The sequence below is a fragment of the Capsicum annuum genome, chromosome 9, assembly GCF_002878395.1.
Source record: "Capsicum annuum cultivar UCD-10X-F1 chromosome 9, UCD10Xv1.1, whole genome shotgun sequence".
Taxonomy (NCBI): domain Eukaryota; kingdom Viridiplantae; phylum Streptophyta; class Magnoliopsida; order Solanales; family Solanaceae; genus Capsicum; species Capsicum annuum.
In genome coordinates this window covers 181,663,295-181,807,473 of record NC_061119.1, presented here as the reverse complement: position 1 = coordinate 181,807,473, position 144,179 = coordinate 181,663,295, and the positions used below count along the sequence as shown (strand labels likewise).

The following is a 144,179-nucleotide window of genomic DNA, read 5'->3' as shown; positions in this document are numbered from 1 at the left end:
AAGTTGAAATCTGAAGATAAGTGTGGCTGATGACATTTGTGATAAGTCGTCAGCCTTGTGATAGGTTATAAAGTTCATCATCAGTAGTAAATAGAGAATTGGCCTAAGTGGAAAGATGTGATGACATTTTTTGTTAAGTCATCAGAGTTCTGATAAGCTGTCAAGAATGTCGTCAGCCTGAGGCAATATAGAAGAACTGAAGCAGAGCTTTGACGATATTTTGTGATAGGCCGTCACGAAGCTGATAAGTTGTCAAGTTTGTCGTCAGCCTTAAATAGGAAGAGCCAAAACTGAAGAAGGAGCTGACGACATTTGCGATAAGTCGTCAACCTCCTGATAGGCTATCACAAATGTCGTCACCTAATTCGAGGGATTTCTGAATTCTATTATTTTGTTTCTATAATTAGGGTGAACAATTTAAATCTTTATTTTAGGGTTTTCTAGAGAGTTCTGCACATTGAGTTTTGACAATACTTTTGATATTTTCTCTCTAATTTCTTGGCTTAAAAAAGCAAATACTTTGAAGAGATTATTATCATTATTCTAGAATTTTTCTTTGAGATCTAATCTGAGAATTTCTAGTTTCTATTTATCTTGTGGTAATTTTATCTTTCAAAGCATAAATTCATCTAGTTGCTTTGATTTTTACGCCATGAGCGGCTAAATTCCTTTAACCTAAATTATGGGATCTAGGGTTAGGTCTTGATAAGGTGTTGAGTGATCAGGATTCAAAAGGTGGTAGGACTTCTTGATAATTCTGAGGTTTTAATTAACGTATATTGGTTACAAACAATAGATAAAACCTACTTTGATTTGCTTGAGAAAGAAATTAAATATATTAGGAATTGAATTATCAACAGGGACTTGAAAATACTCTGTTTAATAATCAGCATTGTAACAAGATTGGTTAACTGGAGGTAAAATCTGGGCAGTGAATATAAATTCCCTAAGTTCGAGAAGATTAGGTAATTAAATGATTAAGCAAGTCGAGAGACATTTATGCATAACTTTGGTAAAGATAACTTGTTGTCCTACCTAATGTGAGAATCCTAAACCACTAGTAGCATCCATCACATACCAAAATCCCTAGTGAACATAATTCTAGTTTTTTAGAAACTCTTGATTATGAACACTGGAACTAACTTGACCAACAATTATTTGCTCATCTCCAAAACCCCCATTTTGTCTTTTTGTGCCAGTTGTTTGAATTTAACTTGTAGTTTTAGTTTTAAACGAGTTTAATCGCCACTCACATTATTTCCTATGTATTCGACCCCAACTCCAAAGTTGGGTAAATATATTTACAACAATTGCCTTGCATTAAATTGACATGTAAATTGAGCGTTATCAAAAATGGCGCCATTGCCGGGGAACAACTTGGCATATTAAGTTAGTTTGGAGTTTTACCTTACATGCTTGAATTCAAACTTGTAAATATTTGTTTACATTTTTTTTCTTTTATTTTTATTTTTATCAAACCTTTCTTGAGATGTCAGCCTGGATAGATGGTTTTTTGAGCGATGATGATTCTTGTCATTATTATGGGGGACCATATTTTGAGGCTTGCTGTCAAGATTTACTTGGAGGTGCATGGACTGGACCTTCATAATATGATACGAATACTATCCTACTTACTGTAACTTGGTGTTTGGCTTATGGTCAAAGTGATCATACTAAAGATATGTGTGTTGTCACGATTCAAGCGAACAAATTGATGAAATAAATTTTAAAGAATCAAGAATAGCTATGGGCAAAGCTAAAAGAGTTACCACTCCCACCATGTTTATAGTGGCTAAACAAAGAAGAATATGAGGAGGACATTAGCCAATTTGATGAGAAAACTCAAGAATTGCAACCTCTCGGTTGTCATCTTGATCTTAAGAAGGACATTGAGAAGGTGAATAAAATTAAGTGTGTAGTAGATAGTGTAAATTTTGAAGTAGAATTAGTTGGGCCTCACTAAAAATATTTTTCCACTTTATGTTTAGATGATATCTTGTATGTGGAATCATCTAAAATAGTGGAAGAGTGTGAAGATGAGGAACTAGAATCCTATATTCTTTATTTTACATTAGAAAAGCAACATAAAAACACACCTCACTTTAAGGCCGAGTGGTTTACCACACTCAATCCAATACTCGACTTCTTAATTTTTATACCACCTACTATGAAAAGGGACTCTAAGTTGGAGGTGAAATTCATATTCTCAAGGTGCAGAGATAAAGGATGATGCACTTTCAAGGTATCTAGATGAATTCTGAGTAGGCAATATAACCTAGTTGTGCCACGATATTAAATCAGGTGTTGTTTGGGAGGAAACCCAATGTAATTTGTTATTTGTATTCGTATGATATGATATACATCAGATCTTTGCATCCATGGTTCCACAGGTAGGTTTCTAACTCTCTTGTTTTGGTTTGACGAATTGGGGAGATTTCATGATTTTAAGTTGAGGGTGGGGCTACTTGTGGGTGTTGATGTCCTCTTGGGGTTTTTATTATCGTGCCTCTTTTCCCTGGAGTATTTTTCCTAGAAGAGCCAGTATGCTTAGGCGTATTGTGTTTTATTTTGTGATGTGTTATGGTTAACTGGCTGAAAAATAAGTATCTACGGCAGTTGATATATTTTTATTAATTTTTTTGGGAATGATAAATACCTCTCCAATTGTCTACTTTATAACTGTGATATGCATATAATTGTGTCCACTGTTTATCTTTGTATGGTATTAGTTCTAGTAACTTGATAACCATTGATAAACAATTGCATGAACCGAATAAGAAGTAACTTGTGGTATACTTGTGTGCCATGTGCGTGTGAGATTTTACTTAGTTCCCTTTGTTTGTTGGATTTAGAACTTGTCCGGTTAGTCTTACCTAGGTTGAAGGATAGAAGTTAGGAAAAAATCATAGGCCATTTTGGTATTAGCCCACTTTAGCCTAAATGACCTTCCAAGTATGCATAATATCCCTTGATCCCTATTTTGAGTCTAAATAGCCTATTTTTTTATGATACCTATCATCGACCCACTTATATCATAATTAACCTATTTTGGCCCAGGTCCTTCTTTGACACCGTGCACCTTGACTTAGGTAAATGGCCTAAGTTAAGGGTGGCTATCATAGGGGTGCATGATGAAAAATGAGTATAAAGAAAGGTAGAGTTAAAGAAAAGAATAAAAAGCTGGCTGCGGTGGAAAAGAGCAAGAAAAGAAAAGCTATATAAAAAAAGAAGTGATTGTAGAAAAGAACCGCACCCATCCTGAATAAGTGTGATCAAGAAAAGGGAAGAATAGAAAAAGGAGAATAAGTGAAACCCTAAAAGCTAGTATAGTGTCAAGGAGGCTTAGTCACTTTAACTATCATCGAGTATCATGCCAGCCACTAGCCTACATTATAAGCCAAAGAGAAGACCTATAGTGATCCTAGCTGACCTGTCTAAAAGTCTTGGTAATGAAAATAAGGGCAAGCCTATGGTATTAGTCATACATTGATTAGAACTTCATTCTGAGATTGAGTGTCTGGTAATTGTCCCCATGGTTACATATGTAATTTCTGTTATAAGTGAAGTAGGAATTCTTTGTAGTGAGGGCACACTGTTTACGTTGCTAGTTGCTAACTTGTTTGGATAGTGTAAGCTTGATACATGCATGGTTGTTGTTGCTGATTTGATGTCATATCTTGATTCCTGTGTGTCACGTTGTTGCTCTTCAAAAACATACATAGTTGTTTATAAATTGATTAACGTTGGAGTTGGTGAAGATGTTTTGAGATAATATGGATGGTTGGCTGCTGAATATACTTTATATTCTCTTAGTTGTGTCGAGTTGCTTGAGGACAAGCAATTATTTTCAGTTGAGGGTATTGATGTGTTAGCTAATACTAACACATTTGAGGCTTTTAACTAAGAATAATTGCAAAGTCTTAAGCAACTTTTGTCCATTTTAATTGGTTTATGTTTGATTTTGCAGCTTGAGGTGATATGATAGAGAACCAACAAGAATGAAAATGAAGAAGTTGAAATCTGAAGACAAGTATGGCTGACGACATTTGTGATAAGTCGTCTGCCCTGTGATAACTTATCAAGTTTGTCGTCAGCAGTAAACAGAGAATTATCTTAAGTTGAAATATGTGAAGATATTTTATGATAAGTTGTCAAGGTTCTGATAAGCTATCAAGAATGTCGTCAGCCTAAGGCAACACAGGAGAATTGAAGCAGAGCTTTGACGACATTTTATGATAGGCCATCACAAAGCTGGTATGTTGTCAAGTTTGTCTTTAGCCTTAAACAAGAAGATCCAAAACTTAAGAAGGAGCTGATGATATTTGTGATAATTCGTTAGCCTCCTGATAGGATATCACAAATGTCGTCACCTAATTCGAGGGATTTCTGAATTATATTATTTTGTTTCCATAATTAGGGTAAACTGTTTAAAGCCTTGTTTTAGGGTTTTTTGGAGAGTTTCACACATTGAGTTTTGACAATACTTTTGATATTTTCTCTCTAATTTCTTGGCTTGAAAAAGTAAATACTTTGAATAGATTATTATAATTATTCAGGGATTTTCTTTTGTGATCTAATATGAGAATCTCTAGTTTCTATTCGTCTTGGGGTAAGTTTATCTTTCAGAGCATGAATTCATTTAGTTGCTTTGATTTTTAAGTCATGAGTGGCTAAATTGCTTTAATCTGAATTATAGGATCTAGGGTTAGGTCTTGATAAGGTGTTGAGTGATCAGGATTCAAAAGATGGTAGGACTTCTTGATAATTCTGATGTTTTAATTAATGTCTGTTGGTTGCAAACAATAGATAAAACCTACTTTGATTTGCATGAGAAAGATATCAAATATAGTAGCAAGTGAATTATCAACAGGGACTTGGAAATAGTCTGTTTAATAATCTGCGTTGTAACAAGGTTGGTTAACCTGAGGTAAAATCTGGGCAGTGAATATAAATTCCTTAAATTCAAGAGGATTAGGTAATTAAATTCTTAAGTAGGTCGAGAGATATTTAAGCATAACTTCGATAAAGATAGCTTGTTTTCCCACCTAGTGTGAGAATCCTGAACCACTAGTAGCATCCGTCACTTACCAAATTCCCTAGTGAACATAATTCTAGTTTTTCAGAAACTCTTGATTACGAACACTGAAACTAAAGTGACCAACAATTATTTACTAATCTCCAAAACCCCCATTTTGTCTTTTCGTACCAGTTGTTTGAATTTAACTTGTAGCTTTAGTTTCAAATGAGTTTAATCGCCACTAACATTATTCCCTGTGGATTTGACCCCAACTCCAAAGTTAGGTAAATATATTGACGACGATCGTTGTGCACTAAATTGACGTGTAATTTAAGCGTTATCAAAAATGGCTCCATTGCCGGGGAACAATTTGGCGTATTGAGTTTGTTTGGAATTTTAGCTTACTTGTAAATATATGTTTAGTTTTTTTTATTTTATTTTTATTTTTATAAAACCTTTCTTGAGATGTCAGCCTGGATAGATGGGTTTTTGAGCAATGATGATTCTTGTTATTACTGTGGGGGATCATATTTTGAGGCTTGTTGTCCAGATTTACCTGGAAGTGCATGGAATAGACCTTCACAATGTGATGCAAATACTGTCCTACTTACTGTAACATGGTGTTTGGCTTGTGGTGAAAGTGATCATACTGAACATATGTGTGCTGTAACGATTAATGCGAACAAATTGATGCAACAAATTTTAAAGAATCAAGAACAGCTTTGGGCAGAGCTAAAAGAGTTACCACTCCCACCATGTTTATAGTGGCTAAACAAAGAAGAATATGAGGAGGACATTAGACAATTTGAGGAGAAAACTCAAGAATTACAACCACTTGATTGTCATCTTGATCTTTAGACTGACATTGAGAAGGTGAATAAAAGTTAGTGTGTAGTAGATAGTGTAAATTTTTAAGTAGAATTAGTTGGGCCTCACTTGAAGCATTTTTTCACATTATGTTTAGATGATATCTTGTCTGTGGAATCATCTAAAATAGTGGAAGAGTGTGAAGATGAGGAACAAGAATCCTATATTATTAATTTTACATTAGACAAGCAACATAAAAACACACCTCACTTTAAGGCCGAGTGGTTTACCACGCTCAATCCAATACTCAACTTCTTAACTTTTGTACCACCCCCTATGATAGAGGTAAGAAGATGGACTCTAATTTGGGTGTGAAATTCATATCCTCAAGGTGGAGAGATAAAGAATGAAGCACTTTCAAGGTATCTTGATGAATTCTGAGTAGTCAAGATAACCTAGTCATGTCGCGACATTAAATCAGGCGCTGTTTGGGAGGCAACCCAAGGTATTTAGTTTTTTGTATTCGTATTATGTGATTTACATCAGATCTTTGCACCCATGGTGTAACAGGTATATTTCTAACTATCTTGTTTTGGTTTGACGCATTGGGGACATTACATGATTTTAAGTTGAGGGTGGGGCTACTTGTGGGTGTTGATGTTCTCTTGGGGTTTTGGTTGTCGTGCCTCTTTTCCCTAGAGTCTTGTTCCTAGAAGAGCCAATATATTTAGGTGTATTGTGTTTTATTTTATGATGTGTTGTGGTTAACTGTGAGAAAAATAAGTATATATGGCAGTTGACATATTTTTGTTGATTTTTTTTAGGAATGATAAATACCTCTCCAATTGTCTACTTTGTAGCTGTGTTATGTGCATCTAATTGTGACCATTGTTCATCTTTGTATGGTATTAGTTCTAGTAACTTGATAACCATTGCCAAACAATTGTATGAACCGAATAAGTAGTAACTTGTGATACACTTATGTGCCGTGTGCGTGTGAGATTTTACTTAGTTCCCTTTGTATGTTGGATTTAGAACTTGCTCGGTTAGTCTTACCTAGGTTGAAGGATAGGGGATAGGAACGAATCATAGGCCATTTTGATATTAGCCCACTTTAGCCTAAATGACCTTCCCTGTATGCATAATATCCCTTGATCTCAATTTTGATTCTAAATAGCCTATTTCTTTTTATAATACCTATCATCGACCCATTTCTATCATAATGAACCTGTTTTGGCCCTGGTCCTCCATGGACACTGTGCACGATGACTTAGGTAAATGACCTAAGTTGAGGGTGGCTATTATAGGGGTGCGTGATGTAAAATGAGTATGAAGAAAGGTAGGGTAAAAGAAAAGAATAAAAAGCTGGGTGCGGTGGAAAAGAGAAAGAAAAAAAAGTTGTGAAAAATGAAGTAATTCTAGAGAAGAACCGAACCCAACCTTAATAAGTGTGATCAAGAAAAGAGAAGAATAGAAAAATCGGAATGTGTGAAACCCCAAAATCTAGTGTAGTGTCAAGGAGGCGTAGTCACTTTAAATATCATCGAGTATCATACCAGCCACTAGCCTACATTACAAGCCAAAGAAAAGACCTATAGTGATCCTAGCTGACCTGTCTAAAAGTCTTGGTAATGAAAATAAGGGCAAGCCTATGGTATTTGGCATACATTGATTGGAACTTCATTTTGAGAGTAAGTGTCTGGTGACTGTCCCCATGGTTACATCTGTAATTTCTGATATAAGTGAAGTGGGACTTGTTTGTCTTGAGGGCACACTGGCTACATTGCTAGTTGCAAATTTGTTAGGATAGTGTAAGCTTGATACATGCATGGTTGTTATTACTGATTTGATGTCATATCTTAATTCCTATGTGTCACGTAGTTGCTCTTCAAAAACATACATTGTTGTTTGTCAATTGATTGACCTTGTTGGTGGTAAAGATATTTTGAGATAATATGGATGGTTGACTGCTGAATGTACTTTTCTCTTAGTTGTGTTGAGTTGCTTGAGGACAAGCAATTGTTTTTAGTTGGGGGTGTTGATGTGTGATTTAATGCTAACACATTTGAGGCTTTTAACTAAGAATAATTGTGAATTCTTAAGCAATTTTTATCATTTGTAATTGATTTATGTTTTATTTTACAGCTTAAGCTGATATGATAGAGAACAAACAAAAATGGAAGCAAAGAAGTTGAAATCTGAAGAAATCCGAAGACAAGTGTGGCTGACGACATTTGTGATAAGTCGTCAGCCCTGTGATAAGTTATCAAATTCGTCGTCAGTAGTAAATAGAGAATTGGCCTAAGTTGAAAGATGTGATGACATTTTGTGTTAAGTCATCAAGGGTCTGATAAGCTGTCAAGAATGTCGTCAGCCTAAGGCAGCTTAGAAGAACTGCAGAGCTTTTTTTGATGACATTTTGTGATAGGCCTTCACGAAGCTGATAAGTTGTCAAGTTTGTCATCAGCCTTAAACAAGAAGAGCCAAAACTTATGAAAGAGCTGACGACATTTGTGATAAGTCATCAGCCTCCTGACAGGCTATTACAAATATCGTCACCTAATCCGAGAGATTTTTGAATTCTATTATTTTGTTTCCATAATTAGTGTAAACTATTTAAAGCCTTGTTTTAGGGTTTTTTTGGAGAGTTCCGCACGTTGATTTTTGACAATACTTTTGATATATTCTCACTAATTTCTTGGCTTGAAAAAGCAAATACTTTGAAGACATTATTATCATTATTCTCGGATTTTCCTTTGTGATCTAATCTGAGAATCTCTAGTTTCTATTCATCTTGGGGTAAGTTTATCTTTCAAAGCATGAATTCATCTATTTGCTTTGATTTTTATGTCATGAGCGGTCAAATTCCTTTAACCAGAATTATAGGATCTAGGGTTAGGTCTTGATAAGGTGCTGAGTGATCAGGATTCGTAAGATGGTAGGACTTTTTGATAATTCTAAGGTTTTAATTAATGTCTGTTGGTTAGAAACAATATATAAAACCTACTTTGATTATTTGAGAAAGAAATAAAATATAGTAGGAAGAGAATTATCAACAAGGACTTGGAAATACTCCATTTAATAATCAGCGTTGTAACAAGGTTGGTTAACCTGAGGCAAAATCTGGGCAGTGAATATAAATTCCCTAACTCCGAGAAGATTAGGTAATTAAATTCTTAATTAGGTCGAGAGATATTTAATCATAACTTCGATAAAGATAGCTTGTTTTCCTACCTACTGTGAGAATCCTGAACCACTAGTAGCATCCGTCACGTACCAAATTCCCTAGAGAACATAATTCTAGTTTTTTAGAAACTCTTGATTACGAACACTAAAACTAAAGTGACCAACAATTATTTGCTAATCTCCAAAACCCCTTTTTGTCTTTTCATGCCATTTTTTTGAATTTAACTTGTAGCTTTAGTTTCAAACGAGTTTAATCGCCACTAACATTATTCCCTGTGGATTTGACCCTGACTCCAAAGTTGGGTAAATTTATTGATGATGATTGCCGTGCACTAAATTGACGTGTAAGTTGAGCATTATCAAAAATGGCTCCGTTGCCGGGGAACAATTTGGCGCATTGAGTTAGTTTGGAATTTTAGCTTACTTGCTTGAATTAAAACTTGTAAATTTTTGTTTAGTTTATTTTTTTATTTTTATTTTTATAATACCTTTCTTGAGATGTCATCCTGGATAGATGGTTTTTTTAAGCGATGTCAATTCTTGTTATTATTGTAGGGGACCATATTTTGAGGATTGTTGTCCAGATTTACCTGGAAGTGCATGGATTGGACCTTCACAATATGATGTGGATACTATCTTACTTACTGTAACTTGGTATTTGGCTTGTGGTCAAAGTGATCATATTAAAGATATGTGTGTTGTCACAATTCATGCGAACAAATTAATGAAATAAATTTTAGAGAATCAAGAACAGATGTGGGTAGATCTAAAGGAGTTACCACTCCCACCAGGTTTATATTGGCTTAACAAAGAAGAATAGGTGGAGGACATTAGCCAATTTGAGGAGAAAAATCAAGAATTGCAACCACTTGATTGTCATCTTAATTTTGAAGACTGACATTGAGAAGGTGAATAAAAGTGAGTGTGTAGTAGATAGTGTAAATTTTGAAGTAAAATTAGTTGTGCCTCACTCGAAGCATTTTCCACATTATGTTTAGATGATATCTTTTTTGTGGAATCATCTAAAATAGTGGAAGAGTGAAGATGAGGAACAAAAATCCTACATTCTTGATTTTGCATTAGACAAGCAACATAAAAACACACTTCACTTTAAGGCCGAGTGGTTTACCACGCTCAATCCATTACTCGACTTCTTAATTTTTGTACCACTCCCTATGATCGAGGTACGAAGATGGACTCCAAGTTAGGTGTGAAATTCATATCCTCAAGGAGGAGAGATAAAGGATGAAGTACTTTTAAGGTATCTTGATGAATTCTGTGAAGTCAAGATAACCTAGTTGTGCCGCGACATTAAATCAGGCGCTGTTTGGGAGGCAACCCAAGGTATTTAGTTTTTTGTATTCGTATTATGTGATTTACATCAGATTTTTGCACCCATGGTAACACAGGTATGTTTCTAACTATCTTGTTTTGGTTTGACACATTGGGGACATTGCATGATTTTAAGTTGAGAATGGGGCTACTTGTGGGTGTTGATGTCCTCTTAGGGTTTTTGTTGTCTTGCCTCTTTTCCCTGGAGTCTTGTTCCTAGAAGAGCCAGCATATTTAGGTGTATTGTGTTTTATTTTGTGATGTGTTATTGTTAACTGTGAGAAAAATAAGTATCTATGGCAGTTGACATATTTTTGTTGATTTTTTTTTGGGAATGATAAATACCTTTCCAATTGTCTACTTTGTAACTTTGTGATGTGCATCTAATTGTGACCACTGTTCATCTTTGTATGGTATTAGTTCTAGTAACTTGATAACCATTGCCAAACAATTGCTTGAACTGGATAAGTAGTAACTTGTGATACACTTGTGTGCCATGTGCGTGTAAGATTTTACTTAGTTCCCTTTGTATGTTGGATTCAGAACTTGCTCAGTTAGTCTTACCTAGGTTGAAGGATAGGGGTTAGGAAAGGATCATGGGCCATTTTAATACTAGCCCACTTTAGCCTAGATGACCTTCCTTGTATGCATAATATCCTTTGATCCCTATTTTAAGCCTAAATAGCCTATTTCTTTTTATCATACCTATCACTGACCCATTTATATCATAATGAACCTATTTTGGCCCTGGTCCTCCTTTGACACCGTGCACCTTGACTTAGGTAAATGGCCTAAGTTAAGGGTGGCTATCATAGGGGTGCATGATGTAAAATGTGTATGAAGAAAGGTAGAGTAAAAGAAAACAATAAAAAGATGCGTGCGGTGAAAAAGAGCAAGAAAAGAAAAGTTGTGAAAAAAAAAACGTGATAGTAGAAAAGAACCGCACCCATCCTGAATAAGTGTGATCAAGAAAAGAGAAGAATAGAAAAAGGCGAATGAGTGAAACCCCAAAAGCTAGTGTAGTGTCAAGGAGGCTTAGTCACTTTAAATATCATCGAGTATCATACCAGGCACTAGCCTACATTACAAGCCAAAGAAAAGACCTATACTGAACCTAGCTGACCTGTGTAAAAGTCTTGGTAATGAAAATAAGGGTCAGCCTATGGTATTTGGCATACATTGATTGGAACTTCATTCTGAGATTGAGTGTCTGGTTATTGTCCCCATGGTTACATATGTAATTTCTGTTATAAGTAAAGTGGGACTTCTTTGTAGTGAGGGCACACTGGTTATGATTCTAGTTGCTAACTTGTTTGGATAGTGTAAGATTGATACATGCATGGTTGCTGTTGCTGATTTGATGCCATATCTTGATTCCTGCGTGTCACATTTTTGCTCTTCAAAAACATACATAGTTGTTTATAAATTGATTGACCTTGGAGATGGTGAAGATGTTTTGAGATATATGGATGGTTGACTGCTGAATGTACTTTGTATTCTCTTAGTTGTGTTGAGTTTCTTGAGGACAAGCAATTGTTTTAAGTTGAGGGTGTTGATGTGTGAGCTAATGCTAACAAATTTGAGGCTTTTAACTAAGAATAATTGCAAAGTCTTAAGCAAGTTTTATTGTTTTTAATTGGTTTATGTTTTATTTTGTAGCTTAAGGTAATATGATTGAGAACCAACAAGAATGGAAGCAAAGAAGTTGAAATCTGAAGACAAGTGTGGCTGGAAACATTTGTGATAAGCCGTCTACCCTATGATAAGTTATCATGTTCGTCAACAGCAGTAAACAGAGAATTGGCCTAAGTTGAAAGATGTGATGACATTTTATGATAAGTCGTCAAGGGTCTAATAAGCTGTCAAGAATGTCGTCAGCCTGAGGCAGCACAGGAGAACTAAAGTAGAGCTTTGATAACATTTTGTGATAGGCCTTAACAAAGCTGATAAGTTGTCATGTTTGTCGTCAGCCTTAAAAAAGAAGAGCTAAAACTTAAGAAGGAGCTGACAACATTTGTGATAATTCGTCAGCCTCCTGGTAGGCTGTCACAAATGTCGTCACCTAATCCGAGGGATTTCTGAATTCTATTATTTTGTTTCCATAATTAGGGTAAACTATTTAAAGCTTTCTTTTAGGGTTTTCTAGAGAGTGCCACACATTGAGTTTTGACAATACTTTTGATATTTCTTCTCTAATTTCTTGGCTTGCAAAAGCAAATACTTTTGTAAGTTTATCTTTAAGAGCATAAATTCATCTAGTTGCTTTGATTTTTACGTCATGAGCGACTAAATTCCTTTAACTTAAATTATGGGATCTAGGGTTAGGTCTTGATAAGGTGCTGAGTGATCAGGATTCGAAAGGTGGTAGGATTTCTTGATAATTTTGATGTTTTAATTAACATCTATTGGTTGCAAATAATAGATAAAACCTACTTTGATTTTCTTGAGAAAGAAATCAAATATAGTAGGAAGTGAATTATCAACAGGGACTTAAAAATACTTCGTTTAATAATCAGCATTGTTACAAGGTTTGTTAACCTGTGGTAAAATCTGGGCAGTGAATATAAATTCCCTAAGTTTGAGAGGATTTGGTAATTAAATGCTTAAGTAGGTCGAGAGATATTTAAGCATAAGTTCGATAAAGATAGCTATTTGTTGTACCTACTGTGAGAATCCTAAACCACTTGTAGCATCCGTCACATACCAAAATCCCTAGTGAACATAATTCAGGTTTTTCAAAAACTCTTGATTACGAACACTGAAACTAAAGTGACCAACAATTATTTGCTAATCTCCAAAACCTCCATTTTGTCTTTTCATGCCAGTTGTTTGAATTTAACTTGTAGCTTTAGTTTTAAACAAGTTTAATCGCTACTCACATTGTTTCTTGTGATTTCGACCCCAACTCCAAAGTTGGGTAAATATATTGACGACGATCATCTAAATTGATGTATAAGTTGAGCGTTATCACTAGATCTGTCAGTTAAACTCAGAATAGTCAATAACTTAGTATCATTCAGTTGGGAGTAGGACTTTGCACCGAGTGAGTATAGAGATGGAGGCATCCCTGTCAGATAGGCAGAGTCGCTAGTAGCAGTCTGTAAACTCTAGAACTATGTATCCAGTGTAGGATATGAGAAGTCACCCATTAATGTAGGCTTGACTATCTCGCAGGGGCCACCCGTCAGTTGAGGCTTAACACCCTTAGAACTTTGGGATAGTACACTAGTATAGTGGATCCACATACCTAACGTTAGTATCCATGGTATGGTATTGACACCCTTCTAACTGGGGTTATAGGTTGGACCCCTATTAGCTTAGATTAGGGAATGTCGGTTAGATGATAGCCCCCATTGTCTCAGTCCAATAATCAGATTAGTATTTTAGTCTCAGTGTTGTTTGACCAAGGCATACAAATATTAGTTATTTCAGTATTTCAGTTAACAGACTTCAATTTAGTTCAAGTTATTTTCTTGGTCATGCTTTCGTAGTATCTACAAATTTCACGTACCTTCAGTATTTGTAGACTTTCAAGCATACAAAATATTTATAGATTTCACATATTTTAAGTATCAACAGATTTCATGCGCTCTATTTAGTATTCTATGTTTTACATGTATATTCAGATAATTATTGTTCATGTTCATGAAACGATGTATATCATCCTATCTCATTTAGTATACCGGTACATTCAAAGTACTAATCGCATACCTTTATTTTATGCTATGATGTATTATATCATAGGTTCTGATGCCCATTTCCCAGATCACGCTTAGACTTCTTAGACTCTCAGCAGTAGCAGTGGTAAGTCCTTATATTTTGAGGACAGATTATTTTATTTCATGCTTTTAGTCTAGTAGTTAGTTGGAGTTAGTTGGGGTCTATCCCATCAACTCACAGTTATTTAGTTTAGAGGCTTTCGGAAAATACAGTAAGTTATTCAGTATTTAGACTTCAATTTACATGACATTTAGTTATTCAATTTATCTTAGATTTCTGTAATTATTCAGACTCATAGTTATTTCTTCCGATTTATAATTAAGTATTTGTTTCAGTTATTAAAACCTTATGGCATATTAGTTATTCTTCCGCATTTATGATTGTGTTATTTAGTGTTCACATCAGGTACCAGCTCATGGGTTAGGTTGTTGTCCCTTGGGACTATAAGCACTGTGTGACACCTAGGATGTACTCTCTAGGCATTAAATACTTGGTATCAGAGCCTAAGGTTTTAAAGTGTTCTAGAAAGACTGAAAGTCATGCCAAGTAGAGTCTTATGCATGGATTTGTAGTGCGCCACACTTATGGGCAGGACGCTACAAGGCGTTTAGGAAAAGGTTCCCTTTTTCCAGTATTCATGTAGTATAAGTGAGCATGAGCTCAAGTTAAACAGTCAGTCTAATTTGTATCTTTCTTCCATTTGTAGAACATGACTCCCAAAAACAATAATAGAAGAGGAGTAAGAAATCATCCAGCACCTCTGCCCGTCCAAGAAGATCCTCTAGATGAGCATGTCTCTCACGTAGAATTCAGGGCTACGTTCAACACTCTAGCAAATTTTTTAGAAGCTCAGAATGAATGGCCAGCTGCTGTTCCAGCTTACCCAGTGGCCAATACTGCTACAACCAAAATTTGAAACTTCACCTAAATGAATCCTCCTTCCTTCATGGGATCTAACTCTGAAGAGAATCAATAAGAATTCTTAGATATGGTTCAAACGGTAATGGATGCTATGGGGGTGACATCCAGTGAGAGTGCTAAGTTGGCTACATATCAGTTGCAGGATGTAGCCTATACTTGGTTTAAGCAGTGAAAGATAGATAGAGGTGTTGATATGGGGCCTATAAAATGGAAAGAGTTTGCTATGGCTTTCTTAGATAGATTCTTCCCATTGTAGTTGAGGGAGTCCAAAGTATTAGAATATATTAACTTGAGGTAGGAAGCATAAGCGTGAAGGAGTATTCCCTCAAGTTTACTCAGTTAGCTAGATATGCTCCTCATGTGGTAGCTGACAACAGGTCCAAGATGAGTAAGTTTGTATCTGGCATATCTGATAGTGTGGTCAAAGAGTGCAAGACTGCAATGTTGATTATGGAGATGGACTTGTCTAGTTTGATAGTCCATGCTCAACAAATTGAGAAGCAGAAGATAAGGAGAGGGAAAGAGGAAATAAGAGAGCTAGGATAGGTAGTTTTAATTTCAACCAGCCAAGGTCAGAAGGTGGTAACCGTCCCCAGTTTCATGAAAGGTCTATACCCCAGCACCCTCTTCAGCCAGTGCCCCAGTACCCAAATTTAGAAACGATAATAGGGATAGAGCACCAGGTTTTAAGTCCCAAAGCAGTGTTAACAGTACCCGTATGAACCCTCCATGTTAGAAATATAGTAAAACCATCATGGAGAGTGTAGAGCAGGCAGTGATATGTGCTTCAGGTATGGCAAGCTAGGCCATCAAATTTTGGAGTGTTGGGTAGTTGCTTAGAAAGGTAGGGATTTATGCCAACATAGCTAGTCTCGTCAGTTATTTTTTCCATCTGGTCACCTAACTCAGAAGGATGCCGCTTCTAATGCTACCAGTTTTCAGCGTCCAATCAGATCATATGCCCTTCATTCCTACCAAGGTCAGGAAAATTATCCTAACATAGTTACGGTATGTTACAGGTCTTTCACTTATATATTTATGCTTTACTAGACCTTGGAGCTTCTCTTTCTTTTGTAACTCCATATATAGCTGTCAAGTTTAGATTCAGTCCTGAAACTCTAGTAGATCCCTTTTTAGTGTCCACCCCAGTCGATGTTTCTATTATATACAGGCAGGTATATAGAAAATGTTCGGTCATAATATCTCATAAAGTTACCTCAGTTGATCTGGTGGAGTTAGAGATGATGGATTTTGATGTCATTCTCGACATGGATTAGCTCTACTCATGCTATGCCTCAGTTGATTGTAGAAACAGAATAGTTCATTTTCAATTCCCAAATGAACCAGTCCTTGAATCGAGGGGTAGTACCACAACGCTTAAGGTTTAGTTAATTTCATACCTTAGAGAGATAAAGATGATATCCAAGGGGTGTATTTACCATCTTGTTTGAGTCAAGTAATCTATCTCATAAACTTTAAATGTTGAGTCAATTCCAGTAGTAAATGAATTCTTAAATATGTTCCCTGAAGATCTTCCCAGAGTTTCTTCCGAAAGGAAAATCGACTTTAGAATAGACCTTCCCCCAGATACTCAGCCTATATCTATTTTACCCTACAGAATGGCTCCAGCTAAACTCAAAGAATTGAAACAACAATTGAAAGATCTCCTAGAAAAGGATTCATCGGGCCTAGTGTCTCCCTATGGGGCACACCAATTTTATTTATGCGTAAGAAAGACGGTTCTCTCAGAATGTGCATAGACTATCGTCAGTTAAACAAAGTTACAGTAAAGAATAAATATCAACTTCCTAGAATCGATGACTTGTTTGACCAACTTTAGGGTGCCAGCAACTTTTCCAAGATAAACCACAGATCAACTGAGTGTTCAAGCAGTACTTGGACATGTTCATCATAGTCTTCATTGATGATTTTCTTGTTTACTCCCATAGAAAAAATGATTATGCATACCATTTCAAAATAGTGTTACAGACTCTTAAAGCTCACCAGTTGTTCACTAAATTTAATAAGTATGAATTCTGGCTAAGATTAGTAGCTTTCCTTGGCTATACTATTTCTGGTGATGGCATTAGAGTTGATTCTCAAAAGACCAAGGCAGTGAAAAACTGGCCTAGTCCCATCTCTCTATCATATATCAGGAGTTTCTTGGGTTTGGCTGGTTATTACCAACGGCTTATTAAAGGGGTTTCCTCTATTGCATCCCCCGTGTCCAGATTGACTCAGAAGAAAGTTAAGTTTTAGTGGTCAGATTCCTGTGAGAAGAGTTTTCAGTAGTTGAAGACTAGACTCACCTTTGCCCCAGTTCTTAGTGTACCAAATGGTTCATATAGGTTTGTTGTGTACTATGATGCATCCAAAGTAGGTTTGGATTGTGTCTTTATGCTGAGAGAAAAGGTCATAGCCTATGCCTCTAGGCAGCTTAAGCCTCATAAGAAGAATTATCTGACTCATGATCTTGAGCTAGCAATTGTAGTGTGTGCCTTAAAAATTTGGAGGCATTACTTGTATGCGGTGCATGTTGATGTGTTCACAGATCACAAAAGCTTGCAGTATGTGTTCTCTCAAAAAGACTTGAATTTACATTGGAGGAGGTGGTTAAAGTTATTTAAATATTATGATATAAGTGTTCTGTATCATTCGGGCAAGGCCAATGTAGTGGCATATCCTCTCAGTAGATTGTCTATGGGTAGTATTGCTCATGTTGAGGATGGAAAGACAAAATTAGCTCAGGAAGTTCATCAGCTTGCCCAACTAACTGTCCACCTAGTCAATTTAGTAGAAGATAGTATATGGGTGCAGAGTAGTTTAGAATCCTCTCTAGTTTCTAAAATGAAGGGAAAACAGGATAGAGATCCCAGTCTAGTTACGTTGAAAGAATTAGCCAAAGATTAGAAGGTGGAGGTTTTCTCCCAAGGGGGAGATGGTGTGCTGCATTGTCAGGTTTGGCTATGTGTGCCTGGTGTAGATGACTTGAGGCAATGAATTCTTGTAGAAACGGATGGTGCGCTCTACTCTATTCATCCAAGGGCCACTAAGATGTATCGTGATTTATGGGAGATCTATTAGTGGAGTGGGATAAAGAGGGATATTTCAAAGTTTGTAGCTAAGTGCTCAACGTTACATCTGGTTAAGATTGAGCACCAGAAGCCTAGAAGGTCCATACAAGAGTTCAACATTTCCACGTGGAAATGGGAAGAAGTGAACATGGACTTTGTAATGGGTCTGCCTCATACTCGTCATTAATATAATTCTATTTGGGTTATCATAGATAGAATGACCAAATCAGCTCATTTTTTGCCAGTCCATACCTCTTATTCAGTCGAGGACTATGCCAAACTCTATCTCAGAGAGTTGGTTAGGTTGCACAATGTTCCCTTATCTATTATCTCTGATAGAGGTACCCAGTTTACCTCTCACTTCTGGAAAGCATTCCAAAAGGGTCTTGGTACCCAATTCCATCTCAGTACAGCCTTCCACCATCAGACAGATGGTCAAGTAGAAAGGACCATTCAGACTCTTGAAGATATGCTAAGAGCATGCGTGGTTGATTTTAAAAGTAGTTGGGATGACCACTTGCCTTTGATCAAATTCACATATAATAATAGAGATCATTCCAGTATCCAAATGGCTTCATTTGAGGCTCTTTATGGTAGGAGATGCAGATCTTTGATTGGTTGGTTTGAAGTAGGTGAGACCACAGTAGTAAGGCCTGACTTGGTGTTTGATGCCTTAGAGAAAGTTTAGTTGATTAGAGAAAAGCTTAGAGCAGACCAGAATTGATAGAAGTCATATACATATGTTAGGAGAAAGTATCTCGAGTTTGAGATTGATGATTTTGAGTACTTAAAATATCTCTTATTAAGTAGGTAAAGAGGTTCGGTGAGAAAGGGAAATTCAGTCCCCGCTATGTCGGTCTTTTCAGAATTCTCAGTCGTTTTGGAAAGGTAGCTTATGAGCTAGAGTTACCTTAATATCTAGCTTGAGTACACCCAGTGTTCTATGTCTCATTGTTGAAGAAGTGTATTGGTGATCTAGCTATAGTTGTTCCCCTAGAAAGCATAGATGTTCAGAACAGTCTTTCCTATGAGGAAGTTCTAGTTAGAATTCTTGATTATCTAGTTCGTAGACTAAGGAAAAAAGAAGTTCCAATAGTCAAAGTTCTTTGGTAGAGTTAGTCCGTTGAGGGAGCCACTAGGGAAGCAGAAGCAGATATGCAGACCAAGTACCCTTATCTTTTCTCTGTGAATTCACATTTGATTTAAGGTACTAATCTTCTTAATATTTCTCTCTATCATGCTCATTTCAATTGCACATTATGTTCATGTTAGTCATGCATTTACAAATCAGTTCAATCATGCATTCCATGCATCAGATCACTATGTTCAGTGTGTAAGCTCATTACATCATTTTTCCTCATCTTAACGAGTCTCATTCGAGGATGAATGATCCTAAGGGGGAGATATTATAATACCCCATATTTACCTAGCATGATTTAAGTCCCAATACATGAGCATTCATATATAAAATTTTTGAAATACTCATTATTTTTCAGTTGAGAGCCTATCATTGCATAGGAAATTCAATTAGCTTTCCAACGACATAAAATTTGCCCAAATCCGATAATCGAGTAAGAAGTTATGGGGATTTTAAGTTTCAGTCGTTAAACACCATCATTTTGGTCACTAGCGCATAACGGAGACATTCTAATTGATAAATGTCAATTTTTAGTAAGGGGACACGATATTGGTGCGTCGCGCCAAGGACCCAGTTCACATTTGGCAATTTTTAGTGAGCCTCCACGATAATGGTGCAACGCGGACGTAGCCAAAATGGCATTTCAAAGGCTTACCATGATAGCTCCACATCGCGCCAAGGTTCCAGGTGAGGCTCCACAATCCTAGAACGTCGTGCCAGGGCCTCAAATTGGGATTTTCAATTTTCCAGTTCTGAGTTTTTAATTTCCAAGGGGGTGTTTGGTCATTTTTATAAGCCCTAAATTCGTCCTAAACACAAAATTAAAGCCTAATAGGGTATCATATGCCCATTATTCTCAAATAACTCAAAAAGGGATCCATTCTCTTGAAGAACACAAAAACCGTAGCTTTCAAATTCAAGGCCAAATCTCAAGAACTCACCATCAATCCTCCCAAATTCATTAACCCAAGTATGTTAAATATTTATCCATGGGTTCCTTTCATATATGGAGTCCAAGTATCCGATTTAAATTACAAAATTGTGATCTTTTCAAATTATTTTGATTTTAAATTATGATTTCACCCATAAATCTCCATGAACTCTGATTTTACACCATGTGTAGATGAAATTATTGTTGTTATTCAATTCTTCATGTCTTAATGTTATCATACATTGAGTTAATCATGATTTAGTACTATTCATGTTGAATTCATGCTATTAGTATAAGTTCTCAAACATTCCTATGATTTGACCAAACTATGAACTACAAGTGTTTGATAAATGCCTCTAAGAATACATGTTTGATAAAAGCCTTCATGTTATGTCCTCTAAGCTTAAATATGATGTTAGTATTATTACTTTTGAGTCTTGGAGGTGTTGAATACCTGAAAAATATAGCTTTTTATTTAGTCTTATCTTAGTATCTTCAGAATAACTTCAGAATACATATTATGAGCATTACTAGATGAGTCGGTTAAACTCAAAATAGTCAGTAACTCAGTGACATTTAGTTGGGAGTAGGACTTTGCACTGAGTGAGTATAGGGATGGTGGCTTCCCTGTCAAATAGACAGAGTTGCTAGTAGCAGTCCCTAAACTCCAAAACTACGTTACCAGCATAGGATATGAAAAGTATACCGTCAGTATAGGCTTAACTATCTCGCAGGGGTCACCCGTCAAACCCTTAGTCCTTCGGAATAGTACATCAGTATAGTGGATCCACATAGCCAGCTTTAGTACCTGTGGCATGGTATTAATACCCTTTTAACTGGGATTACAAGTTGGACCCCAATTAGCTCAGATTGGGGAATGTTAATTAGATGATAGCTCCTACAGTCTCAGTGCTATAATCAGATCAATAGTTTAGTCTCAGTGTTGTTTGACCAACACATATAGATATCAATTATTTCAGTATTTCAGTTTAAAGACTTCAATTCAGTTCATGTTTTATGCTTGGTCATGCATCCCCAATATCTATAGATTTCACGTACCTTCAATATTTATTGACTTTTTTGCATACAAAGTATTTATAGATTTCACAAATTTTCAGTATCTATAGATTTTATGTTATCTATTTAATAGTTCAAGTTTTACATGTATATTCAAATAACTATTATTCTTTTTCATGAAACAATGCATGCCAGCCTACCTTATTTAGCATGCCAGTACATTCAAAGTACTGATCGCATACCTTTATTTTGTGTTATGATGTATTCTATCATAGGCTCTAATGCCCAATTCCTAGATCGCGCTTAGACTTCTCAAACTCTCAGTAATAGCAGTGGTAAGTCCTCATATTTCAAGGATAGATTATTTTATTTCATGCTTTCAGTCTAGTAGTTAGTTGGAGTTAGTTGGGGACTATTCCATCAAGTCATAGTTATTCAGTCTAGAGGCTTTCAGATAATATAGTCAGTTATTCAGTATTTAGACTTCAGTTTACATAACAGTTAGTTATTCAGTTTATCTCAGATTTTAGTATTTATTTAAACTCTAATAAATATTTTTTCAGATCCATAATTCAGTATTTGTTTCAGTTATTAAAACTTTAGGCATATCAATATTCTTCTGTATTTATGATTGTGTTATTCAGTGCTTACAGCAGGTACTATCTCATGGGTTAGCTTGTGGTCTCTCGGGACTATAAGCACCATGTGATGCCCAACGTCTACTCTTGGGGTGTTACAGATAGGTACATGATCATGACCAACCCAAACGAGTCCAACCATCCAAGGTCCAACCAATAATCATACAAAAACCAAACAATAACCAAGTTCATGTCCATAACTGTAATACCCTGTATTTTTTTCTAGCTTAAATTCACTCATACAATGTCAAGGACTATCTTTAAAAATAAATACCATTTTATACATATGGAATTTTCAAGACTTCGACTTTCCATTGTGTGGGAAATTGAATAAGCTTTCCATCGATACCAAATTGGCCCGAATCCGACACTCAGTTGAAAAGTTAGAGCATTTTTAAGTAGATAGTGTGCTAGCTGGACTCTCAGAGCGTCACGGAGAAAGAAAAAATGGTAATCGTCAATTTCAGTGGACCTCCGCGATATTAGCGCATCGTGACGTGGTCTATTTTCCCATTTTTCAAAATACAGTAGCCTAACCCGATCTTACCGCATTGAGTTGGTGGTTAAAATGACATTTTAAAAGGGCACCATAATTTCTCCGCATCGCGTTAAGTTCTCAGTTCTCAGTTGTCTATTTTCAGTGGCCCAATGTGATCACGGCGCATCGCGCTAGGTGCCTATTTCAAAAAATTTTGATGGAAATTAAAAGCTTCATCCAGGGTTAAATTGGCCTTTTCTCATAATTTTATTCCATCCAGATATGGGATTTAATCCCTAAAATTATTCTCAAGTCATTCTTTATTGAATTTTCCCCAAATCAAAGCATTCTCTCTCAAGAAAAATAAAAACCTAGATCATCAAATCTTTCTCCCCAAGGAAATCCAATTCCTCCATTAATTCTTCAAGGTAATTCACGATTAAGGATTTCCAAGTCAAGAACTCTAAGAATTCAACTTTAAAGGCATCAATAACGATCCAAGATTCAAGCCTTAGCATCTAGTTTATCAATTGAGGTATGTGGGGTTATGAGCAAGGATAATCCTTTTATCCTTGTGCCCAAAACTTATTTTAGTTACAAATTTACTGACATTTTATGTGATTTCTCATGAAATTGAAGTTATGGTTTATACCCAATAGTGCTATTTATGAGTTTATGAGATTTCCAATGATTTAGAAGTTGAATTGCATGTTTATGTTCATATTTTCATGAATATTGCAGAAATTTCCAAATTTTAAGTTGATTTATAAATGTTTACATCACCAATCATGAATATTATGATGTTTGAACATGAGTTTGATACATGGGTCACTCAGCCCTAATTAAGATTGCTATTTCAAGATTTTTTGTGCTATGAGCACCCTAAGCTGAGATTATTCTCAGATTTTCTTTATAAAGATTTGACCTTTTTGGTCCTGAGCTAAGTTAAAGAAACCACTTTGTTTATATGACTTGAGATTTAAAGAAAGAAAGAGCATAATTGATTTTCTTGTAAACCCTTGTGCTATATTTTTAAAGTGGATTTCTTAAGATCCTGAGTATAAGAATGGGAGTAGTATTTACCATCGAGATGGGTATGTTACTAAGGTTTCATACCCCAGAACTACGTGCCACCCTAGGATTAAGATTATTCTCAGTTCTACGTGGATGACTAAGATTGTGAACACATAAGATAAGAAGTTCTATTCCGTTGGCAACAACTCAACCCAATGTGGGCAAGACGTGGGACTCCATGAATGCTCACATAGTGTATGCCGGTTAGAAAAACCTCCCAAAAAGATGTCTCCTATTCTTAAATAGTCTATTGGTTTAAAGCCTTAACATAAAGCGTTTTCCTTATAGCTTAATTGTAAAGATTTTCAGAATATTTTCTCAGAAAAGAATAACAGAAAGCTTTTATAAAACTAAGTGTAATGGCTCACAAAGCTTACTCAGATTATGTTTTATAGAAAGATATTAGTTTCATATTTTAGATTTAAAGAGTGATTTCTTTCTACACTTAGACAGTATGATTTAAAGAGAGACTGCAAGTACAACTTTTAGAACTAAATGTTATGACTCACTAGATTTATAAAGTAAGATTTGTTACTCATGATCTTTAGTATTTCAGATATTCCAGCTTATGTAAGTCATTTACATTTAGCATGCATTATTTTACAAATTATGATGATTGATATTATGTTCTACTTATGCATTCACCCCCATATACTCTGTACATCCTTAAAGTACTGATCCACATATACATCTATGTGCTAGACTATCTCATAATGTAGGTATCAGTTCAGTTGTAGCACGCATACCTGACTCAGATAGTTTGCAGCTTCCAGTCAGCAAGTGATGAGTCCTTTTGTTTCAAGGGCCCGAGTCAGTCAAACAATTTGATCAATATTTTTTTTATTCAGTCATATTGATTTAGGATAGTTGGGGGTCATGTACCGGCTACCTATAGTTAATACTAGTAGAGGCTTCATGAACAGTCAGTAGAGTTAAGGTATTTGATTCCAGTTTTGTTTGTAAAAGCAGAGTTGTAATTATTTTATTTTAGTTTTGTATTGACCAGATTCAGAAAAGAGTTATTTTTCACTTATTTCATTTAGATTTATGTATTTTATTCAGTTTCTTATGAGTTATGCCAGTAGAAGGGTTAGCTTGGGATCACTTCTGGCCCTAACCACCTGACATCTTGAGACCATTTTTTGGGTGTTACAAACTTGGTATCAGAGCATAAGGTTCAAGTGTCCTAGGGTGTCTGTGAAGCCGTGTCTAGCAGAGTCTTGCCGAATGGTACAGAGATGTTCGTACTTTTCTTCAAGAGGCTACGAGGCATTTAAGAAAAGTTTTTTTTTCTTTCTTACTCTAGATCATGCTATAAAGTTGTTCCTTAAATAACTCCTATCTACTCGTGTGTTACCCTAAAATTCTTCATCTATGACTTATTCTCGAGATAAGCCGATTAGCAAGTTCCAGTTTCTCCCTAGATTATGCTCCCAAATTTACTAGCAGAAACTTTAAAAGTCATGCAAGGGGCTGGAGAAGAGCTCCCTAGTGTGTTAAGTTCCTTAAGTTAAAAGTTATGACTCTATCTTTGTGAGTTGTTCAGTTGAGACAGAATTAGATATGTACTCAGATTGCCCATTGACCCTTTTCAATACAGATAGTGCTCATGAAAGAAGATAGTATGAACTTAGACTGTTAAATGGAGAGTGTATTTAAGGGATAATATAAACCTCGGTGTTATGATTTATGACTAGTAGAACCTTATTATAGTTAAAAGTATAGGCATAGAAGGGTAGTGGCAAGAAGAGTAGGAATGATAATTGATAGAAAGTATAGACATAAATTTATGCATATTATCAAGATGAGTTAAGTTGATATGTCCTTGTGTGTTAGTTTAGTGGAGGGAGAAGAAGGAGTTATTAGCTATGGTGAATTGTTGTTTGCTTGAAGTACGGATGGAATCATTGATGGAATTTATTATGTTTGAAAAGTATAAGGTATTAATGAAGTGTTTGGTGGCTCAGTATCATTAATTTAGTCTTCTCTTGAGGTTACAAAAAGGAGTTTAGTTGAAACCTATAGAGCTATGATCGTAATTTAGGTGTATAGATGGGTGAATGGTAGAAATGCATAGAACAAGGATGTGTTAATGGATTATGATAAGATAGGCCATCTGATTATGATCAATTATTGTTGTTATGAAGTTCTAGTGGACTAGTGTTTCTTGATGTTCTATTTTATAATTTCCAAGTGAGAATAGTATGTGAGGTTGGGTTGTTAAATCATGTTTAGCACTAGACATTAAGTTTGAACAATGAATGGTCATCAAGGTGGATGTAATGATTTCTTGGTTAGTGTGGCTAGTTGTATGGAAGTGATCTAGTAGGCTTGAATAGTATGTGCAAGAGTTTGAGTCCATTTTAATTCGTAGTTAAGTATGATGTTGTATGTATGATGAATAAGTATGCCTAAGGTGATATAGGGTTGCATTATTTCCAAGGTTATTACGTGTTGTGTGTGGTTAGTAGTACCGTTGAGTTTCTAAGAGGAAAGAGACTAGTAATATAGTATATGATGTTCTTAATAGCTAAGTTAAGAGGTTATGGATAGATGATGTTGAGCCTTGGTATGATCTTGATTCTCATGGTTTAGAAATATAAGTTTAGAGGTTAGATATTGGTAGGCTATGATAGAAGCAGTATTGTTATTAAAGGGTGAAGATATCCGTGTTAAGTGTTAGAATCTAAGTATGAAAGTTTGAAGATTGAGCAAACAAAAATAAGAGTTGAGGTTCTAGATGGTGTGAACTCGGGATGTAGTGATACTCATGAAGATTCTAAGTTAGTAAGTGTTCAAGATATTATGTAATGACTAGTGGGGCTATAGAAAGATAGATTTGTACCTCAAAAGGATGTATTGGAAGTGGTTTTTTTTATCACTTTCAGGTGTAGTCTTTTTGTTGTGTTCCAGACTCTGGAGTGCAGTGAGTATAGTCTAGTTTAGAGTTTATTAAAGGGGTTCCTTGTACTTAAAATATAGGCTTAAATCTAAGGGGGAGATGATAGAACAAGTAACCAAGTCAAGCTCTTAGATTTTAATAGTGATGCCACTATGTTAGAGAACATCGAAAAGGAAGAATGATGCCCAACCCATTCTTATTTTGGTAACTATGCTTCAGCTATCCCGCTATCTACTCATTCCTTGTGTGTCAGTTCCATGATCCTAGTTCATATTCATGCATATAATAGAGAATCATATACTCCTCAGTTCCAAGTATGAGGATTTTCAATTCGTTCAATAATCGAAATCATATTTCATAAGTTATGAACTCCAAAATTCAGGTCATGTAGATCATGACTCATGTACTCATGCTTTATAGATGTTCAGTTTCGGTACTCATGTAACACTCTTAACAATCAATAAAAGTCCAGATTTATATCATGTATGCCCTTAGACTCAATCTCTTTAATGAGTTCATATCATGAACCCTCTATTCCTCAGGCCTAGATAAAGTGTCGAGCTATGCTTAGTATCCCTTCATATTTCAGGTCCTCATGTTCTAACCTTTTGTTAATTTTCCCTTAGGTCAAGTTAGTGATAATGAATACTTTTGCAGGTGGAAGAGAGTAAATCCGTTATGTTTGGGAAGATTGCGGTATGCTTTTTTTATGTAAGTCTATAAGTTTGAAGGAATATCTGTGTATGACTTGGTTAGTTAAGGATAGTTTATATGTGTCTTACTAAGAATTGAAAGGTGCATGAAAGTTTTTATTGATAGAGGTATTAGAGAAAATGAGAAAGATGCTCTTATAGGTATTAGCTTAAAGGCTCATATGTGATTATGAAGGTAGACTTGAATGTCATGTTGGTATATAAGGGGATAGGTGTGTTATGCATAAATGAATTTCTAGTGTAAGGTGGAATTTAGCTGTTATGGTGCTAAGAAAAATCTTCCTAGAGTGAGAAGTTATGTAGATGCTTGGAATATTAAATCCATGGTTCCGACTAGTGTTATGGTGTTATGTACAGTACCTTGTGATTTTGAGTTAGGATTGACCACTATGAGAAAAATTTAGTTCATTAGTAAGTGGATTTGTCAATGCCTCATGAGGATTATAAGTTGAAACAAGTGATTATGGAATTTAAGGGGATAGTATAGTTAAGAGAGTATTTGAGAAAGTGTTGCTAAGCTTTAAAGTAAGAAGTTGCATTGCTTAAAGCCTAAAATTCTATCCTGACTTGTGAGTTATAGGTCTATGTTCCATGCTATGGATTTGGGGCAATGTTATAATTTCTTATTCTGAGGTCTTGTTCAGATCATTCACCCCCATATACTCAGTACATCCTCAAAGTACTAATCCACATATATGTCTATATGCTACATTGTCTCATAATGTAGGTATCAGTTCAGTTGTAGCACGCATGCCATATTTAAACAGTTTGCAACTTTCAGTTAGCATGTGATGAGTCTTTTTGATTCAAGGTCTCGATTCAGTCATACAGTTTGAGCAATATTTTTTTTCCATTCAGTCATATTGATTTAGGATAGTTGGGGGGTCATGTCCTGGCTACCTATAGTTAATAATAGTAGAGGCTTCATGGACAGTCAATAGAGTTAAGGTATTTGATTCTAGTTTTTTTTGTAAAAGCAGAGTTGTAATTATTTTATTTTAGTTTTGTACTGATCAGATTCAAAAAAGAGTTATCTTTCGCTTATTTCAATCAGATTTATGTATTTTATTCAGTTGCTTATAAGTTATGCCAGTAGATGGGTTATCTTGGGATCACTTGTGGCCCTAAGCACCATGTGACATCCAATAATAAAAATAGTCAAATGGTATAAGACCTAATACCAATGCCAATACTAAGGCCTAATACCAATGCCAATACTAAGGCTGACACCACTACTGACACTGCCTATACCAACCCATAGTAGTTCCACAAAGCCTTTAACCGAAAGTAAAAAAATATTGGATTGGGACATGCCCCCAACTATATCCAAAACTAATATCCATGAAATAACCAAAGCATGTAAAGACATCCATGATATGAAATGGAACCTTCCATAATATGAAAGCTCACCACATCGATCCAACTGAGCTAATCATGGATCCGATCACTAAGTAGGAGGAATAGAATGGTCGGTTCCTGCATCGCGTGGGGATACAGCCGCCCAAAGATGGGTTAACGTGTGAAAATTAGCAAGTAATTAGGATAAATATAAAATATGCCAACCTTTAAAACCAAGTAAACCAACCATATACATACATGAACATATATATATATAACACCATGTTGGGAAAGAGAACTGGGTTTAGCATGCCTTTTAAAACCATTAACCTAGGTATGTGTAGCTTAATTATTCTAAAACCACCCATGAGCTATATGGGTCTAGTGTAACCCCCTGAACGGGCCATGATGTGTATAGCCACGTGAACTAGAGATACCATAGGAGTAGGGTATTCCTAAGTACACTTCCATCTCCATGATACATATGTAAAAGTTTACTTAGGGGAGTCCAGTTTACCCCATAAGTATCATATATGGTCGCAAGGACCAACCCTTATGTCAGCAAATATGAGTTTCCTGTGTTCATCCATTGGACTCATACCTTCACAGTTAGCTATTACACCCCGCTATTATTACTTAATTAAAACCATTACCACACAACCAAAACCACCAATTCCATTTATTATTAACCAAGGATATAAGTAGTGGAATCATCATACCAACTATAGCTTACAAGCAATTTCCTTAGCCAATATTTAAAAGAATAAAGGATTCCCATGTACCCATAGGTTATATTAGCAAGTTGACTTGGGGAAATCCCATGTAACCCACAAGTTTTCAATTATTAAGATTGCTTGGGGGATTCTCTTGTACCCCACAAAACTTTCAATTAGACCGAGGATAATAACCAAGACCTTACCTTTTAACCAATACAAACCATTTATACCATTTAGGGTTCAATTACCAAGTTATATCATGCATAGTTCAATGAAAGTCTAACAATTTAACCAAAAGCATTCTCATAGGCATTATGATAGGGGTATAGTATTTCCAAAGTTAAAACTAAGTTCCAATTAATCATTCCCATGGAACAAAATGTTCAAACCACCATAATAATCTAAAAATCATAAGTAAAAGACAAGGGAAAACCATAACTAACCATTATAACCAAAACTCCTATCATATATTTGAAAACCCAAATCCATGCAACATTTATTCCATGAAAACAATTCATAAAATATGCATTTAGTTGGAACTAACAATAAGGGAGGAGTAACATGCCTTAGATTACAAAGATGATTGAGAGAACCAACCCAATAAATCCCTAAATTGATCCTATTGATGAAATTCTATCCTTCCTAAACCCAAGAGCCTTTGAGAGAGTTTCTAAGTGTTTAAGATTAGTATAATGTAAATAATTTCCTCATAAATTTATAATTCATTGGGACTTAAGAGGTTAAAAGGGAAAATATCCAGATTACCCCCAACTTAAACTGCTTAAAATTCCCATAAGATGGTATCACCAACCCACCCCAACTGTACCCTAGGGCACGAGTGGTACCTATACTCATACCTTAGACCCCACCTTGGACCCCTAACACTATCTAACATACACCACTAAGGACAAACCATACCTAACGATATGACTAGTACTATGAAATTATACCCCAAGCAGAATAGAATCACCAAGACCAAACATAGGGAAATATATGACTAACCATCATACCATTCATACCTTAATATCTGACCTTTATATTCTATCCATACCTTGTTTAGAAACCAACCAACCCACACCATCCAACACTGGACAACATATGACCAATATCATCCGCATCAAACCCTATCATACGAGAAGTACCCCAAGTTGTATGATGTTCAGAAGCCAAAAACTAGGGAATTTTTCTAGCCAAAAACTAGGGAATTTTTCTAAGGTTCAGAACCCAGGGTGTTTTAAATCCTACATAATTTGTGGGTAAGAAGGATGGGTACCGCCAGTTGAATAAGGTGACAGTGAAGAATAAGTATCCTCTTTCTAAAATTGATGACCTATTTGATCAGCTTTAGGGTGCTAAATACTTCTCTAAGATTGACTTTTGTTTGGTTTATCATAATTTGAAGATTAGGGTGGTAGATATTTGGAAGACTGCTTTTCAAACTCGATATGGTTATTTTGAGTTTTTGGTGATGTTCTTCAGTATGACAAATGTGTCGACAACATTTATGGATCTTATGAACCAGGTATTCATTTAGTTTCTAGACTTTTTTATCATTGTGTTCATTGATGATATTTTCATATACTCAAAAAGTGAGTCGGATCATGTCGATCACCTTCGTATAGTATTGTAAACCCTTAAGAATTAGTGGTGGTATGCTAAGTTTCCGAAGAGTGAGTTATGGTTGAATGTTTTTACTTTTATGGGTTATGTTATTTCTAGTTAAGGGATCATGGTGGATCCACAGAAATTTGAGATGGTTAAGAAGTGTCTTAGACCCATTACTCCAATCGATATTTGGAGCTTGTTAGGTTTACCCAAATATTATAGGAGGTTTGTGGAAAGTTTCTCTTTTATTGTGGACCCATTGATTAAGTTGAATCAAAAAAAGGTGAAGTTTCTATGGTCTGATGCTCGTAAGGGTAGCTTCGAGAAGTCGAAGGATAAGTTGACTTCGGCTCCCATTTTAACTCTACCCGAGGGTACTGATGGCTTTGTTATTTATTATGATTTGTTTCATGTGGGATTGGGTTGTGTATTGATGTAGCATGGTAGGGTTGTGGCCTATGCTTCTAGGTAGTTAAAATATCATGAGAAGAATTACCCAATGCACGACTTAGAAATATTGGTCCTGGTGTTTGCTTTGAAGATTTGGCACCATTATTTGTATGGGGTTTATTTTGAAAGTTTTTTTGATCATAAGAGCTTACAGTATGTATTCACCCAGAAAGAGTTAAATCTCAGGCAAAGATGATTGCTTGAGTTGCCCAAGGACTATTATACAAGTCTTTACAATCATCCAAGTAAAGCCAACGTGGTTGTTGATGCTCTTAGTAGGTTATCTATGGGATTCTTATCTCGTGTAGAGGAGGATAAGAGAGAATTGGTGAAGAATATTCACCGGTGGAATAATCTTGGAGTATATCTCTTAGACTCTATGGATAGAAATGTATTAGTGTAAAAGATAGTGAAGTCATCCCTTAGTGTTGAGGTGAAAGAAAAGCAAGTTTTGGACCTTACCTTGATGTGGATTAAGGATGATATGGGCCGGCAGAAAGTGATGGTTTTTGAGATTTGTGGCGATGGTATCTTGAGATACTAAGGTAGGTTGTGTGTCCCTGATGTTGATAGGCGATGAGAGAGAATCTTGGATGAGGTTCATGAGTCGAGGTACAGTGTTTATCCTAGTTCAATAAAGATGTACAATAATTTAAAAGAGATCTATTGGTCAAATAATAGAAGTAGAATATGGCAAATTTCGTAGCCAAGTGTATGATTGTCAACAAGTAAAGGTGGAGCACTTAAGAACTGGTGGGTTATCTCAAGAGATCGAGTTTCCTGAATGGAAGTGGGAAGTGATGAATATGGATTTTGTTATGTGTCTTCCGCGGTCCCACCATCAGTTTGATTAAATTTGAGTTATCGTTGATAGGATGACTAAGTCTGCTCATTTTCTAGCTATGGAGACTATTACTATGCTGAGGATTATGGAAAGTAGTTCATTCAATAAATGGTCAAGTTGCATGGTGTGCATATTTCTATTATATTAGATCATAGTACTCAATTCTCCTCGCACTTTTAGCATTCTTTCCAGAGAGGTTTGGGAAATAAGGTGAACTTAAGTATTGCTTTCCATCCTCAAGCAAATGGATAAGCAGAGAATACTATTCAGACTTTGGATAATATGCTAAGGTCTTATGTTCTTGACTTTAGTGATAGTTGGGTTGATCATTTACCCCTCATAGAGTTTGCGCATAATAATAGCTATCATGAAAGTATTTGGATGTCTCCTTTTGAGGCTATTTATGGTAGGAGGTGTAAGTCTCCTATTAGGTGGTTCGAGATTGGAAAGAATAAATTGTATCATCCCAACTTAGTTCATCAATCCATGGAGAAGGTGAAGGTAATTTAGGACAAGATTAAGATGCCCAGAGTCGCCAAAGGTCCTATATGGATATAAGGAAAAGGGACTTGGAATTTGAGGTGGATGATTTGGTGTTCTTGAAGGTATCTCCCATGAATGAAAAAATGTGGTTCGGAAGGAAGGGAAAGCTCAATCCCCATTATGTTGGTCCATATCAAATTTTGAAGCAAGTGGGTAGTGTCGCTTATGACTTGGATTTGACTTCGTACTTGGATTCTATTTATCTGGTCTTTCATGTTTCGATGTTAAAAAAGTGTTTGTGTGATCCTTCCTTGGTAGTTCCTTCAGAGAGTGTTTGTATTTTGGATTCCTTGCCTTATGAGGAAGTCCCAATTAAGATTTTAGATCAACAAATCTATCGGCTGTGGACAAAATATTTGGCTTCAGTAAAGGTTCTTTAGTGGAATAATAAAGCTAATAAAGTTACATAGGAAGCTAAAGAGGACATGAAATCCAAATACCCATTCATATTCCCCATTCCAGATACTCGTGCTTAAGGTGTATGTTAATCTTACCATCCTTGTTTTCTAACTTTGTTAGAGGAAATTGGGATTTCCTCGACATCTTTATTTTCTATCTTTGGTAAATGTGGGTGTGTTTCTACATTAAATTATGCTAATGGATGCCTTGACCCATCATTCATGGACGAATGATCCTAAGGAGGAGAATATGATATCTTAGGTGTTGGCCACTAAAAAATCTGAGTTGTTGAACTCACTGTCCTAACTATAACTAACCCTATGAGTCGTAACATGTCATTGCGGAACATCAAACCCCAATTGTAGGGTGACCAGTAAAGGTATCCTAGGTTACTGTCTTGATTATGAGTGGATCCTAATGAGTTGTAAAGATTTTAAACGAGATGTATTGTCCTATCCATATCCAAACTAATGTGTGCCCCAAGTGTTTCTATCTTGACTAAGACTTGGAGACTACAAGTCATAGGGTCACCTAACAAGTCATATGGTGTGAATTTTAGGGTCACCAAAGAAGGGTCCTTAAGCTACTATCTTGACTATGACTCAAGGTGATGAGCCATAATGTATCCTTACGAGTCGTATAGTGACTCGTAGTTGCCAGCGATAATTTTTCAACTTTTAATTAAGGGCACTTTGGATATTTCCCCTTTTCTCCAATAATGACCCACGACTTAAAACCCTTTTAGGGTGTTATTATAACACTAAAACAAATCAAAAAAAACTTCTAAAACACTCTTAATTCTCTAAGGTCAAGATACATAGGGTTTCTAAGAAGTTGATCAATTAGAGATCCCAAGGGAAAATTCTCACCATAACTCTTGATATTTCAGGTATGTTACTCTTCCCTAACTGCTACCTTGTAAAAGTATTTAGTTTAAAACATAGGTTGTGGGTTTGAATGTTTGTATTTGAAATATGTTTCCCATAGTTTAAATATGATTGTTTATTCTTTATTTATGGTTTTGAACTTGTGGCGTGCATGGTCCTGGTGAATAAACTAAGGGATTGTGATTTCCCCAAATCTTGTGATTATTGACAATTGAATTGGTGATAACCCCCAACCCAAATTTTGTGGAAGTAATTTTGAGTATGGGTAAAATTACATTGAACTACTTTCAGAATAATTGCATGATGTAAAGAGGTTATTAAAACATGGCAGTTTGATTTAATGAACAAAGGGAGACGGTGTCCCCCCACCTTGTATAATGAATGAATAAAGTGAAAAACCCTGATTTTTAACCCTTAGAAATATCTTGAGTTTGGGCTTTCTAATCATCATACAACCCATTCTTACTTGTCATATGATGAGGATACAGTTTAGGGATCTTGATCATATATTACTTAGTGTGGTTTTGGTTGTTTTTTTCCAAGGTATGATTAGACTCCATAAGAGTCGTATGTACATAATACGAGCACTAGGGTCCAAATAGTATATTGTTTAATGTCTTACCATTGAAATTTTGCTTATGGTATGACTAGGTGGGTACTTTTCATATGGTGATGGAATGATTTCGGCTAGGTGAGTCATATGTTGGGCAGAATATGATTTCCAACTTTCTACTCAAGGTACGAGTAAAAGGTACCACTCATATGATATAGGTATGAATGGAGAGGGTCCAATCATACCCTCCTGTGGAATTTTTACAATTTAAGCTGAGAAATTCTAGACATTTCCCCCTAATAATTCCTTGGTACCCCATGACTTAAAACATCTTTGGAAGCTTCCTTAACCTATTATTCACTATCAAACACTCTTTAAACACTCTTAAATCTCTCTCAAACTCTTGGGTCAAGAAAAGGCTATGATTTCTTTAAGTCAATAAATTTGGAGCTTTTAAGAGGGATTCTGTTTGTCCTTCTTGGTGTTTAAGGCATGTTACTCCTCCCTCATTGTTATTTAAACTAAAGGCATTTTAATTAATGGTTTTCATGGTATTGTTGTGGCATTATTTGGGGTTTTGAAATATATATTGGGGTTTTTGGTTGTTTATGGTTTGATAATGCTTTCTCATGTTTTACTTGTTTTTCATGTTATAATTAGTATTTGAACATGTCGTTGCATGGGAATGGTCAATTGATACTGGGTTTCGGTTTTTGAAACTATATACCCTCAATATGTTTGTTAAAATGCCTATGAGAATAGTTTTGTCACATAGATTGACTATTATTGAAAAGTTTGCATTGCATATTATGGTAATGGAATCTAAATTGGTTCGATAGCTTTTAAATTATTTGGAAAGGCCATGATTTTGGTTAAATTGGAAATCTTGTATGGGTACATGGGAATCCCCTAAGTGTTAGCTAATGACATTGCTTGCAAGCTATTATCGGTGTGAAGATTCCACTTCATAATGCCTTGGTAATAAACTCTGGAATTGGTGGTTTGGTTATATGTTAAAGGTTTAAATTGTCTAGTAATGGCAGGTTGTGATAGCTAACCATGAAGATGTAGTCCAATAGACGGATACTGTAAACTCATATTTGCCTACATAAGAGTTGGTCATGGTGACCATAGACTTCTGGGGTACATAGGAATTCCTTAAGTTTATACTTGTATATATGTATCAAGGATGGAGAATGGTACACGGGAATTCCCAGCCCCTATGATATCTCTGGTTTGTGTGGCTACATACACTAGTCCTGTTCAAGGGGTAAAACTGGATCCATATAGCCCGTGGGTGGTTTTAGGATGGTCAAGCTGCATAATCTAGGTTAAATTTTTAAATGCATGCTAAATTTATTTCCTTATTTATATATGTATGAATGTGATTGCATTTAGATATTTACTTTAGTTTTGAATAATGGCATTACTTTATCCTTATTCCTTAGCACATGCTAGTGTTCACCCACTAACCAGTCTTTGAGCACTGTATCCCCACGTGATGTAGGAACTGACCATATTACTCCTGCTGCTCAGTAATCTTGGATTTGGGTTAACTTTGTGTTGGACAAAGATGGTGAGCTTCCATACTCCGGAAGACTCTATTTCATCATATGGTCTTCTTTGTATACTTTTTGTTATTTCTTGGACTTTGGTTTTGGCTATGGTTAGGTGCATGACCCAATCGAATGTTTTTTATTTTTGATTAGAGGCTTTATGTGACTACTTTAGGCATGGGCGGTGTAGGTATTGGTGTTAGCCTTAGCATTGGTATTTGTATTGGGCTGACACCGGTTAGATATATCTATACAATTTAACTAATGTATTTGATTTATGATTGTTCTATCTTGTTATATGTTTAGAATTGATCTGACACAGGGTGCAATGTGGTTATGGTTGGGTTTTGAGGGCAATCTCTGATCCTGATCGGACCTGAGGAGCCGACATAACTACACCCTGGTTTGGTTCATGTCAGATTGGTATCAGAGCCCTAGGTTCATGATCAATTTATAGTCCACAAAGCCGTGTCGAGTAGAGTCTCTTTTAAGGGTATATGGCACGCCACACTTATAAGGGAGAGGCTACGAGCCATTTACGAATATTTCTCTTTCTTGTGCTCTATTTTTGCTTTGTAGGGTCTAAGGTCCTAAAATCTTCTCTAATTCCTATTTGTTTTCTTTTAAGATTATGCCTCCTTTATGATATGAAGCTTACAAAAATTCCTCTGTCCCAATTGAGAAAAATATTAATGGGACCCATTCTACTTATGGGTTCCAAACCTGATCAAGGGGTCCAGTTTTAGATTATTCTAGAGCTCCATTTATTCTCTCTAGTCCTCCTTGAGCTCCTCAGGCTGATGTGATAAATGCTGAGTTTTGTCAATCTATCCATATGTTGGCACAGTTGGTAGCTTCTCAAGCTGAGCGCGGTACTTCTGTTACTCCATCTTCTAAAGCCATAAGGGTTGGATAGCTTATGAGGTTGAACCCTCTGACCTTTACTGGTGTTAAGGTGGAGGAGGATTCTAAGGCTTTTCTGGATGAAATAGAAAAGATCTTTCATGTTATGTATGCCACAAATATGGAGGGTGTGGAGTTTACCACCTACCAGCTGAAGGATTTGGTGTACCAATAGTACGTGGAATAGGATTAGGCAAGAGGTGACGATGTTGTGCCATCTCTGTGGAAGAATTTTTCTAATGTATTTCTAGACTGCTTTTTTTCTCAAGAGGTGAGAGAAGCAAAGATGTAACAGTTTTCTAATATAAGGCAAGGAAAGATGCCAATCAAGGAGTAGGCCTTAAAGTTTCACCAGATGACTTGGTATGCTTCGAAAATAGTTTCTAGCATGAGGGCTAGAATGAGAAAGTTAGCTTTCAATTTGTCGAGAGACTTGATCTTAGAGAGTAAGGCAGCTTTATTGAACAAAGACATGGATATCTCTAGATTGGTAATGTACATGCAGCAGGTCGAGAAAGAGAAGAAAAAGCAGGTTAATTGCCGAAGAGGTAGGGAAAAAAGTTTAAATTTTTTTAGTAACCTAGTGGACAATAGTAGAGTGGTAGAGATGGTGGGAAATGGCCCAAGAAGAAGTGGGGAAACTCTGGATCTTACTTGATGGCTAGTGCTCCCTACCCAAAGTTATCGGGTGATAGGCGTTTCTAAGGTGGCGACAACTTTAGGGCATAGGGTACCAATCTCAGGCTAGGTGGGGTCCAGTCAGCTCTATCTTTTTGTAGGTTTTGTGCTAGATTACATCAAGGTTTCTATGATGAGGAAAAGGATAGGTGCTTAGACTGTGGTCAGCCAGGGCATATGCTTAGAAATTCTCCTATTGGTATGGTTGCTTTAGGGGCAAATAAGGTTTTAGCTGTATCATCATCAGCACCGACACCAAAAGGTGCACCATCTATTTTGGCACTATTCAAAACCATCTCTATGCTCTCATTACCTAATAGGATTCTGAGGTATTGCCTGATGTCGTGACTGGTATGTTAAAACTCTTTTCCCATGATATGTACTATTTACTTAATTTGGGGTCTACTCTCTCCTATGTGACCCTATTTGTGGTTGTTTATTTTGGTTTTGGTCTAAAGTACGTTTCAAACCCTTTTTGTTTCTACCTTGGTTGGTGACTCTGGTGACTTTTAAGAGAGTCTATAGGGGGTGTATGGTATCTATTGGTAGTACAGAAACTTTAGTGGATCTATTTGAATTAGATATAGTAGATTTTGATGTCATATTAGGGATGGATTGGTTGAACTCGTGCTATGCTTCTTTAGAATTTTGGACCCATAAGGTTTCTTTTAAATTCCTTAATGAGCTAATTGTTGAGTGAAAGGGCGGTTTCCTATCTCTAAAGGGGAAGCTCATATCATATCTTAGAGCTCGGAGATTAATCTCCAAGGGGTGTCTCTATCATCTGGTCTGGGTTAAAGACTCTAACTCAGAGAGTCCTTCTTTGTATTCATCCTGGTGGTAAATAAATTTCCTAAAGTCTTCCCTAATGACCTTCCTAGTGTTCCTCCTGTTAGGAATATTGAGTTGGGGATTGATCTTGTTCCAAACACTCGTCCGATTTCTATTCCCCTATATAGAATGGCTCCAGCTGAGTTGAAACAACTTAAGGAGCAACTCAAGGATATTTTAGATAGGGTTTTCATCCATCCTAGTGTGTCCCCATGTGGTTCCCTAGTGTTGTTCGTGCATAAGAAGGATGGTCCCCTTCGGATGTACATTGATTAATAGCAGTTGAACAAGGTAATGGTAAAGAATAAGTATCCTCTTCCAAGGATAGATGATTTGTTTCTTCAGTTACAAGGTACCAAGTTTTCCTCCAAGATTGATCCTCCATTTGGGCATCATTAGTTGAAGATTAAGGAGACACAGTAGACGAAAACCCTTCAACAAACCGCCGATAATAGCCCAAACCCAAGAAACTCCTGATATCTGATAGAGAGATGGGTCTACGCTAGTTTCTCACCATTTCAATCTTTTGAAAATCAACTCTAATGTCATCACCGAAAAGAGTATGGCCAAGGAAAGCTACTGATCTTAGTAAAAATTTGCACTTACTGAATTTAGCGAACAACTGATGGGCTCTAAGAGTCTGCAATACTATTCTGAGGTGGTGTGCATAATTATTTTCTTTATGGGAGTAGACAAGAATGTCATCAATTAAGACTATGATGAATATGTCCAAGTACTTCTTGAACACTCTGTTCTTCAAGTCTATAAAGGTTGCTGGGTAATTTGTGAGACCAAAGGACATGACTAGAAACTCGAAGTGACCATACCTGGTTCTGATTGTTTTTTTACGAATGTCACATTCTCTGGATCTAATCTGATGATAGCCGGATCTAAGGTCGATCTTAGAAAAATAACTGGCACCTTAAAGTTGGTCGAACAAGTCATAGATTCTAGGAAGTGGGTATTTGTTTTTTATAGTGACTTTCTTTAACTAACGGTAGTCAATTCACATTCTAAGAGAATCGTCTTTCTTACGAACGAATAGAACTGGTGCATTATAATGCTCAACTTACACCTCAATTTAGTGTGAGGCGGTCGTCATCAATATATTTACCCAACTTTAGAGTCGGGGTCGAATCCACAGGGAACAATGGAGTGGAAATTAAACTAGTTTGAAATTATAGCTACAAGTTAAATTCTAACAATCAATATAAAAAGATAAAATGGTTTAAGGTTTCAAAGAGTTAATTGTCACTTTCAATATTTTGGTGTTTGAAATCAATGGGAAACCAGAGCTATGTTCACCAAGGGTTTCAGGAATTGACAGATACTAGGTAATGCTAGAGATTCTCGGAATGAGTAGAATAGCAGAATATCCCTGATGATTATACTATCTAACTTATCTCTCGACCTCACCAGACAATTTATTATCTAATTCTCTCGAACTTAGATAACTTATCTATTTCCAATAGGATGTTATCTCAGGTAGATTAATCCAGTTACGGCATTAATCATTAAACAGAAGGTTGGTAGCTTCTGAGTCCCTATTGATAATTCACTTCCTATAGTCTATTCATCCATTAGAAGCAAATAAAACCTAAGGCATAACGTAATGTTTGAAACCACTAAATTTTAGTTAAAATAACAGAATTTCAAGATGTTTTAGTACTCTTTGAATCCGTTAAACACCTAGTATCATATCAAACCCTAATCCATGGATCCCATAACTCCGGCTAATGAAATTAGCCGCTCATGATTTGATAAACGAAATAACAATTTGAATTCATGATTATAATGATAAACTTACAAATTGGTAGAAAACAACAATTAGTTCCTCCTAATTAATCACAAAGTAGAAACCCCAAAAATAGTTGATACGAAAACACAAGAACATTTTATGAAAGAGAGCAAAAATACATTTCTCTCCTCTTAGAGTTGATGTCTGATAGATGAATTATTAATGAATCAAAAATCCTAAAAGATGCTATTTATACTAAAGCCTAATTAAGGTAATAAACTAACAAAATCGTAGTTGGGCTTGGATTTAGGTGATGGCATATTGGTGTTGATCGTCTGGCTTCTGACGGCGTCTCAGATATGTAGTCAGAAGTCGTGCCTTCTTAACCTGTTCTGCCTAACTCTGACGATGTCTTCCGATGGCTTACCAGAGGAGTGACAGCGTGTAGCAAATTTCGTCATACCTTTAGCTTATTTCACCATGTTCAGTCCCACTTGACGGCATCTTCTAACAGCTTACCACACTTGTGATGACATATTGAGAATGTCGTCACCTTCATCCAGCAACTATTCTTCACTGTTCTTCCTGATGCCTTTATTTGGTAGCTTACCACATCTCTGACGATTGGCAAAAAATACCGTCAGACTCATATCAGCTCACTTGTACCAGATTTTACTTATTTTGTTCATCTTTTCTATGTTTTCCTCCCATCCTTGACATTCCTACAAAATCTTATGAAATAACATCAAAAACACTAATAATTACTTAAGAACTTACAATTATTTCAAGTTAAAAAGTCTTAAATGTGCTACAAAAATCCAGCATATCAACACCCTCCTACATAACACCATACTATGATGCTTAACCAAAAGAAAAATAAGATACCTATCACAGTTGATTATCCAGTTTAGCTCAACACTCATGCCACTCTCCGTGTTCAATTACTTATAAATCTAATTGTGTATATCAATGAAGATTAACAATGTGACCCAAAGGAATCAAGAGATGGCATTAATTCAGTAAAAATAACCATGCATATGTACAAGGTACACTACCCAAACAAGTAAATAGTTAGCAACGCAACCAATATGCCCTTACTTCAAAGAAGTCCCTCTTCACTCATATATGAACTCAAGCATGTCAACGCGGGGACGGTCAAGAGATACTCACTCTCAGAAAGAAATTCCAATTAATGTATGTCAAATACCATATGCTTGCCCTTATTTCCATTACCAAAGTGTCCAGACAGATAAGTTAGGATCACTATAGGTCTTTTCTTCGGCTTGTAATGTAGGCTAAGGGCTGGTATGATATTCAATGGCATTTAGAGTGACTAAGCCTCCTTGGCACTACCTTAACTTTTGGGGTTCACTTATTAACCTTTTTCTTCTTTTTCTCCTTTTCTTGATCACACATTATTCAGGACGGATATGGCTTTTCTTATTCATTTTTCTTTTTTATCCACAACTATTCTTTTCTTATTCTTTTTCCACAGAACCCTATTTTTTATTCTTTTTTTCTTTTATTCGACCATTCCTCATACTCATTTTACATTATGCACCCCTATAATAGCCACCCTCAACTTAGGCTGTTTGCCTAAGTTAAGGTGCACAGTGTCGAAGAAGGACCAGGGCCAAAACATGTTCATTATGATATAAATGGGAAGGTGATAGGTATCATAGAAAGAAATGGTCAATTCAGGCTCAAAATAGGGATCAAGAGATATCATGCATAACAGGGAAGGTCATTTAGGCTAAAAGTGGACTAAAATCAACAACGGCCTATGATCCTTTCCTAACCCCTATCTTTCACCCAAAGTAAGACTAACCGGGCAAGTTCTGGATTTAACACGCAAAGGGAACTAAGTAGTATCTCTCACACACATGGCACAAAGGTGCATCACAAGCTACTAATGCCATAACAAGATACACAGTGGTCACACATAAATGTATATCACACAGTTATAAAATAGACCAACAGAGAGGTGTTTATCAGTCTCAAAAATCAACAGAAATATGCAACTATCCTAGATACTTATTTTTCTCCCAATTAACCACAACACATCATAAAACAAAACACAATACACCTAAATATACTGGCTCTACTAGGAACAAGACTTTGGGAAAAAGAGGCACGGCAACAAAAACCCCCAGAGGACATCAACACCCACAAGTAGCCCCACCCTCAACTTAATATCATGCATTGTTCCCAACACGTCAAATCAAAAAAAAGAGTTAGAAACATACCTGTGGCACCATGGATGCGAAGATCTGATGTCAATCACATAATACAATTACAAACAACAAAATACCTTGGGTTTCCTCCCAACAGGCCCCTAATTTAGTATCGCGGCATGACCCAACTCAGCTTTTTCCTCCATCTTGAGGATATGAACTTCACCCCCAACTTAGAGTCCATTTTTTTGCCTCGCTCTTAAGGAGGTTGTACAAATATTAAGAAGCCGAGTAATGGATGATGCATGGTAAACAACTCAGCTTTAAAGTGAGGTGTGTTTTTGTGTTGCTTATCAAGTGTAAAATAAAGAATATAGGATTCTTGTTCCTCATCTTCACAGTCTTTCACTATTTTAGATAATTCCACAGACAAGATATCATCTAAACATAATGTGGAAAAATGCTTCGAGTGTGGCCCAACAAATCCTACTTCAAAATTTACACTATCCTCTACACACTCACTTTTATTCATCTTCTCAACATTTTTACTTTGAATTGGGCTAGAGTCTTCATAAGAGATTGACTTGTCTTCTTCTTTTGCCTCTAGAACCATTTCCTCAATTTTGGCATCATCCCTCTTGGTTGGCTCAGTTGGTTGGAAAATCTCCAAGGGTTGATCAACATCAAGCTCATCATCAGTATAGGAATCTTGCTCTTTATCATCACACTCTTCCATTATTTTAAATGATTCCACAAACTAGATATCATCTAAACATAATGTAGAAAAGTGTTTTGGATGATTGACCTCGATATCTATCTCTTCTATCCTTTCTCTTCCCTCATTAAATGCCCTAATGTCTTGACGTATGTCACATATGGTATCATTCATTGTATCTATATGATCCAACATTAGTTGAAGCATAGCTTCAATGTCACTCTTTCCAGTGTTGCATTCTTCCTTTTCTTGACCATAAGACCTGTCATACTCATAAGAAGAACTAGAACTTAGGTTAGCGCGATAGGGGAAGGGGGAATTTGAGAAAGCACTCCAATGTCCATCTTGACCACCACATAAAGAACAATTATACTCCTAGTAGGATGGAGATGGTGCACACATCTCTCTTCGAGGAGCATATTTACAATCTTACCAAAAGTGAGGTCCATCACAATATGAACATGGATCTTCAAGATACAATTTCCAACCACCAAACTCATGTTCATTCCAAGATTCCATAGTAATAAGTAAATTAGAATAAAAATCTACCTAACACAAGAAACAAAAGAAAACTAAAAACAAATATTTATAAGTTTGAATTCAAGCAAGTAGGCTAAAATTCCAAACCAACTCAATACGCCAAATTGTTCCCTAAAAACGGCGCCATTTTTTATAACGCTTAACTTATACCTCAATTTAGTGTAAGGCGATCGTTAGCAATATATTTACCTAAATTTGGAGTCGGGGTCGAATCCACAGGGAACAATGAGAGTGGCGATTAAACTAGTTTGAAATTATAGCTACAAGTTAAATTCAAACAATCAATAGAAAAAGATAAAATAGGGGTTTAAGGTTTCAGAGAGTTAATTGTCACTTTCAATATTTTAGTGTTTGAAATAAGCCTAAATGGGAAACCAGAGCTATGTTCACCAAGGTTTTCGGGAATTAACAGCTACTAGGTAATGCTAGAGATTCTCGGAATGAGTAGAACAGCAAAATATCCCTGACGATTATACTATCTGACTTATCTCTCAACCTCACCAGACAATTTATTATCTAATTCTCTTAAACTTAGATAACTTATTTATTTCCAATAGGATGTTATCTCATGTAGATTAATCCAGTTACGGCATTAATCATTAAACAAAAGGTTGTTAGCTTCCGAGTCCCTATTGATAATTCACATCCTATAGACTATTTCTATGTTAGAAGAAAATAAAACCTAACGCATAACCTAATGTTTGCAACCACTAGATTTTAGTTAAAACAACAGAATTTTAAGATGTTTTACTACTCTTTGAATCCGTTAAACACCTAGTATCATATCAAACCCTAATTCATAGATCCCATAACTCCGGCTAATGAAATTAGCCACTCATAATTTGATGAATGAAATAACAAGTTGAATTCATAATTATAATGATAAACTTACCAATGAGTAGAAAAAAGCAAGTAGTTCCTCTGATTTAATCACAAGGTAGAAACCCCAAAAATAGTTGATACGAAAACACAAGAATATTTTATAAAAGAGAGAAAAAATACATGTCTCTCCTCTTAGAGTTGATGTCTGATAGATGAATTATTAATGAATCAAAAACCCGAAAATATGCTATTTATACTAAAGCCTAATTAAGGTAATAAAATAACAAAATCACAGCTGGGCTCGAATTTAGGTGACGGCATATTGGTGTTGATCGTCAGGCTTTTGACGGTGTCTCAGATATGTCATCAGAAGTCGTGCCTTCTTAACCTATTCTACCTCACTCTGAAGATGTCCTCTGAAGGCTTACCAAAGAAGTAACGGTGTGTAGCAAATATCGTTAGACTTTCAGCTTATTTCACCATGTTCTATCCTACTTGACGGCATCTTCTAATGGCTTACCACACTTGTGATGACATATTGAGAATGTTGTCACCTTCATCCAGAAACTATTCTTCACTGTTCTTCATGACGCCTTTTTCTGGTAGCTTACCATATCTTTGACGGCTTGCAAGAAATGCCGTCAGACTCATATCAGCTCACTTATACCAAATTTTACTTATTTTGTTCATCTTTCCTGTGTTTTCCTCCCATCCTTGACTTTCCTACAAAATCTTAAGAAATAACATCAAATAAACCAATAATTACTTAAGACCTTACAATTATTTCAAGTTAAAAAGTATTAAATGTGCTACAAAAATCTAGCACATCAGAGTGCCCCACGAGGAAATATCGGTCTAGATGAATCCCTTATGTAGGAGATCTTACAACTGTTCTTTCAACTCTTTAAGTTCGGTTGGAGCTATTCTATATGGCGGAATAGAGATGGGACGGGTATCTAGAAGAAGTTCTATTCTGAAGTCAATTTCCCTTTCGAGAGGAACTCCGGGAAGATCTTCAGGGAATACATCTGGAAATTCCCTCACTACTAAAATCGACTTAAGGTTAAGAGTCCAAAAATTAGAGCCTTTGACTCGGACAAGATGATAAATACACCTCTTGGATATCATTTTCCTCGCTCTAAGGTACAAAACAAGCTTACCCCTAAGCGCTATAGTACTACCCCTTTATTTAAGGACTGGTTCATTTGGAAACTGAAAATGAACAACTATGTTTCTCAATCAACTAAATCATAGCATGAATGAAGACAATCCATGCCAAGAATGATGCTAAAATCCATCATCTCTAACTCCACGAGATCAAATAAAGTGACTTTTTGGGTATTATGACCAAACAATTCCTGTATACCTTCCTGGCTACAATAGACACACCTATTGGGGTAGACACTGAAAGGGTTCTGCTAAAATCTCAGGACTAACACCGAAATTAATAGCTATGTAAGGGGATACAAAAGAAAGAGAAGCTCCGAGATCTAACAAAGCATATATATGTAAATGAAAGACCTCCAACATACTGGTAACCATATTAGGAGAATTTTCCTAATCCTGTCGGGACTGAAGTGCATACAATCTGGTTGGGCACTGACCACTGGTTGCACTGGAGGTGGTACCCTACTGAGTCAGGCAACTGGATAGAACTGAGGGACGACTGGACTGAACCTGCTGACCGCTCTTTGGACAATCCCTGACTCGGTGTCCTGGCTTGCCATACGTAAAACATACGTCACTACTGGCTCTACAAATATCCCGATGGTTTCTACTGTATTTCTGGCAAAGAGGGTTTGTAGGATCACTTTTTACATTGCCTTGGGACTTAGAGCTTGGTGCCCTATCTCGATTTTCCCTCTGGAACTTTGGCATAGAGGCACTAGCAGAAAATGGGGCAGGGGCTAAACATTTCTGATAGAATTGTGGACGATAACCACCTTCTAACTTTCGCTGAGTAAAATTAAATCTACCTGTTCTAGCTCTCTTATTCTCTCTTTCTCTCTTTCCTTAGTCTTCTGCTCATCAATCTATTGAGCATGGACCATCAACCTAGACAGGTCCATCTCTTTTATCAACATTACAGTTCTACACTCTTTGACCACACTATCAGATACTTTAGATACGAACTTGCTCATCCTAGACCTGTTATTAGATACCACATAAGGAGCATACCTAAATAACTGAGTAAACTAAAGAAAATACTTTTTCACACTTATGTTGCCCTGCCTCAAGTTGATAAACTTTAACACCTTGCCTTTTATCAGCTTCAACAAGAAGAATCTATCTAAGAAGGTTGTAGCAAACTCCTCCCACTCAACAGGCCTTGCATCCGCGCCTCTATCCCCTTTCTACTACTTAAACCATGTATGGGCTACATTCTGCAGTTGGTAAGCAGCCAATTCAGCACTCTCACTAGAAGTCGGCCCCATAATATCTGTTACATTCTATATCATGTCTAGGAATTCTTCCAAATCCTCTTCAGATTTGGATCCCAAAAATAGAGAAAGGGTCATTTAGGTAAAGTCCTAGATCCTAGTTGAGATAGTATTAGCCACTAGGTTGGTTGGAACAGTGGATGGATAAACATTCTGAGCCGCTATAGAGTGAGCTAAAGTAGTGAATGCAGCTCTGAACTCTGCATGAGAAACATACTTATCGGTTGGCTTACATTTCTTATTTTGTTTGTCTTTCTAGGAGGCATGTTCTATAAACAAAAGGAAGAATAGATTAGACAAAGAGTTTAACATGAACATCATGCTCAGTCGCATGACATGAACACTAAAAAAAGGAAACTTTCCTTAAAATGCCTTATAGCCTCTTGCCCAAAAGTATGGCATGCTTTACACCCATCACAAGACTCTACTTGATGTGGCTTTTAGACTCCCTAGAATACTTTAAAACCTTAGTCTCTAATACTAAGTTTGTAATGCCTTGAGAGTACACCCTGGGTGCCACACGGTGCTTACAATCCCGAGGAACCACAAGCGAACCCATTAGCTAGTACTTGCTGTGAGCACTAAATAATATACTAATGATAGAAGTCATATACGAAAAATAATTAATGTAATGCCATGAGGTTTCAAATCATAATTCTGATAATGTCGGTAAAATAATACTGATAATACTGATAAAACATCTGACAATAATAACTAAAAACTAAAGACGGACTAACTGTCTGTACTAGTCTAAAAAGCCTCTACTGACTGACTGTGGAGCTTATGGGACAAATCCCTAACTAACTCTGATTGACTGGAAAAAATAATGAACTGATAAAGTAATCTGAGCTAAATAACTTATGTCCTCGAAACATGAGGACTCATCACTACTACATCTGATAATTTGGTATGTCTATAAGCAATTCGGGAACTAAGCGTTCGAACCTATGATATTAAACAACATATCACAAGAAATGAGTATATGATTAGTACTTTAAATATACTGATATGCTAAATGAGGTAGGCTGACATGCATGGTTTCAAGTGCAGGAGTAATAACTGACTAAATAAATAGTATAAAATACTGAATAGAATACATGAAGTCTGCAAAGAGTAAGAATGCATGAATAAACATAAAACATATTCTGAATATAGTCTGTCAACTAAAATACTAAAATCTGATGACTGAATAATTGATAAATGTATTTTATGATCAATATAAACCTAAAATAAAGTATACTAAATAATGAACTAAGACTGTTAGAGCTATCATCTAATTGGCATGCCCCAATGAGCTAATTTGAGATCCAACCTGTGACCCCAATTAGAAGGGTATCATATTATGCAATGGGTACTAACACTGGAGGTGTGGATCCACTAAAATATTATCTCGAAGGACTAAGGGTTACCCTCAACTAGCAGATGCCGTTATGAGATCAACCCTCAACTGGCAGGTTAACATCTCAACCTACACTGGCTATGTAGTTATGGAACACAGGGACTGCTACTAAAGGTCACACCCTTAACTGGCAGGTGAGCCCTCATCCCTGGGTTCACTCGGTGTTGAATCCTACTCCCAACTGAACTAACTCGGAATACTGAATTGTTCTAAGTTTAACTAATTATGATAACTGACAGGACTGATAATGTTCATAAGATATCTGAAACTATTCTGAAGATACTAAGACTAAGTAAATAACTATGTTTTAGGGTATTCATAATCCCCAGGACTCGATAGCAATAATAGTAAAATAGTACTAAAACTTTGAGGACATAATGTGAAAGCATTTATTGAAAATTCATTCTTGTAGGCATTTCATCGAACTCTTGATATTCATAGTTTAAGCTAAGCATGGGCATAGTTTAAAGCTTTTGGAAATAGCATGATTTCAACATCAATAATCACTAATTATGATTTAAACCAACGGAATAACATTATTAAAATATGTGGGGTTTAATAACAATAATAATTTCATGTAAACATGGTATAGAATCAAGATTCATTGAGATTTATGGTTAAAATCACAATTAAAATCACAATAACTTCTAAAAATCACAACTTTGAATTTGAAGTCAGATTCCTGGAATCCATGGGTGAGAGGGACCCATGGATAAACATTTAACGTACCTTAATTTGTGAAATTGATAAAGTTCTTGATGAATTCTTAAAGTTTGATCTTGAATGTTGGATAAGTTAGGATTTGTTCTTGAAAGAGGGCTACTTTAATTTGAGAGAATTGTGAAATAATGAGCAAATAATGCTCTCATGGACTTAAATCCCTTATTTTGGATGGATTTGGGGCTATGTAAAAAGACCAAACGGTCCCTAAAAAATTAAATCGCAGACTGGAAATCCCAATTTTACACGTCAGCGCGACGTGGTGCCTATCGTATTGCGTAATTAGAAAAGGACAGTCCCAATTTGGCTCTATGGCACGAAGTAGTGCTATCGCATTGCGCCACTACAAAATGTACAATTGTGAAATCTCACCTTGGCGTGACACGGTGCCACGCGGTGCTTCACTGGAAAGGGACGAATGTGAAATTGTCCATCACCGCGACGCGGCATAACGTGTTGAGCTACTGTCTCTCACTAAAAGTGTCATAACTTCTCACCCGTATATCAGATTTACGTAAAATTGGTATCATTGGAAAGACTTTTGGCATACGTACAACAGGGGTTGAAAACACAGATAATGCTTCTATTAGGGTTCTTAGAACTTTATTTTTTTAACATTAATTTTTGGTATAATTAAGTATTTATTTTTTATGTTGAATTCGAACATGAGTGTCTAAACACCCTTATTCTAGGTTGAGGCCGAAAATATGGTAATAGTTTGATATTCTTAGATTGGTTTGTTGTTGAAGTATCATATGGGTTATTCTTATTCTCTTGTACTTACTATTTTGATAAATGGCCACCATTAAAATACATCTATATTCCTTCATGAATCCGAAAGGAAAATCGTTAGGATGGATCGAAGAGTTTAAGGAGCAAGGTTCTCATTCTTTTATAAAATAAAGAATTTGACTTAGTATCTAGGATAGTGATATACCTAGAATTCTTGTTTGGTTCACTTGCAGGATAATATCGTAATGCATTTAAATATATTATTGCATCCTCGCTCAACAATGTAGTTTTAATGTCCATTTTGGTAAAAGATTAGAGGATCGAGAGACCATGATCATATTCTAAACCCTACGAATCAATAAAATAGTAATCAATGAAACCACCATAAGAATAGAGATTTGTAAGATTGTTAAAAGTGTCTCATCCCTGGAATTCTCACTCATATTGTTTACAACTTTGCTTACATTGCTAATGTCACACATGTTATTTCTGTATTAGTTAGATTAATCATCAAATCTTCACTATCACTTTGAGACTCTAAAACACTTAATGCATAATTGTCGAAACTAAAGTTAGTAGAATTTCTAGTTATGTAGTCCTCGTGGGTACGATGTACGACTCTCTGAGTCACTATATTGCTTGTACGATCGCGTGCACTTGTATGTGAGATAGACCGTAACAGGTACTTGTTGATATATTGATGCTACTTGTACTCTTTTTTTGTTGAGTGCAGAACTTCTTTCTGTGGTTGACATGCAATCTCGGTTCTAGTTAGCAGTTCAAATTCGATTTTGAGGGTGAGCATCATGTTCGGACAACTTTCTGATCTTCTTACATTGTTATGTCCCTTGTTTTAGGACTAAGACAATTTCTTTGTTATGTTTTTAGATATTCTAGTTATATTATAGACTTAGTTATTTTTAAATGTTCTTGTACGGTGACTTCAGGTCCCGGAATATACTAAGTAGGGGTTCCCGCACTCTATTATTTTGAATATTAGTGTTGGTTGACGGATAACTTCAATTATTGGGTGACTTTGTTTTCTTTGCTTTTGTTTAATTTAGAATTTAGTCAAAGTGGAGATAATATTAACACATGAGTTAGTAAGGGAGAGATTAGCATGGTTCTCCCATCATTCTTGCCAATCATGACCAATTGAATTGTGACACCAAATGACAACGACTTCTTGCCAAAGTAAGTGGGTAGAAAATTAGGAAAAGAGACCCAAGTTATTGCCTGAGTGTTCTCTTCATCAATTTTGAAATTTGATTCATATGTGAGAGGCCTCATTGGAAATGGCATGCCATCCTTACTTTTAACATAGTAAACATTCCTTGACATTATATTAATGAATCCTCCAAAAAAGCACGTCTATTGAACATATGTTGACATCTCCAGAGAGCTATCTTAGGGTCCCCTATATTCCCCCTTGTGTTGGGAAATTACTCTTCCAAGTTTTTGAGATTTGACCAACTTGGGCAAATTTACCCACGATTGCATATTGCAAAAATTCAAACTTATTCATCTTTACCACCTCGGCTTTAGTCCATTCAACAACGAGCACCCCTTTATCTGACGAGAATGTTTTCAATGAAATTGGTTCAATATGATCAGGCACTTGTAAATTTCGATTCCAAACCTTAGAGTTGAAACTTTGCCATAATCTAAGGTTTCGATAAAGAATCGGTTGGAGTATTGGTGTTAAACAATAAAGAAGAAGTTTCAACTAATGGAGGGAATTAAGAGAGAGTTAGAAGCTTGACCAATCATTGTTGGTGGTTGTCCCAAGGTCAGGCAGCCATTATGACTTAATCAAGCTTAGGGATAGCATGAGAGAGAAGAGAGAGTTTTAGAAACCGTTAAGAGCTGGGAGAGAGGTACACTAAAGGTAAAACATGAAAAAAAAAATTATATGGTGAAAATGACAAACAAAAATATATTTTTAAAATAACAGATATGTAAAAGTGAACAATAGAATAATAGGATGAGACAATAAAGAAGAGAAATCATGAATATAGTTGGAATAATTTTTTTTTAAAAAAAAACTCTAAAACATGGGAAAAATCGAGTGAGGGTTGGTGGGGGAACAAAGATAGTGGATTTGGTAGCAAATGACACTGTCACGTAATGCTAACCATTAACTCAGGAATCTTAGTCCTCTCAATTCTTCTTGGTTTTTATGTTTGGCTTTATTCTCCACATGCATGGCATTCATGAATATATTACATTAATGAAGTTGTTAATTTCATGAACAAATATTTAATACTTCTTTCGTTCTTAAAGAAATAAGTACATGTTTCGAGTTTGACATACTCCTTTATAAAAAAAAAAAAAAAATTATCTCATATTAATTAAAAATATTTTATTTTATGCGGTATTTAAAAAAAATATAAATAAAAGGTAATTTTACTAATTCACTCTTCTAAAAAGATTTTAAAATTTTTAAAAATAAGTGTGAACACTTTCAAAAAGAATTAATTACAAATATAATATGAAAAAAATTTAATTAATGCTTTCTTGATTTAGTAAGCTGGTCCACTAATATTGGGTAATTATTTTTAGTAAGATGACCAATTAATATGATATGGAAGGAGTACTAACCTGAGATTTTGAATTAAAAGTGAAAAATAAGTTTGTCAATTAAGTGGGATCCTTCAAGTTTTAAATATTAGATAGAAGTAACAAAAAAAAATTTAGTTTTTTTTTTAATATTTTCACTCCAACAATTATAAAAGTGGTCTCAACAACTATAGATGTTATCCAACAGCTATCAAAGTTGTTCGATAACTGTACAAAATTGTTTGACAATAGTGTGAAGTTATTGAACAATTTTTATAATTGTTGGGACAACTAATGCAGTTGTCGAACAACTGTCTCCAGTTGTTGATGGACTTTACCTTTTTAACTTAATAATATTGTAGGACTCACTTATCACTTTTATTTAATGGAATACTTGAGAGATACTCTCAACTCATGTTTCTCTACTCTTAACTTCTAAAAAATAAAATATACTCCCTCCATTTGATTTTACTTGCGCACATTTCATTTTATATGATGATTAAGGAATCATAAATTGAATGATGAATTTTACTATTTTACCCTTTATATATATTAATGATACTCATTAGACACAGGAATGGACATTGAAATTATCATTGTTTAAATTTAATGTATACTTTTAATTGTGGGGGTGAAATAAAAAAATAATATATTCTATCATGATTTAGTAAGTAATCAGCCAATATGATACATTTATTTTTAGTAAAATGATCAACTAAAATGGAACAAATGAAGTAACCTATATAAAGTTTATAGATCTTTTCGAATTGACATTGATTACTTTTAAAATGAAGAATTAAACATTAATGGTACATGAAATATTAGAAAAATTACCATAATATTATTGAAAATTTAACCATGCACTTATTTATGAACAAAATCAAAAGGCAAAATATGCACTTAATAAGAAATGGATAGGTACTTCATATATTTATTTCAATTTATTCTCTTCGTTTATTTTTACTTCATCGAGTCTTAAATACTTGTCATTCCTACTAAAATTAAATATTTCATAATCCTTGTTATTTCAAAAATTTAAGACATAATTAAATACTCCCTCTGTCTCAAATTACCCGTCTCAAATTTTCTAATTTGATTTCCCATTTTACTTGTCTGTTTTCAATAATCAAGAAGAGACAAAAAAAAATTCATGTTTTACTCTTTGCATTAATTAATTTTTCTTCAAATTAAAATGTAAACATGATTTAATAGGGGTACTATGGTAAACTAGGCATGTTATTAATTATTTTTCTTAATCAATGTGTCATCTCAATTTTGGACGGATAATTTGGGACGGTGGGAGTACTAGTTATCTCTTTTTACCCTTAAGTAGGGCTGCGCAAAAATATAACCGACCGATAAATCGAACCGATAAAAATATTATTGGGTTATTGGTATTGGGTTATTGGGTTAACAGTTTTTTATTGATTTTATAAAAAAAAATATTGGGCAAACGAATCGATTTTGGTTTTAGGTTATTAGGTTATCAGTCAAACCGGTAACCCAATAAAGATACACTATATCATTGTTTTATTCCTATTTATGTTATATATATAAATATCTCTCTATATCTATCTATCTATATATAGAGAGAGATATTTGTATGTATATATATTATATGCACTACTTATTCACAATTGTGATTCACAAAGTATTAACCTATTCAGGGCAACAAAGGCACAATATAAAGCTCGGTTATTATCGTATTATAAAGTTTGAAGCATTTATAGCTTCCAACAATTTGGATTTAATTTTTTTTCTAACTAGTATTTAGTTCAAGTTTGAAGATTCTTGTAAACTAAAATGCATTGCTTAGGATTTTGACAGTAACTAAGATTTTATTTTTTAATATTAGTTGTTACTAATCCTATTTTATAAGTATTTTCTTATTGGTTAAACTGAAAACCGAACCGTTAAGGACCAAAAACCAATAAATCGAAATCGATAAGAAAATATCTTATTGATTGGTTATTGGTTTTACATATTTAAAAATTAAAAATCGATAAATCGAACCAATAACACATAAAAATCGAACTGAACCAGCCGATGCACACCCCTACCCTTAAGAGTAATAATTATTTTTGAATAAACACTGATTAATTTGGCATAGAAAATGTTGATTTAGTCTTCCAATCTCTTTATTTATGATTCTTTAAAACTTTCATTAGTACACTTTGCATTTATTAAAGAAATAGCATACTTTCACTAATTAAAAAAAGGTGATTAATGAAATTAAATACGGACATAATGGTAAAAATACATAGCTTCTTAAATTAGTGATGTTTACTTTCAAGAATAATTACTCTTAGGTTAAAACGGAAAGAGTGATATTTCTTTATTTTTTTATTTTTTTGAAATGATAAATATTGGGAAATATTCATTTAAGGTATCAAAGTTTTTAGGATCCGAGGAAGTACTCTGTCCAATATTACTTGTTCATGTTATTAGAAATAAATGTTCAATATTTTTTGTCTAGTTTGAAATATTAATGAATAATTTATTTATTTTTATTTATTTTATTTTATTATTAAATATTATTTATCACATAATATAATTTTTAAAATATTAAATTTATTATACCTAATGAATGATATAGTAAAATTATTACTATTATTTATTACTTCCTTCTTTTCATAATAAGTTAATTGTTGGATATATTTTAGCACACATGTTAAGGAAAAAAAGAAAAAAATAAATTTATCATGTTTTATTATTTTTATCCTTTTCAAATTTCATAATCTTAATAGTGATACATCACTTTCAATGCACATTTAATCGAGAGTAAATTAGGAAAAAAATTTCAATATCTACCTTAAATTTTCAATCATTTACTTATTTTGAATATTAAAAAATACTTTAATAATTTAGTTATTATAAAACGGAAGAAATAGTTTTTATTAAGTGTGTCAAGTTGAAAAAATAAAATTGTTACACGAGGGAGTAATACTTTTGATTTGATAAAATATGAATGGGGAGAGAGAAATGGTGAAGTAATGGGGCTTTCCAAGAATGGCCAAACAAAATATTGTTGTTTATCTCCTGAATAAATATAAAAGTCATATAAAGACGATCAAGGAGGAAGCACTACTTACAAAAGTTATCGCCACATATATTTATTTTTGCCACCCATACTTAAGTGCTAGTAGTAAACTATTCCTCTCTTCAAATCAAGCTAAGAGTGCTTTGTTTCATACTGCAAAGAGAAAACATGGAGGAGAAGTTGAAGAGTTATTGTGTAACAGGAGGGACAGGCTACATAGGGTCATGGCTGATTAAATCTCTCCTGCAAATGGGTTACAAGGTTCATGCTGCTGTGCGCCATCCTGGTACTTACTCATCCCCCCCACCTCACCCCAACCCCCGAATCTTCCCCCACCCACCCGCCCTCACCCCAATCCCCGATCCCCCCTCACCCCCACCCCACACACAAGGCAACATAATTACATCACTACGAATAGTTCACTGGACTCCCACAAACCCCCCCCACCCACCCACCCACCCACCCATCCCCCACACATACACACAAGGCAACATAATTACTTCACTACTGGTTTACTGGTCTCTGGTGTCATCTCATCTGAAGCTATCACTTACTCAGATAATCAAATGCATTTGAATTGAAAGTTGGTAACTAAGTGATAAAATAACTCTACTAAAAAGGAGTTAATTTCACGTATCGTGATCACTAAACTATGAACCTCTTTAGATTCATCGATTTTAGGTATTTTTAATTATTTTATAGTGTTTGGGTAAGATTAAAAAAAAAAAAAAGAGAGATGTTTCTAAGCACTTCTTTTGTATAAATCAATATCACAAAAATAAACTAAAAGTCATATACAGTAAGTCCATCTACAGAGAATCTATATCAACTATAAAAGTGAACTCTCAAATTAACCTAGTTCTCGTCACATTAAAGTAACTTGCTTTTATTCACTATAAGAATAAAATAACTACATTTAGTTACTATACCAGTAAAGTTAAAAAATTATTTTTATTGAAATGTTTGATCATCTTATTTAAAAGTTATATAATTATTTTCAGAACAAGTCTGCTCACCTTTTTTTTCATCAGCAAGTATATAAAAATTCTTTTTAATCATGGATGGTTGCCTACTTTGTTATCATGATAGAAGGATGGGAGCATCTAATCTAAACATTGAAATATTACTTTCTTCTTTGGTTTTTATTTATCATTTTTTAACATGACGCATCAAATAAGAAAATAATGATTGGTTAGTAATTTTATCATATTATTTATATTAATTTATGTTTAGTAATAAATACTGAAATATAATTTGAAGAATAAATAATTAATGCTAGGGATAAAACATGAGAATTTCTTTTTGTCTTTTTTTTATTAGTAAAAAATGACAAGTAAAAAATATAAATCAAATTAGACAAATGATGACAAGTAAATTCAAACAGAGGGAGTATTATTATAATTTGTAAACTTCAATTTATTATAGTGCGATCCTAAATAAATGTTTCTTTGGTTTGGCACATTCTTTAGTAGACTATTCACTCTTAAAAAATTAACGATAATTTTATCAAATTATTTCTAATTAAATTTTATCTCTTTCTAAGTTGATATTGATTACTATATTTGAACTCAAGAACATATCAGGAAGATTATTATCAAAATATTCTTGAAAATTTAAACAAAAACTTATTTAGAATCAAAATTACAATCCAAAAGAAGCATGTATTAAGAAAAAGAAATAGAGGGAGTAATAATAATGTGGGACTTTAGTGATGTACTAGATAAATTCACAAACCTCGCAAGGGTTATACTTGTTTTTTTAAAAAAAGTGATATAGTGGATAAATTAGCAAACAAAATGTAGATTAGGAAGATCTGATCATACAACTTGTGACATATATTAGGAAGATCTGATCTTACAACTTGTGGCTTTTCTGGAGCTCCATGACAATATACTTTAGTACCCTCGCCGAAATGGAATTTTCTGCAATAAAAGTTGCTTGACGGAATATTGTGCACGGGATGTTCGTGGGAGCTGTGAATTCTCTCGTATGTACCGTACGAAGGTAGTGTTGGGTTGTGAAATATGAATGGAAAATGGAGGGAAAAAGTAAGATGTATCTTCATTTTATAAAAGGAATGTTCTCCTATATTGATGGGAGAAAGGAAAAATCTTGTGTTTAAGTATAGAAGCACTCATTCATGTGGATAGAAAGGCAAGAAGAAATCTCGCACCGTCGTCATTGTCGTTCACTTGACTCAGATTTGGATTTAGACTTGGATTTAAATTTGACAAATGATTGAGAGATTATCTTTTTGGACAAAATTCATTTGAAACTTGATATTTGATGATGCTTTAATTCAAAAATCCGATATAAGAATATTCTCCATTTGCGAACGCACACGAGCATGTGCAGACGCATGTCACAATGCACCTCAAAGGGACGTGACTCTTTGAGGCACTGTTTGAAAAGCGAAAACATAACTTGTGGGCACAGGTCACCATCTGCGGATGCAGATAGGCTCCGCAGATAAGGCGTAACATCCTATTTTTTGACAAACAACAACCTGCGGCCGCATATGGGACACCTTTGAGCTCAAGTAGGATCCATAGGTCGGCGACGGTCCGAAATAGTATTTTTTTTCAAGAACCATTATTTCTTTTTTGAAGCACCACCTTTTGACTATAAATACCTGGGTTTTTTTCCTCAGTTAAAGGATCAAAATTTAAAGTAAAAAACATCTTCTTCTTCATAAAAACTCAAGTATAATTTACTAATCGTTGAGTTTGTTCGAAGTTCAACAAATTTGAAGTACCACTGTTTGCTGAAGTGAATCATTTTATCCAGGGAAGATATTTTTCATTATTCTTGGGTACTTGAGGAAAATAAATTCTTTAAGGATACACGTGAATTCGGTTGACTTAATTCTTTGTATGTTCATCTTTTTTCTAAACGTTGATTTTACTATTTTTCAGAAAATAGTTTGAACTTCTTTGAGTTGTTCTTGAACTTGGTGTTAAAGTTCATTGTTGTAAATACAGATTTTGTACCCAGAAAACAACAATCTTAAGAAATTTATTAATTTGTATTTGGTTTTGTAGATTAAAGTCTTTTGGCTTTCTACTCTATTTGAACCTAATAGTGATTTAAAGAATATAAAATCTTTATCATTAAACTAGAAATAAGTTGTTTAAAGTTTAAAACTCTGTTGTTATTATTTGTGATACTAAAATGTTTGTCTCTTTATGACAGCAAAATGATTATAGAAAATCAAGTCAATAATGAAATGTCGAATGTTGTAGTAACAAACATTGCTACTTCAAGTCATTTGAATACTTCTCCTATCATGATATCGGCAAAAAAATTAGAAAACTTTTCTAGTGTCGATTTCAAACATTGACATCAGAAGATATTCTTTTATTTGACTACTTTGAATCTTCAAAATTTCATCACGAAAAGTGTTCCTGAATTATTGGTAGAAACCCCAAAAAAAGAACGCTTCATAGTAACAGAAGCTTGGAAGCACTAAGACTTTTTGTGTAAGAATTACATTCTGAGTGGCCTACAAGATGGTACAATATGTACAATAATATGAAAACCTCTAAGGAACTCTGAGATGCTCTAAAAATGAAGTATAAAACAGAGGATGTCGTAATGTAAAAGCTTATTCTTGCAAGATTTCTAAACTTTAAGATGGTAGACAGTAACGTTATAGTTACCCAAGTCCAAGAGTTGCAAGTCATAATCCATAATCTCCTTGCCGAAGGTATAGACATAGATAATATCTTTATTGAACACATTAAGTTTGTTCTTGATATTTACATAACCTTTGATGTATGTTTGGTCGTGAACGATGATTTTCAAGTAGCTGTAATAATTGAGAATTTATCTTCTTTGTGGAAAAACTTCAAAAACTCCTTAAAGCATACGCATAAGGAGATGTCTGTTGAAAATCTCATTGTGAGATTAAGGATTAAAGAGGACAACAAGGCAGGAAAAAATAGGTCTCGTGGTAATTCTGCAATAAGTGGAGTACGTATTGTGGAAAACAATCTCACTAAATCTTAAAAGAGAGAATACATCAGGACAACACAGAAATCTTCTTAAGAAAAAATTCAAATATAGTTGCTTTAATTGTGACAAAGATAGCCACAGGTCTGCAGATTATCATGCCCCATAGAAGGGAAAGAAAAAGCATTAAGCAAACATGATTGAATCTATAGATAACATGAACGATCTGTGTGATATGCTTTTAAAGTGGAGTTTAGTTAGAAACTCTAGAGAGTGGTGGATTGATTTAGATTCCACCCGCCACATGTGCCAACAAGTTACTATTTGCATCATATGCTCCAACTCAAGCTGATGAGAAGATATTCATGATAAACTCCACTACGACAAAGATTGAAGAAACATGCAAGATTGCTTGAAGATGACATCGAACTAGGTGGTGCTACTAAATGTCCTTCATGTTTCAGAGTTGTGAAAGAACTTAGTTTCTACTTCACTTCTGACTAAAGATGGATTCAAATATGCATTTATTTCTGACAAAGTTGTAATAAACAGGTAAATTATATGTAGGTAAAGGTTATCTCAATGAAGACCTTTTTAAGATCAATGTCATGATAATTGATATGAATAAAAGTTTTGGTTTTTCTTACTTACTTGAGTCAAATGATCTATAACATGAATGTTTAAGGCATGCCAATTATAAAATCTTACAAAAACTGATTAATTTAAAAATTATTCTTAACTGTGAGTGCAGTAAATCAAAGTATCGAACGTGTGTTGAATCTAAGGATGCTAAGCATCCATATAAGTCTTTTGAAAGGAATTTTAATATCTTAGACTTAATTCACACAGACATTTGTGATATGAAGTCAACACCATCTCATGGTGGGAAAAAGTATTTCATAACTTTTATTGATGATTGCATGAGATATTGTCATGTTTATTTGTTAAATAGTAAGGATGAAGTAACACAAACATTTAGACAATATAAAACTAAAGTTGAAAATCAGTTGGATAAAAAGATTAAAATGATGGAAAGTGATAGGGGTTGCGAGTATGAATCTCTGTGGAGATATATTTGAATATAGAATTGTCCATTAAAATACTGCCCCATATTCACTTCAATCAAATGAAATTGCAGAAATAAAAAAGTGAATGTTGAAGGAAATAATGAATTTCTTACTTATAAGTTTAGATTTACCACAAATTTTTTGTAGGGGGGAGGGGGGAACTATTGTTAAAACAAATTAATACTCAATAGAGTGCCCCATAGTAAGCATAATTCATTTCATATGAGAAATGAAAAGGAAGGAATCCAACTTAAAAATATTTCAAAGTGTGAGAGTATCTAGCCGAAGTCTAAGTTCCTATACCCAAAAGGGTAAAAATAGGACCAAAGACTGTGCACTATGTTTTCATCGAATATGCTATAAATAATAAAGCATGTCAATTTTTTATTCATAAATTCAAACATCTGGATATCATGATAATATGGTAATTTAATCAGATAATGTTGAGTTCTTTAAATACATAACGAGACAATAGTTGTCTAGTAAAAGTTCTCCTAGGAATGAGCCAAGGGAGAATGTACTTAATGAAGAGAATTCAAGGCATAGTATGCGACAAAAAATGCTGACTTCCTTTGGATCAGATTTTGTAACATTTCTTATTGAAAATGAACCTCAAGCATTCAAGAAAGTGATGTCTTCTGCGAACTTATACTTTTGTAAAATGGTTGTTAATAATGAGATTGATTCAATCATGATCAACCATACTTGGGTGTTCGTTGATCTTCCTCCAGGAAATAAACTTTGGTTCTAAATGAATCTTCAAAAGAAAAATGAAAGTTGATGATACTATTGACAAATATAAGATAAGTCTTGTTATGAAAAACTTTAAAATAAAACAAGGCCTTGATTATTTTGACATACACTTATCAGTAACAAAGATAATGTTCATTTGAATATTGGTTGCATTAGAGGCGGTATATGGTCTTGAAATTCATCAAATGAATGTGAAAATAACTTTCTTAAATGAAGAATTGGGGAAAGAAATTTATATGGAACAACCAGGGGATTTTGTGGTTCCTGGTAAAGAAAGGAAAGTGTGCAAACTTGTTAAGTCACCTTATGGACTAAAACAAGTACCCAAACAATGCATGCAAAATTGAGCAAACCATGTTGGCAAACAGATTCAAGATAAAGGAACGTGATAAACATGTTTACATTAAAGACACTTCAAATCACATAATTATTGTTTGTTTGTATGTGAATGACATGTTGATCATAAGTAGAGACATTTTTTACGTAAATGCTGCTAAACCAATGCTTGAGAGCAAGTTTGATATGAAAAGCCTTGGAGTTACTGATATGATCTTAGGAATAAGAATTCATAAAATTCCACAAGAGTTGGCATTCGTACAGTCTCATTACATTGAAAAGGCACTAGACAAGTTTAAGTATTTGAACTTCAATATTTCCAAGACTCCATTAGACGTGAGCTTAGAACTTCAAAAGAATGAAGATGATAGTGACTCACAATCAAAGTATACAAGAGTGTTGGAAAGTTTGGTGTATATCATGAATTGTACACAATTAGATATAACATGTGCTATTAGTAAATTGAGTCGGTACACGAGTAATCTCAATCAAACGCATTGGATGGCGACAAAAAGAGTTTTGAGGTATCTAAAATATACTCAATAATATATGTTTTACATTATGACAAATATCCTATGATAATTTAAGGATATAGTGATGCTAATTGGATCACCGAATTGAATGAAGTAAAATTCATGAGTGGATATTTGTTTACTTTAGGCGGAGAATCGGTCTATTGAAAATCATCCAAACAGACATGTATTGTCTGCTCTACAATGAAATATGAATTTATTGCATTAGATAAAGAATGTGAAAAGGTTGAATGTCTCTGAAATTTCTTGACATATATTTTTAATTGGCTCAAACCTTTGGCACTAGTATACGTACACTGTGATAGTCAAGCTATGATAGATAGGACAGGGAGTATGATGTATAACATCAAATCTCGTCGTATAAGACAAAGGCATTATATCGTTAGAGAACTACTCTCTAGTGAAATTATCATGATTGACTATATGAAATCAAAGGATAATGTATGGGATCCACTTACAACAGGCCTGTTTAGAGAGAGAGTTAAGAGATTATTGAAGAAAATGGATTTGCGGTCTAGGGCAAGTTACTACGAGAGTAAATCTATATAGTGGTTTGGAGACCCCAAGAGCTAGACTCAACGAGATCAAACAAAGATGTGATTAACGATTCAACATTATCTATTAACTCGACCCATTCTCATGATGAAAACAATGTTCAAGAAATAAGGATAAGTCTTATGATTGAAGTTTTTTTATGGTTTTATGCTTGGTGGGTTTGACCAAATAGTTTGATCTATAGGATTAAATGTTTAGGAATCACCTGGGAGTGAGGTGAAATCCACTTCAAAAAGAATGATAGTAAAAGCCTATTCTCTACCGAGCTCTCATAAAATTAGAAAGTGTCCATGGCTGAAACGAACAAAATCGTGAGAACAATAAATAGTAAAAAATTATTTGTGTGACTTGTGTTGTCTAGGTGTACATTAAAGTTCGATGGTTCAAATATATCACATCTATCGATTAACTGAGTGCATCCGATGCAGTTCACTACAAAAAGTTCAAAGAAAGACCTACTTATACAGATTCAATTAGTCATTGTTTGTAGATCACACACTTGTCTGTATATTTTTATGAGATAGTCATTCCCCATTCATATGGAATATTGTTGGGTTCTAATTTAAATATGAATGAAAAATGAAGAAGAGAAAATGGAGGAAAAGTAAAAGGTATGTTCACTTTATAAAAGAAATGTTCTCCTACATTTGTGGGAGAAAGGAAAAATCTTATGCTTAAGTATAGAAACAATCCTTCATGTGCATATTGAGTCAAGAAGGAAGAAAGTCTCGCATTGTCATCGTCGTTGCTTGCTTGGATCGGCTTCAAATTTACATTTGGATTTGAAAAGTGATCGATCGAGAGATTATCTTTTTGGAAAAATTTATTTGAAACTTGAGAGTTAATAATGTTTTAATCCAAAACCGATACGAAATATTCTCCATTTACAGACGAACACAAGCATGTGCAGATCCATGTCATAACGCACCTCGAAGGAACGTGGCCTTCGAGGCACTGTTTGAAAAACAAAGAGGTGACATACGGGTGAAGGTCACCATCTACGGATACAAATGGGATCCATAGGCGAGGCATGGCATTTTATTTTTTTTTAAAAAAAACAACTTGCGGTCGTATATGGGTCACTTGTAGGTATGGTTTGTAGGTCGGTGACGGACCAAAATAGTGCGCCTTTTTAAGAACTGTTGTTTCTTTTCTGAAGTACCATCTTTTAACTATAAATACCTAAATTTTTTCTTAGTTAAAGACACAAAAGCTTAAAGTAAAAAACATTTTTTTCTTCATAAAAACTCAAGTATGATTTATTAATCATTGCGTGTGTTCGAAGTTCAGCAAGTTTGAGGTACCACTATCTGCTGAAGTTAATCTTTTTATTCTGGGAGGATATATTCCATTAACCTCGAAAACTTGAGGGGAATAAATTCCTCAAGCACACACCATGAATTCGGTGGACTTGATTCTTTCTGTCTTCATCTTTTTTCTAAACATTGGTTTTACTATTTCTCATAAAATAGTTTGAACTCCTTTGAGTTGTGCTTGAACTTGGTGGTGAAGTTCATTGTTGTAAACACAAATTTTGTATTCGAAAAACAACAGGTTGTTCTAGTTCTAATCAAAAGAGAAAAGATAGATCTAGTTAAATATGTGGTAGTCATATACCTCGACTTCACCTAAAGATCAAGAAGCATTGGTCAAGCTTCTTTTTTTTTTTTTGGATAATTGTAATATTTTATTAATATATATCATTTTACACCAACAATAAGATGATTTCGTATAACTCTATCCAACAAAATTAGGATATATGAGAAGAAATCACCTAGTATTTTATCCTTTTGGAGTTTGAACTTCAGACCTCATGGTCTGAACCCACTTCATTGTCATGCTTTTGGATTTCCTAAATATAATTTTAAGGGAAAAAGCATAAATACCCGCTTGAACTTGTCGCCACAACTTACTTTAGCGCTTTAACTTTATAGATAATTATTTACCCTCATAAACAACTTCAATGTGAATTAAATACCACCCTAAAGATATAATACCACTCTCACAATGGAGAGTGCATTATATGCGCCTACATGTCAGCGCCATGTTAATGCCATATCGGAGCCACGCAAGCCACCCAAAAAAAAATTAAAATAATTATATATATATATATATATATATATATATATAGAGAGAGAGAGAGAGAGAGAGAGAGAGAGAGAGAGACAGAGAGAGACAGAGAGAGAGATTAAAAAAAGTTCTCTTTTTCAGCTCCCTCCCCCTCATCCGTGTGCTGTCTTCGTCACCCCATATCCCCTGCAACTGCCATCCCCCCACCCCTTTCCCCCTCACTTGCAACTGTCATATATAAATAAAAGAAAAAATTCTCTCAACTCATTTTCTTTTTTCTTCGAACCAAATCATAGAAACCCAATTTCCATATCAAGTAAATCTCTAAAGAACTAGTATAACAATCAATTTAAAGACACCCCAATAATCAAATTTCACAAAGTTGAAGAAAACTCCACTATAAATACAGTACAAAAAATAATTTCGAGATTCAATTTTTAGCACAAATTCAACAATATAAACTGAATACCCAATACTAAAATCACATCAAAAAGTCAATCAGCAACAAAAAAACAAAGATGAATTGGTTATACATTTTTGATTGTACATTTCTTTGAAAAAAAATGTGTTAAAAACAATAACTTTTTCACATATATTTTTTGCTTGAAGAAACTGATGAAGTGAAGGAGAAAGGGCATTGGGGTGGGGTCGGGGTGAAGGGGTGTAAGAAGAAATACCAGGGGTGAGGGGTGAGAGGTGAGGGGGTGGGCGGGTACAAAGAAGAAGATGGGTGGGATAGGGATTTTTTCTTATCTTTTTTCTTTAGTGTGTATATATTTACTACTAATAATAAAGGGCAATAAGCATGCATGCCATTGATATGCCTGTTTCAGCTGCTTCAATCGTAATTTTACTATATCATTCCTAGTTAATTAGTATAAGTCATTTAAGTATTAAAAAATTAATAATATTTGATAAAAAAAAAGATAAAATAAACATAAAATAGTAAATTAACTCTTGATGTTGGGTGCTACCTCCTTCAGCTGCTTTAATCGTAATTTTATTATATCATCTCTAATTAATTATTATAAGTCATCTAAGAATTAAAAAAATTAATAATATTTCATATAAAAAGATAAATTGAACACAAAATGATAAATTAACTTTTGATGTTTTAAATTAACTTGATGTCTTACATCAGACCCATTAAAATTTTTTTTTACGAGTGTTTTTTATAGTAATTTTGTTATAGCACTTCCAATTAGTTGTTATAAGTCATTTAAGACATGTCTTATTCGTTGTTTCAATATTGACTTTATTATATCACCTCTAATTAATTATTATGGTCATCTAAGCATTAAAAATAATTAATATTTCATAAAAAGGATAAAATACACAAAAAATGATATGTCAACATAAAATATTTGATTAACTACCAAAATTATATTAGTTCCACAGAAATTACGATGGAACAGAGGAAGACATAGAGTAACATATATTATTTAAAAATAGGAAGACACATAAATTGGGACGGAGAAAGTATTAATATCTTATTGAAAAATTATGTTAAAAGCATTATAAATCACATAATTAATAACTTAAAAAATATAAAGATATAAAATATTCGATTGACTCTCGAAATTGTATATGCGTCATTTAAATTGATATAGAAGAAAAAGTATCATAAATCACAATTATTAAAAAAATTTATTATTTTAATGATTGATTATCTAAATTATATTTGTGTCACATAAATTGAGATAAAAAACAAAGTGGGGTCATCTCCCTTTTTAAATTTAATACACGTTTTTTTTCTTTTTTTTTTCTTTAAATTCACGTCAACATTGGGGTTTATATTAATTCACTTTAAAGTTGTTGTTAGGGGGGTAAATAAATATGTGTTAATATATATATATATATATATATACACACACACACTAATGTATTTAATGTTAAAATTCTCAGAGGTTAACACGCTAAATTTAAATTCCTAAATTTTGAAATATTCACATCTGATATTTACACCAAATCATACTAATTCAATATGGTATGAAGACATGAATTAAGATGATAATGGAGGAAATGAGATCTCTTGCCTCTTACAAAATACAAAATGAATAGAAGAAAATGATCTTTTTCTGATTTCATATATATAAAATTGAACGTCTCTTATATTTAGACAGTGAAGATCTCTTGTCAAAATTTTATAAAATTAAAAAAATACTAATAATAAAGGACTTGAAAACAAGTTCTCCCGTGTAAAGGTGTATTAGTTAATTGGGATTTAGTGGTTGAAGTGCATATAAAAGACATGTTTCGTACATGCTTGGATCAATGCAAACACCAAAAGCAGGTAACTTTTGTAGACCTAGCTTCAGGAGTTCTTAAAATTTTCCATTTCCCTTGCCTCACTTCTCAAATTCTGAAAAGTTATAGTCTTAAGGTGTAAAGTGCTTTCCACCGGATATTAATTCTGTCGAGTGAACACTGAACTAGTGAACTGGCTTACGTGTAAATACTAGCGGAAATGGTCAGATCTACTTATTCAAAAATTGACTAAATAAAACCTTCATCATATTTTTGAGTTAAATTTATCTTTTTTGTCATACTTTAGGGTTAAATTTATCCTTCTATTTTAAAAAATTGGCCAAATACACTCTTTGCCATACTTTGAGATCAAATTTATCCTTGATGTAGTACTTTCGGGTCAATTTTACCTGCGTTATTAAGAAACTTTTCACATGTATTCATTTTTCAATAGAAAAGCTCAAATCAACGTTAAATATTTCTTTTTTTTTTTTTTAATAAAACAATCTCTAATCTATCTCGCCTGACACGACTCTAGTCACAAAAAAGACACAAACAAATATATCCCCCTCAATTTGTTGATCTAATTTTTTCAACGAGATTAAACCATTGAATATTTATCAGTGCATAGCTCATAATAATTAGATCTGCATCAGTGCAAACACACACGAAAAAAAAATCTTTCCTCAGTTCATGAATCTATATTAGTGCAAACACAAACAAATATAATCCTCCCTCAGTTCATGGACCTGCATCAGTGTGGAGCTCATAAAAATTGACACTCGTTATCAAATACAACAGATTATACCCACTGGATATTTCTCTTGATGATTCAGTTAAGATGTCTCCGTATGTGTCAATCACGAAATCTCTTTATTCTTATATTTTTATATACGACTTGGATCTATATAAATTTTTCGTCATTTTATTTGCTCATAAAACTTTCACTGATTTTAGAATCTAGATACACATATAATTGTATATCAAATTTTGAAATATAAATATAACTGAAATAGAAATAAAGTTTGAAATAAATATTTTCTCTAGTTCCAGGCTTTTGTGTTATCCTATTTCATTTTACTTTTTATTCATTAGTAAACAACCTACTAACGTTGCATGTTAAAAGAGATGTATATTTGTCCACTAGGAAAATTCGACCAATAGAACTAAGAGAGTATATTTATTCGTGTATTTTTTATGGGTCAGGCCAGATGATTAATTAGGGTGTTTTATTTTTCAAATGAGTCGTTTAACGTTGTTTTTGGGCTTTATGTTAAAGGAAGAGTACATGTGAAAAGTTTCTTAACAACGAGGGTAAATTTAGCCCCAAAGTATGGCATCGAGGAAAAATTTTACCCTAAAGTATGACAAAGAGTATATTTAGCCAATTTTTCAAATTAAAGGAATAAATTTGGCCCCAAAGTACGACAAGAAGATAAATTTGACCCTAAATTGAAGAGTATATTTAGTCAATTTTTCAAATTAGAGGGATAAATTTGGCCCCAAAGTACGACAACAAGATAAATTTGACCCCAAATTGTAACGAAGGGGTCAAAATTTTCTTTTTATTATATATAATAGATATTGAATCTTTTTGACTTTTTCATGTGTTTATTTTTTATATTTTAGATTTCTTTAGGGTCTATTTGGAAAGTCACCTGGCAATTGAAATTGACGTAATTACTAGGGTAGTAATTACCAGCCTAGTAATTACACCGACCTGTTTGTTTGCCACAATGTAATTACAGTGTAATTAAAATTGTACTATTTGATTGCACAAGTGTAATCATGGTTATATTAAGTTTTAAATAAAGTTAATTATAAAAAAAATAATAAGTTCTAATATTTGATAAATAAGGGTTCTATAAAGAATATTAAATTAGGTATTTAAGATTAGAAAATATATTAATTAAAAAACATATGTTCAACTAATATTAAAAAAATAACCAACATATATTTTTCAAATTAGTATATGCTAATTAAATTAATAATAAAAATTAAAAGTACATGATTTTTAAGAGTATCATGAAATGCATGTTTGACAAAAAGATTAACATCATGGATATAATGTCATAAAATTATTAAATTATTTGACAAGAAAATAATCTATCAATTCTAACTACTAAGGCAATGTGAAATATCAAGTCATTATTATCAAAAGAATAAATTAAAAAAAATATAACATAAGTTCAAAATTCAACAAAAATAATTAACATAAAACTTTTATGTCAAATTTCAACCTAACATACATATATATAATTTAAAAGAAAAGAAAACCCTAAGTGTATAATTTTATTCAACAATGAAATTGACTTTAATTTGAAACTTAGGATACTAACACAATTATGCTAAATAAAAAATAATAATAAATAATATGGACAATTGCATGAAATCACAAGAAGTAAAAGGTTGAGAATTGAGAAGTAAGAAAATGAAATATAAATAATGTAATATAAAAAATTATTTTTTAAAAATATTACAATAATAAAACTCCTCCTGCTTTGTCAAAGCAACCCGATCCATTTAATAGGCCGTCAGGGAACCGCCTGATAAGTTTCTCGCACATAATTTTTTCTGAAGCCCGAGCCCACCCCCGATCCGTGGGCTAATAACCACCAAAAGTCATAACAAATTTGCAATTCCTTCTATTTCGCCTGTTTGACTTGAAAAACAGTGAAACAACCTGATCCATTTAATAGGCCGTGGGGGGACCGCCCGAAGTTTTGTCGAGATTTTTTTGAAGTCCGGGTCCACCCATGATTTGTGGGCTCACACCCACTGAAAGTTGTAAAAAATCTAAAATAAAAATAATTTAAATAATAGGAATAAAAAATAAATTAAAATAAAAATAAAAATTAACCAGCTTGTTATTGCACCATGTTATTACCAGCAATGCACAACTCCCGTTTGGAATTGGACAGTGTAATTACCCTTGCCAATTACACTCAATCACTTGTTGATTAAGTAACTACCTGACCAACCAAACATGGAAAACAATGTAATTACACCAAATCCAAATACCAGGGTAACTTTCCAAACAGGTCCTTATTGAAAAAACTTGACTATATCATCACCTCGGAGAATGCTAATCACAAATCGTATTCAAATATCTTCAACCTTAGCCTCAAGTAGCATCCTCAACAAGACCGTGTCTCCATTGAACCTTAGCTACAGGAATATTTCTAAGGCTAAAATAAACATTTGCTCCTTAACAAAGGTCTTCTCATTAAACTCAACTGAATTCTAACAAAGCACATGAGGCTCATCTGGAATATAATATTGACGCATAGACACATGAAAAACTTGATAAACACTTGTAAAGTCTAGAGGTAAGGCCAACTCAAAGCGACCTCTCCAACTATTCGAAGAATCTTAAATAGTCTAATAAACCTGGGCTAAGCTTATCCCTCTTCTCAAGACTAATCACGTGATTCATGAGAGACACGCGAAGGAACATTCGATCATCATCTCAAATTTCAAGGCACGAAGCCTATAGTTTGCATAACTCTTTTGCCTACTTTGGGCTTCCCGGAGCCTTTCCTGAATCACCCAAACTCTATCCAAAACTAGCAAAGAAGGTTGATACCACGGAGTCTAACCTCTGAAGTCTCAAACCAACAAATAGGAGATTGACAACACCTACCATACAATGCCTCAAAAGGGGCCATATCAATACTCAACTGGTAGCTATTATTATAAGCAAACTCCACCAAAGCCAAATGTTTCTCCTACTGACCTCTAAAATCCATAACACATGTGTGTTGCATATCCTCCAATATCTGAATAGTCTTCTCCGGTTGACAATCAGTATGGGGTAAAAAGTTATGCTAAGGTCAACCCGAGCACCCAACTTCTTCTGAATGGTCTACTAGAAGGTAGAAGTCAACCCGAGCACCCAACTTCTTCTGAATGGTCTACTAGAAGGTAGAAGTGAACACTGAGCCTCTATCTAAGTAATAGACATGAAAACTCTATGAAGATGAACTATATGACAAACATAGGTACAGAATGATTTATCAGTACTGGATGAGACTTAAATAGAGATGAAATTTGGTCAATCTATGATGACCTAAATACTGTCAGAACCACGAGAAGTGTGAGGAAACCCGATCACAAAGTTCATAGTGTTCTGATCCCGCTTCCACTCAGGAATGAGTAATCTCTGTATCAAACCACCTAGTCTCTGATGGTCGATCTTCACTTGTTGACAACACTAGAAATAGGCTACAATATCTGCCATATATCTCTTCATACCACCCCACCAGTAAAGTTGCTTTAAATTACGATACATATTTATCACACTTTGATGGATAGGATATCTAGAGCAATGAGCTTCCTCTAAAATTAATCTCACCTAATCTCCGATTCTCGATACACAAACTTAGCCACCAATCCTCAATACATAAATAGAATTAAAAAAGGCTTCCTTAGCCTCAATATTCAACACCTTATCCTAAATCACCCTCAAACTATCATCATCAAACAGATGAGCTCGAATTTGATCCATCAAGAAAGATTTAGCATAAAAAAAGGCTAAAACATACCTCGGTGTCATTAACCATAAGAAGTATATCATCATGACATAGTATGCATATCCAAACTCAAACTGGTAAATATAATTAATAGCAGGACTTGAATCAGTAAATAATCAATAGTCGGAATCGAATATGATAAAAATAATCAATAGCAGAACTCGAATCGGTAAATATAATCAATAGTTGAACTTGAATCAGTAAATAATCAATAGTGTCATAGTCATCCTCCAGAATCGAACTGGATATATATAATCAACAACATAACCATTTTTCGGACTCAAATTAGGTATATATATATATATATATATATATATATATATATATATATGTATTTATAATTAACATCATAAGTAGTATAATCAACATTCATAAATGATAGCATAATCACTAGGCATCAACCCTCACATTAACCAACATAACCATCAAGTATCAAGATTTTCCCATATTTTCTCAATACATATTTCCAATAGTCTAATAAGCATAAAAGATTTACCAAAAGCTAACATGTGTTGTAGCCTAAAGTGGGTTAAGAGTCCACTCCTAATCCTAAAGTTTTATTTTAGGCAAATTCTACCCGAACTAGGCTTAAGGTATCTAAATTCACTTTTAGATATTAAACAAGCCACAATTAGTCCTAAGGTAGAGATCCTTTCAAAACATATTAACTAAGTCTAACGGAAACTAAGGCAACCTTCATTAGTGTAAGCAACTAAGGCTAAATTCACCCTAAGCATGAGTGTCTAAAGCATTTTTATCTAACTTGAATTATCTAAAGCATTCTCATGCTAAACATGAGAAGTGAATTCCAATTCATCTAAGGCATAACGAAACAAGCTAAGTGTTTCAACTCTATGGTTTTAAATTAGCCTAAACGGTCCAACTAAATCAAGTCTTGCATTTCATCAATCCAACACCTAAAACTCATCCCAAATCTAACATAATATCATCAAAATACTATGAGATATCTCAAACAAACTAGGGGTAAACCTACCTCGATGCCGAAGAAAACTTACGAACTGCTAAATCACCGGTTTTCCCTTTCGAGAAGCCTCTTCAAGATTCCAAGCTATCAAAAACACATTCTACTCATCAATACGGGAACAATGATACCCATATTACACTATTATACTTCGGGTACCAAAATTATAAAAAAATATGTGGGTTCCACTTACGAAAATTGCATAAGAAATTATTTCCCTAAAAAATGAGTGAAAACCAAGTTAAATTGGGGCTAAAATCAAGCCCTATTAGTTTTGGGGTTTTAAGCAATTAATCAAGAAATTTCACCAAGAAAAGGGTGAATTTTACCTCAAATCAAAAGATAATCGTGAATTAAATATTTATCAAACTCCCAAGTCACCCACCAATCTCAATTTTAAGCTATCACACTATTTAAGGTTATGCTCTAAATAAAAGAGTGAGAAATGGTTGAATTCACAACATTTGGGGTTTGTTTATACCTATGCCAGGCACTCGGGTCCTGCTATCATAGACCCAGACCTACGATCGTTGCTTCTTGAGGCTGCAAGTACGAGTTGCAATCGTATGCTTGCTCCAAAATTGCACTATATCCTCCTGCCAAGGGTACCACTATCACAACCCTTGACTTGCGATTGCAGCTACACCAGATAACAGTTAAAAATTTTTAAGTTTTCATCAAGCCCTTGGGATTCATTCAAAATTCCGTATATGCAAAGAAACTACGTGATCATACCAGATTTGATGTTTCAAATACAATGGCGCACTCAAAATTTTCATCCGAGGTTATTTCAACTAAATGTGGGTCCCATACCCATATTTTATTTTCTTAAATTTTTAATCAATAGGTCGAAATGAGCTCAGGTGCCTCGGGACCTAAACAAAAGGACTACCTATCCTTAAATCAATATTTCAGAGCTACTGGTGCAGTCAGAATTTGCATACAAGATCGTTTTATTGAAGTTTTTGCCCGATAGCCATTTGGAACAAACGAAGACTTCAAAACAGGAAATTGACTCTAAAAACCAAATGAATTGCCCGATAATAGAACTATCAGTTTTAGCAAGTCATAAATGACTTGAGGAATTTATAAAGAAGCTCTAACGGTGAAAATAATTGGAAATATAGAAAATAATTGAAAATAATTGTAATGACCTAAAGGTTCATTACAATATCCACTACTAATAGAACTTTCATCTGTGAAAGTTAAGGATTAGGATGTACCTGAAGTCTCGAACAAGTGAGGATACTGGGTCCATATGTCACTCTCGAACTACCAAGTGGCCTTCTCTACTGTGTGGTTTCTCCACTGAACCTTAACTACAGGAATCTCCCTAGTGCGTAAACGTCTGACATCACTAGCCCAAATGAGCACCGCATCCTCTACAAAGGTCGAACACTCATCATACTGGACTGAGTCCCATGTAAGCATATAAGACGGATCAAGAATATATCACCGCAACATAAAGACATGGAGAACTGGAAGGACAACAATAAAATTTGGAGTTAGAGCTAACTCATAAGCCACCTCACCAGTGGCGCGAAGAATTTCAATAGGTCCTATATACCTAGGACTGAACTTGACCTTCCTTCCGAACCCCATCATACCCTTCATGGGTGGTACATAGAGGAATACATGATCAACAACTCCAAATCTCAAGGCACAAAGCCTACAGTCTGCATAGGCCTTCTACCTACTTTGAGCCACTCTCAACCTATCCTGAATTACCCTGACTCTATCCAATGACTCCTAAAGCAAATCAATACCACGGGGTCTAACCTCGAAAATCTCAAACCATCCAATCAGAGAACGACATCTCCTACTATATAAAACCTTAAAAGGCACCATCTTAATACTTAAATGACAGCTGTTATTATAAGCAAACTCTGCCAAGCCTAAGTGCTTCTCCCTTTGGCCTCCGAAATCCATAACACAGGCTCGGAGCATATCTTCAAGTACCTAAATAGTCTTCTCGAACTGACCATTTTTTTGTCAATGAAAAGCTGTACTGGGATCTACCTAAATACCCAACTCCTCCTAAAACGCTCTCTAAAATCTCAAAGTAAACTAAAACCATTATCCAAAATAATAAAAATGGGCACACCATGTAAATAGACTATCTCTCAAATAATATATAGGCTAATATCACATCACTAAATAATATCGACTAGGAATGAAATGTGCTAATTTGGTTAAATAATCTACAATGACCAAATACTATTCGAACCACGGGAAGTACGATGCGAACCAATAGCAAAATCCATGGTAAGACAGTTCCATTTCCATTTGGGAATAGGCAACCTTTAAGTCAATCCACCTGGTTGTGGATGCCCGGTCTTTACCTGCTGACAATATAGGCAATGAGTTACAAAGTCTCCCACACCTGTCTTCACACCAATCCACCAATAATGCTGTCTCAAATATCTATTCATCTTGGTTGTTCCAGGATGAATGGAATATCTAGAGTTGTAAGCCTCATGCAAAATCAACTGAATCAGGTCATCGATCCTCCGAACATATTATTTGGGCATCAAATCTCAAAACACCCTCAAAATCTATGGTCTTCCTTTCGAACTCACCACTTAACACCTAGTCATGAAAGAAACGAATCTTACTATCCTCAAACTGACCATCTCTAATCTACTCAAATAGTGAGGACCTTGCCACTACACAAGCCAAAATTCTCCTAGGATCTAAAATATCAAGGCAAACCATTATGTTGTCTAAGGACTGAATGTCCCATGCCAACGACCTCTAAAAAATAAAATACAAGCCAAGCTACCCATATTTATTGCCTTCCAACTCAAGACATCAGCTACCATATTTGCCTTACTCGGATAATACAAGATCAAAATATCATAATTCTTCAACAACTCCATCTATCTATATTGTCTAGGATTAAGCTCCCTTTGGGTCATACGATGTTGAAGATTGCGATAATCGGTGAAAATCTCACAACGGACACCATAAAGACAATGCCTCAAAATCTTAAGTGCGAAAACTATTGCTATCAACTCCAAATAATGTGTAGGGTAATTGCGCTCGTGGACCTTGAGTTATCTAGAAGTATAACTAATAACACAACCCTGTTGCATCAAAACACAACCTAGACCAATACTAGAGGCATAAAAAAAATGGTGAATCCCTCACCGTTAACAAGAAGAGCTAAAATAGGAGCTAAAGTAAGGAAATTCTTGAGCTTTCCAAAGCTTGACTCGCACTCCTCGGACCATCAAAAAGGAACCTCCTTCCGAGTCAATCTAGTCGTAGGCACTAAAATAATAGCAAACCCCCCGATAAAGCGTCTATAATAATCGTCCAAACCAATGAATCTATGAACCTCAGCAGGAGATGCAGGTCTAGCCCAATCGTGAATTGCCTCTATCTTAGTAGGGTCTACCATAATCTCATCCTTAGACACCACATGTCCAAGAAATGTCACCGAATCAAGCCAAAACTCACACTTAGAAAACTTAATGAAAAACACATGATATCTTAAGGTTTGGAGCACAATCCTTAAATATTGCACAAGCTCCTCTCTACTCCTTAAATGTACAAAGATGTTATCAATGAATACAATCACGAAGGAATCCAAATATGGCCTGAATACTCATTCATTAAATCCATGAACGGGACTGTGGAATTAGTTAACCTAAAAGGCATCACAAGGAACTCATTATGATAGTAATGGGTCCTAAAGGTTGTCATCGATATATCCTCAGCCTGAATACTCAACTAAGGGTAACAGATCTAAATCAATCTTAGAAAACACTGCCGCACCCTGAAGCTGGTCAAACAAATAATCAGTGTGATGCATAGGATAACTGTTCTTTACCATCAGCTTATTAAGCTGTCCATAATTAATACACATACACATGGAGCCATCATTTTTCCTCACAAACAATAAAGGATCTCCCAAGGAGACACACTTAGTCTAATAAAACCCTTACTACAAAGATCCTAAATAGAGAATTTGGCTTCTTAAGCTCGACAGGAACTAAATGAAAAGGTTCCATAAAAGTAGATTGTTACCAGGCTCAAAATCTATAGCTGACTCAATCTTAAGGATAAGGGGAATATCAGACAGGTCGATAGGGAACACATTGAGAAACTCACAAACTAAAAGAACTGAGTTATGCGACAGACTCTCCATACTAATATCACAGATATAAGCGAGATAAGACTTGCAACCCCTCGAAATAAGCCTCCTAGCACAAACATAAGAAATAATCCCTGTTTGCTCATGACAAAATACTCCTTGCCACATGACTGGGGTACGCCAAGCATGGCTAAGGTAACGGTCATGGAAAAATAATCCGTGATGGCATGATAGTAGGATAACCAGTCCATGCCCAGAATCACATCAAAATACACCATATCATGCATAATAAGGTCAATATAAGTATCAACATCACTAACAGTCTCAATGCATGATCTGAAAACTCAATCCACTACTAAAGAATCACCTACAGAAGTTGATACGCACAATGACATAGATAATAAGTCACAAAACAACTCCAAATATGATATGCAATAAATAGATATATAATGATAAGTGGATTTCGGATCAAATAAACTAAGGGATGACTAGCGGCACACCAAAATCATATCTGTAATAATAACATCTGAAGTCTTAGCCTCGGGTCTAGTAGGTACTAAATATAATAGACCACGTCTGCCACCTGGCTTGGCTCCTAACCAACCTCCTGTCCTACCTTCCTGAGAACCTCCTCGAGTACCCTATAAACTACCTCTACGACTATGCAAACAACCTTTATCTGAGGGATAAACTAGAGAACTGATCCCTCAAATGATCTCTAAGGTTGTGAGGCATATACTTCTCCAAAAATATCTCAGAGAACTGAGTCCAAGACAAGGGAGAAAATTTACCTAGTCTAGAGTCCGTAAAACCTCCCCACCAATGTCGAGCAACCAAGTCCATTTGAAATATGGTGTAACCCATACCATAAGTCTCCATAAGTCCTAAATTATGAAGCCTATCCTCATAAGTAATCAGGAACTCGTATACATCCTCACTCGGAGCACCAGAAAACCTAGGCGAAGCCAATCTCAAGAATCTACCCAACATCTTCTGCTCCTCAAAAGACATAGAAGGATAAGCAACCACTGGTAAAGTAACTACCAACTGAGCAACTACGAGAACCTCAACTCTGGGAGCCTCTGATACGCCTAAACTACACCTCTCTTATGAGAGAGTAACCGGTCGCTGTCAAATATAGAACCTAACTGGGTTGGGTGTCGAATCCCATAGGCAGTACTATGTTCACTAAGTATTGTGACTATCATTAGATTGTTTATCTAAGGTTCCAAAATAAAGGGTGTTTAGAAATTGTTAACTGTGTTCTTTTGTATTTGTGTCACACAAAAGCCCAGCTACTGAGAGTTAATATAGATATAATTTCAATAAGGATGAATTAACTAGAGTTATGTTCACCAAGATATTCAAACAATTCGGGTTGAGATCTTATGTTTGAATTCTAACTTATGTATTCAATTGCAAAAATTATTGAATTCTAAGGGTTACTCACATGTTTCTTAACCTAATGAGTATTTCACCCTTTAATTCTCTCAAACTTAAAGAATTCATGCATTATTCAATAATGTTCTCATAGAGGTTGATCCTGTTAAGGCATCAACCCGTTAACCCAAAGGGTAAACCTATGGAGTTCATGTGAATCACTTTATTTTCCAACACCACTTTCTTGTCAGACAAGTGGAGTTCATGGGCTCACTTCTTAAGTTTGCAACCAAGAGATGTCATTATAATGAATAAAGATTCATGCAATTTTGACAGATATTAGAAATCAAACCAATTCACAACCCCAAAATAGTTCTCTACATCAAGGCTTCCATAACCCTAGTTATGAGAGTTTAGCTACTCATCTCAATATAAGAAATCAAAGATATATTGATGTTCATAAATGGCTTCAAGAGGACACTTAAAAAAGTCACAATATTGTTCTTCTTAATCTTCAATGGAAAATATAAAAACTAATAATGAGTTCTCAATCTCTAAGTTCAAAATCTCACTGAACAGTGTTACACAACTCTTAATAGAGGAGAAAGTATGAAACTGATGATAAAAGATGTGAAATAAACCCTAATACTTGTTATTTATATGATTCCCAAAGTGGGGTTTTAAAATTCAAACTTGGATTCTCCACTTTATGGTCGATGGTTCAAGCGACGATTCATCGCAGGTCCGACGGTCCATCGCCTGCACCATCGCTAGATCTCCAGTGACTCCATTCTCTGTTTTTGGGTGATGGGTAGTGCGACAGCCCATCGTTAGGTTGACGGTTCTTCGCCTGGATTGTTGGAGGACTTCCAGTGATTATGTGTTTTGTATCTTAGTGACGGTTCAGACCGACGGTTCATCGCAAAGCCGATGGTCCATCGCTTGGACCATCGCAGGATGTCCAGAGTTGATGACTTCTACTTTTAGTCGACGGTTTAGATTGATGGATTATCGCAAGGTCGACGGTCTGTCGCCTAGGTCGTCGCTGCTTATTTTACCTTTGTTTTGCTCAAATTGTCCAAGTTATCCTTCACACTCGTTCTTATCCTGAAAGCACTAAAATACCATATTAAATACAAAAATAGCTTTTTGAAAACACACAATTATCCTAAGAAAAAGGCCTAAAATGTTCCGTCAAAAGCCAGAACATCAACACCCTCAACTTAAGGAAATTACTTGTCCTCAAGAAATCCAACACCAGGATATATATGAACAACATCATGATGGGCATTTTACAGTAAAACTAACATAATCGTACAATCATTCCACTACCCATTTGGTTATACTATTTCAACACACATGGATCTACTACTGGCATTAACTACAATAAGAATATTCACAGCTACAGATACAATACCCTAAAGAAATAAATAGAATAGATATAACTCAACATGCCCTCACAGACAAAGAAGTCCACCTCACATCACACACCTAAATCATGGACGAAACTAAGCTTCTCATTCTTAGAAAAGAAGTTACCAATACAGTGTACACCTATAAGCTTACCCTTATCATCTAATGTTCTCTCATTATTGACTCGCCAAGATCAAGTAGGACTAGCTAAGGGTTGTAATAAGGTTTTAGGCTCGGTGAGGGTTATTCATTTGGATAAGTGAATTAAAGTACAAGAACTCACTCTCTTTACCCTTTCTGGTAGCTACTTACCAGAATTAAAGACCCTTTTATTCATTCGCAATTATTCATCAGCGCTCTTGTCATGACCCGAACCAGGGCCTGGCCGTGACGAGCATTTCAAACCATGGAGGACCGAAACACCCCTATTTGTCTGATAATCATGCACCTAATTCATATGATTAAATTAATGCAGAAGAAACATAATATAACGGAAACATGGTCAAGAATCATATGAAAACGAAAATGGAGAATAGTGTCCCACAATCTAAATCAACATCTCTAAAACCGTCTGTGAAATCTCTACTACATGACTAAGACAATGTTTATCTGAAAACTGGGACAAGGCCCCCAACAGACCCCAAAACTAAATATAAGTTAAAAGGACTGCAGGACATAAGACCTTCCGAAACATAGAAGGCTCACCAATTGTCTTTGCAACTCTGTCTGAATGATCTACTGATTCTCTTAACCCCTAGACTGGGCCTTTAAACCTAGGAGATTGGAGAGGGGAGGGGGTCAGCACAAAAGTACTGGTATGCAGAGATATCAAAACAAAATATAATATCTTTACCAAATATAGTTGAGAGCCATTATAAAGCAATTTCATATCAAATCATTTGAAAACACATGGGCATAGTGCAATAGTTTCTCAACAACAATGAAATGCAACTGAGCTAGGTGGAATACCCTACATAATTTACACCAACTATCTAATCTAGGTTGCCGTCAAGATTAGAGTATAAGTGAGGGAGAGACACACAAGATCACATAGCATGGTGTCTTGACCCAATGGTAGTGCCCAAGATCACTTAGCCCGGGTCCCAATTTGGGAATGACATGAAGTCAAGTACACAAGATCACTTAGCCTAGTACCAATATTTTGTGTCGGCAAACACGTTTTCCAGCGATGAGCCCTCACATCTCAAACGCCTTCTTCGGGAATCCACCTTTCTCATGTAAATAAATGCATTCAAATTTTATCTTATTCAATCACATATCATGTTCTGTAGGGTATCATCATACTCGACTTGAAAGTCCTCAATATCACTTCCACATATGCATAACCATGTAAAAACCAAGGTGTTTCATCATTTACAAGTGGTTAACAATATTTATTTCAAATTCATGCTCTCTTTTGTTGATCATAATATAATATGGGGATCAAGACATTATCATAGGAATTTGAAAGCAATTTATCATTCATATTTATCAAACTTCCATGGAAAATCTCAAATCACATATGCATGGTTTCAACCATTGAAGTATATATGTAAACAATTCCCTTGACATAAAGAAAAATGACTTAGAAATCATATTGAAAGCAAGTTATTAGCATTTGATTGAAAACCCCCATTTAAAAGCATGCATGTTCATAAAAACTACACCCATGAGATTTTAGGATAACCTCACGTACCTCTATTTCCAAGGATAATAGATGTTTCTTGAAGCTTGCGGATTGGTGATTCCAAATATGTAATTATCTTTGAAAACCTACAGTCAAATCTTGAACTATTTGGGTTTTTATTTTAAAACCCTAGAGAGATTTCTTGAACAATTTGGATGAATAAAGGTGTATTTTGGGGTCTTTGGAAACTGAATTTCGTGTTTATGGCTAAATAAGGGTGGAAAAGGACCATTTTCCTTAAAAACGAAGTGTTTAACTCACCTGAAACCCTTACATAGGCGGTGCCTATTCTATCACCTATGTTTACATAGGCGTGGCCTATGCTATCGCCTATGTTTACATAGGCGCCGCCTATGCTATCACCTATGTTTACATAGGTGCCGCCTACTACTTTGAAAGGCCATAACTTCTTGCTCGGGTGTCGAATTTTAGCAAAATTGGTATCATTGGAAAGCTAACTCGAAGAACTATCATTTGACACATAGTAGGCTCTCTAATTCGATATATGCAGAGAGTTATAGTTGATGGAAGCTGACAAAAATTACAACATCCACTAAAACTTAATCTATCGAAATAGTTCCAACTCGTCCTTGAGTTGAAGGACCTCTTTGGTCTAAATTCAAGCTTGAATGGATTCACATACTACTCAAATAATTAACATGCCATATTGGCATAGGATTTATGGCTTCGGGATTATCAACGCATCATAATCATGGTTTTTGTTCTACCCCAAAATATGGGGTGTTGCAGCTCTTGTCATAACCTAGTTTATTTTTTAATTAAGATGATAACACAACATCATCCACCCTCAACTTATGCTGATACAAAAAAAATTGAGGTTCACAATGTCTATTTAGATTGCTAACAGACTAGGGCCGGATACTAATCCTCAAATCAATTTCAACTCATCCTCCTAGGCTGCCAACCATCCAGCAGTAGCCACCATCAACTTAGGTGTTTTGCCTGTGTTAAAGGATATAATGTCCATAATTGGAACAGGGCCAAAGCTAAGTGCTTAGCACCTTCTAGAGAGTGAATCGAACTTATTTGGATAGAAAAACACTAACATAGCTCAATAGGGTTTATAAAGGAAAGACAATATTTTTGGTGGGTCAATCATTTGTCTAAGTGGACTAAAAACATAAGGAGGCCTACTATCCTCTCTTATTGAGTCAAAACACATGACAACATCTAATGAACCGGGCAAGTTCTAGGTGTAACTCTTACGTTAGAACTACAAAAATACTCACCTACATAGGCATTAAGTTAGTTTCTATCCTACTAATTGTTGGGATTCAGATCACATAGCTATGCCTTGATTCATTACTAGATTCTAATGCCATTATCATAGTCACACATGGTTGCACAACACTTTACCACTTGGTAAGAGAAATTAATTATACAAAAATAAAAATACAATTTTGCCATAATCAGTTATCTTCCATATATATACAACAGGGTGCTAACAGGAATGGATCTTTTATTTTATGCAACAACATTGCTAGCATAACATGTATTGAGGAAAGGAAATTTCAACCCTACAGTTAATCCTAGACAAGAAATGAAACTACAACAACTTAATAACAACCTAGACATGCCGATTCTCCTGGATAGAACATAAGAGAAAAAGAATATCTACAACACAACCCCCCATGGTAGAAGTACTTCCTACCCCCACAAAAAAAATGCTTTGTCCTCAATACATATAACTTTAAGTACAAAGAAGGGGAAATACTTATGGTGCCTCTTATTTATCTGAGACATCTGTGAAGTGCGATGAAACTGTTGTGTCCTCATCTAGTGCTATGTTGACTCCCATGGTGGTGGGAGTACTCACAATCTCTTCCTCCGTAATCGGAGGTACCATATCTCTAGCCGGATCTACAGGTTGCCTCCTAGCTGGGGCAGAATTGATAGACAATCCAGCTACTTCATCTTTTTCTCTTTTTCTTCTTCTCTCCTCATCTTTCGTTGACCTCTTTCTTGCCTATCTCATATTATACTCAATTCTCTACTCAGGTGACATGACTTCTAGCTTCGTTCTCTTGGCATCTTTCTTTGCAGCTTTCTCAGCATTTTCATCTGGTTCAACTACTTTCTTACCCTTATCCTTGATTGGTCACCCTATTAAGTCAATGAGTCCTTAATGTTCATTACTTGCAATCTAAACCAGATCAAATGTGGTCTGCTATAGTTTCTGATTTATCTTATCCATGTCATCCCAGAGTTTTCTCACTTTCTTAATCAATTCTGCAAAATCTGGAATGGACAGGTTATCCAGCATCTTGTTGATATGATCCTTGATGTTGTCCATTCATAGCTGGATGTTCCTGAAAGGCCGGTTCACTTTCTTCTCAATTCTCTCAACAAAGGGTTTGAAATCTGCCCCCTATATATCCAATTGCTTTTCAATTCTTTTCTGTGCTCGTACATACTTTGCAAAATTTTCCTGGTTTAGCCTGTATTTTGAGTATTGGGGTGGAACTAATGTAGAATCTGCAGTTCCACCCATGGGCATCAAAGCTGAACCTATAGAAGTAGCAGGAGGTGTATACGTAGCAAGTGGTAATGGCATAACTGAAGGACCCTCTACTGATTTAGGAATTGGCTCTGACTAATTTTACTGACCCGGAGGCCTGTTGACTCGCAAATCAAACTTTGAGTTATCCCTCATCTTTTTAATATCTAGCTTATGAGTACGGAAGAATAATTCATCAGAAATAATGTAGCCAAAATCCATTGTCAGTCCCTCAATCAAAGAATCAACAATCACAACTCTAATGAGTTCTAGGTGGTCATCACCGCCTGTCGGCATCAACCCCAGCCTCATAATTTCCCACCAAAAATTATCCCTAAAACTTTGGGATGATTTGGACATCTTTTCTTGGGGGTTGTGTAGCCAAGTAGGCTCTCCTCCCCCTGTCAGTATCTTAGCTAACCAAGGCCTTTATTGGGTCTATGTAAACAACTGATGCTCCAAGTTTGGTATTGTATGGGGTATCTAATATTCAGATCCAAATATGAGCCTGTTCAGTGTGCGCTCTTAAATATCTATATCAACTCCATGAACAAGAACAATATCCCACTTGTTCATATCAGCTGATGATGCACCTGGAGGACAGTTTTTGTCAAACAACGCCAAGTAATTGGTGAAAACTTCATGGACTAGATTTGGTTGATAGGTCCCTAGAGGCCTACTTATCCATGCTAGTTTGTACTCATTGAATCGGCGCTCAAGCTCTGGGTATTCGTGCAAGGTTGTTGTCATAATTTGATGCTCTTCAAAAATAGACCTCTTTATGGCTACCCTATCTGTTGGTACCAACCCGTTGTAGAAATGCTCTCAAGCGCCCTCAATCTACTATCATATAGCTTCTCGTACTTGTGGATCCTTATGCCGAACCAAATTTAGGTTCACTTTTTCAGGACTCTCCTCTTAGATAGGGTTAGGTACTTCAACCCCTTTTCTAACCAAAATTGAACTTGAACTGCTACTACTACTACCTTTACCCTCATTATCATACTGGAAGGATAAAGAAATCACCTAGTAATTGCGCCGGGTGTTGCGTGCCGGTGCATCCTCAACTTGTGCCTACCCTTACCTGGCCCCTTAGCCTCTATCTCTACCTTTTCTGGTTGGTAATTTACTTACCATGGTACCTACAAGTGATATGTTATCAGTTCACAAACTTTAAACCAGAAAATAGGAACAATTATGGACCAGCGACGGCTAAGGCGGCGGTGCGTCGGTCCTGCGATGGTCTACCGACCCAAACCATTGGGGTTATTCCAGTTACATTGATTCTGAGGAAGTGGCAACGGTTTCAGGCGATGGATCATCGGTTATTCAATCGTCCATTGCTCTGACCATCGCCTACCATTTTCAATTTCAATCTTCATTTCAGTATTTTGTCGAAAACCTTGCATACACTTCATTTAAGGACTATTTTTATGGCATTTTTATCAATAATACATAACCACATTTTGCCATTTTTTGGTCCATGCGTTACTCAGACTTCACCCAGGATTTTGTCAGGTTTCAACTTAGTTCAGACCTACACACAGAAGAACTCAAGCTCATAGAAAATTACTTAACCATTACAACCTTCACATACTTTCTTGATTCTTAATGTTGAGTACCATAAAGAGTAAAGAACAATTCATACCTTAGCATTGCTGCACTAGATTATTCCCTTGACTTGTACTCTAAGCACAAGACATAGTATGATACTTTATTTTTGTGGAGAACTCGTTTTTTGTGATTGAAAGAACAAGGAGAAGATAGACTTTAAATAGGTGGGAAAAGAGAAGATGGAAAATTTCCAGAGAGAATGAAAGAATTTTGGTACATTGAATAGTTTGGGAGTTACTAAAATGCTTGGGTTGGATAAGAATGAAATATTTGGCTATTTAACTCGATCTGACCCGACCCGCTGAAATAGGGTTAAATGCGATGGTTTGCGTGATAGTCCGTCAGTCAAATCGTCGTCCCAATACAGTGAACCTTGTGACACATTAGCAACGGTTTATGCGATGGTCCTTCGACTATGCGACGGCCCGTCAGTTAACCCGTCACTACTTTTCCAGAATCCTGGGTTCTATAAATTGTTGCAACGGTTACCACAACGGTACGTCAAGATCGTGATGGTCCGTTGGGTGATCTATCAGTCACCTCAAACTCCTTCATCTTCTGTTTTCCCTGCACTATTGTACCTGTACACTTCCACAAACCCTTCAGCTTGCATAAATCAAAAAAGCAAACAACAAAATAACTTAATTTAATACTATACAACAACACAATATGGGTTGCCTCCCTCTAGCACCTGATTTATCGTTGCGACACAACTTAGTTACCTCGATTACTCAGACTTCATCAAGATAGAAAGTAGCAATACTTTTTATTGAGTCTTTTGGACCGATATAAAGTTTGACTTATTTCCCGTTGACTTTGAAGATACTTCCATTTTCATTTTCAACTTCGACTTCTCCAGATGAGTAGACTTGACTAACTTTAAATGGACCTGACCACTTGGACTTAAGTTTACCTGGGAACAGTTTGAGTTTGGAGTTGAACAGAAGCACCAAGTCATCTTTCTGGAAATCTCATTTTTCAATCCTCTAATCATGATACTTCTTCATCTTCTCCTTGTATAGGTTTTCCTTTTCATAAGATCCAAGATGGAACTCATCCATCTCATTTAGCTGCCCCAATCTCATATTTGCTGCCTCATTCCAATTCAGATTAAGTTTCTTCAGTGCCCACAATGTTTTATGATCTAGCTCAATCGGCAAATGACATGCCTTGCCGTGTACCAATTGGTATGGTAGCATGCCAATGGGTGTCTTGGAAGTCGTTCGATATGCCCATAAGGCATCGTCCAGCTTCCTAGAACAATCATTCCAGGTAGCATTTACGGTCTTGGCAAGGTTAGCTTTGATTTCCCAATTAAATATCTCCACCTGCCCACTGGTCTATAGGTGGTATAGAGTAGTCACCTTATGTTGTTTGACTACATATTTTGCCAAGGCGGCTCTGAATATCTTATCGCAGAAGTGTGATCCTCCATTTCTTATGATGGTACGTGGCCCCCAAAGCGAGAGAAGATGTTTCTCTTTAAAAATGCAACAACCCGTTTTTCTTCATTATCTTCTAGAGCCACAGCCTCGACCCATTTTGATACGTATTCAACAACAACTAGTATGTACTTCATCCCAAATGAGCTCATGAAAGGCCCCATGAAATCTATGCCCTACACATCAAATAATTCTACCTCCTGCATTTTAGACATTGACATCTCATGGTGCTTTGAGATGGACCCTTGCCTTAGACATTGGTCACATCTCTTCATGAACTCATAAGCATCCTTGAACAAAAAGGGCCAACAGTAGCCACTCTGAAGCACTTTCCTTGTAGTCCGATCACCTACATGGTGACCTCCAACTGGGAAGCATGGCTTGCTTCCAATATACTCAGCATATCTACTTCTGGGATGCACCATCTAATAATACCGTCTGTACATCGCCGAAAAAGATACGGCTCATCCCATAAGTAATGGGTCACATCATGGAGAAACTTTTTCCTTTGATGAAAGGAAAAATTCTCTAGTATCACCTCACTTACCACATAGTTTGTGAATTTAGCATACCAAGGTACTTTTTCAAGTACTGTAGCCAATACTTTCTCATCAGGAAAGGAATCATCAATCTCAAGCTCATCTTTTAGTGTTTGCTCACCTTTGAGTCTGTATAGGTGATCAGCCACCTGATTCTTACATCCCTTACGATCCTTGACCTCGAAGTCAGATTCCTGAAGTAGCAATACCCATCGGATCAACCATGGTTTGGTATCCTTCTTCGCCATTAGGTACCTCGAGGCGGCGTGTTCAGTGTGTAACACTACCTTGGTACCTTGCAAATATGGCCAAAACTTCTCAAAAGCATACACCGCTGCTAGAAGTTCCTGCTCTATGACTGTGTAGTTTTTCTGAGCTCCATTCAGTGCTTTGCTCACATAATAAACTGGATGAAATAATTTGTCCTTTATTTGCCCTAGCACAGTTCTAAGGGAAACACCGTTCGCATCACATATTATCTCAAACAGTTTTGACCAGTCTGGTGCAACAATGATAGGGGCTTTAACCAGCTTCCTCTTAAGGCATTCAAATGCCTTAATGCATTCAATGTCAAAGAAGAACTTAGTTTCCTTCTCTAAAAGTTTCCAAAGTGGGATTTGCAATTTTAGAGAAGTCTTTTATAAACCTTCGGTAAAATCCAACATGCCCAAGGAAACTACGCTCCCATTTCACTGAGATGGGATGTGGTAGCTTCTTAATAAATTCTACCTTGGCTCGATCAACCTCTATCCCTTTTGCTGAAATTTTGTGCCCGAGAACAATGCCCTCTTTCACCATAAAATGGAATTTCTCCCAGTTAAGAATAAGATTGAATTCCATACACCTCTATAAAGCCCTTCTCAAGTTCGCCAGACACAACTCAAATGAATCTCCAACCACAGAAAAATAATCCATGAACACCTCATCTGAGAAAATAGACATCATGCACCTTTGGAAGTTTGTGGGTGCATTACATAACCAAAATGGCATCCGCTTGAATGCAAAAGTTCCATACGGGCATATGAATGTCGTCTTCTCCTGATCTTCAGGAGCAATACAGATCTGATTGTAGCCAAAATATCCATCCAAGAAACAATACCCTTTTTTTCCTGCCAATCGATCAAGCATTTGATCCATGAAGGGCATTGGGAAGTGGTCATTTAAAGTCCATGAGTGTAGTTTGTGGTAGTCCATGCACATTCTCCAACCAGTCATAGGCCTGAGAGGAATCAACTCATTCTTTTCATTTGCAACAACAGTCATGCCCCCTTTCTTGGTTACACATTGAACTGGGCTTACCCATTTACTACCCGAAATAGGATAAACCACTCCTGTGGCCAACCACTTAATAATTTCCTTCTTAACCTCTTCTTGTATCAGTGGGTCAAGTCGGCGTTGATACTCAATGGCAGGAGTATATTCTTTCTCAAGTTGTATCTTATGAGTATAGATGCCAGGGGGAATGCCAATAATATCAGCAATAGTCCAGCCTATTGCTCTTTTATATCTTTGAAGCACCGAAATAAGTGCTTCCACCTGATGCTCACCTAGGTCAGCCGTAATAATTACAGGTAATGTATTCCCACTGCCCAAGAACATATACCTCAAATGACTGGGTAACTCTTTCAGCTCCAGGATAGGTGGTTCTTCTAGAGAGGGCTTAGCAGGTGGACTTGGACGATTTTCTAAGTCCAAATCCAACTTCTTGGGTGCATATGAGTAAGACCCTATGCCCGTTAAGGCATATACAGTTTCCTCATAATCTTCTATACCATCTTGATCAAAATTCATCAACTCGATAGCCAATGTTTCAACAGCAAATTTCTCTTCAATCAGCACTTCCTGCTGCTCGTCATAATAGACACCCACAATGGAAAACACACTCATTTCTTTCTGCTACTTCATTGATTGGCACACATCAAATTGCACCACTTCATTATTTAGCCTAAATAAGAGCTCATTAGCTCGCAAATCAATCAACATACCTTTGGTTGTAAGGAAAGGTCGACCCAAGATTATGGGCACCTCAAAATCCACCTCGCAATCCAGAATGACGAAATCCATAGGAAACCTTCACCAGCACATCATGCAAAATACCAATGGGTCATTTTATCGACCTATCTACCATCACAAGTCATATGTTAGTGAGTGTGGGGTCTCCCAAACCCAACTTCTTGTAAACAACCAACGACATCAGATTGATGCTAGCTCCCAAGTCACATAGAGCTTTTGCAAAGTCAAGAGGTCCAATAGTGCATGGGATAGTAAATGCTCTCAGATCTGCCTTTTTTAGTATCAAAGAATTTGTGGAAATAGCACCACAATGATAAAGATTATCCATCGGCTCAAAACTAACTGACCACTTCTTCGTGATGAGATCTATCATGAACTTTGCGTACCCAGGCATTTTCTCCACCAATGGTAGATTAATCATCAACTGGTTAAGTATAGCTATGAATTTGCTGAACTTTGTGTTGTCGGCCTTCTTCTTCAACCGATGAGGAAATAGAGGAGGTGGTTTTTGGAGAGTGGTAACCACCACTTCAGCCTCCTTTCCATTATTCTTCTCTAACTCATCAACCTACTGACTGTTAGGTGGTGTGTCATCAATAACCTTAACCGATTTCCCAGACTCCACTGGATGATAAAGCTCTGCTTCATCAATATCATTGGCTACAATATCAACCACGATCTTACCCATAGGAGTGCTTGCCAATACCTTTCCACTTCTAGTAATGATAGCCATGAAAGAGCCATTATTTTGCAGATTCTGAATGGTATCACTTGGCAATGTGTCCGTCTTCCTCTAATTCAACACTACCTAGAGCTGGCTCATTTATTGATCCAACTTCTTGATAGAGGTGGAGTGTGAGTTAACCAACTGACTCATAGAAGACAAATAACTCTTCATGGTAGTCACTCCAGAGTTGGTAGCTTCAACTCCCTTTAATAGTTTCTCCATTATGTCCTCCATGGACTTCTTGCCAGAGCCAGTTGCAGCATTATATCTGCTTCCGGCAGGTACATATAGCCTACTCTTGTCATTCTTACCTTTCTAATTTCCTTGCTCTCTATCCTTGTAACCAGCCTTGTCATAGTAGTTCCAACCTTGATTTTCTTGGCTATTGCCTCGAAAACCCCCTGGTTATTCAAATAGTTAGCCTCTTTTTCCGAATCAAAATCATGTCTACCTGGCTGCAACAACTTTCACTTTTTCAGTCTTTGCAGATAATAAGTGCTTGGTCAACAGATCCATCTGTATCTTCAAGTGTGCCATGTCTTGATTATGCTCTTCCTCTTTCTTACATTATTCTACAGTTATGCTAATAGACACAACAGGGCTTTCTACCACAGAATTCCTATTATGTCAAGCTCTACTTTATTTTGTCATCCGATCAAGTATCTCCGAGGCCTCTTGAAAAGTGAGGTCCACAAATGATCCCCCTACAGTATTATCAAGAACTGGCTTCGGAATAAAGTTCAAATCCCGATAAAGAGTCTCCATCAGATGAATATCTGTCATATTATGGTTCAGACACTGTGTCAGCTTCTTTTTGAACCTCTCCCATGTCTCATGAAGTACTTTGGTTAGGAGCTGCCTAAATTTGCTGATCTCATCCCTCAACTGTACCCTCTTGGAAGATGGAAAAAAACTTTCTGGGAAAGCCTCTTTCAATTGCCTCTAGTTGGTTATAGAATTGGGCGTCAGCTCATTAAGCCATAATATTGCCTCCCCAGATAGAGACAACGGAAACAAATACAGGTAGATGGCATTCTGTCCCACTCCCGGGTTATCAAAGGACTTGTAAATAGTGATAAAGTTCACTAAATGCATATTGGGATCATCTCATGGAAGTCCACCAAATAACCCGTTCAGATGAAGGAGCTGAATCATTGTATTGGTAATATTGAACTTTGATCTTGGTGCTAAAGGTGAAGGAATAATAGCTCCAGTGGAACCATCTCCATCCATTCCATCTTCATCATCATTAAGATCAAATTGAACAGCTTGGCGATCAGGTCTCGCCCTAAAAGGATGGTTTTTATTTACATTTCTGTTCACTGGTGCAGCTACATTCTCTGCACGCCTTCGATTAACAGGATCTAATAAGTCATCATCCCCCAAATCATCATCATCAGCATTAGGATGACGTGCTTTCTAGCCATCATTCTACTGATTTAGTTGATCTCTAGCCAACACGGCTAGTCTCTCAGCATTTTGGGGTTCTATCATTCTGCCAATTAGTTATGGTTCCAAATGTATTGTTAATAACGGTGCACCCGATCTCTGTATACTTAGTATACATAACAACTCCCCTACACAAAACAAAAACAAAAAACAAAAGTAAAATTTTGAAAACTTGACAAAAGTTCAATTAACAAACACAAACTTAATTGACACCCGTATTCCCCGACAACGACACCAAAATTTGATACGCCCAAATTATACATCTCTTATGAGAGAGTAAGCGGTCGCTGTCAAATCTAGAACCCAACTGGGTTGGGTGCCGAATCCCATAGGGAATACCATGTTCACTAAGTATTGTGACTGTTATTAGACTGTGGATCTAAGGTTCCGACATAAAGGGGGTTTTGAAATTCAAACTCGGATTCTCTGCTTTATGGCCAATGGTTTAAGTGATGGTTCATCGCAGGTCTGACGGTCCATCGCCTACACCATCGTTGGATCTCCAGTGAATCCATTCTCTGCTTTTGGGCGATGGGTAGTGCGACAGGCCATCACCAGGTCGATTGTCCATCGCTTGGATCATCGAAGTTCTTCCAGTGATTATACGTTCTGTATCTTGGCGACGGTTCAGATCGACGGTTCATCACAAAGCCAACGGTCCATCGCTTGGACCATCACAGGATGTCCAGAGTTGATGACTTTTGCTTTTGGTCGATGGTTTAGATCGATGGATCATCACAAGGTCGACGGTCTGTCGCCTAGGCCGTCGTTGCTCATTTTACCTTTGTTTTGCTTAGATTGTCCAAGTTATCCTTCACACTCAGTTCTTATCCTGAAAGCACTAAAATACCTTGTTAAATACAATAATGGCTGCTTGAAAACACACAATTATTCTAAAAAAAAGGCCTAAAATATTCCGTCAAAAGCTGGAACATCAGCCACAGCTACAGGCTGTGCCCCCACCTCAGTACCACTCTAATCTATAGACTATGCACCATTATATGGCGCACCATGAACTAAACCCAAAAGATGAACCAACGCATATCTGAGAACTGAAGAACAAATAAACCCTGGTGGAGTCTAGGCTGGGCCCTGACCCACTACTAGCTAGGGCAGAAGAATCCCCGGCTTAGGAGTAGGAATAGGACCCTAGCTGGGGACATATCATGCAGTTGTCCACAAACTCTAGGTCATCCACGAATATGATTAGGATCCCGAGGCTCCATCTCAGGACCCTCATCTCGTGTAGCGGTATCACGTGTACTGAACATCTATGAAAGAGTGAAATCAAAGTAATACTCAACAAACCAACTTAGACTCTTAGTACGATATAAGCGAAAGAAGTGAAGAACTCCTAAGAATGTTCCATAGCCTCCTAAAGATAGGAAATATATGTCATCATTCTGATCCTCAGGACTCTACTGAATACTTGCTCTTGTACCAACAATATCGATGTAACCTAGGCTCTAATACCAATTTTTCACAACCTGATTTATGAGTCATGATGGCACCCATAAAATCCCATAAGTAGGAGAGCCAAACCATAACCCGAAGCTAATGCAATAAGTTAACTTAACGGAAAATGCCCATTCATAGACAAAATGAACAACACGCTTATAAATAAGCAAGGAGTTCTAAATAGATAAAATAGTCAATACAAGACACCTTCCGACAACCTGCTAGAGCAAGTACATAAGCATTTAATAATATTACAACTTAAAGAATTCGAATAATCAACAACATCTATCTCAATAACAAAAGCATGAATATAAAATATATAGGGAAATAGGCGACTCGAACTCCAAGAGCTCACCCTATCTATGGAAATATCAACATAGCACGATCAATGATCAACAATGATAGCTAGTACTTGAATCTGCACTAAAAAGGTACAAAAGTGTTGTATGAGTACCAAAACAACGGGTACTCAGTAGGCATCATCGACCGACTAAGCTAAATTATGATATAAGTATGATAAATGCAAGATAACATAACTAAGTCAAAGTATAGACAAATCTGAAATAGCTTCGACATTGTCATCCATAGATAAGTAAATGAATCAGAATACTAACATATCATAAAGCATCAACAATAGCAAACATAACTACAAAATTAGCTCCCATACGCCAATTGGTGCAAAAAATAAATAACTCATTGCAAACTCCCATACGCGTGGAGAGTACACTCAAAGATAGAATGAAGTAACCATTCATCGCTTACAAATAACCAACTCATTATTTAATCATCACTTCACAATTTACCAACATATAGCAACCTTATCAACATTTTTGCACTAATCTCTTAATCAACTATCCATCTCTTATCACAAATTCAATCATCAACTAGTCATCATTGTCCACTAGTCATCACTTATCAACTAACCATCATTTCTCAACTAGTTATTTTACCATTAGAGTTCATTTATATCATGCCACATTATACTCAATTCCTCATTTTTCAACTTAGCCAAATTGCTACTTATAATCTCACACTGGGATATCGTTAATCATAAAAAGTATATCATCATGGGATAATATGCATACCTAGACTTGAACCGATAAATATAGTCAATATCTAAACTCTAACTGGTAAATAATCAATAGCCGAACTTGAACTGGTAAATATAATTAATAGCCGAACTCGAATCGATAAATATAATCAATAGTCAAACTTGAATAGGTAAATAATCTATAAGTCCTAATCATCCTCTGAACTCGAATCGGGTATTATAATCAACAACATAATCATTTTTTGTACTCAAACCTGGTATATATATATATATATATATATATATATATATATATATATATATATATCTAATCAACATAATAAGTAGTGTCATCAACATGCGTAGATGATAACATAATCACTAGGCGTCAACCCTTACATTAACCAACATAACCATCAAGTATCAAGATTATTCCATAATTCCTCAATGCACATTTCAAAGAGTCTAATAAGCATAAAAAGTTTATCAAAAATGAACATGTGTCATATGCTAAAGTAGGTTAAGAGTCTACTCCTAACCCTCAAGTTCCATTTTGGGCAAATTCTACCCGAACTAGTCTTAATGTATCTAAATCCACTTTTAGATGTTAAACAAGACACAATTAGTCCTACGGTAGAGATCCTTTCCAAACAAATTAACTAAGTCCAACAGGAACTAAGACAACCTTCATTAGTGTAAGCAACTAAGGCTAAATTAACCCTATGCATGAGTGTCTAAATAATTTTTATCTTACTTGAATGATCTAAAGCATTCTCATGCTAAACATGAGAAGTGAAGTTCAATTCACCTAAGGCATAAGGAAATAAGCTAAGTGTTTCAACTCTATAGTTTTAAATTATCCTAAATGGTCCAACTAAACCAAGTCTTGCATTTCATCAATCCAACACCTAAAACCAATCCCAAATTTTACAAAATATCATAAGAATACAATGAGATAGCTCAATCTAACAAGGGGTAGATCTAGCCTACCTCGACGTTGAAGAAAGCTCAATAAATCGCTAAACCACTGCTTTTACTTTTTCAGAAGCCTCCTCAAGATGCCAATCTATCAAAAATACATTCTAATTATCAATACGAGGATAACAATAACCATATTGCACCATTATGGTTTGGGTCCAAAAATTACACAAAAACCCCATATGCTTCCTACTTACGAAAATTGTATTTTTGAAACCAACCCAACATTCTTACAAGCTCAAGAAATCATTACCCTAAAAAATAGGTGAATACTAACCTAAATTGGGGCTAAAAATCCCAAACCCTAAAGGTTTTGGGGTTTTGAGAAATAAATCAAGAAATTTCACCAAGAAAAGGTTGAATTCTTACCTCAAATCAAAAGATATTCCTGAATTTAAATGTTAATCAAACTCCCAAGTCCCCCATAAGTCATATTTTTAAGCTATCACACTATTTAGGATTTATGATCTCAAGAAAAGGGTGAGAAATGGCTGAATTTATAACATTTGCGATCTATTTATACCCATGCTAGGTACTAAAGTCCCGCTATCGCGGGCTTAGACCTGCGATCGTAGCTTCTTGAGGATGCAAGTATGAGTTGCGATCGCACACATGCTCCTCGATTGCACTATCTCCTCCTTCCAAGGGTACCACAATCACGACCCTTGGCTTCCAATTCTAGCTGCACCAGATGACAGCTAAAATTTGGAAAATTTTCCAAGTTTCTATCAAGAGCTCGAATTCATCCAAAATACCGTATAAGAAAATAAACTATGTAATTATGACAAATTCAATATTTCGAATGTGATGGCGCACTCAAAATTTCCATCTGAGGTAGTTTTGAGCAATTATGGGTCCCATACCCATATTTTATTTTCTTAACTTTTCAACCAATAGGTCAAAATAAGCTCGGGTGCCTCGGGACCCAAACTAAAGGTCTACCTAGCCTAAAATCAAGATTTTAGAGCTGTTAGCATAGTCAGAATTTGCATATGATATCATTTCACTAATGTTTTTGCCCAATGACTATTTAGAACTAGTGAAGATTTCAATATAAGGAATTGGCTCTAAAAACTAAAAAAACTACTCAATAATTGAAATGTCATTTCCAATATGTCATAAATGACTTAGGGAAGCTATAGAGATGCTTTACTGATGAAAATAAGTGGAAATATAAAAAATGACCTGAAAGATCATTACAATCCCACCAGTACGTAAGCTGAACCATAGCTCAGAGCTAGATATAATGTGCTAACTCGGTGGAAAATATCCTTAAAGTCAAACCCAACAATTAAAGACTAAAGTGGAAGTAAAATATTCATAATAGTCTTATAGATCATTAGAAAACCAACAATCATCTCAAGACTCAGTATTGTCGGTACAAGAGATACTACAAATGAACTATGAATACTAAATAGTCAAATACAACCCATCTAAAAATGATAAACTAGACATTGATGAATAGAAGGAAAAAGGGTAACTACAATTCCAAGATCTCACCCAATTTCCAAAATCAACCTTGCACGAGCATCGAATCAGCAGTGGCAACTAGTACTTGGATCTGCACGAAAAAGGTACAAAAGTGTAGTATGAGTACCAAAACCATGTATACTTAGTAGGCATCATTGGTCGACTAAGTTCAATCATGATATAAATATGATAAGATACATGGTAATAAGCTAAATCAAGGCAAGAGGGGCAAACCTGGAAATAACCTCTGACACTGTTGTACCAAAATAAATAAATATGAGATAGTGACATAAAGATCATACAACTATAACTATAAGATTGTCCCTCATAAGCCAATAAGTGGCGAAAAGTAAATGACCTAATGCACGCTCTCCATAAGCCTGGAGGGTACAATCAAGAAAACTAAGTAACTGTATAGCCGTATATTACTAAATTATTATGGCATAACCAAGAATCCATATGAACCCTATCATCTCATTTATTACTTCTAATGTCAGACTTAAATTAAAACTCAATAGTATCATCATCGTTTGTCGGGCTTGAGTCGGAACTCATATTATCAAGATCATCAACTATTGAACTTGAATGGGAACTCATATTTACAAACCATATCAATGAACACTATCAAAAAATCATACCAATATACTAAATCTATAGACTATACCAAGGAACTATAACTATACACCGGACCAAGAATCACAATCTTAAGTCATATTGTTACAAACACCCATAAACTATATCAATACCACATCTATTAAGTCATGCCCATAGGCTATGTCAATAGTCATATTCATAAGTTGTTTTAATAATCATATCTATAAGCCATTAATAATATCTATAAGTCATATTATTAATCACATCAATATTGATATCATTAAAAATATTGACAGGACATATCATTACTCACATTGATATCTATATCATTAAGCATGTCGATAGGCCACATCATTAATCACATCAATATCTATATCATTAAGCATGTATATGAAATTCAAGAGGAGGGTGAATTGAAATTTTTCTGTGAGTCGACTACTGACTCCTTTTAGTTGACTCGCCTACAGATCAGTGCACTTCATAAAATAAATTAGATTTAACAAAATTAAGCTAATAAATAGTTAAACACAAAGTAAAGACACATAGATTTATTCTGGTTCTAAACACCAATATGGTGCCTTCTTCCAGTCCCTTTGGGTTTTAAATATTCCTTAGATCATTCAATGTCGAGCTCGAGTATAATGAAAGGAAACAAATTGTGAAGACTTATTTTGCTATTCAAATTTTGTGACACAGCTTCAGTTGACGTTACAAAGTTGACTCGATCCTACTCTTTATATAACAATTATAAACTAAAAGTTACAAAGTCTTGTGAGACTAAGATTGAGACACTTTGATTTTTCTTCTTGAAGTTGCGTAAACCATGTCCATATTCTATCTTCTTCTTTTATAGTCTTCTGCTACGATTTTTCATAAGGAAACCCAAGAGATTTCTTCCCAATCAAGGATTTGAATTGATTTCTTAATTGAGGAATGACACCATAAGGTATGTCCATATCAGATATGTCCATATGTGGTGCAGTTTCCATAATTGTACATATCCATATCAAATATATCCATATAGAAGTTATGGCTTTCCTTTCTTTTGCTTTATGTCCTGGTTGGTTTAGTCTATCGTAATTCTGGGATTGTGATCCTTCTTTTATTTATAAAATATTTGATTGATTTGCTTTTCATACTGTTTGAATGTTGTGATCCTCCTTTTCATGATTAAATATTCTTCTATTTTGGAGTTGGTTCCCTTGTTTGCTTCCATGTTGAGTTAGTCTTTTTGATTCTCTATCTTCGGGTGAGATACCCTTCAATCTTCCAATATCCTTTTTCTTTTTTTTACTCTATCATGGTGATTGATCTAATTTTCCTTGATTTTTAGGGCTGATATTCTCATTCCATTTGGTCTCATTGTGACTGATTTACTTGGATGTCATGGACTATGAATTGATGTCCTTCCAATATTAGCAGTCCTTAAAATCCTGCAAAGATACACTTGTTAGTTTGTCATTATTAAAATGTAGACTTAGGAGGTTAACAATCTCTGGCAAAGGTACATCTGTTAGTTAGTCGATATCAACACGTAGACTTAGGAGGCTAACAATCTCCCCCTTTTGATAATGACAAACAAGAGTAAATATCAGTTGACTTCCCTATCTGTCAGCTTGTTCCCCCTGACTTGTACAAGTATTGTTTTGACTTCCATGCAATATCAGGTTACTTGCTCTGCTCCCCCTGACTGGTAGAGTTGACTTTCTTTGATCCCCATGAATGGTAAGTGACTCTAATTTTTCTGCTTTCTCCTTTTTTGACATAATAAAGAAACAACACGCAGACAACATGCAGACAAAAAAATCCACACATAGAGATACACATAGACAGAGTAATGATGACTCCTCTTTCAGAAGAGGTGTACCAAACAAATGTAGATATAGTTTTTTATTTAGAAAAAATCACTATAAACTATTGTACAAAATAGGACTTAAAGATCATTAATGCTAAGGATGCCAAGCCTTTTTCTAAGGGAATAAAATCTTTCTTCAATTAGAGATTTTATGAAAATATCTGCTAGTTGATTTTCATAGTAAACAAATTTTAGAGTAAAATCACCATTATCAATATGATCTCAAATAAAATGATGTTTAATATCAATATGCTTATCCCTAGAGTGATGCACAGTATACTTAGATAAGCTAATGACACTAATGTTATCACACATAATAGGAACAGATTCAAAAGATAAGTGAAAGTCAAGAAGCTGATTCATAATCCATAATATTTGAGTAACACAACTTCCGACAGCTATATATTCAACTTCAGTGGTTGAGAGAGCAATAGAAGTTTGCTTCTTTCTATGTCATGAGATAAGGGCATCACTAAGAATTTGACATGTTCCACTAGTGCTCTTTCTATCATTTTTATCTCCTATAAAATCAACATCTGAATAACTAATTAAATCACAATATGTGGAGCAAGGATACCATAGTCCAAAGTCTTGAGTTCCTATTAGATATTGGGTGACTCATTTGACGGCAGTGAGATAAGACTCCTTGGGAGTCAATTGGAACTTGACACATTTACAAACACTAAACATAATGTCTGATCGATTTGAAGTCAGGTAGAGCAGAGATCCAATCATCCCCCTGTACATCTTTTCATCAATATCTTTTTCGGACAAGTCTGCAAGTCTGAATCAATGCTTATGAAGCCTTTCCTTTTTTCATACCAAAATTTTTGATGAGCTATTTCGTGTACTTGGATTTACAACTGAAAGCTCCTTTGGGAGCTTGTTTGATTTGTAATCCCAAAAAGAATGCATGCTCACCCATAAGACTCATATTTGAATTCTCTTTTAATCATATAGCAAAATTCTCGCACATAGAGATATTAGAACTACAAAAAAGGATATCACCAACGTAAATTTGTACAATGAGAAGATTTGAATCAAGCTTTTGAATGAACAGAATTATACAAATTTTACCTCTTTGAAAATTATTATTTAATAAAAAAATACTGAATCTCTCATACCAAGCTTTTGGAGCTTATTTGAGGCCGTAGAGTACTTTTGATAATTTGAAAACATGATTTGGACATGATGGATCTTCAAATCCAGGGGGTCGTTTTACAAAAGCTTCCTCATGAAAAAAGCCATTTAATAAAGCATTTTTTTTACATTTATTTGATATAACTTAAAATATTTGAACCTGAAAAAGGCTGATTAAATTAATATTGACTCTAACCATGCCACGGGGGAAAAGTCTAATCATAATCAATACCTTCCTGCTGGGAGTAGCCTTGAGCTACAAGTCTGGCTTTATTTCTGATAACTTCACCTTCTTCATCTAATTTACTTTTGTAGACCCATCTAGTTTTGATTACTGAGTAGTTTTTGGGTCTTTCAACTAGAGTCTAAACTGTATTTCATTCAAATTGGTCCAATTCTTCCTTCATAGATTCAACCCATGATTTATCTTTGAGGGACTCATTGGTTTTCTTGGGTTCAATTTGAGAAACAAGGGTGACAATTGCTTGTCTCCTTAATGATGCTTTTGCTTGTAGTCTATCCTATGAATTTCCAATGGTGAGCTCGTTTGGATGACTATCATCATGATTTCACTCTTTTGGAACACTTGGCTTTACAGTTTCTACTTTAGGAGTCGACTCTTGGAAGGGTTTAGTCGACTTGTCATGTGATGGCTCAAAGATTGTATTGTTACTTTTCTTAGATTGTAGATTACCCACCTATTCTTCATCAGCACTCAAAATAGTATAAAAGTGATTAGATTCATCAAGTACAATATGCATAGATTCCTCAACATACAAAGTTCTTTTATTAAAGGCCCTATAGGCATAACTGGTGGGAGAGTACCCAAGAAAAATACCTTTATCACTTTGAGGATCAAATTTTCCCAAGAAATTCTTACCATTATTGTGAATAAACCATTTGCAGACGAAGGGATAGAAATAACTGATGTTGGGCTTCTTTCCTCTCTAGTGTTCATAAGGCATTTTCTTTAGGATAGGTTGGATCAGGCACCTATTAATGATGTGACATGTGGTGCTTACTGCTTCTGCCCATAAATGATCTGGGAGATCATGTTCTAACAATATTGTCCTGAAAGTTTCTTGGAGAGACCAATTCTTCCGCTCCACTACACCATTTTACTTAGGGGCTCGAGGTAAAGAGAAGTTCTTTGAGTATCCGTTCTGAGCACAAAATTTGTCAAATACCCTTTTTTCAAATTCTCCCCCGTGATCACTGTGAACATAAGTAATGAGGTATATGGCTTCTCTCTGTACCTTTCTACAAAAAATCTCAAAATTTGTGAAAGCCTCATGCTTATGAGCAGGGAACATTAGCCAAGTAAAATACGAATAATTGTCAACTATGACAAATACATATCTCTTTCCACCAATGCTTGCGGTTTTAGTGGGGCCAAATAGATCCACATAGATTGTTTGAAGAGGTTTGATAGTGGAGACAGTGTTTTTAACTTTGAATGATGTTCGGGTCTACTTCCCTAATTGGCAGCATCACAGATGCGATCCTTTTCGAACTTTAATTTTGGCAGACCTTTCACCAATTCGAGTCTGGACAACTTCTCAATAATATACATATTGGCATGCCCAATCTTTCTATGCCACAACCAAGCATCTTTGGCTTGCATGATAAGGCAAGTTAAGGTAGTAACAGCAATACTATTTAAAACTTAAATGTTGTCAACACGTTTACCAATGAGAGAGATGTCTCTTTTGTCGTGTTAGATTGAGAAATTTTTCGCTTTGAAGAGTACTTTGAATCCAGCATCACAGAGCTAACTGATGCTGAGAAGACTGTGTTGAGTTCATCTACTAGATATACTTTCATGAATTCGTAGGATGAGTTGAGTTTTACTGGGCTAACTCCGATGGCGTTGCCTCTAGCATTGTCACCGAATCTTACTGATCCCCCATTTATTTTCTCTAGAGCAGAAAAAAATTCTTTTTTTTCAATCATGTGTCTGGAACATCCACTATCAATGACCCATATACCTTTCTTATAGATCTTGCAAACCTATTTCTGCAACACAAGAAGATTAGTTTTGTTTAGGTACCCAAGTAGTGTTGGGTCCTTACGGGTTAGATGTGCTTTCTTTGGGACTATAAACCCACACACTTTTAGGATTATGCCTGTAGCTGTATGATTTTTGTCCTATCTGTCCTCATATAAAATAGAAAGGTCCTCGAGCTGATTCATCTGTTGCCATGAAGCACATATTGGCGACTTCTATTTCTTCTTTGGTTTCATCTTTATCACTCTGGGTTCTTAATTTTGATTTCTTTTGGATGATCTTCTCCTTAACTCGGGAAAATTCTTTTTAAAGTGACCAGGCCTTCCACAGTAATAACAACGATCATTGTTTCTAGTGGAATCATCATTCTTGGCTCCTTGGGATCTCTGTTGTCTCTGTCTCATGATTTTCCTTACTCCACAATTTATGAGAGCCATTACTTCATTATTATCCATTTTAAGAATGTCCACTTCTTTGGTTGAAGCAACATTGAAGTCTATTGGTTTCTTTTTCTCCTCCTTGTGGTACCTGTTAATATAATTTTTCTCATATGCAATAAGGTTACCTCGTAGTTCGTCATATGTTATGTTGTGAAGATCTTCATATTCTCGAATAGCAGCCTTGGTTTCCTAAATTTTTGGGAGACTTAAGACCAACTTATGAACTTAAAAGCTATGTGGATAGATCATCCCTAGTGATTTCAATTTGCGCACGATTTTACTGAATCTAGCCAACATTGTTTCGATCTTCTCATCCTCTTCTATTTTGAATAACTCATATTCATTGACCAGGGAAACAATCTTTGACTTCTTGACTTTGGATGTTCCTTCATAGGTTACCTCCAAGTTGTCCCATATTTGTTTTGTGGTTTCACAAGTTGATATTTTGTCGTATTCTTCCCCGATAATTGGACATAAAAGTAAACTTGTATAATGCGTATTAGTTTGAATTACCTCTTGATATTGTTTAGTGACCTCAAAGCTTTCAAGGTCTTCTATGTCAAAACTGCTAGATTCTTTGTCTTTGTCCTTGTCCTTTGGATTTTCCTTGAGTCCTGGAATCAGCTTTGGACCCTTCCTGATGACAACCCCAGATTGGAAGTCATTTGATTGGACAAAGATTCTAAACCTATTCTTCCAGTAAAAGTAATGTTGTCCATTAAAGTATGGTGGTCTTGTGGAGAAATGACCATCTTGAAGAAGAGCACCGGGAATTTGATAATTGGACATTTGATCTTTGCTTACATGCGGTTAAGCAATTCTGCTGGTGAGAACCGCTCTAATACGAATTGAAATTCAAAGGGAAGGGGAATTGGAATTTTTCTGTGAGTTGACTACTGACTCCTTTTAGTCAACTTGCGTGCAGATCGGTGCACTTCACAAAAGAGATTAGATTTAACATAATTAAGAAAATAAGTAGTTAATAACAAAGTAAAGACACAGAGATTTATCTTGGTTTGGAACTCTAATGTGGTTCCTACTTCTGGTCCCCTTGGGTTTCAAAGTTTTCTTAGATTGTTCAATGTCCAGGTCAAGTACAATGAAAGGAAAAATGTTTTAAAGATCTATTTTGCTCTTTAGATCCTGTGACACAGCTTTAGTTGATGTTACAAAGTTGACTCGGTCCTACTCTTTATAAAACAATTGAAAACTAAAAGTTACAAAGCCTTGTGAGACTAAGATTGAGACTTTGATTTTTCTTCTTAAAGTTGCATAACCCGTGTCCATCTTCAGTCTTCATCTTTTATAGTCTTCTGCTGTTATTTTTGATAAGGAAACCCAGGGGATTTATTCCCAATCAAGGATTTGAATTGATTCTTTAATTGAGGGATGGTACCATAATGTATGTCTATACGTGGTACAGTTTCCATAATTGTACATGTCCATATCAGATATGTCCATGTAATGATTGTGGCCTTCCTTTCCTTTGCTTTATGTCCTGATTGATCTGGACTACCGTGATTCTGGGATTGTGATCCTTCTTCCATTTCTAAGATATTTATTGATTTGCTTTCCATATTGTCTGAATGTCATGCTCCTTCTTTTTATGATTGAATAGTCTTTCATTTTTGGAGCTGGTTCCCTTGCTTGCTTCCATGTTGAGTTAGTCTTTTTGATCCTCCATATCTTCGGGTGAGATACCCTTCAATCTTCCAATATCGTTTTTCTTCTTTTACTCGATCGTGGTGATTGATCTGATTTTCCTTGATTTTTGGGGCTGAGATTCTCCTTCCATTTGGGCTCATTATGACTGATTTACTTTGATGTCGTGGATTGTGAATTAATGTCCTTCCAACATTAACAGTCCTCAATATCCTACAAAGATACACTTGTTAGTTTGTCATTATTAAAACATAGACTTAGGAGGCTAATAATCTCCAGCAAAGGTACACTTGTTAGTTAGTCATTATTAACATGTAGACTTAGGAGGCTAACAGTCGATATGCTATATCATTAATCACATCGATATCTATATCATTAAGCATATCGATAGGCCATATCATTAATCACATCGATATCTATATCATTAATCATATCTATAGGTCATATCATTAATAACATTGATATCTATATCATTAAGCATATTCCTAGGCCATATCTTTAATCATATCGACATCTATATCATTAAGCATGTTGATAGGCCATATCATTAATCATATATCTAGGTCATATTATTAGTCATATCTACTAGTCATATCATTAATCATATGTATAAGTAATACCATTAACAATACCAACATTGGCATCAATCTTTCATTATTCAACTGATATACTCATCAAATATATCCAATCTCCTCAAGTCCCAAATCGAATATTTATAAGGGTATAACATGCACAAATAAATTTATAAAGTTATCACAAGTCTTGGCCTAAGGTGGGACGGAGGGGCCCACTTCTAATCCCTGAAATCCATTCAAGGCAATTTCTACCCCAGACTAGGCTAAGTTATCTAAGTTCATTTCTAGGTTTTGAATAATCCATAAATGGCCCTAGGATAGTAGTTCTTCCCTAATACGAACAACTAAGTCAATCTCACCTAAAATAATAGAAACTAAGGTAATATCCCCTAACTGATGCAACTAAGACCAATTTCATCCTAATATGAGTGACTAAGGCAATTCCACCGAGCTTACAAAACTAACGCATTCCATTCTAAACATGAGCCACAAATCCAAATTCACCTAAGACATGAGTGACTAAGCTAGTTACTCCTATTTTACAGTTTTAAGATAACTAAACGGTTCAACTAATTCAAATATTATTATTCATACTTACAACACCTAAATCTCATCCCATATCTAGCATAATATCATAACTAAACTACAAGATAGCTCAATCTATGAAGAAGGTAAACCCAGCCTACCTGGACCCCAAAGAAAAGACTGAAGAATCTGCTAAAATATCAATTTTCCTTTTCGAGAAGCTTCTGCAAGATGCCAAGCTACCAAAATCACAATTTACTCATCAAAATGAGAACAATGATACCCATATTGAACTATTATCTTTAGGGTCCAAAATTACATAAAAATCTCATATGGTGCCCGCTTGTAGAATTGCACATTCGGGACCAACACAATGTCCTTCTATGCTCAAGAAACTTTACCCTAATAAATATAGGTGAATTTCGAGCTATAATGGTGTCAAAATCAAGTCACCAAGTTTTTAGGGATTTTAGATAAGACTGAAGAATTTAAGCTTACCACAAGTTCGATGAAGAATCACATAAATAAACTTTACCCATGCTTTAAAACCACCCATAATAGTTTCTCCCAAGAGATCCTACTTTTTTTAGGGTTTAATATTCTAAGGAATGGGAGAAGAATGGTGAAATGGGCTAAATGGGGTACTTATACCCTTTCCCGGTACGCGGATGCTGCTAAGCAACACACTGGCCCACTTTAGCGGTCGCTACTAAAGCACCTGGGTACCGCTAAAGTGGTACCCGTCCCCATGAGCCAGGCCGCTAAAGCGTCTAGGTGCCGCTAAAGTATAACCTTTTGGTTGAGCTAGGGCCACTAAAGCACCCAATGGGACGCTAAAACGCTCAAAGGTCCTTTTTAGCGGTCACGCTATATATCAGGCACCAGCTGAAGACTAGAAATTTTTTCGAGTCTCTGCCAACCCCTCAAGATTCATCTGAAATCCCGTATGTGCAAACAAACTATGCTACCCTATCAAATTCGACATTTGAACTCAATGGCACAGTTGAAATTTCCAATCGAGGTTGTTTTGATGAAAGGTGGGTCCCTCACCACTTGCCATTTTTCTTAATTTATGGTCAATAGCCCAAAATGTGTTTGAGATCGTCAGGATCTAAATCAAGGGCCCACGTAACCTGAAATCGATATTCCAGAGCTGTTGAAACTGTCAGAATAGGCATATGAGATCATTTAACTGAAGTTTTCATTCGATAGCTAATTTGAACTAACGAAGGCTTCCAAATAGGAAATTGGCTCTAAAACCAAATTAATTGTACGGTAACCAAATTGTCAGTTCCAGTAAGTCATATATGACATAGGGTATCTATAGGAAAACTCTAAACATTAAAAATATAGAAAATAACCTAGAGGTTCATTACAACAGATAAGACTAATAATGCCAATTAAAGCCCCATATGGGCAACAAACAATATCACATATCACAAGTCAGTAACAACGTTAAAAATAATCTCAATATACAAACCCCATAGCTAGTTACCCCAACCCACACAATGATTTCCTTATTCATTAACTACCTAGCTCAATCTGAAATAATTTAATCCATAACCTACCTCAAAATTATAAAATCGATATATAAAGTTCTTCAACACGAAGCCTTGTCCTTGCACACAGCCTCAAAATCAACTGCAACATTCAAATATAGCATTTATCATTTTAAAAAAATTCTAACAATATCCATATTGTCTATATTTGGGTTGGAACCAGAACGAATTCAAAAAATGAGTTGGAAAACGAAAAGGGTAAGATCAAAATTGTATTTTAGAAACATATTTGCTAAGGTTATAGGAGTCTACAGGAGAAAAACCATGAAAAATGGGTTAAAATGAGGTCCAATACAAAGAAAAAACCTTCTTTAAACTCTACTTGTAAAAACAAAGTTTTTCATTTTGAAATCATGATTTAAAACAATTTTGATAACAAAAATTAATAAAAAAAAATATTGGGAATAAGGTCGTGTATCTTACCCAAGCTCAAATAGTGAAGAATCCTAAAATATTATTGAAACTCAAATTTCAAAGGTCCAACAATGGTGATTGAGCAAAGAAGGACAGCAGTTGTCGCTTAAGCGGTTGCACCAGATATCAACAAATGCTTGTTTTGGTGCAAGTTTACCAAGCTCTGATCGGACCCTTGAAATTTGATTGTGACCCCACAGAGATAAATCATATACGTTGCTAGGCTAATTTTGATGTTTCAGACTCAATGCAATTTCAAATATTTGAAAAAATATGCTTTAATATATTTAACCCTTGAGATTTTGTTTCATGATTTTCCAAATAAAGGATCGAAATGAGATAAAACTATCCCAGAATCAAACCAACCCCACTAAAAACTCGAATTCAACATTTTGAATCTGCTGGCATAGTCCATTTTTCCAACCAATATTCAGAACAACAAATATTGACCAAAGTCAACTACATGGCTTCTTCAGCCTCTAAAATCCTAAATTCTCATAAAATCGTTTTTTATCTCATTGAAAATCGTTCCAATTATCTCCAAAACTCAAAATCAACATGGAACAACTACGAGAAGAAAAATGATTCAAATACATATGAATAAAAAAATTTACAAATTCAGGTCATTACATTCTTAAACTTTTCATGCTCATTTGTCTCTCAATAACTATTTTTATTTGTTCTTTTTTCACTTTATTATTTTCCTAAATTTTTATTATTTATTTTTTATTATTTTAACTCATTTATCTCAACCTTTATGTCATGATCCGAGACTACCCCCTAGTCGCAACACGGTACTTGGAACCACAAGTGGTCCCAACCTAACCCATGAACTGGCATAATACTTTAGCAATTGATTTAGAATATATTATAAAAATTAATTTGTTGAGCGGAACCATAATCATGAAAAGTCTAAATAAAGTTAATGTTGATACAGTTTACGTTATGATAAAACTAAAGAAAGAAACTCAAATTACATGACTGACTCTGACTGACATCTATGAATCCTCTACTATACTGACTATAAATAGCTGAGACATTGAATAAGCAAACCTGAACTAAAAATACATTGAATATTGTACCGAGACTGTGGGAGGTATTATCTAACTGACATGCCCCAATTTGAGCTAATCGGGGTCCAACTTGTAATCCCAGTTGGAAGGGTGTTAGTATTGTGTCACGAGTACTAACACTGGCTGTGGATCCACTAAACTAGTGTCCCAAAGGACTAATGAGTCACCCTTAACTGATAGGTGCTCTAATGAGATATGTGTCGCCCTTACACGGTAGGTAGACACCTTGTCAACCCTCAACCAGTAGGTAGACATCTCTAACTTGCACTAGCTACGTAGTTTTGTAACTCAAGGATTACTACTAAGGGTCACACCCTCTACTGGAAAGTGAGCTACCATCCCTGGGTTTGTTCAATGCTAAATCCAACGCCTAAATGAATGACACTAGAATTAAAACTGGACTGAGTTTAACTGAACATGATTTCATGATTGATAGTGCTCATTATCATCATAATAACTCAATAAATAGGAATAAGCATGGTTTAACTGAATCATACTTGAAAATCTGAGAATCATGTAAAATACGTAGGTATCGGGTATTCATAACCCACCAGTGCTGAATGATCATAAATATGACATTTAAACTTAAAACTGTAGTGTTGAATCATGGTTCAACCCAAGACATGGGTAATTCACCAAATGTAGAAAGCATGGACATGTACATGGGTATATTTTAAACATGAGAATTTAACAACAATAAATTTACTTGAATAAGATATGGGAACTAAAATTCATAGCGTGAGGCAATCAAATTTTGCATGGGATCATACATGGGCTGAATTTAATTTAAATCACCATGAAAACGTAAAATTCAATCTTTCTTGAACATACAAAATACCATAATGATAGAAAGTTCATTCTTTAATTGAAAGAAAAGGATTTTGGGACTCTATGGGTGAAAGGGACCCATGAATGATTACCCCACATACCTTAAGCTTTTAAATTAAGAGGAAAACACAATTCTTGATGCTTTTTTGAAGATTCTTGAACTTGGGAAACTTGGATTCTAGATTCCTTGGGGAGAAGGAATTGAATTTGTTTTTGGGGAAAGGAGAAGATTTCTTGAGAGGAAAATTGGAGAAGAATGGAAAAATTATGCCCTAACTGATGCCCAAGTTGTGTTATGAATGAATGGGTTTAGGGGAAAAATACCAAATTTCCCCTCAATTATTTAAATAAAAAAGTGGATGAACCTACGTCACCACGATGTGGCCTTATCACGGTAGCTTACTGGTTCTGACGAAAATGATCATAACTTTTCATTCGGGTATCGGATTAAGGCGAAATTGGTATCGTTTGAATGATAATTCAACTATCCACAATTTGGTGGGTCTTGAGCTGAAAAAAATCCATATATGTAAAAATTTATACATGTTCAAATTTGACCCTTGTAGAATCGAATACCAAAATTTTTGCTGAATCGAAAGCTCTTAGCTCAACTTTGTTCGAAGTGACTCTTATGAACATTTTTTACATCATAAGCACTTCGCACACTACGATAAAGATCATGCCATAAGTATTTAATTATAAATCAAGAACAAGACACAATACCTTCACTGCGACGAGGTCAACATGCCCAACAATATATAATTTTGAATCAACAAGCTTAAATTCTAACTTACACTATTTCAAGACTACTGATTCACCCTTCACACAACTAGCTCCATTAATACATAATCTGCTAAATCCAAATAAATACTATCCTGCATTACTATTGCTAAACGACTGGGTTCATACTTTTAACTCTAGGTTACATGCTATCATAGGATTCTGAGAAGGGATCTAAAAGCACATCTTACTTTGGCTCAATGCATGATTTTTCATGAACGAAAATGAACGCTTTTAAAGTTTAGAACATAAGGGCACTGATGGGATACTTTTGAGCCTGTGTGCAATCCCACACCTGTCTGTAGGGACTGTTTGACAAAACTCTATCTGTAAGAATTTAAGATGGCAATTTATGTTGCCTTAAGAATAAGGTAGAGTTGGCACGAATGGATTAACGTAAGAATTTGCATAAGTTCCTTAGAGAAAACTTCTACTGCACGATCTGAGACATAAAAGAAGGAAAATATTTCTTAAATGCCCTGTAGCCTCTCAAATAAAAGTACAGACGTCTCCATACCATTTCACAAGACTCTACTAGACACGACTGTATAGACACCCTAGGATACTTGAACTCTAGGCTTTGTACCAAGTTTTTCATGACCTGAGACTACCCCCTAGTCATAACACGTTGCTTGGAACCACAAGTGGTCCCAATCTAATCCATGAACTAGCATGATACTTGAGCAACTAATTTAGAATATATTTCAAAACTTAATTTGCTGAGCGGAAGCATAATCTTGGAAAGTCTGAATAAAGTTAATGTTGATAAAGTCTACGTTATGATAAAACTGAAGAAAGAAACTTATATTACATGACTGACTCTGACTGACATCTATGAAGCCTCTACTATACTGATTATAAATTGCTGAGACATGCCTCCAACTATGACTAATCAATACATATGAAAAATATAAGAGAAAGTACATGATTCATAACTTTTTGGAGTTCTAGAAATAGGAGAACTCAACACCTAGTGGCTGAAAGTTGCAAACTGTTTGACAGTGGTGTGAGAGCTACATATAGTACCTATATTATAAAGGATGTAGCCATAAATGCATATGTGTGGTCAGTATATTGGAATATACTGAGTATATGGAGACATGCACTAAATCATGGAAATATTTCAAACATGCTGTAAAACTGAGGATATAAGTTATTTGTTGAAACATATATTTGAAATATGACTATACGTGAAAATTTATAAATCATGAGTTAAGAGCAATTTTGTAAGCTAATAGGCGGTAGAAACATAAATGTTGTAAGCAATTCTCTTGTAATGCTGAATATGCTGTAAAAGTTGTACTGAGGATGACATATGAATACTGGGTCTGAAACTATATGGTAGAAACTGACTTAACTCAAGGATCTAAATATACAAATATATTGACCATGAACGAATAAACAAAAAAAAAACAACATAACATATACTAAGTAGATCTAATTAACTGAATAACTGATGTTTGTATGACCAAACAACTAAAATTTTAGTTAGGGATAACTAACATCGGCATGATGAGTAGTGGATAAATAAATACTAATCATGTAAAACTGAGCTATACTTAGTCTAAGTAACTAGACTAAAATTGTGGGGTACTGTGCATATGAGATAAGGACTAACTGAACAACATAAGATAACTAAACATGAATGCATGAAAACTATAACATCTGTGAATGCAAGACCAAGCATATACATATTTATGAAGTAATCTGTAAATTGAAAAACTAAGATCTAATAACTGAATAACTAAGAATCTGTACACTTGGTCAAGCAAACCTGAACTGAAAATATATTAAATAATGTAATGAGACTATGGGAGGTATCATCTAACTGGCATGCCCTAATCTGAGCTAATTGGGGTACAACCTGGAACCCCAGTGAGAAGAGTGTCAGTACCATACCACGTGTACTAACACTGGCTTTGTCGATCCACTAAACTAGTGTCCCGAAGGACTAATGAGTCACCCTCAACTGACAGGTGCTCTAATGAGATATGTGTTGCCCTTAACTGGAAGGTAGACACCGTGTCAAACCTCAACTGGTAGGTAGACATTTCTAATCTACGCTGGCTAAGTAGTTTTATAACTCGGGGATTGCTACTAAGGGTCACACCCTCTACTGAAAGGTGATCCCCCATCCCTGTGGCTATTCGGTGCTAAATCCTACTCATAAATGAATGACACTACAACTGAAACTAGACTGAGCTGAACTGAAGATGATTTTATGACTAATAGTGCTCATTATGATCATAATAACTGAATAAATAGGAATAATCATGGTTTAACTGAATCATACTTAAAAATCTAAAAATCATGTAAAACACACGTAGGTATCAGGTGTTCATAACCCACCAGCACTGAATGGTCATAAAACATGACATTTAAACTTAAGACTGTAGTATTGAATCTTGGTTCGACCCAAGAAATGGGTAATTTACCAAACATGTAGAAAGTATGGACTTGTACATAGGGATATTCTAAACATGAGAATCCAACAACATGAAATTTACTTGAATAAGACATGGGAACTAAAATTCATAGCGTGAGGCAATCAAATTTTGCATGGGATCATACATGGGTTGAATTTAATTTAAATCACCATGAAAATGTGAAATTCAATGTTTCTTGAACATACAAAATACCATAATGATGAAAAGTTAATTCTTTAATCGAAAGAAAAGGGTTTTGGGACTCCATGGGTGAAAGGGACCCACGAATGATTACCCCACATACCTTAAGCTTTTAACTTGAGAGGAAAACACAATTATTGATGTTTTCTTAAAGATTCTTGAACTTGGGAAACGTGGATTCTAGATTCCTTGGGGAAAAGGAATTGAATTTGTTCTTGGAGAAAGGAGAGGGTTTTCTTAAGAGGAAAATTGGAGAAGAAGGGAAAAATCATGCCCTAACTGATGCCTAAGTCGTGCTATGGATGAGTGGGTTAAAGGGGGAAGAGATCCAATTGCCTCTCTATTATTTAAATAAAAAAACTGGATGCAACTACATCACCACGACACGGTCTTATCGCGGTAGCTTATTAGTTCTGACAAAAATGATCATAACTTTTCACTCGGGTGTCAGATTAAGGCAAAATTGGTATCGTTGGAATGGTAATTCAATTATCTACAATTTGGTGGGTCTTGAGCCAAAAAATTTCATATAGGTAAATGGTTATACACATTCAAATTTGACCCTTATAGAATTGAATAGCAAAATTTAACCAAATTGAAGGCTCTTAGCTAAACTTTATTCTAAGTGATTCCTATGAAGATTTTTCACAACATAAGCACTTCACACACTAGGATAAATATCATGACATATATATTCAATTATAACTCATGAACAGGACACAACACCTTCACCGCGATGCGGTCAGCATGTTATCGGGACTATGCCGCGTCGCGGGAATATCATGGTGACCCATTGGTTCCATACCCAAACATGCCCCAAACCTTATCCAAAAAAATCCAAAAATCCTCCAAGACAGACTTCTTACATCCCTGAACATGAATCAACTTAAAAACTAACGTCTCGAGGTCGGAAATACCAAAATAAAAATCCTCGAAGTTTAGGGATCTTGAAAATGGCCAAGTCCCCAACACTTAGCCAAAAATTTCAAACCTTAAGCCACTTAAGCATACAACTAAGAGCTGAATCAAGCTAAGATTAGTATGGGGTATTGCACTTTATTTTTCTTTTATTTTTTATTTTTTATTTTTTATTTTTTATTTTTTCTTTAAACATTATATACCTTTTCATTCCTTTTTAATTCATGTGTCTCAACCTTATATTTTTTATTTTTATCATTCTCTTTTCTTCGTATTTTTTTAATTTTTTCAACTCTATCTTTCTTTTTTTATTATCATTTTTGTTTTTCTCAATTTTTTAGTTTTCTTTTTTTTTATTTTTTAATTCTTTTTTTCTTTTTTTTCTTAACCTTTATTTTTTTCTTCTCTTTTTTCTCTAAATTTTTTTCTTTTTTTTTTTTCAAACTTCTATTATATTTTGCTAATAAATACAAAGTTAGATAATCTGCAAAGGGATCTTCTTTCTTTGACATTGAACTAAATTTAAGGGTCTAGCTTGTTATCCGAAAGTCCTTTGGGATAAATCTTGCCTTTAAGGCAAAGATTATAGAGCATCTCACAAATCAATACCCAGTGTGGTAGTGTCAAGTCCTGCTCGTTGGGCATAATTTTTTGTTTAAAAATGCTTGAGTTAAGTCTTGCCTTTAAGGCAAGAGTTATAGGACATTCCGTAAATCACGACACAATGTGGTTGTGTCAATATTTGTTCATGGGACGTAACTTATTTTTTGAGGAGGCTCTTGGGCTAAGTCTTGTCTTAGAGGCGAGACTAATAGATCATCTCATAAATTAAGATACAATGAATTTGGTTGTGTCAATATTTGTTCATGGGACGTAACTTATTTTTTGAGGAGGCTCTTGGGCTAAGTCTTGTCTTAGAGGCGAGACTAATAGATCATCTCATAAATTAAGATACAATGTGGTAGTGTCAACTCTTGCCCATAGGCATAATTTATTGTTTGAAAGTCTTTGGACTAAGTTTTAACTCTAAGGCAAAAGTTATAAAACATCTCATAAATCAAATACTATATGGTAGTGTCAACTCTTATCTACAAGGCATAACTTGTTGTTTGAAAGTTCTTGATTTATAAAACACCTCATAAATCAAGGTACAATGTGGTAGAACCAACTCTTGTCCATGGGGAATAACTTGTTGTTTGAAAGTCCTTGATTTATAAATACCTCATAAATCAAGACATAATGTGGTAGATTCATCTCTTGCCCATGGGGCATAACTGGTTGTTTAAAAGTTATTGGGCTAAGTCTTACCTCTAAGACAAAATTTATAGAGTATCTCATAAATCAAAACATAATATTTTAGGCGTAACTTATTGTTTGAAAGTCTTTGGGTTAAGTTTTGCATCTAAGGCAAGAGTTATAGAATATGTCATAAATCAAAACACAATGTGGTAGTATCAACTCTTGCCCATAAAGCATAACTTGTTGTTTAAAGCCCTTTGTCTATTTCTTGCCTCTAAGACAAGAGTTAAAAAGTATCTCATAAATCAATCTACAATATGATAGTGTCAACTCTTGACCATATGGCATAACCTGATGTTTGATGATCCTTGGACTAAGTCTTGCCTCAAAGGCAAAAGTTATGAATCATCTCATAAATCAAAACACAATGTGGTAGTATCAACTCTTGTCCATAGGATGTAGCTTGTTGGTTGAAAGTCTTTGGGTTAAGTCTTACCTCTAAGACAAGATTTATAGAATATATCATAAATCAAGAAACAATGTGGTAGTGTCAACTTTTATCCATAGGGCGTAACTTGTTGAGAAGGAATCGAAGAAAAGAAAAACAGTAAAATTTGCGAAAAAAGAAAAACTAAATAAATAATAGAAGATGAGAGAAGAAAAGAAAAAAATAAAGGTTGAAAAGAAAAGACAACAAAAAAAAGAAAATAAAGGCTGAGAAAAATTAAAAATAAAAAAATAAAAATTAAAGAAAAATAAAAAGAGAAAAAAATAGAAGTTGATAGGAGTAAAGAAAAAAGTAAGGGTTGAGAAAAAAGAAAAGAAAAAATAAGAATCAAAATAAAATTAAATAGAGACGAAAAAATAGAAGTTGAAATATAAATAAGTATGGAGTTGTTTGAAAATATTAGTGGTATAGAGGGTCAAATAGGTATATGTACTATACATAAACAAAAAAATTAATTTTAAACTTTTCTTATGAGAGACAAAAAAACAAAATCATTCAAATGATATAAGAGGAAAATACGAAAATGAGAATAAAGTAAAGGAATGAAAAACAACAAGATAAGAAGGATAAAAAAATAGACAGAAGTAAAGAAATCACAAACAAACCATGATATATTAAATTGTGGCCCTTTAACTATAATACTAGACGGGCACCTAAACCATACAAAGATCGAAAGGGACATTGAACCCTCACAACCAACATTTCTAATCAATACACACAAGCTCCCAAGAAGCCTTCTAAAACACTCAAGTATAGTCTTCAAAATCATCTAACCCTAAAAAAAGAAAACCCTTGCTATTTATAGTCCATGGCTAATTATTATAATTGGACACATTTATATAGTTTAGTCAATAATCTTTGAGAACACCTTGAAATACTAAATGTCTAAAATAACATGATAAAGTCTGAGGTTCCACCGAAATAATAGCAAAAGAGAGCTGAGCTTGAGTCTAAACCTATTCGATCGTGTCTAGAAAATGATATGTGGTATATTCATCCAAGAAATATGGAAGTTAGCACTCACAAATTAAGCATCTCCAAAAAGATATCTAGTAAAGTCTCATAGACTAGCTTTGTAATAAAAGACCATTAGGAATAAAGGTGCAAAATAGCAAGAAGGAAAGATCACATGTGCCAAAAACTGATATTACGTATCCAAAGGTGAACTAATAACTAGAGACTCAAGAGGGGCTTCGATAATGCTTAAGTTACACCATTGTTTGGATACAAGAAGGTCATCATCAATATAAACCCAACAAGAGTCAGGGTCGTATCCACAAGGAGTGCAAGTTAGTTTTCAACACCTTTCGAGTATTGAGAGTTAAGTATGAGTTAACCTATAATGTGCAACTAAAGTTGGGGGATTTGGTGTAAATATTTGTTATCTAAAATCACATAATAACACTAACAAGGGATTTAACAAGTGATTAGAACATCAAATAAAGAGAAACCTTGGGGTTATGCTACTTTAGGGGTCACGTATGTATGGGTAATCAAAGGTTAGTCCAAGTTTTAGTTAAGGGTTTGGATAGGCTAGTTTATGGTATTAGTGTTAGTCTTTCAACAAAACACTAAATTTCACTCCAGAATTCTTTCAAATACCTCATGAGTATGCCAAATTCATTAACCCAATACCTCACACTAGCATCCCTATTTCCAAGATTATCCTTATAAACATAGCACACCCACACAACATCCCTATTTCTAAGAAAATGCCATGAGAGAAGCTAAATTAAAGTGTAGTTCACTGTTACTCATCACTCATATCCCTCTTTCAAGGATGATATGGGATCCAAGTCAATTAGGGTTTTTACCTATAATTCTCAATTCACAACTAGAGCAATAACAAGACCCAACATCCTTAACTAGTTATTTGGATTAACAATTGGCACCTACACCATAATAATCACCTAATTAAGCATAACTCCAAGATAAGAATTTAGCTACTCATGAAATTAGAGAAAAGAGATATACCCATATTGATATTCAATACATCTATTGAAAAGCAAGCAAGAATAATCCAAACTTCAATTTTGAATTACAACTAAAATCTCTTGAGAGTTTACTACAATTATTCTTTCCTAAAATTGGATTGTTTTTCACTACTCTAAAATTGAAAATTAGTTTCAAGATGCCTCAATTGTGCAAGGGTTTTGGCCATTTAGGATTTTGGGATCCATCTTGGTGAAATTCCAATTCTACCCCAACACTTTTCTGCTCTATCGTGATCGCCCTATATTAACCCGCTCGCGACTCCCACGATCGTGGTGGTCACCTCACGATTGTCGAGGTCGGACTTGGATCTGGATCATGATTGCGAACCTCGGTCCATGATTGCAGTACCTGAGGTTTGATCCCTGGTCTTGATTTTCAGCTTGTGCAAGCACTTTGGTCTTTTTCTTTCCTTTTCAGCTTCGCTTCATCTCATTTTCAGCTGTTTACCTGCAAACATGAAAACCATAGGACTTAATGCATTTCAATAAAGAATTAGCCTCATATACACAATAATTTTATCATAGTACACTCAACTTTAGATGTAAATGAGTTATCCTCAAGCAACACTACTATACACTTAATAAGACTATTCAATTATCAACCCATTCATGCAACCACATAATCACAATGATTCTGAACTCGATTAGCACCACCACTTAGCCTTCAAGCATGGGAAAAAATATTCGTACAATTCCCACAAAAATCAATCACAATTTCAAGGATACAAAAGACTTTTAAGAACAATCAAGCAATAACCACTAACTCTCTAGAAGTGACTCCCTATCAATAGTGACTCAACTACACTCTTTTGACTTATTTTCAAAAGATGACAACTTCACCTGCCTCAATTTGTCTACATGCCTCCTCATAAAAGAAAGCCCTAACACACCATAGTATCTCTAATACAACAAGGGATTAAAGTGCAAGAACTCACCCTCATAAAGAATCTTTTAATGCAAATAAGCATCATGCCATATGCTTTCCCTTATTTTCAATCGACACTTACTTGAAGACACTTGGTTGGAGATCTCGAAGCACTTTTTCAATCTTGTAATGTAGGCTCAGGAATAGGTAGGATAAACATTTGAGATCAAAGTGACTAAACCCTTATTGAACTCTACATAATACACTATTTGATTAAACTTTAGGTCATGGGCCACTTCATTATTTCCAACTCACACATGTGTCTACTTTCACTACCTTTATTCATCAATCTCTTAAAAGCATTTTCTTTCCATATCTTTCTTTTGTTCAATTCATGCTTTTGTTTCATTTATTGATCCCTTTCTTTTTCTTATGCTTTTGTCCTTGTTGTCTAGCTTTTAGGCACTGACTTATAATACCGTGGTCCAAATTTACCTCCTCCAATGTTCACCACCCCTAACTTAGGCTTTTAGACTCAAGTTGCAGTTCTAAGTTCAAGAAGGGTAGGGTTCAAAAGAGGGATAAAGTTCAAATGCTCATGCTTATAATGCGGTTATCAAAGAAAGGTTCAAAGGATCAAAATAGGTGACTTAAGATACTATCTATGTACGGATATTTAGGCTAAAGTGGGATTTCATGTTCACAAAGAAGGCCTAAGATCATTTCATCAACCATGCGTGATCAAAATTAGTTTTGAGAGACTAACGGGGCAAGTTCTAGATGATATGAGTAAGCATGAGAATTAAATAACTAAGCTCACCTTATATGGCATGAAAACTTTTCAAGGATGTTCAATTGCATTTCCTACTAGAGAAAAAAGGATTTATTTACCATACACTACCAACTAAAGACTTTGGAGTCACAAAAAGAGGTAAAGTGTTGTTACAAGATCATTCACATCCAAGCCCTTGATTTTCACAAAAAAATGTGGATAGAGGGGTGCTTGATTTGCATTTCACCAAGCAAGATTAGCTATTGTTAGCACCAAATTAATTTTTCATCTCATATTTTGGCTCTCACAAGGGCAAAGTATATGGCTATTCAGACTTCACCATAGGAATAAGGGCAATCCCAAATCTATAATGCCACGGGTACTGACACGCCCCAAACTTTGGGCCATGTTGTATGGTCACCTCAACCACACATATTTCAGAGGCCGCCCCGTAACCAAACCTAAACACCTCATCATATCATAGGAATCGAAGAAACTCCAATTCACAAGTTAAGGTAGCGGAAACAACAACAACAAAAGTCATAGCTTAGATATGTCTATACATTTCATTAGGTTCATCAAACTAAACAATATACCCAAGTCAATAGCCATTCACAATGTATCTATACAAAACCGATGTCAATAAAAGTAGATGTCGGGACAAGCCCCTGACAATAGCCAAACTAAATCTAAAAGAGATTAAGACTAAAGATAAGAGACCAAGAGATGAATATCTTCTGAAGAAATGAAGCTCACCACTTCAAGTCAATGAACGATCTACTTTGATCACCCAATCACTATGTAGGAAGATAAGAAAAAGCTCCGAGCCCTACGTTGCATGGGAACGTAGCGTCCTGGAACGGTTAGCACTTGGAACGCTAGCATGTAACTGAAAAAAAAAAGAGAAAATAGTATGTTTGTTCAAATCCATGTCAATCCATCATAGACTATCACATTTACATAAGAAGAGGCATATTAAAGACACATATACATATAGAGACACAACAAGTCAATTCATGAAACAAGTTGTAACATGCATTTATGATACATTCATTCATGAGACATAGGTTGAAGGACTACCAACCGCCCACCCTTATATTTTAGATGCATAGAATCCTTTATGCTACAATATAAAAGGGGACATGAGCCTCGAGCCAACACATCTTTTATGAGAAGTAACCAACACGCCTTGCATGGTAAGCGAACTTGGACCACAAACCAATACGCCTTATATGGTAAGCAGACTTGGACCACAAACCAACACACCTTATATGGTAAGAGAACTTGGACCACAAACCAACACACCTTATATGGTAAGAGGACTTAGACCACAAACCAACATGCCTTATATGGTAAGTGGACTTGGACCACAAACCAACACGCCTTATATGGTAAGTGGACTTGGACCACAAACCAACACATCACTACACACAAAATAGCACCCATTTAATTCATCACATAGTAACTCAACCCATCTCGAGGAATTCAAGCCATCAAGGTTACACAATAACACCATACACCATCACATGATCTCTACCTGCCCATTTGGCCATTGCTCGCATGTTAGGCCCAAGGCTTTAGCTCATAACACAATGCAAGTTCATTCATAGTCATAAAGACTCCTACCAACAAGGTTATGGATTTCACAATACATGACTCATACTACTTTCACAATATCATTCAACAATAATTCATACTTATTTAGGTCATTGCCCTAGCTTAACACATTGTCAATCATACAACTAGTAATTTCACTTAGACTTTTTCACTAATACCTTATGTTCATACCTTTGACAAGGTCATTTCCATGGTAGAAATCATCACTAGGGTTACTCAAGACCCTCATGTTAAACAACATACAACAAGCACCTGCATATACAATGTACCATCAAATACATGAATCAACATAAGTATAAGCATAAATCATCATTATTCATCATTAGGTAACAAAACCCTTTTCATTTGATTCAAAACCACCATGTACACTTACTAATTTAAGTGTGAAATACATTGGTTTAGAGTTATGTAGAAAGGACAAGAAATATATGCCTTAAACAAGATGACACACCAACTATCTTCACTCCTTCTTTCCACTGGATGAGCACCTCCAAACCCTAGCCTCCAATCTTGCTTCCAAGGGCCTTTAGAGTGTTTGAGTCTTGTAAATAAAGTCTTAAGAGGCTAAAATGCCTTATATAGTGAGAGGGTTTAGGGTTTTAGGCATGGTAAATAACCAAAATGCCCTTGGTTAAAAGTTGAAAAGCCCACACGTGCAGGGGTACGACTCCTCCTTACGGTTCACTTGGTAATATGACCTAAGCTACGAGTGGTACCCTAACTCGTACCCTGGGCTCCTCCTAGGTCAACCATACTATTATGGGTATAAAAGGGCACCATTGAGTCATAACCAATGGTACGACTCATGCGCCAATCATGAGCTCCACTCGTAACCAAAATAGTCCACATGGTTTGAGACTTTACGCTATACGATTGAGTAGTATATGACTTGTATGCATTGGTTATGACCAAGGAATGGACTTTTCATAAGGATGACACTACATTACCCTAAAATAATGTCTAGGATACGAAAGGGAAAGGGTAGAAGGTTAGGAGTCATGACCTAGGGTACGACTCAAGAACCCTAACCGTATCCACTCCATAGATACAAAACAGTTGTTGTTTTCCAAATGGTCCAAGGTCTAGAGGTCTCAATTCTCTCCCACTTTGATAGGTAAGTATAGATACAAGTTAACACCTTAACATACACCAAAGAAATCTTTACTCAAGTTAGAAACAACACACTACAAGGATAAACACACCACACATATCATGATCACTATCAATAAACCAAAAATTTTTGCAAGGCCATATTTTTGGGTGTTTCAGGTACTCATACTTTTGCTGCATCTATAGCTCAAAAACCTAAAACACGATGATTTTCCCTTAAGAATGTCATCACTCAATCTATCATAGGAAAAGGCTCATCCAACATCATTATCAAGAGAAATAAAAATCCAAGAATGAAAACAAATCTAAAAATGAAAGCAAATGACTAATTCATCAAATGTAGGCACCATCAGGGTGCCCAATATTACAACCAAAATAAAAATAAAATCATCCAAATAAACATAAAAACATCCAAATAGATATCCAAATCATACATATCGAAGAATCAAAATATCAAATGAATACGGAGACGGGCACCCCCAACTAAAAGCTTACAGTGTCCTTACTGCATAATCATGAATGCATAGAAAAAGTAAAAGGGGCTCCATGTAATCGTATCAAGAACTGTCGTCACTCTAGGTCTTAGCATCATCATCAACATTATCAGAATCTGACCACGCAGCTAAAAACTTATTATTAGAATCTGCCCTAGGAGAAGGAAGTCTCTCTTTAGGCTTCAAGACCTTTCACAGGCCCATCACTCCTTTACACATACGAGTGTAAAGTTTATCTCTCTTTTTCTCCTTTTTTGTCATCTTATTATGAGAATCTTGTAGCTCCGTATGTGAGTGTGCTAAGGACTAGTAGGCTTTCTCAAGTCTAGAGATTATGGCCCCCTACTCCTTTTGGTTTTCTAAAAACCTCTCATAGTTAGTCTGTGCAATATAAGAGTGGCGAGCGATAGAAGGCTCGCTGGCCCCTTGAGCAACCCAGACATAAGCTACCGAATTGCTCTCATTTCACTCAAGATCTTCTCAAACGACCCTATTGTGGATGGCCTGCAAGAGTCTACATCATTATCTGTTGACTTGCCCAAGTCAATTTTACTCTTTTTGCTCTTAGACAGTATACCCTCACCTCAGATCTTAAGAGGGTAAATAGGGTTCTTTGAGCGTACCCAAGTATCCCTGGGGTACTCCTCAATCCTGGATCTCTTGCATAGTTCTGTGATCAAGGAAGGAAACATGAGTATGGAGACATCTCTATTCTTGAATTACCTCATGTACAAAATCACAATATGCCCAACATTTAAAGGGATGCTGTCTAAGATGAATGCAACCATCCAAGCTCATGTATTTGGGACATAGGTCATATTAGTGCATGTGGACACTCTGCTACAGATAATAGCCAACTAGATTTGAGCCTCAACCATGAAATCATACAATGATATTCTATTCTTTGTAGTGTACCACGGGACCTCTCTTTTCGGACATAATTTATCAATTAACCAACTCTCTAGTTCACAACTCTTTGCCTCAAACTATGTCATGGAAGTATCCGGCAGCCCATATATGTCATTGATTTGCTCGGCCCTAAAGTAAACTTCCTTCCCTTAAATTTTCATAACTGGGTCAAAGATAGATACTACAGTGAGGTTTTCATTGAACTGCCTAACCCAATGTTCATTTGCCCGGCATGGATTTGGGGAAAAACATCTCTAACCAGTGGAACCAATCTAACATGAAAGGCTAGGAGCTTCTCCGGTACCTTGTCCAAACATATGCCTCGCTCTGAAAGTAACTTTGTCGAAGAAAGGACCTCATGGTAAACTGTCTGACATTGAAGAGCCATGAAACGAGTCTGATCATAATTTTTTATCTTCATCTTGAGAGTTTTGAGTACAACACAAAGCATTAACAATCAATGTTATCATGTACAAATAATGCTATGTGACTTGGCTAAGCTAAAGAAATGGGCCCCCGGGTTAAATTCGGGCTTAAAATGCAAGTTAAGTTGTTTTGACAGGTCTTCCAAACCACCCTCAGATACAACAATTGCGGGTCACTAAACCGCGATCATGCTACCACAATCGCTATATGGTGACCACAATCGTGGTACATGAGGCTGATGGACTAAGTCGATTGTATTCCAAGAAAGTAATTTTTCCTACCAAATAGTGTTCATAACATGTAAATGACAGTAAGAACAAGAAACGCAACACCTGAACACCCATTTATGCCCTTAAATCATGGAAAACATATGAAGGAATTCATTCGGGCATTTAACCAAACACTTAGTGTGCACCTCTATTTCAGCTTAATTTTGAATAATTTTGGGTACTCAAGATTACCCCAATGAAGTGCACAATAATACAATAGCCACCACATTAAACAACGGCAATTTAAATACCAATGAAGCACATAACTCATCAATTTAGGCTATTGTCTTAAACATGCATTCTAAAGCCCAAATTAACATTAAAGAGGGGGATTGGGAGAACACATCGGATGTTAGGATGCAGAAATGGATGTCTATCATTTAAAAACCTCTAAATAATGATGCACAAGGATAACTTTTTAGGTGTTTTAAATATGGGAAAATGTGGGAACTGTTTGGAAGACGTTCCCTTTTATGTAACAGCTCCTTTTGTGATCGCGGTCAAGCCAGCACGATTGCAATCATACGAGGATTGTGATCACCCTAGGCCTACCGTGATTGTGGGACCTGAGTCTTAATTCTGGCCAGATTTAGTATCGAGTCTACAATCATGATATCGTGACTACAATCGAGGCACCTGAGACTATTTTCAAGTCCCCTATTTTTAACCTCTCAACCCATAACTCAATTTCACCACATTTTTCTTTGCTCAAAATCATTCTAATGCACCCTTTGGGCACCACATTTTTCATGGATTAATCACAGATCATAAAACAAAAACTACCCTAATCAATTAAAATTTAAAGGATATGGGCCAATTTAATGGAAATGATTGGTTGTCTTATATCCAACGCCTAATTTAATATCGCGGCACGACATCCATCAATAATAAAGTTGGATCCTTATGCTGAAGTGATCCAACATTCATTCCTTCATTCACAACATCTATCATGTATGCCACTTAAATTTTTATTGGTTGCTTTTCGGTTTTACACACACGGAAGGAGACTTCATCATTACACACTTGGAACTTCATTTCTCCACACTCTATATCAACTAGTGCTCTTTTGATAGCTAAAAATGGTCTCCTAAGTATAATTGGTATCTCATGGTCGATATGACAATCGAGGACTACAAAAACTAACAGAAGGATGAATTGATCAATCTTAACCAAAACATCGCTCAATATGCCTACTAATTTTTTAATTAAACTGTCTGAAATTAAGAGTCTCAAGGTGGTGAGTGTGGGAGCTCTCAATCCTAGACTTTGATACACGACATATGGCATCAATTTAATACTAGCACCAAGGTCACACAATGCCTTTTCAAATTTATGGGTCCCAATGGTGCAGGGGATTGTAAAAGCACCTGAGTCTTCCTTTTTCTCTGCCATAGCATTTAACATCATAGTGATACAAGTGTAGGTTACTTTAATAGTCTCACCATCCATAAGTATGTTCTTCGACATAAAGTTCTTAATTGATTTAGCATAACCCAAAATCTCTTGAAGAGCCTCTAATAGTGGAATATTGATTGAGAGATTGTTAAGATTTGCAAGAAATTTTTTTAGCTTGGATTGTCATCTTTATTTTTCAACCTTTGTGGAATGTGTGGAGGAATTTTCATTGTGGGAAATGGAAAGTTTTGAGATTAATTCCTCATTTTCTTGTCACCATCAATCACCTTAGGAGTTTCCTCCTTATCACCCTTCTCTTCAATTATCATTGGCTCCTCAGCACCTTTTTTAAGAGACTTTGAAGCATCAACACTTGGATATTTGGATCACTTCCTCTTCACATTCATTTGATCATCTAGAGATTTTTCCTTAACTTCAATCACATGCTCACCAAGATTTCTACCACTTCTAGTAACAATTGTCATGACATGGCCTTTATTTTTAGGATTTACCACCGTGTCACTAGGTAGCCCACCTTTTGGCCTAGTATTGAGTTAGGTAGAAATTTGCTCCACTTGTGTCTCCAATTGCTTTCTGGAAGCCAAATATTAAATAATTGTTTGGTTAAGTTGAGAAAAATCGCTCTTCACCTCCCTTGCCATTTTATTGGTACCTTCAACACACATCAAAATTCAAGCAAGTACATCTTCAGTTTTGACTTTTTCTGGGTCCACTGAGTTTGATTCTTTATCCTTGACATAATCATAAGGGGGAACATATCTATCATAACCTCTCTACTTGTCCCTCCAATCACAATCTCTATCCCTTTCTCTATCACGTTAATTATGATCTTAGTCTCGATCATTTCCACCTTGATTTTTGTCTTGCTTTTGATAGGCAGGGCGAGACCCCCAGAATAATTTGCCAACATCCTTATCTCTTATCAAGTGACCTTAGATTTATCCTCATCATAACCTTTGGAACCTTGAGAGGCAACGACATTGATAGCTTTTGTAGCTGCTCCCATCAAGTGCTTAGTGAGGAGCTCCAATTGGGTCATCACCTTGGCCATATTTGCATCCCTTTCTTAGTCCTTTATTTTTTCTTTGTTAACATAAGATACGGTGGGGGACCCTACGGCTACTTCGGAATCCTGAGTATGTCATCCCTGATTTTACTTACTGACTTGCTTAAGTATATTTATCGCAACATCATATTATAACTTCACAAGAGAACCACTCAATGCATTGTCCACCATCGTATTATTGAGTTGGTCTAATGCCTTATAAAATATCTGAAAGAGCATCTTCTTTGGCATTTCATAGTTCGGTCATTGCATGAGTTTGTCATTGAACCTTTTCCATGGCTCATGTAAGGGCTTACCATTAAGTTGATGAAAATTTGTGATCTCATCTCTTGGTTGAAGCATTCTATATAGAGGAAAACATCTATCCAAAAAGGCCTTCGTAAGTTTGACCTAAGATGTAATAGACCCCGCGGGTAGAGATCTCTACCACAAAACACTTTACCCATTAGGAAAAATAGGAAAAGCCTCAATCGAATGGACTCTTGAGTGATATGAGCAATATCAAATAGGGCACATACCTTAATGAACTTTTTCAAACACAAGTTGGCATCTTTGTGTGCTTGACCCTGAATAGACCTTTCATTGTAACATGTAGAGCATGACATGGAACACCATGTTTCCCCCGGCCAGTGGGATGTGGATTGCACTCGTACACCTCGCATCATAAAGATGATCCTCATTCTCGAGGCGTCCATCTAATGAGCTTTCATTGATCCCATTATGGCTCATGGTGTCGTGATTACTATAAAAATCACCTAATAAAACAAAAATAACAAACAAGGTAAATAAAAGCACTACGAGTAACCCACGTTCACTAACAATACCTCAAAAAAGACACCTAAGCTTCACTCCCCGACAACGGCACCATTTTTGATAATGCTCAACTTACACCATTGTTTGGATGCAAGGCGGTCATCGTTAATATAAATCCAAAAAGAGTTGGGCCCGTATCCATAAGGAATGTAAGCTAGTTTTCAACACCTTTCGAGTATTGATAGTTAACTAGGAGTTAACCCATAATGCACAACTAAAACTAAACATTAAAGTGAAGTTAGGGGATTTGGTGTAAATCTTTGTTATGTAAAATCACACAATAACACTAACAAGGGATTTAACAAGTGATTAGTAAATCTAATTAAGAGAAACCTTGGGGTTATGCTACTTTAGGGGTCACTTATGTATGGGTAATCAAAGGTTAGTCTAAGTTTTAGCTATGGGTTTTTGTAGGCTAGTTTATGGTATTAGTGTTAGCCTTTCAACAAAATACTAAATTTCACTCAAGTATTCTTTCAAAAACTTCATGAGCATGACAAATTCATCAACCCAATACCTCATACTAGCATCCTTATTTCTAAGATAATGCTTATAAACATAGCACACCCATACAACATCCCTATTTCTAAGATAATGCCATGAGAGAAGCTATATAAAAGTATAGTTCACTATTAATCATCACTCATATCCCTCTTTCAAGGATGATATAGGATCCAAGTCAATTGGGGTTTTCACCTACAGTTCTCAATTCATAACTAGAGTTATAGCAAGACCCAACATCCTTAACTATTTATTTGGATTAATGATTGACACCTACACCATAATAATCACCTAATTAAGCATAACCCCATTATAAGAATTTAGCTACTCATGAAATTGGAGAAAAGAGATCAACTTATTTTCATTCATTTACCTGCAAACATGCAAACCATGGGATTTAATGTATTTCAATAAAGAATTAGCCTTATATACACAATCATTTCATCGTAATGTGCTCAAATTTAGATGTAAATGAGTGGAAAATTTTCCACTCATCAGGTTGCTACAAGTCCTCCACTACTTCTAACTTTGAGGTTGTGATTTGGAATCATTAATAGAGCAGCGAAAAAAATGGGTGCTCCTAGGAAGGAGTAAACAAAAATTAAAAAAAACCTAGTGACTTATATTTTCATAAAACATTTCCAACCACACTCTATTTTACCCTTTAAACTTTATATTTGGAAGAAAAAATAGAGAACATCTACTCCAACCACCCTCTAAATCAGACTCTAAACTCTATATCTGGATGGATGAATCGTGTTTCTCTAAATTTGGAGATTTGCTACTCTATATTTGGGGGGATTAATAGTGTTTCTCCAAAATTGGAGATGCACTATTTGTTGGGTTCAAAATCGAGAGGACGTTATGCGGAAGCTTTTAATTTGAAAACCATAGAGTTGATAACTTAGATGACAAAGAAAACTAGAACAAAAAACACTTATTGTTTGATATGATTGGCCACAAAACCTACATATTAATAACTAAATCAAAAAACTTAAAATCTATTGGGAGATTCTCCCCCTAAAACAAGAATCTTTGATGACTACATTGTGGATGCTATTGTATTTTTGGTATGAGAATAGAGTCTTCTATTTATAGTGTTCTAAAATCTTTTCTCCAAGAAAGAGGTTAACCAAATATGGAAGATTTTATATTTTTCTTTTAGGAAAAATAAAAGTAATTATTACTTTTATTTTCCTTCCTAGGAAAAGTAAAACTTGTTTTTGGTAAGAAAATCGGCGTAAAAACCCAAACAAAATCTCTCCTTTTTAGCTTGATTTTCTTGCAAAGTAATATTGATCTTCCCTCTTCCCACGATCTTCATATATCACTATTTCTTACCATGATTAAAATTTGATATTGGATAAAAATTTGAGCCCTGCGCATTAAAAATAAAATCATGGGTTGATATTATTGGAGCACTATATTATAAGTAAACAAGGTTGAAAGTGGAGCCTTGTACATTGAAAGTTCGCTCATATTAATAATGAAGCTCATGCGTTAAAAGTATATGCACGAGTTAAAAGGAACCCAAGCATTGAAAGTAAGCAGGGATTGAAAATTCGAGCCCATAAGCCTGAGTTGAAAATTGATTTTATTAAAGATGGAGCAGCAGGATTACTAAAAATATGATTGAAAGATATCTCCACATGTAGTATTTGGCTTTTTTTACAAGAAAATCTTTACTATCGCCAAGTTGATTGCAACTCGATTTGAAACCGCTTTGAACCTGTCTTTAATATCACCAAGCCATTGGACCTTTGAACCGTAGCATCTGATACCACTTATTGGGTTCGAAATTGAGAGAGTGTCATGTAGAAGCTTTTAATTTGCAAATCATGGAGGCAATAATTCAGATGACAAAGAAAACTATAGTAAAAATCGCATCTTATTTGATATGATTGGTCAAAAATCCTTCATATTGAAAACCAAATAAAAAAATTTAAAATTTATTTGGAGATTCTCCCCTAAACAAGAATATTTGATGACAAATTGTGGATGTTATTGTGTTTTTTGTATGAGAAGAGGGATCTTCTACTTATGGAGGTCCTAAAGATTTCCTCCAAGAAAGAGATTAACCAAATATGGAAGATTTTAATATTTTCCTTCTAGAAAAAATAAAAGTAATTATGGTATTAATTTTATTTTTCTTCCAAGAAAAAGCAAAAATTAATTTGGTAAGAAAATCAGGGCAAAAATCCTAACGCTATTCATCCCCTCTATTTTACTTTTTTATTATTATAATTATATAATATTTTTAATTTAACATATTTTAAATTATATAAGACCATTAAATAAGGGCCTAATATTAGTAATTATCTTCTATTGTAATATCTTTATTATATTAATTTTAAATTTTATTAAACTAATTTTCTTATATAATATTTTTATTTAAGATATAAGTTAGTTCTATTATAATTTGTAGTTGTACCATAAATACGATCATCATAAAAGCTAAAAGTGCACGTGTACAACAAGTAATCGAGGATGAGCGTGACTTAATGTACCAATTCAAGATACTTCGGAAGCTCCAACTCCAATGATAGAAATGGTGGTAGATGAAAATTAGCCATTTAAATAATTTTTAGCTTGATATAAAAATATTAAGGATAAAAATGCTCATTTTGAACTTCGTAATGCATTAATAAAGCATTTATGGGAGCAATGTTTTAATCTTGAAAGTTGAATATTTATTTAGAAATTAAAATAAATTCTACCATGATATAATACTTTTTTATTATATTTTATCATGATTTCACTGATTTGAATTGTCTGTTAATATGGATAACATACAATACTTGCTTCCAATTTATGTTAATTAAAATTTGAGGTAAAAAATAATTTTGTATTACATGAAGATCTTGAAAAGAATATAAATTTTATAAGGTGATTATATATTTATTTATTTTTTTAAAAATAAAAGATTTAAGTTTGAAATAAGAAATTATAAATGCAATAAAGATAAAAATATAATATTAAAGAGAGAGAAAAGAAGATTCTTTTTTATAGTGTAAAATAAAATTATTAATTAAAATTGATGTTCTCCCAATAGAGATTTTGTTTCTCTATATTTACTTTAACTACTAATAATAAAAGGCAATAAGCAGGCACGTCTTTGACATGTCTGCTTGTGCTGCCTGCTTCAACTGCTTCAATCGTAATTTTACTATATCATTCCTAATTAATTAGTATAAGTCATTTAAGTATTAAAATTACTACTAATAATAAAGGGCAATAAGCAGGCACGTCTTCGACATGTCTACTTGTGTTGCCTGCTTCAATTGCTTCAATCGTAATTTTACTATATCATCCCTAATTAATTAGTATAAGTGATTTAAGTATTAAAGAATTAATAATATTTAATAAAAAAGATAAAATAGAAATAAAATAATAAATTAACTCTTGATGTTTTGTGCTACCTTCCTCAGCTGCTTCAATCATAATTTTATTATATCACCCTCTAATTAATTATTATAAGTCATCTAAGCATTAAAAAGTTAATAATATTTAATAAAAAAAAAAATTAAACGTAAAATGATGAATAACTCTTAATGTTTTAAATTAACTTGATGTCTTATATGAGACCCATTTAAATATTTTTCACTTAAAAGGTTTTTTTTAGTAAGGCTCTATAATGAAATTTTAGTCTTAGATGATCATGACCAACTACATGCTAACATCTGTAGTTGTAGGTGAACTGAAAGAAATGATTTTTTATGAAAAACTTATCTTATTTGTGGTCCTTCTAGTCAATGCACGTGACTAGTAAAATTTAGGATTAAATCATCGATAGCCCCTTAAACTTGTTACAAAATTTCACTTGGACCCTCAACTCAGTCTTGAACTTATTGAACACCTAAATCATTCAAAATGATACCTATCAGGCACAAATTATGTGATTAAGTACAAATTAATATTTTGCTTTTATTTTTATTAAAAAATTTAAACTTAAGTTATTTTTTTAATATAATTTTTAATTCTATGATTTCTTAATTTAAAAAGAAAAAAAAAAGCATTGCACCCCTCCCCCTCCCCCCAAGTCCCCGTCGTCTTCAAACCCCCACCTTCCTCGTAATCGTTGTTTTCATCTTATAATAAAAGTAGATAAAATCTACCCCCCACCCCACCTCAAAAATAGTGAGTTACATTTCTGTTCAAAATTCAAGAAATGGTGGAGCAATTGGAATCAGAATCGTCAAGATCGGGCAACTTGTTTAACAAAATCATAGTTGCTACCGCTGGCGAAGCTCATACTCTTGCTCTCACTGGTAACACAAACATCTTTTGATTAGCTATCACAACTTCATTCAAATTTTTTAAGGAATGCATTTCGCCGGAAAATCAAAAGTGAGGAAGTATATTGCTGCTACTATGAAATCATCAACAATATGTTCCATCTAGGAGTATATTGTTCCCAAATCTTCACTAATCAACAATATGTTCCCAAATCTTCACTAATCAAAAATTGTTCCCAAATCTTCACTAATGATCTCAAATCATATATGAAAAAATACGGGGGGAAAAGAGTAGAAGATTGTATCTGAAATTTATTTGAAAAAAATTGAGTTTTATGGTTGGAGAAAAGGAATAAGGATGGAGAAAACGGAGAAAAAAATGGGGGGGGGGGGTGACCAGTTTTTTATTTTTATTTGAAAAAATTATAATTATTTTTTAATAATTGTTTAGGCCCTCAATACCACATGGCACTTTTAAATTAGTCGTTTATGCCATGTCACCACTAGTGTGTTACACACACTTTATAATTTTTGCTAAATATACGAAAGTGCATAATAGGAACAATTTTCTACATAGTATAGGTGTTCAGTAGATACCAGTCTTAGTTGAGAGATCCAAGTGAAATTTCAAAACAAGTTTAAGATCCTATCGATGACTTAAGCCTAAAATTGATATATGGTTCATGCAACCATGTATTCTTTTGAGAGCTGAGCTAGTTATATCGTGAGAGTCGTTAAAAAAACATGCATGTATGTATGACCCATACACTCTTATATGACAGAATACATAAACAGTCTCTTGAACTATTGCAACATATTCGCACCTTAATAAGCTCATGCTTTTATTGAATTCCTGAACCTCCATAAAGTGTTTCTATTAAATACTCTTGTCTAATATAACACATATCGTGTGCTTCATGTTGCTTGAGCACATAAAAATGTTAAAAAACTGATGATGTGAATTTGGAAACAATAATACTTCCCTTTTTTAACTTTTTGCCCCCTCTCTCTCTTCTTCGTCTGCAAAACTTTCAACTCTAAATTCAAGAACAGAGAAGATCCATAAACCTTTGTCTCTCTTTGTCACTTATGAATATAGCTGAAGAGAGGGGCCACAACAAAATATTGTTGATCAATCTTTCTATTTGACTATCAAATTTACCAAATTTGCTAACAAGTTTGAAGTCCCAAATGGTGTTGTTGGCCTTCGAGTTATTTCTGTCATATGCATGTCCAATAATCAGAATTCTAATAAAGATACAACCATGGCTATTTCGCCAAGATCAACTTTAAAGTTTAAACTCAATTTTTGCTTCAAACTCAATTTCAATTTTAAGTAATAATTTTGCTCTATATTTAGAAATAAAGTTAACCAAGTTGTAGGATTTTCTTTGTCAATAGCTTAAATATATCATCTCTTGCAAGAAAAACCAATGAAATTGTGCTCTAGGGTTTTCTTTGTCTATCAATAGATTTTTGATGAGGATGGGTTGGAAAATGAACAAAAAGGTGCTATAATTTTGAATTTTCTTTTTAAAAGCTGAAGTGTAAAGTAAAAATGGGTGTAGTATTTTGATTGGTTGGAATTTTCATGTGGGACTAGTTTGATTTCACTCTCACAACTCATAGCAAACACGGGCTCAAAAAATGTGTCAAGTCAAATGATTGTATTTAATTGATATACTTTATAAGAGATTCAAGGATTCAATAGGAAGATGGCCTTATTAAAGTGTCAACACAGAAAAAATCAACAAATTTAGAAGGTTGTTTATGCATTCCGCCTTCTTAAATAGTAACAAACTACGTGAGGATATGATCGATTGAGAGATAAATCACAAGAGCAACATCTAAAGGTATTTTGTTGAACGTGTGGGGGACATAGGTTTACTTGAATTCTCTTCTAAGTAATTAGCAAGTCGGTTTTATCATATGTCAAACTAAAGCAATTTTGCAATTTGACATCCTTCAACTAATTCTGAGTCCAATGTCAATTCCGTGTACTCTAAAAAACAAGTCAAACTAAATCATCCAATCAATTTTCTCACTATGTTCTCATATAATAAGCAATAGGGGTGTTCATGGTTTGGTTAAAAACCAAACCGAACCGCGAACCAAACCAAACTGATTAAAAAAATCAACTTTTGGTTAGGTTTGGTTTGGTTTGGTTATAAATTCTTAAAACCAATACTTATGTGGTTTAGTTTTGATTTTACTATAAAATAACCGAAAAAATAATCAAACCGAACTGATAAATTTTTTCTTTTATATATATATATATATTATCACATACATATGCATATATAAATTATTTATATATTATTCATAAATAAAATATAACTATTTTTTATATTTTAAATTTTAATCATGAATTTAACTTTAGTCATAGCACTTTTAGTCATATGTCTCCATCTAATTGGTGGTACGTTATGAGATTCTACATGATTTTCACACTTTGAATGGTAAATGATACTAATTGTGAAAATTATCTTGTTGTCTATGGGATTTTATAGGTGAGTTTTATTAGACTACAGATAATCACTAGTTTTGAACTTTCTTTTTGGTCCCTATTGAGCAAAAAATTTATGTGTTTATCTTTTGGGGGTTTATCATATCATTCTCTTATATGTAGTTTCTAAATACATTTGTGGAAGCATTCATATGGTGTTGTTCATGGCTTTGCCTAAGTTTCTAAATACATTTGTAGAAGCGTCCATATGGCGTTGTTCATGGCGTTGCCTAAGTATAACACTAAATTGACATATTAGTTTCAAGGTTGAGGAACAACACTCGATTGACATCTCATATGTTGGATTGAATTTTTTTAAGAAAAATTTCAAATTTTATCATTAACTAAAGTTATAAACCGAACCAAACCGAACTAAACGGACAAGAATCAAACCGGCGGTTATTTTTTTGTATTGGTTTGGTTTGGTTTTAGAAATTTAAAAACCGACTAAGTTGGTTTGGTTATGGTATTAACCAATAACCGACCCATGAACACCCCTAGTCAGCAATAGCTTTCCATCACTTTCCAACCTCAATTATTAGATATTCCGTAATCTCTACTCTCTATGTCACGAAGGGGTCATTTGGTTGGGAAACAAGTTATATGAATTAGTTATATTGAGATTAGTCATATTGAGACTATTTATATTGGAATTAATTATCCTGAAATTATTTTTAGTGGTTGTTTGGTTTGTGGTATTAAAAATATTATGCATTGCATTATTTTTAAGAATAGATAATTTGTTTACAAAAATATCCACCTTATTTAGCTTGATTATTTTCCTTCATATTAAACCATATAAAAGAAATTAAAAGTTACTATTTTTTTAAACTTTAGTAATTTCTTTTTTCTATAAATACATGTTAAGAAATTTATGTTTATATTTCTTAAATGTGTACAACAACAATAACATACCCAGTGTATTTCCACCTAGTGGGGTCTGAAGAGGGTAGAGTGTACGCAGACCATACCACTACCTCAGGAGAAGTAGGTACGCAGACCATACCACTACCTCAGGAGAAGTAGAGAGGTTGTTTTCGATAGACCCCCGTCTTAGGACCGATACCCATATACCAACCCAAATATAAGTGTATATAACTAGTATGGTACACAAGACAAAGTAATAGAATACAAAACACAAAAGATAAGTACATATATAAACTAGTACGATAAGCAAAATAAACTAATACCACTAGCCACGAACAAAAAACTCCAGCCCCCGAGGAGCGCACCTCTACTATTACCGACACCCTCCCACCCCTAACCCTCTACCCTAATTCGCTTTCTCCACACCTTTATATCAAGGGTCATGTCATCCGTTAGCTGTAACTACTCCATATCATGCCTAATCACCTCCCTCCAATATTTCTCTGGTCTACCTCTACCCCGCCTAAACCATCCATAGCCAGTGTCTCACACCTCCGCACAGGAGCATCTAAGCCCCTTCTCATCACGTGCCAGAACCAATGTAACCATACTTCTCGCATCTTGTCCTCAACTGAGGCAACTCCCACCTTCTCTCGAATAATCTCATTCCTTACCCTATCTTTCTTGGTATACCCACACATCCATCGCAACGTTCTCATCTCCGCCACCTTCAACTTTTAGATGTGGGAGTTCTTAACTGGCCGACACTCTGCTCCATACACCATAGCCGACCGAACTACCACTCTATAGAACTTACCTTTAAGCTTTGGAGGCACCTTTTTATCACATAGAACTCCCGAAGCGACCCTCCATTTCAACCTTCCTGCCCCAATACCCCATTGCCCTGAATCATAGACCCCAGATACTTGAAACTCTCCCTCTTCTGAATGGCATGAGAATCTAGCTTCACAAGCACTCCAGCCTCCTGTGACACATTACTGAACTTACACTCCAAGTACTCCGTCTTGGTTCTACTTAACTAAAATCCTTTAGACTCAAGTGTCTGTCTCCATATTTCCAATTTATCATTAACTCCACCCCAAGTCTCGTCAATTAGAACCACATCATCTGCGAATAACATACACCAAGGCACCTCCCCTTGAATATGTTACGTCAAAACATCCATCACCAAGGTAAATCAAAATGGGCTAAGAGTCGATCCCTGATGTAACCCTATCACGAATGGAAAGTGCTCTGAATCTCTACCTACCATCCTCACCCGAGTCTTCACCCCATTATACATATCCTGAATTGCCCTAGTGTACGCCACGAGCACCCCTCTAGCCTCCAATCACCTCCACAGAATCTCCCTAAGAACTCTGTCATATGCCTTCTCAAGATCAATAAACACCATGTGCAAGTCCTTCTTCCTCACTAATCTCCTTACAAGGTGAATGGCCTCAGTGGTCGAGCGACCTGGCATGAAACCGAACTGATTCTCAGAAATCATCACGATTCTTCTCATCCACACCTCTACCACCCTTTCCCAAACCTTCATAATATAACTTAAAAACTTAATACCTCTATAGTTATTGCAACTCTAGATGTCTCCCTTGTTCTTATACACTGGAATTATCGTACTCCATCTCCATGCTTCAGGTATCTTTGCTGTTCTAAAAATACTATTAAACAACCTTGTCAACCACTCTAAACCTGCCCCGCTAGTGCTCTTCTAAAAATCCACTGGAATCTCGTCTGGCTCAGTCGCCCTACCCCGCCTCATCCTGTGAATAGACCCTTTGACCTCCTCAACCTTGATATGCCTACAATACCCATAATCTCGACACTCCTCAGAATTCTCCAAGTCCCCCAACACGAAACCTTTGTTCCCTTCGTCGTTCAAAAGTTTATGGAAGTAGGACTGCCACCTCTCCCTAATAAGAGCATCCTTTACCAACACTATACCATCCTCTTCTTTGATGCACTTCACCTGGTCAAGGTCACAAGCCCTCCGCTCCTTGGCCTTAGCCAGCCTATACAACTTCTTATCTCTGTCTTTCTCCTCTAAAGCCGCATATAGGCGCTCAAAAGCTGTAGTCTTAGCCACCGTAACCGCTAACTTAGCCTCTCTCCTAGATACCTTATACTCCTCCTTATTCATTTGTCTTTTCTCCTCATCATTGCTCGCAACAAACTTATCATAAGCCACCTTCTTATATTCCACCTTACGCTTAACCTCTTCATTCCACCACCAGTTTCCCCGATGTTTGCCAGATTGACCTCTGAAGACACCCAACACCTCTCTAGCGGTCTCCCTAATACAACTAACAGTCGTCTCCCACATACTATCCACACGTCCTCTACTCTCCCAAGCCCCCCTACTCTTCAACTTCTTCTCTATTTCCAAAGCACTATCCAAAGTCAAGCTACCCCACTTAATCTTAGGACGAGCCTCCACGCTTCTTTTTTTTTTGCTCTTACTGATAACCAAATCCATTACCAACAACCTATGCTGAGTCGAAAGATTCTCGCTAGGTATGACTTCACAGTCTTTACAAAGCGTTCTATCCCCTTTCCTAAGAAGCAAAAAGTCTATCTGAGTCTTGGCCACTGAACTATAAAATGTAATAAGGTATTCCTCCTTCTTCGGAAAGCTTGAATTCGCTGTCCACAACCTAAAAGCCCTAGAAAAATTCAAAAAAGCAGCTCATCCGTCATTCCGCTCCCCAAAACCAAAACCACTATGCACATCATCAAAACCTCTTGGAAAAGACCCAATATGCTCATTGAAATCCCCTCCCATGAGAAGCTTCTCAGTGCTCGGGATGCTCCTCACTACCTTATCTAAAACCTCCCAAAACTCCTTCTTCTCCTTCTCGTTTAAACCTACTTGCGGGGCATAGGCACTAATAACATTCACCGTAGACCCTCCAATGACCAACTTAATAGATATCAACCTATCACTAACTCTCTTTACCTCAACTACCTTCTCCCTAATTTCTTCATCTACTAAGATACCTACCCTATTTCTATGTCTCACACTACCCGAGTACCACAACTTATAATCATCCACATCTCTCACCTTAGTGCCTATCTATTAGTTTCCTGGACACACACTATACTAACCCTCCCCTTTCGAAGAGTCTTCACCAGCTCTATAGACTTACCCTACAAAGTTTCTATGTTCTAAGATCCAACTCTCAACGTAGAAGCTCTCTTATACCATATAACCTTACTACCCATTGCCCCTAACCCCAAACTCGTCCCCAACCCAGCCCCACCACCTCCCAAACCCTAGTCTACCATTGTCAATTCTAGCCACTACACAAATAGGAAAAAAATAATGGGAAAAAAAAGACAGATAACAGAGGAGGATAAGGATAAGGCTAAAAGGACAAACTGGTTATAATGAAATCAGTCAAGGAGTTAGAATCTGCTGCCCAACACCGACAACAACCAATATATACTACCAAACTAAATATATATGCTAGTTCCTTAGGTAATAGTAATCAAAACCACTAAAATAACTAAAAGCAAAAAAACACAAATAGTATTAACAGGTAAAACACTATTAAGAATTACCAAAATCACCAAGTCATCACCCCCAATCCAGATAGGCAGCCAAGACACTCAGAAAAAGGAATCAAGATAGAAATATTATACCCAACTAGAAAAGATGGAGCGAGTGCACCTGATAGATTGAGTCTGTTTACTTGATGAAGTCGCTGGATTCCAACAATTTACGGTCAAAATTGGTCGCTGGAATAGTGTTTTTGTCATGATAGTATTGATATCGCCAAAATAGTGTTTGTCATCCCCGAATTTTGCACTTATGGTACCTGAGACGGATTTCAAGAATTCGTCAAGAATTCTATTCCTCTTTGGCATCAATTGGCCGGAGCGATGAGGGGGAGAAGAAGTGGCGGGAGGCTGTTTCGATGAATTTTGCCGGTGGAGCAACGAAAACTGTTGTGTGGCGCTCTGGGGGGGAGAACGGTGGCGTCGGGGGTTTTGCCGATGGTCGAAAATGTTGTTGCCGTCGTTGGGGGCGCTAGAGAACAGCAAATTACTTTAATGTATAAACCTTAATATTTCATGTTAAATTACTTATTTTGTCCTAAATTCTATAAAATGTTAATAATCCCATTTTTTGTTATAAAAGAAACAATCATCATTAAAAATGTGAAAAAAATTACTCTCATTTTTCATTATTTTATATCCTTAATATTTGGAAAGTTAATTGTATTTTTAAAAAAAAAATTGTCAAATACTTTTAGCTATATGTAAAAAATATTTTTTTTATTTAATAATTAAGCATGTGCTAAGTTAGAAAGGGAATGTCAAGATACTTTAATTACTTGTCCATGACAAATTTGTTAGGAAAAATAAAAATTTGAAGTAAGATTAATAAACATTTCTACAAAATAGAAAGACAATAAACCCTTGAATCAATTTTGAATTCGAATGTATAAACAGTTTTTATGGTGTCACTATCATGTTTCCATGACTCATCACTTTTATAGCATTTAATAAGCTCATATAATTGTTCAAATTTATCAAAATTTGTAGAGTAATTAAAATTTAAATTAGGGATAAAATTACAAAAAAAATTGATGTGAGGATTATCAAAATCTCACATTTTCTCTTATATAAAGTAGTAAAGTAATATATATATATATATATATATATATATATATATATATATATATATATATATATATATAAATAAATAAAACAATAATCAAAAGGTTTGGAGGGCAATTTTGTCATTTTATGGCTTTATCCCAAGATAAATTATGTTGAAATTATTTATACCACCCAAAGGATGGGATAACTTATCCCGATACTATTTGTTAATCCCGAGATAAGTTATCCGGAACTTGACAACCAAAGAAGGCATCAAAATTTTTATCCCGGACTATGTGTTTTAATACCTTACACGAAACGACCCCTAACTTTAATACTAGAAAGTAACAAAATTTTCCTTGAACAATGTCTCTAGAAAATTTAGATATTGAATCTTAAAGAACCCTTTGATTCTTGGGTGAAACCCTAGGTTTTAGGAATTAAAAGGTGTTAAACAATGTTAATATCTGATTTTAAGGTGAATTCGTGGTAAAAATCTTACATTGGAAAGTAATATAGAACACTAACTTGTTTTCTCCTTAAGGCTTTCAAATTATTGTGAGAAAGAACGAACTTTCTCTGTACCCGATGACCCTTATTATTCAATTTTCTACCGAAGCGGTTTGGCCACCCGCGGTCCACATAACACCCGTGGACCAACTATTTTTTATTTGGTCACTTTGGAAGCGCCCCACACTCCTATGGGAGCTCGTATCTACGATCTATCTTTTTAATAGGATCAGTAAAATACTCACAACATTTTGTAGGAATGTCAAATTGATTAACAATTGCTAGTGTTGGAAACTAGAATTCAAGAGCTATAATTTGATACATAGCTCGTAGCTCAATATTTTATACACTAGGAGATATGATCGCTGAAGTTAGATCATGTGCGTTGGTACTAGACTTTTCCTTGAACATTTCAAACTTATTGCAAACTACCTCTTCCTTCTTATAAACGCCTTGAAAAATCTTTCAAACATCATACTTAGGCATGATACATCTTCATAACTCTCCAAACAACCTTGTACCCAACTTAGAGCCTAAGCAAGAACATAATATTTATCGTCAATTTTCCAAGGACTACACACTCAAAATCCCTCTATGCATTAATGTCATGAGAAACCACATTTAGATAACATGGGTTAGAGACAGATTATGCATCCATGAACTGCTCCCCTTTGTCTGATCGATATGAATTTATTCAGTACCATTGTTGCAAATTAAACCTGATCAGGCTTGACCTTTACAGAGAAGTCATCACATCTATTGAAGTTGGCTGAGGGCAGTGACAGGCTAAGATTGTTCAAAGCTGATTTAAGAGAAGAAGGAAGCTTTGATGAAGCGGTGAGAAGTTGCAGTGGTCTATTCCATGTTGCTGCACCCATGGAATTCGGGGTACAAGCCACAGAAAATGTAGGTAAATATGCTTGTCTAATTAAATCATTAGTTTTGGAGTCCCAAATAAATTGGATGAAGGAGCAAAGGTCCAAATTTGCTTCTGAACTAGTTGAAATTGAATAAATTTTGCCCTTCATTTGACTGAAATTGAATAATTTTGACCTTCATTTGACTTTTGACTCGTTCATACCCTATGTTAGAAAATTTTCTCGTATTTGATCTTGCCATTAACTGAGCTCGACCATGAAAATGAGTACACTTGATGTGTTCAAGTTCTTTTGAGAAAAAAAAGTCTAGATTTAGCACTTCAAATTTTCGTCATGGTTTATAATTACTCTCAGGTTAGAGCTCCATTAGGGTCACGGGCCAAAAATAAGACTTTTTTCCAACGATGCGGTGATATTTAAACAAAAGTCGAACAGAAGACAAAATTGTTCAATTTCAAATGCTACAAGTAAATTGACCCTTTTTCCTTTACTAAAGAAAGAAATAGAAATAATTTCTTGGTTTATTTTAACTTGAAGACAGCTATGTTCAAGAAAATATCATAGAGCCTGCAATTCGTGGGACCTTGAATGTTCTCAGATCCTGCTTGAAATCCAACTCTATAAAAAGAGTTGTTTTCACATCATCAATCAGCACAGTCACGTCTAGAAACAGTTGTGGGAAGTGGAGACCTCTTGTGGATGAATCTTGCAAGATACATGTCCAACATGTTAAGCACACAAAACCTAGTGGTTGGGTAATTCTTTTTTCCTATACTCAAGAACTATTCAGACTCTTCAAAGAGATCAACGGGTGCATGTCGGGTCCTTTTAAAGTAATGAATTTTAGGAGAGTCCAAGCAACGTAACACAAGAGTATTACTACTATCATCTTACATTATTTATCATGTTACCGTATCCGCATATATAGATTATTTTGTAATGCATTTTTATAGGTTTATGTGCTAGTGAAGGTTTTGACAGAGGATGCAGCATTTCAATTTGCAAAAGAAAATGGCATTGACTTGGTTTCAACAATAACACCAACGGTAGCTGGTCCGTTCCTCACTCCTACAGTTCCATTAAGCATTCAAGTTCTCTTGTCACCAATAACAGGTTCTTTTCTCTCATTATTCCTATTTTTCATTCTAGAGCAGCAAAATGCTATCTTTATCACATGTGGTTCAGGTTGCATTTGTCCAGGGGCGTAACTAGTATATGTAAGATACGAGTTTGACAGAACCCAATAGTTTTGGTCCAAACATTTTACATTTGTAAAGAAATGCACTGAAAATGTACATATAATATACTTCAGAATCTATAAAGTTCAAATCTTGGATTGATCTCTGCATTTGTCCAACATAATTTTAGAATTGTTTTATTTTCACTTTCATCAAATAGATGCACATAAAAATGTCTTTCACAAGGTATGTTTTGTTCAAGGTCGTATTACTTTTATAGGTGATCCTGAACTGTTAGCTATACTCACGGCAGTGAAAACAAGAATGGGATCAATAGCATTAGCTCATATTGAGGATATATGTCATGCCCACATATTCCTCATGGAGAACATTAAAGCAGAAGGGCGATATATATGTTGTGCTAAGAGTTGGACAATGCCTACAGTTATCGGTGAACTTAAGAAAGAGTATCCTTGCCCTGCTTTAGAGAGGTTATCTATTCATTTCTTCTGAAATTTACAGCTAATGCAAATAAGTTGTATAAAAGTAATCGTCTAATTCTCTGTGTTACAGTCTAGATGATGAAGGGCATGATTCAGTGATCCCCTCTGAGATATCATCAAAGAAATTGAGAGTTCTGGGATTTTCTTTCAAGTATGAAATCGACGATATCATACAAGATACAATTAGTACTTGTATACATCATGGCTTCATACCCTATAATCAAAAGTCATAATTGCTATATCATATGAGCAGAGTATTTAAATCTTTGTAGAAATGGATGTTTTTGTGTGATTTCTATGCTTGTAGACAACAGTAATTGTGCAACTTACTTCTACTTGGAATATTTACATATGAAGAAACTGCAATACTGTTGTGTTCTGAAGAACTTCAAAATTATCATCTAGTTGTTGAAATGTCGGATTAGCTAAAGAACAACTTTTATGCAATAGGTTATTCACTAAAGACATCATTATCTGCACTAAAATTAGAATTTAGTCAAACGAAAATTTTTTGAAACATGCTGACATAGTAATATCATAATCTGTAGACAATAAAATTCACGTCCCGAAAATATAAGTCTTAAAGACAAGAAAATCATTTTTGACATGTGACCTCTTGTTAGAGGTACACGTCACTCAACCCAAATCAATCAATATTATTAAAAATCAAGACCACTAAAATAAAACCTGACCCACACCCTACCCAATTAATGGGTTCGATTTTTATTTTCATACGTTTGTTTTTTATTTTAACGACATGGGTCGAGTTTTAAGTAATATTGGTTGATCTAGATTTGGTGATGTTGACTTCTAATAAAAGGTTACATGAAAAAAATAATTTTACAAAATTGTTGTTAAAAAATAATGGCACGCATGAAATTTTTCTATAACAGTAGTGACACATAGATGAGTCAAACTTTTAACAACGTAACAATGACGTAAATGAGACAAACTTTTAACAGATAACATGGATGACCCATCTTAAATAATTCGATGTCAAATTTGAGTCGTCCTATAGGACTTGTTTGGAAAGTCGCCCTAGAAATTGAATTTGATGTAATTGGGTGTAATTACATTGTTTGGCATTTTGGTTGGCCGGATAATTACTTGGTCGGCATTTAATTGGTTTAATTGGCAGGAGATAATTACACTCTTCAATTTCCAAGGGCGAGCCGTGAATTGCTGGTAATTACATGATGTTAATTACAAGTTGGTTACCTTTTAATTTTTTCCTTTTATATCTATTTTTATTTTTTTTCATTTTTATTTATTTTTATTTCTAAAGGGGAGCCTTGGAGTAACTGGTAAAGTTGTTGTCATGTGACCAGGAAGTCACGGGTTCAAGCCTTGGAAATAGCCTCTAGCAGAAATGCAAAGTAAGGTTGCGTACAGTACACCCTTATGGTGGGGCTCTTCCCCAAACACCGCGCATAGCGGTAGTTTTAGTGCACCGGGCTGCCCCTTTTTTTAATTTATTTTTATTTCTATTATTTTAAATTATCTTTTTATTTTTGTTATTCTAGTATTTTTTAAAATATATATTTTTTATTTTTTATTTATATTTCATTTCCTTACTTCTCATTCCCAATCTTTACTTCATGTGATTCCATGCAATTGTTCGTATAATCTATTTTTTAAAATTTATTTTATGTTTATTTTTTTCATTTAACATAATTTTATTCGTATTCTAATTTTTAATTAAAATAGAATTTGTTGTTGAAAAAGGTTGTACACTTATGTTCTTTTAACATTAAATCATATTTATGTACGTTATGTTAAATTTGACACAGGAGTATTATGTTAACTTTTATTTTTTGAATTTTGAACTTATGTTATATTTTCAGTTTTAATTTATTTATTTTAATAATATTGACTTAATATTGCATATTGCAAATCATTTATTTT

The 144,179-nt window shown here is 35.2% G+C and overlaps 1 protein-coding gene across 5 annotated transcripts; it reads left to right on the top strand.

Annotated features, from left to right (window-relative positions):
* Window positions 1-55,065: 55,065 nt before the first annotated feature.
* Window positions 55,066-142,678, top strand: LOC107842348 (putative anthocyanidin reductase). Of its 5 annotated transcripts, none has more exons than XM_016686134.2 (6): window positions 55,066-55,417; window positions 140,458-140,625; window positions 141,131-141,348; window positions 141,565-141,706; window positions 142,052-142,262; window positions 142,345-142,678. In XM_016686134.2, exons 1-6 carry the CDS (start codon window positions 55,300-55,302, stop codon window positions 142,505-142,507), a joined length of 1,020 nt encoding a protein of 339 aa, XP_016541620.1. In that variant the 5' UTR covers window positions 55,066-55,299; the 3' UTR covers window positions 142,508-142,678. The 5 variants fall into 5 exon arrangements, with proteins under 5 accessions (XP_016541620.1, XP_016541619.1, XP_016541622.1 ...); XM_016686133.2 differs by having other exon boundaries at window positions 141,547-141,706; XM_016686136.2 differs by lacking the exon at window positions 141,131-141,348 and having other exon boundaries at window positions 55,068-55,417; window positions 141,560-141,706.
* The last annotated feature ends 1,501 nt before the right edge of the window (window positions 142,679-144,179 follow it).

Bases quoted from the DNA above. Each gene is read 5' to 3' on its own strand.
- LOC107842348 (XM_016686133.2), top strand. From the start codon at position 55,300: ATGGAGGAGAAGTTGAAGAGTTATTGTGTAACAGGAGGGACAGGCTAC. The intron at 141,349-141,546 runs GTAATTCTTTTT...GCATTTTTATAG, and splicing joins ACACAAAACCTAGTGGTTGG to GTTTATGTGCTAGTGAAGGT. The intron at 142,263-142,344 runs GTTATCTATTCA...TCTGTGTTACAG, and splicing joins CCTTGCCCTGCTTTAGAGAG to TCTAGATGATGAAGGGCATG.